At 34.3% G+C, this 133,124-nt stretch overlaps 1 protein-coding gene, 1 long non-coding RNA gene and 1 other non-coding gene across 3 annotated transcripts; 2 read left to right on the top strand and 1 right to left on the bottom strand.

Moving 5' to 3' along the window:
* The first annotated feature begins 13,746 nt into the window (after positions 1-13,746).
* On the top strand, positions 13,747-57,253 carry LOC118197354 (LHFPL tetraspan subfamily member 2 protein-like). The gene is made up of 2 exons (XM_035368853.2): positions 13,747-17,691; positions 56,790-57,253. The coding sequence occupies exons 1-2, from the start codon at positions 17,178-17,180 to the stop codon at positions 57,062-57,064; spliced, it is 789 nt and encodes a 262-aa protein (XP_035224744.2). The 5' UTR covers positions 13,747-17,177; the 3' UTR covers positions 57,065-57,253.
* On the bottom strand, positions 21,728-102,736 carry LOC146999035 (uncharacterized). The gene is made up of 4 exons (XR_015040056.1): positions 102,663-102,736; positions 77,778-77,878; positions 28,307-28,361; positions 21,728-21,867 (listed from the first exon to the last, which is right to left on the bottom strand). It is a non-coding gene; the product is annotated as an uncharacterized LOC146999035 (long non-coding RNA).
* A 7,387-nt stretch (positions 102,737-110,123) lies between these two features.
* On the top strand, positions 110,124-110,195 carry TRNAS-GGA (transfer RNA serine (anticodon GGA)). The gene has a single exon. It is a non-coding gene; the product is annotated as a tRNA-Ser (tRNA).
* The last annotated feature ends 22,929 nt before the right edge of the window (positions 110,196-133,124 follow it).

Genomic DNA, 133,124 nt, shown 5'->3' with positions numbered 1-133,124 from the left:
TTTAAAATAATTGTATATTATTTTAAACATTGGAACAACAATTAGGTATACTAAAATTTCAAATATTAAATATATCCGTAAAATGTTAAATAAAGTTGCAACATATAAAAGGACATATATATATATATATCGTAAATCTCTGAAATTGTTCAATAACCTGCAGTTCTAAAGAAAATTAAAAAACCTTACGATACATGGAATGGTTGCCTCTCTGTTAACCGCAGTTTGTGAGGCTAAGCATGTAGAGACTTTGCGAATGCAATAAAACTGATATATTGAGTTTTCATATTGGTCATTTAGCGAAATCCTTTCTGATATATGAAACTTCGGTTGTTAAGGTGACGCAAGTGATATATTTAAGCCATATTGCAGAGAACAACGATGAAATATATAAAGGAAAACAGTAAATCAGAAAGAGGCATTTAAAAGATATAGAGTTTATGTGGTTACGGCAAAGCCTCGACGATGCCTTCGTGGAGAACTTCCTAAGGGAAACTGGCTCGTATACACGTTACACACGGAAAAAACCACGAAAACGTTCATGCAGCCAGCCCGTTCTCTGAAAATCGAACCTCGAACCTCGAACCGAACTACCAGTGTTCAGCGACTTTACCGCCCGGCCGCTGGTGGGCAGTAAGAGATATAGCGATAAAAAGGATGTAGAGACATTAGAGACGCTTTTGATGCGTGAGACAGGAAAAATAAGCAATGCTCTCGCCGGGACAGGAACCACGGACCTCTCGAATACGCGTCGAGCGTGCTGAGCACCACACCACGGAGCGTGCTGAGCACCACACCACGGAGCGTGCTGAGCACCACACCACGAAGCATGCTAAGAAGGCGGGAGATATACCTTATAAGCATATAAAAATGATTTAAACCGTAACGTAACGTAAATCGACAGCAAAAATAGAAGGACTAAAATATAAATGTATACATTAAGCATTTCTAACATTCAAATTATCCACCCGGGCTGCACAAAAGTGTATTCGTCGAAATTTCGTGTTTCTTGCAAATACTATAATTATATTCCAAATCGGTGTTAATGTATTGTTATTGTCTTAGACCATATTTTGAGCTTTTTGTATGAAATTCCATGTAAATATTTTACAACCAACTCACCGGTGAAATTTTGTTATATATTCTGCGAAAAATATGGCGAAAACAAAAGCATTAGCAATGGACTGCAAAGATCAGACAACACAAATGTACACATTTGTAGGGTTCCTCACTCTTTTTGTCTAAGGTAAATATCGAGGTGTAAAGACATTAAGTAATTTTTGGAAGCAGGAAGGATGAAAAATGAGTAAACGCCTTCTTCGGGAATCGAACCGCGGACCTCTGGAAAACGCGCCCAGCGTGCAGACCACCATACCACGAAGGTTCGCTAGGAAGGCGGGAGAAATACCTTCCATACTTTCCCTTTAAAGGGCCACTGCGGGTTTTAGGGAACCCAGTCGCGAAATCCTGGGTGGGGAGAATCACCATCCACCAACCTTTTAGTTCGGTTGCCACTGTAGAGGCTTTAGGATTTTTTGAAAGCAAGAGGCTTGAAAAATGAGCAAACGCCTTCGCTGAGAATCGAACCGAGGATCTCTGGAATACGCGCCCAGCGTGCGGACCACCACACCATTCATCGCTGAGTTCAAATAACTAAAGATGCAGACTCAAGAAGAGTGAAGCGATCCTTTATTTCACTCAAATAATTTTGGGCAGAAAATAATTTCCTTATCTTCTCTTAGAAACGCAAGGTAACTTAGCTTTCAAGTAAAGAAGAATTAATATTATTCAGTTATTTAAAATAACAAATCCATATGTTTCTGGTTTCTGTATCAGGTACTGTGATATGGGATCAGATGAAATCTTTTTCAGTTGTAATAATGCCATAAATGTTTACAAAAATTATGATTTATATATATATATATATATATATATATATGGGATGTACCAGCTTTTGTCTGGAATAAATAGAATGGTGAAGAATCATAAATGTAGTCGTAGCTTAAATTATCAGACGATAAGTTTAAAAAACAGGATCCATTTATTATTGGTCAGGAGAAATAGCAGTTACAAAATCATATTTCCGGAGTACATAAAAAATAATTGCTAATAACTTTTTGTATGAAGTTTACTGCATCGTTATATTTAAGAAAAAGCCTCCGATATTCCTTTGCGAGTCCTTTTATAGCCTCTGGAAAGGCGGAGCTTCCAAGAAATGACGTCAGACTCGTCAGCCAATCCAGTTCGCTTTAAATATTTCCAGAACATTCTATAACCGTGCGTGTAGAAAAGGCGAGAAAAACAACTTGACTACGGGGCTGTGGATTTAATTCCACGTACTTTCAAATAAGAGAACGTCGCCATTAAAAACGAAAAGAACATACAGTTAGAATTTTAAGTGTATTCTTGACTATGGAATTTTATTATTACGTATATATTAAATATGAAATAATTTGCAATGATATCAGTTGGATATAAATTTAATGATATGTATAAAACATTGTAGGTCTTTTGTTGTATTAAGTGGCTATGTCCTAGAACGTGACTATTTGCAAAAACATCAGGAAGATAAATTACAATTTTATATTTCATGCAACATAATCACATGAAATGCAATAAAACTCGAGCTGGCTCTGATAAAGGGCAACATAACGAAGTGTAATAGGACACGGTCAAAAAATTTCAAAAATGTGTTTGTAGCATGTTTCTAGCTTCAAAAGTATGAAACAAGTAAGTAAATTCTGGATTACAATGAAGAGAAACCATTTATTACCGTTCTTTTTTGTGAATATCAAAACGTTTCCTTTCGCTTCACTTAAATATTCTGCTCAATATCGAAATAAAATATTTAATGCTTGAAAATAAAACTTTGTTTAAAATAAATTAAAACAGTAATGTTAAAATTAGACGGTTTATTTCAACCGGTCGTTTTTTCTCATTAAGTTGCATAAATGGTAAACGAATTAAAAATTAATATATTATTTCTAAAATCATAAAGACTCTACTATCAGCGCCTCTGATATCAGAATTAAACCGAATGACATCTGTAACGGTAAAGGCCACTGACCGGTGGAAAGCTGCAGATTGGCATTTACCTTTCTGTAGCACCACCATGTTTTGAGCAACGGGGCAAGACTTGCCAAGATGGGTGCATGGTGAATAAATGAGACATAAAACAAAATAGTACTGTAATATTTTTGGGGGACTCTGATATGGAAGTTTCTTACGTCAAACGAAAACAAATATTTAAGTTTTTGAGAAGTACTTTCATCGGTTATAAATTGCTTTGTTTTTTAGGCGGTTACGAAATAAAATTAAAACAGAAGAGAAACTCGCCGAATGAAACATAAAATTATTAACGCAACAACCTTGAGTTTGGCGTAGATGTAACCAAGATCTCAATCGATTCCAAAGTTAAAACAGGTACAGGCCTGTTTTACAGATATAGTTTGCTCTTGACGAAGAGGGAGCCCTGCCTGGTTTCCCTCGAAATCGGTTGAGGTCTTGACTAAATCTACGCCAAACTCAAGCTGCCTGAGTTATTAATTTTAAATTACAGAATAATTAAATTTGAGAGATAAATTAAAGGTTTTTGTTCTGTGCCAAATGGCAGCGTTCTGAGATTTCGATATTTGCTTGCATTAAAGAATATAATGATCTGTTTTTCTAAATGGCGTCATTTGTCATGTCGCATAGATTATGTTTATAAATGTGTGATAGCTTAAGGGGACTCATACACCTTAAAACCCATAAGATCTTCGAATATGTGACTGTTGCAAGAATTGGGGATAACTTATTTATTTTAAAAGCAATGACTTCCAACTCTTTACAGCTGACTACATAACATAGCTGCTTTCTGAAATAGTAATCAGAAAGTTTGTGTTGCGACAAATATTTTTATAATTTAATCTACTTTATTACAAAATTTTTTGTCATGTTTCCACCTTGCACGCACAGTTTAAAACATTCTGTTGCATAATTTAATTCCATATTTAATATGTAGCTTTTATAGCATTTAGAAACTACTGTGAACCAAAAATTCTAAGAATACCATGTTAATTTTTTATTTTATTTGGAGTTGAGTATATAAAATGTTTTTTATTTAAAAAAATCTGTAATGTTTTCGTGCATAAAATATTTTAATATTAAAATATTCGTCATATTTTTGGTTCAGTTAGAAGATAGTGTCCATATAAAGAAATCCATCAAATTTCAAATATGTACCATTGGCCATTTTTAAAATATCATGCGCGCAAGGTGGAAACATGACGAAATATTTTGTCACAAAGCGGATTAAATTACAAAAATATTTGTGGCAACACAAACTTTCTGGTTAGTAGTTCCTAAAGCAGCTATATTATGTAGTCGGCTGTAAAAAGTTGGAAGTAATTGCTTTTAAAATAAATAAAATATCCCAATTCTTGCAACAGTTACATATTCGAAAATTATAAGGGGTTTAAGGTGTATGAGCCCCCTTAACGTATCACAAGATAACTGCTGAAATATTTGAGCAAGAAATTCCTAAATACTTTTCTTGCATGAAATTTAAGACATAAGCTATCAAAAAATGTTGCGTTGCTTTTAACGTTTTAAATTGTTAAGCAATATATTGCTTTTGTTTGATATTAAACAAAACTGCCCCTGCAAATGGCAACTTTTTTAGAAGATATAATTTGTCATGTTGCACACATTGTGTACGATTACTTAACGTGTGGATTATATATGCTTGAAACTGACACATTGTGCGAATGTTAAACGACATGAAAACGTAATATAATGGTAATTAACGAGGCTTAAAAAATGTGAAGATGAAATTACGCACGATTCTGACATCAAAATGGACAAATCTGAACAGAAATATCTGAATACCAGTTGAAGGTCACCAAAACCGCGTCATGGTAGTAATTGTGGCTTCTCTGCCTATATTTCTATGTTGCTGGAAAGAGGCATTTACAGATATTCAAAAATGCAGCCGAGGAGGACTTTGACATTACTCAGGTTAAGTTCCGAAGTATCATAAACAGCGTTTACAGCTTGCAGATACCTTCAAGTAGTTGAAGTGGAATTGATAACCAGTGTTCGCTTTGAAATCGTTGAATTTATTGATCCAAAACTTATAAATACCTAATATAATATGAAATAGATAATAAAATTCCAAATTCGGACTTCTAAATGCCCATATTCAGGTGGAGACGTACGTTATTCAAAATTGGATGGCTCAGGTACCGTTGTTTTGTCACAACTGCGAGAAACATACATAAATTTATGCAGATTCTTCATTGTTTAATTACTTTAAATATAATGCACGGCTCTAATATTTGGTGGCAACAACCTGAAAAGTGATCCGACATTTATAGTGAATGAACGCAAAATGCCAAAATGAAATTAAAAGACCTTCTGAGTTAATGCTCCTTTGGACTTAAAAAAAATTAATTGGTATAAAGACATTTATACCATCAAAAGGCTTCGTATCGCTCATACTGCTGCACAGTACATAAATTAAAACACTTTTACTATATAGCTGTTTTGATGATCTTCAACTGGTTTGCCGTCCATTCTTATTTCTTCCATCAAAATCTTTCTCGACTCACTAAGCAAACTTATGGGAGTTTAATTTTAAACATCCCATAGCAACACGTTTAAGATTACACCAAATATTAGAGCCGTGCATTATATTTAAAGTAATTAAACAATGAAGAATCTGCATAAATTTATGTATGTTTCTCGCAGTTGTGACAAAACAACGGTACCTGAGCCATCCAATTTTGAATAACGTACGTCTCCACCTGAATATGGGCATTTAGAAGTCCGAATTTGGAATTTTATTATCTATTTCATATTATATTAGGTATTTATAAGTTTTGGATCAATAAATTCAACGATTTCAAAGCGAACAATGGCAACATTGTACGGAGGAAAAACATTTTTATCTCCAGAGCACGAAACTGTGTATCGGAAATTCTAAAGATACGCTCTTTCAAATATTTTGCGATATTGCTGTTGGATTTCATTTTAAGTGCGAAAAACATGATAGTTAATAAATAAAGGTAGCACACAAAACGCCTGAAAGCCTTCAGACTTTTTTTATCATTTTGTTTCGTTACCACTATCATGTCATTCAGTATTTACACGATAAGGTAAATGCGGCTATTGTATGCAACATAAAACTTACACGTTTTTCTTTCAAACTGCCTGACAGAGTGCTATTATTCAACGGATTTAGGATCCTGAACTTTCGAATTATAAATATAAATTATTAATTATACTGCATAACAAAATAATTAATTTAAAAACAAAAAAACGCGCATCTTTATAATTAAAACCTTTTTATCTTTGAAATTTGGATTTAAATTTTTATTCAAATTTTGAATCCTAAAATTTGGAGATTTTCATATTACGATACAAAAGGGCACACATCTGTGCAGTATAAAAACGAATCTAAAAGCTGAATTCATTTATTCAGTAGCAAGTAATATTTATTCCTACGTACATATAATACTTATACAAACGTAAAACAACGTAAACTCTAGTTAAAAACTTGGTAGTCGTATGGGGTAGTGTGAATCCTATTACCGTAGCGTAATTTAATGTCTTGAAAATGACAAATCCAAGACAGATTTGGTAGATGGTAATAAAAAGCTATTTCATTGTTTTAAAATTTCATTTATATTGTATTTGATTTTGAACGGAATGTTTTTAAGAATTCCCTTGCTTCGTTTACGGATCACAAGAGCTTGAAATTTTTGATGCGATCTTCGGGATTTATGATTTCATTAGGACATTAAAGTTTTTAAAATTTTTCATCTGAATCATTATTTAATTATAGCATAGATGACTTTTTGAAATGGCAATAACTAGTTTGAAAGGATAACTTATCAAGGTTATTTTCAGTCAGATTTTATGCTGATTTTAAACGTCCTACATACTTTTTATATGCATGTTGCTGTCGGCTTTCAAGGTAAAGTCGAATGCTAAGTAGAGAAGCTTGCAATAACATATAGGTTGTAAATTGCGTTAATATTTAGTTTTGTCTAACTTTGTTTAAATACTCATTTATTTTACACAACGGTAACTAATTTTTCACGTTCTCTCATTTATTTGATATAATTTTACATACCCCCCCTCAAAAAGAGTACAGAAACAACCCCAAATGTATTTCATCAAATGTTCCAATTTTACTAAAATTAAACATTTAACATTTATCAGTTGTCAACAGTAAGTATTAGTTATTGAATGGTAAATTACCTTCTATGGTGCTTAACTGTAATCTGAAATTTTCTTTTCACACAGATTTTAACATGCATCCAAGCAGAGAAATTGGCCTTACTTGCAAGATTCAGTGTGATGCCAACAAACAATTTGACACACACTTACCATTTTAAGAACTGGTTACCATTTTAAGAAGCTACTTTTAATGGAAAAGTACTGGGTCATCCCATAAATGATACGATTTTTGTATACTTCTTTTATGCTTCAAAGTTAAAATATACTTTTATCTAAAATATACTTTCCTCCATCCTCTACTAGTCCCTCATCCTAACAATGGAATTTCAATCCAGTAGAGTTTGCAGGACATCATTTTCGAGTTCTACAGAACCTTTTCTATGACAAAACCCCGTCTTCTACTTTGTAGTTTCCAGTTGGGAATTTCTGAAACCATGCTTACACTAACGTATGTTTAATGCGAGATCCCTGTATGTTGCATTAATTTTCTCATTCTTTTTTGACTTGGCTCTATTATTTCTAAATTATATATGTTTAAATTCTCTAAAATGTATAAAGATATTTTATATTGATTCTCCAAAATTATATATAAAAATCTGTAAACATAAATTTTCAACATTTGCAATAATTCTCTATATACTATGTTATGAGCTTTATTGTAAACATTACAATCTATGTAAACACCACAAAACCTGAATAATCTTTTTCTGTATATCATATGTATGTTTGTACAGCCATTGTAACTTTGTGAAATTTTATTTTAAATAAATGCCGCTAATAGTGGATGGTAGATGGTTTCCATCCATAGAGCACAAAGTCCAAATGATGGTGTAGCTGCACTATTGATGGTCTCCTGCATTAATTTTAGCGATTATTTAACTGACTTGATAAAGCAAAATCAGAGACTATACTCATTTATCACTTTCTTTATATTTTCGATAAGTAACTGCTAAATTCGAACTGCGCTAAAATTAAGATCATGGTAATATTACTCCCTGCTTTTAGAGTGACACAGGCAGTTTAACTGGTCGTGCTTCGACATTTATTTCATGTAACTAAAAGGAAAAAAACTGAAAGCTTTCAGATTTTACATTAGGTACAAAGGTAATATTTTTAACGTTTTGTGTGTTACCTTTATTTATTAATTATCATGTTCTGCGCACTTAAACCATAAAATTCAATTCAACAGCAATATCGCAAAATAATTTTTAAATTAGAATATCTTTAGAATTTCCGATACACAGTCTGGCGCGTCGGAGATAAAAATGTTTCTTTTTCATCCAGTGTTGCTATGGTTCGCTTTGAAATCGCTGAGTTTGTTAATCCAAAATTCGTTATTACAAAATATGAAATAGATATTAAAATAAATTCCAAATTCCAGATTAGGATTTCCAGATGCCCATATTCGGTGGAGGATTACGTTATTCAAAATTGGATGGCTCTAGGTACCGTTGTGTTATCATAATGAGAGAAACATACATACATTTATGCAAATATTTCATTATTTAATTTCTTGAAATATAATGTAGGACTCTAATATTTGGTGGCAACAATTTGAAAAGTGAAACGGAAGTTTTAAAGTTTTCGACGCAAAATGCCAAAACGAAATTAATAGCCCTTCTTATGAGATAATTTAATATAGATTTAATCCGTTGAACTGTATAAATCTCATACGGAAAAATACTATTGCTTCTTTTATAATCCCACAATATATAGTAGTCTGCAAATAAATAACGATAGCGATTCATGGTCTGACTAGGCAAATGGAGATTACTCTTCCTATCATCTTTTAACATCCCACCACTTCTAAATCAAGAATTGGCTACTAGCAACATCAAAGACCCATTTTATTTCTATCCACAAATCCATGTTGGCTTTTTAAAAGACCCAACAACGATTTTCAAAACGGGATTCCCAAACTTGTTCAAAAGGAAGCTCTCTTCAATGTGTTTTCCTGTTATTGTTGGTGAGATTCCTTCCTTAAAAGGACCATTACCTCACCCACTGAAGGGAACTTGTTGCGAAAGGAAATGACAATAAAAGAACACACAACAAAAGAGGACATGATGGAGTGGGGTAGTGAGCAGGCGGAAGGGGGGATGGAAGCGTTTTCATGTGTAGGATGCGAGGTCCACTGAAAGATAAAAGTTCGTGGTTTCAAAGATATCGCACTTACAAGAACTGATTTTCACTGACTCAAGCTAAAATTCAATTTCAGTGACCGGTCTGTATAGATTTCTCTGTATAGATCTTCTCTGTATAGATTTCTGTGAGAAGTTCTGTATATATTTTTAGACAGGATCACTGCACATCCTATTTAGTTACTAAGCTAACTATGTAAGGATTCTAAGTTTTACTAACGTTTATTTTATTTTAAAACTGTGCTATCACTTCTTATTTTCTACTTCCGACCAGAATTAAATGCTTTAAATTGTTTATGCAAATTGTCTTGCTAACGCCAAGTATTTAAGTTGTGGCTTTTTGCCAAGCGAGAGAGAGAAGGAGTTTTAGGAAGCAAGCCGCTTGCCACTGTAGTTTTACGAGTTTTCACTCTGTTGCTGGTTGCCTTTAAGGCCAGAGGTTTAGCCCTCTTGATATTTGCAAACGTATCGTAGTTTCAGCAGCTCGGCGTACTACATACGAACCTTTCTTTAAATACAAGGCCAGTCTTAGTGCTAGGCATTTGTATACTAATTCAAAGTTAGCTTTTAGTTAGAGTTTTAGTTAGTAGTTTTTATATTCTTACGTTCAGACCACAAGTGGTTGGTCTCTGTATTCCGAAGTTTCGGAAATACCGATACAGAAAATAAAGGGTTTCGTGTACCCTTTCTGCTTGTGTTGTCTACTTCACACTTCCTTGAACATAGCTTGAGTAAGCTCCCTGTTCCGATTCAGGACCATTCATGTTTCCAACGCAAATCAAAAGAAATATGAGTCCTGATAACTAAAATAACTATCCTAACGCAAATTATATAATTCCATAACTCATATTATTTACGGTTACCACAATGCAACTATTCCTTATAATTATATGAAAATAATGTTACGAATTTTGTATTTAGATAGCTAATGCTAGTAGAATTATAATTAAAATTGTTTTATTTTCCCGTGCAGTGCAGAGCGAGAAGAGTTTTACTAGAAAGCTATGCCAGAAAGGTAAAAAAACACAGGAGCACGTGCTTTTAACATTGAATAAAAGTTTATCTCGATAATTTATATTTAATATAAATAAATGTAATTGACTAATATTTTAGCTGTAACCGTAATTTTACTCTTTAACTTTCCAGAAATCTCGAGAAGGAAAGAAATTACCAGAAATTTCTTGCGACCGATTAAAAGCTATAGAAAGCCGGAGAGAGACATCTCAACTGATTTGCTTAGTTACTGTTATTGCGATTTGTTTTAGTTCCGCGCGAACGGAGATATCTGTTATTAGTTTCCTCTTTGAACTGCGTTGTATTTTAACTATTTTAGTAGCTTAAAGTATAGCTACTTGTTCTATTGCGTTCTATTTAACGTATTTGCGTTCTACTGATTATTAGTGCCAGATATTATAAGCACTTGTAAGAATATCTCTGAGGAAAATTCCGGCATTTTGTTATATTTCTTGTAATAAGAATAAATTTTGTTAACTTTTTATCGGACTTGTGCATTCAATCTATTGGGTTGGCAACTAAGTAATTGCGGATGTTTTTTAGAAAATCAAAAACAATTTTTTCATGGAACTAAATAACTATTCTGTAATGTATTGCCCATTTTGATCAATGCCCTTTTGCCATCTTTCAGGCAGCATCATAATCCTTCTGGTTTTTATTAGCAAAAAACTGAATCAGGTACGATTTGACATCATCATCATTATTGAAATTTTTACTATTCAAGGAGTTTTGTAAAGATCGAAACTAAAAGTAATCAGATGGTGCAAGGTCAGGACTATGGATCATTTTCATTACGTTTCTTTAGCAAATCGCAGCTGTTAATGCGTTGCGTTAAATGCGTTTCTTTCAGTTCGTGAGGAACCCATGTATCGAGTTTTTGAACATATCCAAGTTGTTTTAAGTGATTTTTAATGCATGTATGTGATACATGAAGCTTCTCTGCAATCTCACGTGCTGTACTGTGACGATCCGAATTGATTATTGCTTTGATTAGGTCAACTTCAACTGGACGACCAGAGCGTTTTTCATCTTTGAGTGAAAAATCACCAGAACGAAATTTGGCAAACCAATTTTGACACTGCCTTTCTTTTAAGGCTTCGTCACCATAAACAGCACATAACCTTTTATGAGCTTGAGATGCGTTTTTTTCTTTTGCGGAAAAAAAAAAAAACCAAATTTGACGAAAATGTTCCTTTTGATTTTCCATTTTTCAACGAAAGACAAACAAAAACTACGCAACCTATCAAACAACGTTTTTTACTGATTGACAGCTGAATTGCCAACTATCAAATAACAAAATGTGTTTTACATTTGTACTACGTCTGCAACCCTAAAAATTCGACTGAAGCCATGTATGAGTGAAATCCGCAATTACTTAGTTGCCAACCCAATATTACGAACATGTACACACGCAACAATAATAATGCGTCAGCTTTCTCTTTCGATAGAAGAAAGAAACTTCAGTTTAAAAATTTCATTTTATAATCTAATATTTTAAAGAACTTGCAATTAAAAATTTAAAAACTATGAAAATATAAACATCCAAATAGTTAGAAAAAATAATTCCGTATCTATTACTTAACATACGGAGGATAGCAAGATCTTTAATTTTAACAAAGTTGCAGATGCTCATAAAATTATCAATTGTAAATGTGACAAATTAAATACATTTAAATATACATCAATTAGATATTTTCATAAAGGAGTAAAACAGCTTTAAATTATAGCGATTCGTTTCTTGCTTTATATCGTTCATTTTGTTCATCAAAAATATATATTTATTAAATTTGAAAAATAAACTAAAAGCCTCATGTTTTATGAAATGGTAAAATTCTGAACAAGGATTATTCCGAAGTAAGAGAGCATGAAAAATGAAAGTAAAATAAAGATTTTATACTGAGTACAGTGGCAACACTTCTGTTCCGTTCTTCATTGTTCCGCATGTTTCCTCGTGAGTCATGATCTTATCTATGGAAAGCGTTTTGTCTGGACGTGACTTTACATGCTAAGTCCAAAAAAATTCTTTCTTTGAGGTGTAACAGAACTATTTTCAGTCTGCAAACAAACTTAAATACAATAAATCGAAGAAATCCCGGCAATAATCGTTTAATATTTTAAAATATTAAGAAATAGGAAAGAATTTAAAAATACATTAAAAAAGCAAACAAATATTTATCTTTCTTGAATAAAATTATTATTTACTGTTGTCAGTTTCTAAATCTTAGTCTTCCCAAATGAATAAAATTAAAACTCAATTGGAAAAGATTTTCAGTTTGGTTTCTGCATTTCTTTTCTAAACGAAAAGTAATATAGTTAGTTCACAAATTAAAAAACGCATGAATATTCGACTTGAATTTTCTATCTTTACATTTTATGCAGACAATTGTGCATATTCAAAATACAATCACACAGGAATGATTAAATTTGTTAGTAATTGTACAAATTATTATGTCCTACGGAAGCATTTTTTTAAAATTTTGTTTCCAAACATGGCAATTTTTTATAATTTGGTACTTTTCTTTTCATTCCGTTTTACGGCCAAAAACGGAATGAAAAGGAAATGCGAAACCAAATTTTTTTAAATTTTGAAATAAGATTTTCGTTTTATTCCACTGTAAAGATTTAAATTTTCTGAGTTGAAATATTTTTATTCAAGTAGAGAAATGAAATATTTGCATGAATTTTTGTTTTATGAACTTTTTTATACTTTTTAATATTAAAAAGGTTTCAGAGATAAATTTCTCTCTGAGCTCCTAGACTGTAATCTGAAGTTTGCAAACTAAGTTTGTTTTTCAAGCACTTTTTTTGATACTTCAGAGAAAAAATATCAAATTTATTAATCAAAAACGTCGTATCAAATTTATTAATCATTTAGCAATTTAATTTTACAGGTATCATATAAAGGAAACTTACTTATTATTTAAAAGCCTTTCTTATAGAGGGATCAAATCAGCGATAATATGAAAAAAAGTAATTCCTTTGTTTAGTTAATATGCCATCTATAACTAAACCTGTTGTTATATTTTATGTAATTAAAAATATTGCTTAATATATACACTTTGTGGAAATAACTCGCGATAAACAAAAATATCATCTCTTGTATCAAAATAAAAAATACCTTTAATCGTGGAAAAAGGATAACCCAATTATTCATTTTTTCCGAAAATCGGTTGGGGTACGATCTCTGTTATTCAGATGTCTGGGGTGCTACTCTACGCCAAATCGCCTTCTTCCCATTCCCTATGAGAAATGCGGTCAAGAAAATGGATGTTGGCTGAATTGGTGAGCTCAGCTTTGTCGCCAACACAGCCAAATCTACATCAGTGATAATATGAAGCATCGTCGGGAAAAACTTCTCTCAATGAGGTTCGTAAGAGCGATTGGGAGTATAACGCGATGGCAACGGGCAGCTGAAAACCCGATCTTCACGTGAATCGTTTTTGAATACCACTTGCGCTTCGAAATACTGGAAATTCTAAAGAAATATACCTATTTAAGCGAAGAAATTCTCGCCATTAGGAAGTACATTTTTTCTGAAACTCACAAAGGTGATGATAGAGTTACGTACCTGATTACCTATTTACGAGAGAAGTTGGTAGTGTTTCATTTTGGGAATTTAGAAAGTGAAATTTGTGCATATTTGATGAATCAAAATTGCAAAACGTTTTAGAGAGATGTAAGTTAGGATAAAATTTCGTTAAAGATTAACAGGTATGAATTGTATTAGAATTTGTTTATCGATGAAAACGTTTTAATGTTTTTTCGTCTTTGCATTTTAGGACATTCATATTACCGATGTAGTTTACATTATTCTGAGGTGAAACATTATCTTTCAATCCCACCCATAGTTTTCAATCTAAATAGAAATATTTATTAGATTTGATACATTTTTCTCAATTTTGAGCCCGTTTTAACCTTAAATATTCCAAAAATGTTCTTTGTACTTGACTGCTTCGTAGATTGATATAATGTTTCGACGAACGCTAACGAATTGTAAATGTATAAAATTAAAATTGCCTGAGAGGTACGAAATTTCATCATAAAGTGTATCCTGAAAAAAAAAAGCAAAGTTTGAGATACGCGTTTTATATTTTTGGAGACTCGGCAGAGTTTCATATGCACATTTCGGAATCGTTAGTATACAAAAGTTCTTAAAAACTGATAAATTTAAGGTTTGATGGGCTTAAAATAATATCACAATCAATAATTGGCATGCTCCCGTAAAATAATTTTTCAGTGAGAAATATTTCCAATTTGCTTTAATTTTCTTCACAGAATTTTCCAAATTCCTATGGACATTGTTGAATTGTAAACTTATAAAACATTTAAGCATGAAAGAAGTTTAAATGTCAGTCAGCGAAACAGTTTTTATTGATGGAATTCAAAATTATACCATGCATGATATTTTGCAGATTTGACCCCATTATTTTAAAAGACGTCGTATCAAATTTATTAATCATTTAGCAATTTAATTTTACAGGTATCATATAAACGAAACTTACTTATTATTTAAAAGCCTTTCTTATAGAGTTTTGTATGAAATCTACTAATTATTCAGAAATTTTAAAATGCGTATTTTACTTAACTCTTTAAAAGGGATTAAAATGCATAAATATTTGTTATAAATGCATTCATTTCTTATTATAAACTTATGAAAGTGCTCTTCCGTTGGTGATGTTGCTTTTAGAGCATGTTACAAAATATTAGCATAAAAGTTATTGGCAAAACTTTAAAAAAATTGCTATAGAGTACGTTTTTATTTTAAAGAATTAAGGCAAATTAATGCTGCTCAATTTTTCGATTTAATAACATAAAATTAATTCCCGTTGAATTAATAATAGGGAAGGATAACTAATCAGAATTAAATTGTTCTAAATATTCTTGGAAATGAAATTTAAGCTTAAAGAATCAATTCTTATTCTTTCTTTTTAAATTCTAACTATACTATAAAAATACATTTTTACAGTAACTTCATCTGTAATAATTTAATAAAGACATTCTAGTCTAGCTACATTTAATTGGGATTCATTTAGTGTTATTGCGCCAACTGCAAAGTGAGCTGTTTCAAAATTCCCCTTAGTCTTACATATCCGCAACATATCTCCAACAACTGCATCTTTATTTTGACCTTTGGTTATTTCTAAGGTGCAATAATTGCTCATTAACGCAGGATAAAGTAACTAGCCATTACCGGCGACTCGCCGAGTGCGCAAATCCATTCTTACTCTAGAACATAATTATGCGAAATTAGTAGGATTAGAGATCTTGTTGGAATTCGTATCCAACTGCTCGTTAACGATGTCGAAAAGAAATGCTGCGTCGCTTTGTTCTGTAGCCTAGAAAACGTGAAAAAGTCTTTTCTGTTACATAAAATGTTACATAATTGCAATGACGCTTCTTAACGTCGTTGAAGTTAGAGCAAAGCAAGAAATTTTAATTATTTAGTATTCAATCGTAATATCTAAATGTTCGTGAAGCTTTAGATGAAGCGGGGAAACGTGTGATGGATGTAACAGACCTTACGAGTTGCCATAAAATTTAAGTGTTGGTGACAAAAGGAGCAAGTACCTCTATCAGTTATTTTATAAGAATGACAGTCATCAAATTGGACGATTTAATTTGTTTCTCGTGACAAAAATATCAACTATAACTCTTTTTAAAGGAAGATTTCGCTTTTTAGATATATGTATGTATGTGTAACTAAATGATTTACTTTGCAGCAATTTTGAAGTAAAAAACAAAACTTGCATCAGTGTTTCTTACCTCACGTGAACGTCTTCATGAATATGGAACACCATCGGAGAAATGAACATCATAAATTAAATCGAAAATTATTGTGTAATGCCTGTTTTTAGGATTTAACTCTGAAGCTTAAAAATACGACTCAGGTAAGTACGCCGTTTCCATCGGTGTTTCATATCTGATCTTAATATTTTATGGAAGCCTAGACAAACAGTATACTGTGTACTGAAATTAAAAACAAAAGTTTATTGCTGAACACCTTCAGGATTTTTCATACTTGATGTTAACAGTATAACGAAAGATCTATAAGAATAGTGGTTTCTATATTAACTCAAGAAGTACTATGAGAACTTGTATGTTTTTTATACTTTAACATGAGAAACAGTGTATTTATTATATATTCAAACAGGAAATAGTATGCTAACGACAGTCCGGGCAAATTTTCACACTTTAAAATCTTTGTAGGAGCTCTAAGAACAGTATACCTATGATAAACTATGATGTGTTTTGTACTTGATTCTAATTAGCAGTATATAACCAGCGAGGACAGTGTATGATTATTAAGCAATGTGCTGGTGATAATTTCTGCGATTATATGAAAAATAATAAGCGTATTTATAATTTTTGAAATTCTTCATGCTTAATTTTAAGCGTTAAAATGCAATCAATAAGAAAGTCTATTTTGTATTTAAACTAGTACTAAGGGAAAAGTAAACTAAGGAGAAAAGGTTTATTACTTTTACATTTAATATCAGTATTCTCATAAACGACAGTGACAAACCTTTTGACTTCAAAGTGTCAGATATACAACATAATAAAGACAGCTGTTATCACGTGTTTAAATGTTTCATGGTAGCACTTTTATAAAATTTCCACGTGAAGAGTACATTATATATGTCAAAAGCCACGTACTAGTTAAAATCTGTGGTATTTTAAAACGGCAATAAGAAAATATGACTTCACCATTAAAATCTTTAAACTACTAGTTCTAAAATCAGATTCCAGAGACAGCTGTTCCTGAGAACGACTACCAAAAGAAATGCGAACTATCTTTCAATGGAGCCCTCCGTGATATCTTCAGAAAATTACGTCATGCTCCGTTCCTTGCGGTGCTCTCTCACCAAACACTTCATCGACCACAAAGTCCTGGCTGCGAATGAATTCTCTTTCAAGGTCTCTTGGACAGTAACCGCTTTGTGGATACTGTTGTCCACACTTGTGGCCTTCACGTGCACAATCGGCTTCGTCGAAACCGAATGGTTCGTCCGAGAGAACACCACCCTTTCCGGCAGCGAGCTGACCATCCTCAGGTACGACAGAACAGCTCTCATCTACACGCTGGGGATGTTCAACGTATGCTACAGAGATTTTAGACAGACGGTCTTCCATTGTCATCACTTTGCTGTCACGAGGTTCCCATCCCTGGCTTGGCAAGGCACTTGTCTCTTGTACGGAACAGGGTGCGTTCTTCAAGGATGTGCTGCTGTCATCCTCGTCCTCAGCCTGTTCCAAAAAGGTCCACTGCGAAGACTAGGGGTCCATCTTGTTTCCTACGCTCACATGATAGCAGGTGAGTGCTTTTAGTGTATTCATTTTGGTGCTACTTTGGTTGCACGGATTTTTGGCGATTTACGTTGGCGCAATTGTTGGCTCGATTTTTACAATCGTCAGCCATCTTGAAAAACGCTGTTTTTACGCATAGTAAAGTATTCGAAACTTAAAAAAAAATAAATATCGTTAAAAGTAATGGATTAATTTTTTGTCGAAAATGTCGTTTTTTAAGACGGCAGCCAAGTGTAAATAAATACATTTACTATGAGTATAAAATACTAAAGTAAGGCTATTATTACTTTCATATAGCAAAAAAGAGAATAAAAACACCGCTATAAAAACATTGTGCCAACGTTTAATTAGATTAAAATATTACTGAAATTGAATATCGAATTAAAAACCATCCTACCAACATTTAAAAGAATTAGAATATTATTAAATTCAAATACTTTAAAATACGTTATATAAAATATAATTAACATTAAAACATATGTGACAATAATTATCTCAGCAATTTTTGAAAATAGTCTATTAATTTTTTTAACAAAAAAATAGTATACAATTTTAAAGTAATAGAAAAATATGTACTTACATTTTTTTGAGTAATTTAACCTCTTGTTTATTGGTAAGTACCACAAAAAAAAATCGAAATAATAATTGAATCGGCTCTTTTAACCATCTTCATCTGTTATCCACATATCTCGCACTTCATTGAAGAAGTAGTCATTTCCTCCAAAAATTTAAAATAAATTTCCTCTGACGCTATTAACAATTTATAAATAAATCTTTGATTAGGAAAGACAGCTTGGCCAAAATAAGGTCTCAAAGAGCAATTTTTTTATTCCAATACCAATAATTCTTGGTAATTACCAATAACAACATTAATCCTCGAAACGAAGATATCCATTCCATTTGAAATCTGACGAATTCGAAGAGATGAATAATAAAATTTTAAAATGGCGCGGTAATGCACAAATATTCAGTAACCAATCAGGGAGCTGATTACATCACGCATAGAATTAAAATTATTTAAATAAACATTCATAATAAAATCATTTTTAAAACAAATGCAAAAATAAATTGTATTTTAATATTTAACAGCCACAAATAATGTTTAAAACATTAGATTAAATTTATAGATATTAATAAAACCAATTACTTTTTAAGTAAGATGACGTCATTGATTACATCATCAACAGCATAAAATTATATAAAATATTATAAACAACAAAATTTTTATTTCAAATAAAAATGTAAAATTAAATTGATTTTTAATATTTAGAAGCCATAAATAATATTTAAAACACGGAAGTTATGCATAATAAAACGCATTATTTTTTTAATAAAATGACAACAAAGTATCGGTTACCATAAATAACTTATCCAGCAATGGGTTTACCATAAGTTGTATTACTCGCCAAAAGAAAAATCGCCAAAAATCGCCAAAACCCGTGCAACCGTCTACCAAAGTAGCACCTTCATTTTAAATAAGAATGCATGATATTATGAGCTTATACTCGCATAACATTTTAAGGACATTTTTGTAGTATTTCCTTTCCTGAATAGCCTGAATACCAAATAATGAAGCTACTAACGATGAATTCATTTAAAAGTTTACAGCACAACGGAGAATATGATTTTACGGAGTCACACAGCTTACGGCATGAAACCGAGACATAAAACTCGTCAAGGCCGACCATTGTACTCGTAATGACATATTTTAATATCACTTGATTCTCGCTGACAAATATTTGTAGCCGATACACATAGTAAAGTGGCACAAACAACAACTGTTTGGACAGGCGCTTTTTTGCATTTTTTAAAAAAGGAGCTACTGTCTAGCTAGCAATAAAAATAGAACGCGAATGTTCAAGATGGAAATTTTGGCAAACGCTGATTTTTACTTCGTTCTGACTGGCTGCTTGAATTTCAGCTTCCGTGTCATAAACTTTATATAAGAATCATATGACACAGATGGTTTGTCCGAGAGACTCAATTTAGAGAATATGAGAATTCAGAAATGACGGAGTTTAGAGAGTTTTTGTATAAGCAGATACAATTTTTAGAATGAAAAGGGGAAATACTCAAATCAAAATAGAGTTTAAATGTATAAACATAAAAGTTTAGACATATAAAGTCATAGAATTTAGAGAGTTTAGACATATCCCAATAACAGAGAAGTTTTTTAATGACGCATATATTCACTCATAAAAATTTTGTTTTAAAATTGATTTTGTATAAAATACAAAATGTAACATTTTATATGGTCTCCTGGTCTTTATATTTATATTTAGGAGACCTTTCCTACTCATTATTAAAAAAAATGAAACACGATTTTTTATTATCTTGCTAAAAATTCGAAAGCGGAATTTCAGTTCAAAATTTGCTATTTTTGATGTCATTTTCAACTTTCCTTCAAGGTTCGATTAATAAACGTATCAGAATTATTCAAGGTTGGTTCTTTGTTCCTGAAATCCCATCAGTGATATTCATTTACAATTTTTAGTATTTAACATTCTTTAACTTATAATTTTATTGCAATTGATATTCCGAGAGAATACACATATAAATTATTTATATGATTTCAAATATTGCAAATACGTTATTAATATTCTTACGAAGTTTTGTTAATTTAGAGGCTTAAAATAACAACCATACAAAAGGTGTCTTGAATTGCAAGTATTTTTATTTTTAATTTAAGCAAATAATATCACAAGTTAATTAGTTACTTATATGACTAAGGTTTGTTTTTAAACACGAATGAATTCTGTACGATTTTTTGTATGAGATGTATTCTTTGAAACAAAATTACATTGGTTAATACTTCTAATAATAATATGCATAGAAATAAATGCTTAACAATATGCTTTAATATAAATAAATGCTTTAATATAATCTATTAAAAACAGAAATATTTTTCTAAATTGATATTTTAGTTTAAGTGCAAATGCAAACAGGAATTTATTTTCTCCTTATCATATGCATATCGTGGTGTATTAAGAAAGCACGGTTACCAGTCAGTGTGTGTGTGTGTGATCAAAGCCTCGAGGGCTATCTGCCTAAGAGAAGGGATGCCTTCGTGGAAGACTTTCTAAGAGAAACTGGCTCGTATACACGTTACACATAGGGAAAACCACGAAAGCGCCCATGTAGCCAGCCCTTTCGCGGGATTCGAACCTCGGACCGAACTACCAGTGTTCAGCGACTTTAACGCTCGACCGCTGGTGGGCTCGGTTACCAGTCAGAAGGTCCGAAGTTCGAAACCCGAGGAGCATATTCCTGATTCTTTGTCTTCCAGTTGGAAAAAATTCTAAATAGACGTCAAACATTTCGTTCTTCAGTGCATACGACCCCTGAATGTGATGCCAGAATTTAAAATTAACGGGCTTTGTGAATTTTTGCGGTATTCGAATTAAACGCTTTGTTTAGGTCATTTACAATGTGTATAATATTTTCTTAAATAATAGATATAATTATTATTTACATATTTAAATTAAAACTAAACAGGCAAAGGTTGATCTAAAAAGGAGAAATAGAATCAAATTTTAAAATTAATTAAAAAATTTTAAAAGTTTATTGGGGTTAGTTAGCTTGGGCTCAGTTGGAAGTTAACTTGGGCTCAGTTGGAAAAGTAGTTTGTAAAAGCCAAAACTGTACAATAATAAATACAGTAAGGAAAAAGTTGCATTATCCATATCAGACTCAAAACTTTCTCAAGAGGAGAAAGAGTTCATCAACGATATAGCTCCTTTTTCTAGCAAAACTAGTTATTTTTCTATTCAAATGAAATTAATTTTACCACTGGAAATTAAATACGTCTTCCCTACATAACAATTTTGCCAAGTTTCTTATTATTCAAAAAGAAATAAAAGTAATGCATAAATTATACCAAAATGTAAAAAGTGTGTACCGAAACTCTATAAACGAAAACGTGTAAACAAGTAAAAAAATTTTGTGATATAATACAATATGGAATTCCTTCAATTACACTTATATTTAACTGGTAGATTCGCAGCTACATACAAAAATAATAAATGAAAGCAACTTACTGGAGTTGTACCTATTATGCTGAAAATCTTCGAAAAATGATCTTTACACGTTGCAAGTTGCAATAAAAGAATAGTCGTAGGAATACAGTTGCGGGTTACTATTGGCGATTTTTAATCTCGGCAAATAATATCAGCAGAAAAAGTAGCTGAAAGAAAGACTGTATTATCAAATAGATAAAAGGAACTAAAACTAAATTCTAGAAAAAGCAAAGAAAAAGGAAAACCTTGTTAAAAAAGAGCAACAGTCTTTATTGTTATTCTTTATTCTTACAAAAACGACTTTTTCAGGAATTTTAAACTGACAATTTGTCAGTCAAAGAGCCAAAATTAGCTAAACTAGACAAATTTACGGAAAAACTGCAAAATTTATACATACTATGAATTGCTTCTCACACGCTCGCCTATATTCCTCCTGCTAGATTTAGGAATGAGTTTCATAATGTGGTAAAAATTTCATAAGCAAAGATCAAAACAAATCAAAGGTCATCACCAGCAAGTGAGGCGTCATAACAAAAGATTTCAACTTTTCTTTTGTTAAACTTATTAATTGGAACATTAACATCTCCAAAAATGTAATAGGAAATATCATTTATAATCGATTGTTTCGTATTAATACTTGTACAGAAGTCGAGCAGCATCGAAGAGAAATTCCTTTACTTTCACAGGCTTTGAAACTTAATCAAGTTCCATTGGCATTTATTAAAACACAGCTCATGAAAGCTGGAATAGTCTATGATCTATGAAGGTTTTAAAGTCGAAAACTGATCATTTAAAATTTACAAGTAAATTGGCCGTTTAAAATTTCTAAAAAAGTCGCTTTTTTAAGCGGATAAGCGTGGAGATTGTTCCGTCCCTTTTCTTCCCTCCCCTTTTGAGTCCAAAGGGGCTTTGTCCCTGAAGGACTCTTGTTTTTCTTTTGCGAAATTGCGTTGGTTCACTATAAATATCCGTTTCACTTTTCAAACTGTTGCCACCCAATGTTAGAGTCCTGCATTATATTTGAAGAAATTAAATAATGAAAAATCTGCATAAATGTATGTATATTTCTCGTATTGTGATAAAACAACGGTACATAGAGTCATCGAATTTTGAATAACGTAATCCTCCAACGAATATGAGCATGTGGAAGACAAATTTGAAATTTGTTTTATGATCGATTTCCTATTTTTTAAAACTTTGACGAATTTTTGATTAACAAACTCAAGGATTTCAAAGCGAGCAATGGCAACGTTGTGCAGAAAAAACATTTTTATCTCCAGCGCGTGAGTCTCTGTATCGGAAATTCTAAAGATATGCTCGTTTTAAAACTATTTTGCGATATTGCTGTTGCACTGGATCTTATGGTTTAAGTGCGAGGAACATGATATTTAATAAAGAAAGGTAACACACAAAATGTTAAAAAACGACCCTTTGGACGTAATTTAAAATCTGAAACATTTCAGATTTTTTTTTTATTGTTATTTTTTTAGACCAAAGGGCGCATAGGGCTATTAATTTCGTTTCGACATTTTGCGTTGAAAACTTAAAATGTCTGTTTCACTTTTCAAATTATTGCCAGTAAATATTGTCACTTGCGTTATATTTAAAGAAATTAAATAATGAAGAATCTGCATGAATATATGTATGTTTCTCGCTTTGTAATAAAATAACTGTACCTAGAGCCATCCAATCTTGAATAACGTACGTCTCCACCCGAATATGGGCATCTGGAAACACAAATTTGGAATTTGTTTTATTATCTATTTCATATTTTGTAAACCATTAAAGAATTTTTGATTAAGAAACTCAAAGATTCCAACACGAGCAATGGCAAACTGTACGAAAAAAAAAAAAACACTTTTATCTCTAGCGCGAGAGACTGTGTATCGGAAATTTTAAAAGTATGTTCTTTTTAAATTGTTTTGTGATATTGCCGTTGAATTATATTTTATGGTTTAGGTGCGAAGAACATGATATTTAATAAATAGGGGTAACACACAAAACATTTAAAAAGAAGCTCCTTTGGGCGTAATATAAATCTGAAAACTTTCAGATTTTTTAAATTTATTTTTTATTTTAAATTTTTTTAATTTCATTTTATTTTTGTTTGTTTTGTTTTTGTTTTTGACAGAATTTAATATTTAATTTTAATTGGTTTTTCCATTTAATAAAACAGATTTTCTTTAAGATGTCAGTTATCTTTCTCTCCAGTATTAGTTGGTGAAATTAAATGTTGCCAATAGTAACCCATTTGTAAATTCCTGCGACTCCCCATTTGTTGTAATCTATAGTGTGCAACTACAATGTTTCTAAGATTTTCCAACGTAGTAAGTACCATTCTAATTGGCTTCTTTCATTTATTCATTTTCTGTTTAAATGCGAATCTATCAGTTAAATACAAGTTTAACTGAATGAATTCCAAACTGCACTACATGGAAAAATTTTTTAACTTGTTTACAAATTTTCATTCTCAGAATTTCCATAGGCTCTTTTGTCATTTTTTTTTTTTTTTGGAATAATTTGTGTATTAGTTTTATTTAGTTTTGAATAATAAGAATTATTTTTGCAAAATTATTCTGTAGGAGAGGCGTTTATGATTTCCAGAGGTACAAATAATTTAAATCAATTAATCTCAGTGTCTCAGATAGTTTGAAATGAACAGAAAAATAATTAGTTTTGCTAGAAAAAGAAGCGATATCGTTGATGGACTCTTTCTCCTCTTGATAAAGTTTTGAGTCCCACAGGAATAATACCGCTTTTTCTATACTATATTTATTATTTTGTATTTTTACATTTTACAAACTACTTTTCCGACTAAGTTAATTTAATAGTTTCTACTAATTTTACTTAATTAATTTTTAAAATGGGAATATTTCCACTTTCTAGATCATTCTTTGTCCATAAAGTATTAAATTAAATTAAGTAAACAATTATTTTATGTCATCTTAGCACAAATTCTGAAAGATCCTGTTTTGTAAGTGGTATTTATATAATTTTTCGATATATATCTGTATGTTTGTATAAAATGAACAAATGCAAAGTAAAAGGCAGTTTTAAACCTTTTCTTCCCTGATAGCTGCTACAACTAGCGGCGAACTATAAATAAAATAAGACATTTTAATCCATCCCATATTCAACCCGGAACATAGCATTATAAATAACATTGAGAAGCACACTGAGAGTAACATGAAAGTGCGTAAAAGCAGGGTATACCAAAAAGAAAAATCTGATGTGTACACCACATGATTTCCTTGTACGAAATATTAAATTACACGCATTTTTACTTGCATTTCATTTAAACTTATTGGATTGAATTAAATCTACTTCGCCGACAATAGAATAAATCACAATAGAATAAATGTATTCTTTAAAATTCACTTTGTTTACCATAGCGACACTCTGGACATTAAGCATGATTTAATTGGCAATAATAAATGAAGGCGTTATCTTTGTTGTTGCGAAGCTAAGTTTCTCTAGATTGGCAACAAATCCACTAGTCTCCGGTTTCAAATGTAAACATCAATGGCCACCATTAAAAACAGGCTTAGCGGCAATTAAACAACTTTAAAATTGCTGATAATTCTAAAAATATTGCACACAGATTTACTAAAGGCATAAAATCCTTAACCGGAAGATAAAAACAACATAATTCAATCATTTTTAAAGCAAAAAATATACAATTTACAAACATATAAGAATAAAGAAACTGAGATCATTGAACCGGGTAACAGAGTGGATATATATATAAATATATTTACATACGTTTGGTGCGGCTGATTGCAGCCAAAATACGAGGTGCACATCTACATGTTATAGCAGTCCTATATACAAAATTTCAACGTTCTGAACGAGTCTTTTATTCTGTCATTGCGTACAGATATCACGCAATAACATCGTTAAATTGCATTCGATAGCGATCAAAATGGATATTTTCATTGAAATATGCTGCCTGAAACTTTTCGCGATTACAATACTTCCTTTTTACTTCGTACAAGGAAGTAAAAAACAATTCTATAGAAGAAACAGATAATTACATCTTTTCCGAAATCTTAGTCAGGGGGTTGGTGTAACTACAGATATGGAAAAAAGCAATGTGAAGTTTTCGAGTTATAAATTGGTACTTTAATGAATATTTTTAACTCTAAAATTTGAAAAAAATTAAAACTTTTAATCATAAATGTTAAAAATCGTAACAGTTTTAAAAATGCAATTTATTTTTAATTTAGATTCCAGTTTAATATCTGAAACAATTTTTAATTAAACAGATGCAAAGAACATATAAGTTTAAATATTAGTTTTCAGAATTTCATTATCGAATTATTTATTTCCAAAATGAACTGCTAAAATATCAATATCACATAGTATTAAACACAACCTTCTATCATACTAGTAAATATCTGATTCTAAAACGATTTGAATAATAAGTAATAACTAATGTAATAGTAATTAAATAATATAAATAATAAATAATAGATATAATAACTAAAATAACAATAAAAAAAATCTGAAATGTTTGAGATTTTAAATTAAGTTCAAAGGGGCGTTTTTTAAAGTTTTGTGTGTTACCTTTATTTATTAAATATCATGTTCTTTGCTTTTAAAACATAAAATTTAGTTCAATAGCAATGTTGTCAAATAATTTTAAAACGAGCATATCTTTAGAATTTCCCATACACAGTTCGACGTGCTAGAGATAAAAAAGGTTCCTCCCCCTCCCTAGAGTGTTGCCATCGGCCAAAAATTGGATGGCTCTAGGTACCTTTGTTTTATCACAATGCGAGAAATATACATACATTTATACAGATTTTTCATTATTTAATTTCTTCAAATATAATGCAGGAGTCTAACATTTTGTGGCAACAGTTTGAAAAGTGAACCGACATTTATAGGAATCTAACGCAAAATGCCAAAACGAAAGTAATAGTTCTTCGGGACTCAAATCTTTTGGACTAATAATAACGAAAGTAGACAACTCGTACCTTAAAGCTTATTCATCTTATAGTAATACCTTAAAAAACTAAAACCAAAAGTGTGCGTAGAATGCAAATAATAGAGCTTATAATACCTTCTAAGATTTAAATCTTCAATAACAAGACTTCTATTTTCCAAGCTTCTTGAAATCTTAAAATTCACAGTTTAAAATATATAAGTATAGCGTATTACCTATTTTCTTCAACAAAAATCTCGGCTTCCATTTTAAATTGCTTTACAAATAGTTACTATATTCAACTTCAACACAAAGAATAGCTAAGTTAAACATTTTACTATTTTTCAATATTTTCAGACACTTATACTGTTCGTCGATACTTAAGATATAGCGTCAAGGAACCTAGCGAACTAAGTAGCGAATTATCACCGAGTTCCAATAATTACTAAAAAGATATATGAAGGGTTAAAATACCCCTTTATTCACTCAAAGAAATAATAACAGATGGCCTCCTTCTCGGGCTTACAGAAAAGCCTCCACTCGTGCTTTTAAATCACAATAAGAAAATAATCAGGACTTTGGATATAGGATTTGGTGAACCAAATAGACTTTGGATATAGTGGATAATTTTTGCTTTTTATTGCCATCACTATTTGGTCTATTTTACTAATTTTTTGTTACCATTGTTTGTGTTGCTCGCGGGACTTTTTTTTTTTTTTTTTTTGTCTTTGGTGTCTGTTTTTGTCTAAATGTTTGTATTTGCTCTTTTCCTTCACTTTTATGTTTTTAACTATTAATAACACATGATTATTTTCATTTAGTTATTTTATGTTTCAATTATTTTCCTTTGTTGAAATGGGCGTGGCCTGTTATGACCATGAGACCAACTTATTTGCTTAGGTGGGTCGGACTGTGCCCACTTCTGATACTGATACCAAACAGACTTAGCCGAAGCTAAACACAAATACCTAGCGTAGTTGGCCCTTAATTTAACCTAGCCGGCGACTCTCAACAAGCATTTACAATACGGACGAGCGTAATAGATTCAAGAATGAAGTAGTTGGGAAACAAACAAGCGCCACTAAGGACTCCTAAGCACTCTCTTGAAGTAAGTTGAACTTCTTTAAAATACTTCTTCTAACTCATTTGCATTCAACGCGATTCTAAAAACTCATTCTGGCAGAGCGTTGTAAGTGGGAAAAAAGAATTGAAAGGAAAGGGTTTCAAAATTAAAATAACTGCTGTAAAACTGAAATACACCTTACATACTGAATTAGTGTTTTTGTATGTTAGCTATGAATAAGTTTATGAAAAAGCATGCCAAAACAGCAGAAAACTTAACCAAAAATTTCGAACTTTTTTTTACAACATCAACAGTAATAATTTTTACAGGTGAAGATATCTGAAGCAAATATGGATATCTTCATCAATTTAATTTCAAATTTTATTATGGCGATACTTAATACTCTATAAACGTAAACATTGATCAGCTGACTGCGTCTTCTGCAAATACATATTCTTCTCGTTTTTTCTAATATCAATTAAGCAAAATACTTCAGTTATAATTTAATGTCACGATATTTCTAATATCCATTAAGCAAAATACTTCAGTCATAATGTCACGCGAAAATTTTTGCACTTGCTTAATAATGAAAGGAATTAATGTTTTGAAATCTTACCTCCCAAATTTTTTCACTGGTTGGCTTCCTTCTGAAGAGCTGCCACAAATGTTTCCTGCAAATATGACGGCAGAAATTGGTATTATGTCGTAAAAGAAAATTCGCAGGACAAAAGCAGCAACATCTTATCGAGGTATTCGTTTAAAATAAATATGTGGATATTTAACGAATATTTACATTGTAGAGTCATTAGGATTTTTAGAGGCAGAAAAGATGAAAAATAAGCAAACGTCTTCGCCGGGAATCAAACCAGGGACCTCTGGAATACCGGCCCAGCGTGCAAAACCACTACACCACGAAGGACGCTAGGAAAGTGGGAGAAATACTTTATATACTCCCCTTTTTAAAGGGCGACTAGTGTTTTAGGGGACATAGTCGCCAAATCCTGGGTGCGGAGAATCATCATCCACAACCCTTTTAGTTCGGACGCCACTTGTAGAGTCATCAGGTTAATTTTGAAGCAGGCAAGATGAAAAATTAGCAACCGCCTTCGCCAGGAATCGAACCACGGACCTCTGGAATACTGGCCCAGCGTGCAGAACCACTACCCCACGAAGGATGCTAGAAAAGTGGGAGAAATACCTTATAACAAAAGTCTAAAAAAATTTAATTTATTTTTTGGCGTTATTTTTAATCTGTAAATCTATTTCTTGTCCATCAGCGGCTGAGCGGTAAAAGCCGATGAACACTGGTAGTTCGTTCCGAGATTCGAGTCCACTTAAAAAAATCTCCATGGGGTATCCCTCCCTTTCCGTGTAGTGCCTAAGGGAAAAGCACGTAATAAGTAAAAAAAAAAAAAAAATCAATTTCTTGTATATCTTCCCGATTTATCGACCTAATGTCAGGCTCCATAAATAGTTAAAAATCGAGAGTCTAAATAAATATGCTTTTACTTGGTCTCAGTATAAAACGAATTCCATTAAGTAAAATATTCGTTTACTTTACTGAATTAAAAACAATAGAGAGCAATGCAGTTAGTGTATGGAAAGTTAAAACGTAAGAGAGTTGTTTATTAAAATGTCGGTTTTTGAAGAGTTCTAAAACTTTGTTGATTCATTACACCGCTTCCGTGACGCTTTTCCGTTATATTTACAATTTTGTTTCAATCGTGATTTACACTAGTCCTATGGAAAACATGCATAACATCCAAAATGTCGTTGGAAAAGAAATCAAAATCCACCCTTTACACTGTCTTCACCCCCTCTCCCCGACAATATTTTATACAACTCGTTATCGTCGATCATCTATCAGAAGCGATATTTTATAGAGCAACGGCAACACCGAATACCCGACGTCGAAAGCAGCGCCCTCTAGAGTAGCGTTACGAAAACAGCTTGAATAATGCATCATTTCCAGGGGTCTTGCAATGCCAGTGAAAGGTTGCATGTTTACAGACGAGGCCTTTGAATAATGCAAAGATAGGCTCTTTGTTGGGATTCAAGAAGGTGTTTTTAGTATTTTTGAAATTCTTAGCGGGAACTTGCTCTGTGCAATTGTAAAAGAAACCAAATGATTTTATACAGAAATATGCAAAATAACGGCATTAGAATAATTATTTTAACTATTACAAAAATGTTATAAATATTCAGAAACAGTAGTCAGTTGGATAGCTTACAAATTAAATGTAAAGTGTCTTTCAGAAATCGGAATCTTTTTCAATTTTTACTATGTTTTATCAACATTAAATTTTATTCCAACGCACAAATTATGCAGTTTGATAACACGTGTGTCAGTGATCTCAGTGAATATAATTCGTAATATGATCCCTCAGTATTAAAACACGGCGAACAAGTATTAATTTAGAATTCAAACAACAAAAATCAGCGTTGTAATCAGCTATGAAAATTTGCAAATACAACGCTGATTTTTGTTGTTTGAAGTCTAAATTAATCCCTCAGTATGTTAAGGGGAAAAAAAGTGTCACATATTTCAGAAACCTTTTGCAATAATATTAGCAATTTGCTACTAATTCATTAGTAGCTGCAACCCAACTTTTTTATTTAAATTTTAAAACAACTTTCTTCGGGGAAAACTCTTCGGAAAATTTAGCAACATTCGAATAATATTCAGTTACCACTTCCAGATTTGTAAGTCATTGTTTGATTCGTTATCAACTTGTAGACTCTTTAGGTTATTTCAAAGCAGGAAAAATAAAAAAAATTCAGTAGTATCTAGCCGGGTTTCGAACTTGAACCTTCCGAATGCTCTCCGGACGTGTTGCCGATGACACCCCAAAGGCACGAGAGGTAAGGAACAAGAACTTTCTCTACATTGTGAATCTCTAATTGTGTAGAAGCTTAAATCGATGCCTTTTAAACTCTAATAAGCTTACAAGCGAGTTGTTGCTCTGGCCATGAATTAGGATTACAAAGTCTTATGAAGGCTAAAGTAGCTTATTTCTTAACTCCTTAAGTGCTTGCAAAACAAAACTCCTCCACTTTCGGGTGTTTAAAATAACACAAGTGGAAGTATAAATTAAAGTACTGAAGTCAGAGACTACGCAAAATTATTTAAAATACAAGTTGTCTCAAATAATCAATGGTGCTTTTAACTACCATCAACAAAATGGTTGAAGTCGGAAAATCTTTCGCAGAGCTGATCAGGGGACGTAAACCGCAACCGAGACTGCCAAAATTTCTAACTCTAGAACATTCAATCATAGGCTTAAATACTCGGACAACTAATTCACGTTTTGGCGAGTACAATGGAAAGAAGAGGTAAATGTTCAAATCCTTACATTTGGTTAAGTAATAAAATTCACTTATATTTTCTCAGACTAGAATTTTACAAAATCGAAAACGAAGGTCATGCAGGGATCATGCAGGGGATCATGCAGGGGTTTTAAATTTTAACTTAAAAGCTTGAGCCAATTCTTACAAAATCTCGTTTAAGTTAAAATTAATTCTTACACCTAAATTTACGTTTTACAAAACTGCATTTAAGTTTAAAAGAAAATTTTCATAGCCATCGCAAACACTGTCTCACAATTCCATCCAGGAATATGGAAAGAAAGGTAGTCGTTTAGAGAAAATTCGAGATACACAATATGTTAGTATACAAAAATAACTTTTCACGTTTTACACTTTCTCTCTCGTGCTCTTTTCCACTCCATTCTCCAGCGTTGTGTTCGGTGAAAACAGCATTTCCAAACCGAATTCCTACATTGTTAAAAGTACAAACACACCAGACCGCAACGACACCCTATTTCAAAATCCGTACCTAATGTTCTAGACTTTTTTTAAAATGTTGGCTGAAGAACGTAGCTTTTAAATAAATACATTTACAATTTGCTAGTTTTAATTTTCATTTGGAGTACACATTATCAACAACAGACTTTGCTTTTACGTGCAGTACGCTAGTTCTTAACACATATTATTTACAGTGTCTCACAAAAGTGATGGGACACTTGTGCTTTACAAAAGGAAACTGTAATAAAATAAATTAAAAGAACATGTGAAATTTTTTGTGGGTGTGTTTCATACTTAAATTTAGTAACGATTATTACATAACATACATTTTCTCATAATATTAAAATATTAATTTAATAAAAATACAATTGTTTAGAACGGAGCAAAAATGGCTCACATAAGTGATGGGACACCATTAGATACTACTACGTACTACAATAAAAATATTTTTTGGGTTTTTATTTTTATTCAAAAGCAATTGGCAATAATTTATAAAATCGTCTGTAGTATTTCGCTCCAGTTTGTTTTGGAATTTTTGTGTTTTTTAGCTCTGTGCAGCCATGAATCCTAAACGAAAAGAAACGTTGCCCGAAATTCGAAAATTAGTTATTAATTTGCATATTGAACGTGGAAAATCTATTAGAGAAACTGCTGAAACAGTTAACTTGAGTCATTAGACAGTTTCCAATATCATTAAACGATATAAAAAGAATCATATGATTCAGGATAAAAGAAGACCTGGCCGGCCATCAAAGCTATCCAATGGAATAAAGCGAATTATCGTTCGAAATATTAAAAAACAAAATTCAAGAATGAGTGCTCCTAAAGTTGCTGCTGATTTACAAGCATTATATGGAGTAATTGTTAATCCTCAGACTATTAGAAGAGTAATTCGATCTGCTGGATATCACGGTAGAGCAGCCAGGAAAAAATTCTTCGTAAGTGAAAAGAATAGAAAACTCAGACTGGCTTTCGCAAAATCCAACATAAATAAGAATTCTGATTACTGGAATGAAGTTTTATTTGCTGATGAGAGTAAATTTAATATATTTGGTTCTGACGGTAGAATCTTGGTGTGGAGAAAACCCAGAGAAGAATTTCGCAAACAGAACTTGGTGCCAACAGTAAAACATGGAGGAGGAGTTATAGTATGGGGGTGTATGTCGTCCGCTGGAGTTGTTAATCTTGTTTTTATTGACAGTATAATGGATCAGTTGTAACGTTGCGCGCCTCCAACTTGCACGCAACCAAGAGGTGACTGTGAAAACTGGATAAAATACAGAGTCTTGTGAAGGGTTTAAGTCCCTTTTTATTCAACGTAAAAATTACAATTGCGTGCTCTTGACGCTCACAGACTGCGCCAACTCGGCGGTCAAATAAAAATGATAACCTGAAAAGAAACTAAAGACAAGACTCTAACTACGAGGCTCTCTAAAATAACTAACTCACCGCGTTTTACAATACCGCTGCTACTTCAGCAGACTTGAAGCTCACTTGAACGATTAACACTACTTCCCGCCAAGCACATAGGCCGAAACGCGGGGTTCTTAAATTTCTTGCTAACTACCTCCGCGCTTGTGAAGTAAGAATATCACACACCGAACTCGTTTCCTCTCTATTTAAATCATAATACTTCCGCTGATAATTTGAATCCTTGCGCGTTCTACTAAAATTTACATATTCTGGCATTGGCAGTTCCAGGGGAAAGTAAGGCTTGACAGGAAAGATAGTTTAAACTTAAAATAAATGTTAGTTAAAATAAATATAAACCCTACACAGTATAAGTATATTGACATTTTAAATCAAAATTTGAAATCTTCAGCGTGAAAATTGAACCTTCATAACGATTTTAAATTCTACCAGGACAATGACCCCAAGCACACTGCTTTGAACGTTAGACTCTGGCTGCTGTATAACTGTCCTGAAAAAATAAAAACACCACCACAATCTCCAGACTTAAATCCCATAGAGAATATCTGGCAAGAATTGGAATCAAGAATTCGCAAACACACCATTTCTTCAAAACAACAATTAAAATCGGTGCTTCAAGAGGAATGGGGTAAAATCACTCCATAAATCACAAAAAAATTAGTCGAATCCATCCCAAGAAGATTGAATTATATTTTAAAAGTAAAAGGATATCCAACAAAATATTAAAACTTTTTAAAAAGTAAAAGTTTTGGATAAATATTTGATGGAAAAGTAAGTGTCCCATCACTTATGGGAGCCATTTTTTGCTCCGTTCTAAACAATTATATTTTTATTAAATTATTATTTTAATATTTTGAGAAAATGTATGTTATGTAATAATTGTTACTAAATTTAAGTATGAAACACACCCACAAAAAATTTTTACATGTTTTTTTAAATTTATTTTACTACAGTTTTCTTTTGTAAAGCACAAGTGTCCCATCACTTTTGTGAGACACTGTATGCATCAAAGTCATTAAACTTTATTCGATGTAGTATATTTCAAAGGATTAGAATTACTTAGTTTTTATACTTCGCACAGAAAATGTATAAACTAACTGTTACTATTCTGACTTCAACTCCAGCCAACAATTTACACTCTTTTTGTCTAAAGTAGCATAATCGTGTTCGGCACACAAATATAAAAGTCTTAAAAGCAAATGAAGACGTCATCAAAACAGCTCTTAGCTGTACTAGATATCCTCGCTTGAGGTAAACCAAACGTATACTAAGAACTTCGTATACATATTTTAACATAAATAAAAGTTCTCTTCGAACAAATAAAATAAATTTTCACTTAAACTCGCTAAGCTGATATTTACAAGTAGCCCAAGCGTTTTTCAAGTGAATTTTGCAGAATGTTTCGTTAACACTAAATTTCAATTTCTCAAATATATTCTTTCGACAATTTCGTCACATTGAAGTTCCGTTATAAATACTTATTGCCAAAATCTTGCCTTTCTGCAAAATTTTTCCAAATGCCTTTCATTTCCGTGCAAAACCATCTTCAGGATTCTTCAATCTAGAAAACAAACTTCTATTCCAACAAGTCGTTTGCGGAACTCCTGCAATTTTGCTTTCTCGTTTGGCGAAAAAAAAAAAAAAAAAAAAAATCTATCTCTGTGCCAGAAGTTTTCTCTTTTCGGGTCTTTCGCCTACACTTCCTGACATTCTCTCTACGAATATTCACCGTTAATGAGAGACATCTTATGTCACGGCAAAGAGAAGGCTTATTTGAATAATGCTCGCAAAACCTGATCGAAAACAGCCACGAACATGGTTCGTTCAGCCGTTAAATCCGATGGTGCCTGAGACAGCCAATACGCGCAAGGAAGAGGGTGAACAGATGGGCTTCCAACAGCAACCGGGGGGGGGAGGCAGAATAAAGTAAACATTTTTGCGGGGAGAACGCGCTTTTGTAAAATGAAGCGTAAGGAATTTTATAAAAGACGCTCCTCTGTTGCGTGATGGTGAAATTTTCATAATTCGAAACAAATTGAGTTTGGGTATATATACATATAATAAGTTTAAGGAAACCGCGACAAATAAAACGTAAAAATAGGCCAAATTCACAGGCATAAAGTCTGTTTCCTATAAAGCTATCAACGAAATTATCGCAGGCGATTTCGTTGGAAATGTAATGAATGTTTTCTTTTCAAGATAACAGTAAATAATAGATGCAACAGTGTGACAATTTTATTAACTCTCTAACCGCTATATTTCAAGTTTTCACACTGCACGGTTCGGCTTCTGCCAGCATAATTTCTCCAGCTCAGAAATTTTAATGCAAATCTTATTTACGGGAAAGCAAGCGTTTCTTAATTGCAACTTACGCAATAAGAAACATGATAAGATCAATTCTGAGTGAGGATGTGCAAACTCCTTCCCGGAAATTTTTTCTGCGTTGACATACTTTACAAAGGATAAGTGTTAGTTTCAATTAAAATATTGGTACACTTTTCAGTTTTCAAAGTAATTTAGTTGCAAGGATAGTATTTTCTCTTTTCTTTCAGACTAAGTACATATTAGCAAGGGAATGTTTTCACTGTTTTATATGCCACATTTTAAAATTGAAATCGATAAGCTCTCATTCTAATAATTGTTACTTAATTGTTTAGTTACGAATTAATAATTCGTATTGTTACCTCCATTATAAGTTATTTAGTTTTCTGCAAGCTATAATTCGGTTTGATAATAGCCCACCATCAGCCGAGCGGTAAAATCGCTGAACACTGGTAGTTTGTAGGGTTTATATTTATTTTAAGCTATCTTTCCTGTCCAGCCTTTATTTTCCCCTAGAATTGCCAATGCCAGAGTATGTAAATCTTAGTAGAACGCGCAGAGTATTCAAATTTTAGCAGAAGTAATTTGAGTTAAATAGAAGGGAAACGAGATTGTAAGTGTGCTTCTTGAATCATGAGCGTGAAGGTTGCTAGGTAGAAATTTAAGAACCGCGCGTTTTGGCCGGTGTGCCTATTTCGGCAGTTCGTTGAATCTTTCAAATTCTTAATCAGAAAGTTTGCTGAATCTCAGCTGTATCTTAGAACGCGGTTAAGTTAGTTACGATTATAGAGCCTCGTAGGCAGTGACTTCGTTATTTATTCATCCTGTCATTTATTTTTAGTTGCATTTTGTCTATTTTGTTCAACCGCCGGGTCGGCGTAGTTTGTGAGCGTCAAGTGAACGCAACTGTGATTTCTAAAGTGAAATAAAAAGGGATTTAAACCCTTCTTACGAGTTTGTGTAATTTCCAGTTCATAACAGTCATGACAAGTTGGGGCCTCCCAACATCATAAGTTCAACCTGGGTTCGAATCAAAGCAGATGGACTAGCTGCATAGACGTTTTCGTGATTTTCCCCATGTTAATACAAACCAGTTTCCTTTTAAAATCCTCCACAAAGGCATGCCCTCCCTCAGGTAGATAGCGCTAATGTGCTTTGCCATAATAAACTAAACAAAACCGATTTTATATTTTAGTAGCCTAACCTAGTTTGTGGTGTTCTGCTATATCGAGAACTTTAACTCAGTGTCCTTACTTCGTCTCTTCTTCGCGATGCTTGCAATATAGGAAACTTGTAAGGTGTTTTTAGTTGGGAAACCTATATTAGAAACTATTATGATTTCTTTTTCCAGTTCACATCGTTGAAAAAAAGGAACAGTTTTACTGTTCACAGTTTTGTCTTTCGTTTCTAAATGCCTTTTCAATTTCGCTGGCTTCATTCCCTCGCCTGCAAGAACTTCGTCACATGCAAAGCACCGAGGTTTCCCACAGTCATAGTGCTTTAAATCCCTCTTTCGTAAGTAAAACTATAATGTCCATAGGTAGGATAACGGTAATAAATTTTATAGATTATCAGTACTGAGAAAAAAAGCGATTGATGATGCCAACTGTAACATCAAACGCTGAGATTTTTCGGTTTAGTTTATATGAATTATATTTTTATCTTGTTTGAAAGTCTAGGAGGACTATAAGTGCAGGCTTCGATGATCACTGGTGGTCCGCAGATCAAAGTTTGAAAAACTGCTTTATTGGATTTGAAATAATTTATTAGCGATGTTCGCCTGATTCGCAGTTGAATTGCGGCAGAGTAAATATTTCTTACTAAAGGACGTAAATTTTATGTCGGGAAAGGTGATTATAGGTAAATCTTTCATAGCTTTTCGCTTAGTTATAAAATCTTATATTTTTTTACATTCATTCTGCGAAAAACAATTCAAAGACTTCCTCAAGTCCGTGCATTGAATTCTCTTGAAATCGAAAGCAAAATCTTTCGCTTTTATTTAAGGATTTTTCAGTTCGATCGGATTTTTTCTAGAGTTTTAAAATAGAATCTTTGCACAATTTTGATTCCTTTTATTTTTGTTTTCTTTGGTAAATGGCGATGCGCTTATTGCGTCTCCTCTTCATAAATATTTATTATTTATTCGACATATTTATAGCTTTCGAACAGGATCGGCACCAGAGCCTATGCAACAGGTGGCACGGGTGGCAAGATTTTTGGAATTTATAGCAGCAACGAAAAGTAAAATTTAGAGATTACAAAATTCGGAGAATTTAAGGGAGGCACTAAATAGCAAAATTTTTGTGCCTTAAATTCTAAATTCTAAAAGCAGAATTTGGATCCGCAGAGACCTGAGGCAAAAATGGCTAGCCCTACTTTCAATGTAACATTATTTTGCGTCATTAATTAGAGAGTTTCCGTGTCTGCTGCTGTCGAGAGATACAGAGCGTTTTTGTTGAGACCAATCTCAATCTAAGGTTTACTATTCCGTAATTTAATTTTCATTAAAAGATCTCCTTCCTGCATACATCAATACTACTGAACTGTACGATGGCAAAAAGTTCTATGTCTCTTCTTCTACTAAGTATACTGGCAAAATTCAAATTGCATCATTTATCATGTCTCAAAAGGGAAATTTAGAATGCATATATATTAGACTTTTTATGGAGTATTATTCTTATATGTATACTTTGATATAAAAGCGGAATTTTCTTAAATGGAAAGCCGATTTTTCCATGATTTGCACCTACGTATGCAGTTATGCCAAAATATCAAGTCTCGTAATTCTTTTTTTTTTTTAAATTATTATTGTTATTTTTTACAAAGCACTGAAATTTTACCTTCATAATGTTTGTAGGGTTTACATTTATTTTAACTTTAAGCTATCTTTCCTGTCAAGCCTTTACTTTCCCCTACAATTACCAATGCCAGAGTATGTAAATTTTAGTAAACGCGCAGAGTATTCAAATTTTAGCAGAAGTAAATTGAGTTTAAATAGAAGGGAAACGAGATTGTTAGTGTGCTTTTTGAATCACGAGCGTGAAGGTTGCTAGGTAGAAATTTAAGAACCGCGCGTTTCGGCTTGTGTGCCTATTTCGGCAGTTCGTTGAATCTTTCAACTTCTTAATCAGAAAGTTTGCTGAATCTCAGCTGTATCTTAGAACGCGGTTAAGTTAGTTACGATTATAGAGCCTCGTAGGTAGTGATTTCGTTATTTATTCATCCTGTCATTTATTTTTAGTTGCATTTTGTCTATTTTGTTAAACCGCCGGGTCGGCGTAGTTTGTTAGCGTCAAGTGAACGCAGCTGTATTTCGAAAGTGGAATAAAAAGGGATTTAAACCCTTCTTACGAGTTTGTGTAATTTACAGTTTATAGCAGTCACTACTACTTTTGCTGACCAGTTGGGGCCTGGCAACATTATATGTTAATAGAATTTTGTTTATACTTGGTGATACTGCTTTTTAAATTAAGTTTTCTTGCTCTATTTTATTTTGCATCAACGGTAATTTGGTCTAAGTGGTTTAACTTAAACAAAGTTGAGATGTTTTACCTGGATTTTTTTTTAAATTAAAAATTTGATAAATTTTCGAGAACTCTTTTTTTGAGCTCATAATCAAACCCAAATAAGAATAAACTTTCAAATGAGAAAACATAATGAATCCAAATAAATAAATATTAGAAATTATGATTTCTACGGAGAAAAATAAACCATTTTAATTGCGGTAATAAGGAGTATTATGCGAATTTTCACGGATCAAGATAAATAATATCTTGTCAAGAGGATAATATTAACTATTCTTGTTCTAGTCATTTATTAACAGCTACCACGGAATAAATTCAAGTGAAATAATCTGTTTACATGAGCTAAAATTATGATGTATTAATAAAATCTGCCGACAAAACTAGTGCAACATTGATGAATCACAACTTTAAATGGGTGTAAAAAATTTATAATCCAAACAAAAGCAACCCAAATCAAACACGACGAATTTAGATAACGTAAATGAAGCAAATTTATAACTTAAAGTAATTAAAATACCTAAACAAGGAAATGATCAATAAATTGCTATATGTCGTTGCTTTCTTTTCTCTCATAATGTTTGATGTTTCTCCCACGATGTTTGATGTGAAGCGTGAAGATTGTATGGGAAGCTGTTAGCTATAATTCCGATTAAGAAAAAAAAAAGACAATATAAATCGGTCAATTTTTAAAAAATCCCGACACAGTAAAAGCGTTGTCAGATTACGGAAAAAAATTAAAGATTTCATTCAAAACCTTTGGAAATAAACCTTTAAAAAAGTTATTAAAACAAATAAGTAACTAACTTTTTGCCTAAAATCTACTAATTTTTGAAACATTGATTGAATTAAGTTTCAAGTTAGTTTAATTTGTATAAAGAAATGAGACTAACAAGGCCTGTAAGATTATAGGATTTACTAACAAGTCCTATAAGATTATAATTTTTAAACTTTTGTGTGGGAAGGGCAGTAATTTTTAAGTGTCATGGGTGAATTTTAGGAAATGGGCAGTCAAAGTTAAAAGTTAAAAGCACTCTCGAGTCCTGCAAGTTTAAAGTTTTATCTCATAATACTGAATACATTTATAAAATAAATTGCAAATAATGATTATATTATGGATTATCACACTAAAATGTAACGCTTATGATATAAAGACTTACGGAGCTCTACATTTTTGACATAAGTTTCCTTACCGAAGATCATTACCGTGGTTAAGTTATCCTCCCTCACGTGCGTCTTCTAAGGAGTGCTATTGGTCCCGAATTCGTTTTTATGAATTACAATGCACGGCCACACTGGAGTTGTGCTGGTGGAAAGTAAAGATATTCACATTATAGATCAACCAAAGTGCGTCCCTGGTTTAAATCCCACTGAAAATGTGTGCGATACTTTGGAAAGACACCAGGCGACACGGTCATCTTATCCTCCAGAAAATATCAGGTAACTAAAATAGATGCTTTCTTGAAGAATAGGAACTCTTACCACAAGAACAGTTAGATAATCTGACGTTGAATATCGACAGACGATTCAAAGCAATCATTGCAGTTAGAGGAGGTCATATTTCTTAAGCGTAATGGGCAAACCGCACATTGAGGTGATCAAATGTTAACGAATTTCTTTTACTGCGCATGCTCAGTGGTGTACCGTTGGCGTGGCAAGAAATACTGGTGACTAAGCATAAGTAACTGTTACACAAGCCTGTTCATCATTTTAGGTACATTTTAGGTCTTATCGACTATTTACAATTACAATACTACCGAAATTTATTTGTACTTAATGCATTTGCTTCCGTTTCATTTCATTTTTCTTTATTTTGTTCATAAACGTTATATTTAATATCAGTTATTTATAATAATTTCCGTGCCTTTAATTCAGCAATTTAAACTGGATTTATTCTTTAATTTGTTAAGGTATATAGGAACGGAACATATAGTTATTTACGATACACAATTGCTTTTATTCCTCACAAGTATATTCAATAAAGATTCAGCTGATATATCCTGTAATGTTTCCTGTTTTGTAATCATTCTTAAACGAAAATTTGAGTCGTTTACAATCGATAGTTACCCTCTAAGTAATAAAGGAACTTACAACCTAACAAGTTTTAAAACCCCGAACTGTTTACGCCCAGATAACAGAATATCAACCACACACCGTATTTATCTTCTTTTAAAATTGTACCAAAGTCGTAATTACGCCAAATTCTCTTCTGGGCATGCGCAATATGCGAAATTCGTTTAACATTGATCAACTGAATGTGCAGTTTGCCATTACGCATCCCTTACCTGCAGTGATTGTGTTGCATCATCTATGGATTTTTCATCCTGTCGGTCAGACAAATTCCGTACCAGCTATTTTCTGTTCGTTGCGTATTGTATGCATCCTATTAAATTTTCTCGCTATTATAATTTCTTTATCTTTTAAGTACTACATTCTCCCTCTATTGTATAAATTTCATTTCCTCCATTGAAATTGTTGATTATTTGTGAAATGACCGCCAGACGAAAAGTAAGAAATTTAGAACTAATTTCCCAAAGACCCAAAAGAAGTGAAATTCAGAAATATATATATACGAAGTATAACATACAAAAAAACGAGACTGTGTAGTTTGAAAACAGAGAAGATTTGGCAACAGCTGTTTTGGTGACGACATGCCCCACACCTCCTCTATCCATGAGGACAGTTTCGACTTAACCGACCACGCCAGTGGGGAGCACTGCGTCATTATGTGAACACGTGCAACTGAATTCTGCCGGAAAATGTGTAATGTAAAAACCGAACAGCGAATCAATATCCAGTTTCTTGTGAAGCTTAAGAAATCAGTCACGAAGGAAACATTTCAAATGTTAACCAAGGCTTATGGAGATGATTGAATGGGTTCCCAGTGGTCAGACTGTTAATCAATATTATTACATTGAAAATTAAAAAAGCGTCATGAAATAATTAGGGGAAAAAATGCCACAGTTGTGGAAGGATGGATGGCTGTTGCACCAGGACAATGCACCCGTTCACACGGCCCTATCTGTCAAGCAGTTTCTGACCAGCAAAAACATTACTGTGATGGGGCATCCTCCTTATTCACCTGATTTGGCTCCATGCGACTTTTTTATTTTCTAAAGTTAAATCTTACTTAAAGGGAATCCATTTTACCTCAGCTGAAGAGGTTCAGGGAAAAACGGAGAATCTCTTGAAGAGCCTTTCAAAAATCTCGTTCCAGAACTGTTACCAGCAATGGCAGCACTGAATGCAGAAGTGTGTGAATGCTGAAGGGAACTACTTTGGAAGTGATAATGTCATGAAGAACTGATTTTGTAAGTGCAATGATTTATTGAACCAGTCTCTTTTTCTTGTGTGTGTGTCACAGTATATAAGCTACAGTGAAACACCGAAATCTGGAGAATGTCGACTTTCACCGGTGAATGTCAACATTCACATAGTCGCTTGGTGTATGTCCGAAATATTTTCCAAATACTCTTATTTCTGACTTACACCGGTCAATGTCGACATTCACCATGTACTAATGGTGAATGTCGAACACATAAGAATATTACATTTTCTTCTCCGTAATTCGGTGGCGAAAAAACGCACTTGAGACTTAAAATAAGAACTTAAAACACACTGTACATTCAAAAATGAGAAAGGAAAATAATAGAAGTTAAAAACTTACTAAATTACGTGATTGAAATCTTATTTATTGCAACAACTTAAACTATTATGACACTTTGAATTGCACAAGAGGCCCTTGCTTTTACAACTGCATTTATTTGTGGAACACTTCCTTTTGCAATGACAGCGCGTACATATACTCCTCTCTTTTCAACCTACACCAGAGTATATCTGTGATTGTCGACATACACCGGTGAGGGTCCGAATGTACAGGAATGTAATGCAATATTCGATCTTTCACCGACGTATTTGGTGAATGTTGACATTCTCCGGTGAAAGTCGACATTCTCCAATTTCGGTCTTTCACGGTAACATATGTATATTATATTTATAATTTTATCTTTAAACTAAATTTAAATATGATAATTTTATCTTTAAACTAAATAAGGAGATAAAAGCTGCCGGGAATTTAATAATCTTTCTGAAAAAGCGAGAGTTCAATACTGCAGAAGAATACGTTGAAGAAAGAACTTAATAAAGCTAAATAAAAATAGTCCAAACGAAAGCAAATCAAAGATAAAATGAAATGCTACACTGCAACTCATTATTGAGGGTTTATGATTGCTGCTCTTTTATACCACGAGAGAGAATAAAAGGACAGCAATAATTAAGTAGCGAGGTAACTTAACGTAAGGTAATGCTCTTTATTCGAAGCAAAATAGAAAGGCTGAAAAACAGAGGTTTCTTATGTTGAAAAGTAAAATAGTTAGAAAAAGAGTCTGGATAATTTTATTATCGTTGTTTAGTAGATCTAAATTGAACGAATGATGTGCGCTTATTGAAGCAGAAGGAAGCAGATGAAGATTAGACGTTATCCTTTCCCAAAAAAACGAAAATGCTACATTTAAATTCCACAAGCATGGAACATTCAATCGAGCGACATATTTAAATTCAGAACGGAAAGAAAAGTTCTGAAGGAACTTCTTGGCCGATTCGAAACGAAAAGAAACCTGGAAGGAAAAAAATTCCTGAGAGGTTAAAAAAAAAAGAGAGAAAGAGGGAATTTCCTAAAGAAGTAAAGCATTTAGGAACAACGTTTCAGTCCTTCTTCCAAATCTAAATCGAATAAGTTTTTGGAAAAGTCAGAACTAAGTATCCGAAATTTGCTGCAAAAGATCTGAATTACTAGAAATCAATAGTCACAACAGTAGCTCTTCTTTCAATTGTTAAAAAACATTTGAGATGTTTTTCTGTTCTATGGGATCTTCTTTTGAGCTGGGAGAAAAAACTGATCGAGCCCTTTATGGCTAATTATGAATTTAGATGACTACGTTAGGGAAAAAAAGAAATGTTTGGCAATAATATTCCCCTACCACTTATCATTCATTTAAAACTCAAACCACAGTGTTTTTCGTCGATTAGAAAGTCGTCGTAGAAAAATATTTCTAATGTCAACGGGCCTTGAAAACTGTTCATAGAGGCACTAATTGAAGGACATGCCGTGGCAAATTAGTATTGGAAAAAAAAAAAAAAAAACAGAAAGACCCTTTTTAGGGATCATAAAATATTCAATTACATTACATGCAAAATTTAATATTTCATCACTTTGTCAAATTATAATATGAAACAAAGTGCTTATATGTATTAGCGCCTTTTAATGCAAATCGTATCTTTTGGAAACTCTATAAGGTATTTCTCCCACTTTCTAAGCATGCCTTCGTGGTGTAACGGTAGCAAGCTGGGCCGGTATTCCAGAGGTCCGTGGTTCGATTCCCGGCGAAGGCGTGTGCTATTTTTCATCTTTTCCGGCTTTCGAAAAAATCCTAATGTCTCTACAGTGACGCACGAACTAAAAGGGTTGTGGATGATGATTCTCCACACCCAGGATTTGGCGACTGGGTCCATTAAATCCCTAGTCGCCCTTTAAGAAGGGGAGTATATAAGGCATTTCTCCCACTTCTATAGGTGCCTTCGTGGTATAACGGTAGCACGCTGGGCTATTATTCCAAAGGTCCGTGGTTTGATTTCCGGCAGAGCCGGTTGCATATTTTTCATCTCTCTGGCTTCCAAAAAATCGTAATGTCTCTACAGTGGCGCCCGAACTAAAAGGATTGTGGATGATGATTCTCCACACCCAGGATTTGGCGACTAGGTCCCCTGAAACCTTAGTCGTCCTTTAAAAAGGGGAGTATATAAGGTATTTCTCCCCTTTCCTAGCGTCCTTCGTGGTGTAACGATAGCACGCTGGGCCGGTATTTCAGAGGTCCGTGGTTCGATTCCCGGCGAAGGCGTTTGCTAATTTTTTCATCTCTCTGGCTTCCAATTAACCTAATGACTGTACAAGTGGCGTCCGAACTAAAAGGGTTGTGGATAATGATTCTTCGCACCCAGGATTTGGCGACTAGGTCCCCTAAAACCCTAGTCGTCCTTTAAAAAGGGGAGTATATAAGGTATTTCTCCTACTTCCCTAGCGTGCCTTCGTGGTGTAACGATAGCACGCTCAGCCAGTATTCCAGAGGTCCGTGGTTCGATTGCATATTTTTCACCTTTTCTGCTTCCAAGTAACCTAATGACTCTACAACTCGAGTCCTAAAAAAGTATAATATGTGTTGTTGAATAGTTCCATTAGATTCCAGAAAATGCTTAATTTATCTCGTATCTTTTTGACAGCATGGGTATGAATATTATTTTATCTTGAAGAAAGTGTTAGTTTCTAGCATATATACTTCCGGAAACTTTGCTCATTTTATTTCCGGAATTATTTATTGTCCTACTTCATATGTAAGCGATTGAATAAAAATGTGCATAGCTACATCTTAAAATAAATGAATCTTTTCTTACTGAGTAAGCTCAAATAATTCCACATGTATTAAGATGGAATTAATTATTAGCAAATATTTTCCTACCTTTTGCAATTGTAATTTTGGACAGCTCTTCTTAACGATCGACATCTTGAATGTAAAAACGGCTCGACGCTGCTCACTAGCTTAAAACTATTTCAAGTGTTACTTAGATTCTATAAAAGAAAGACAACATTCGAATTAAAAAAAAAAAAAGTTTGCGCTAAAAACTTACATTATGCTACTATGCATATATATCCATTTACCTTGGCAACTGTTGCCACTGCGCAGAACACAAGGTTTTAAGTTTTTCTTCAGCGCAAGGAGACGTATGATCAGTTCTCTTTCGATAAAACTCAAGGTCTTTAATTTATATTACTTATCTAATCATTTTGTAATTGCTCAATAAACTGAGCTATGAAAAAGCTACAAATGTACTACTTAACATGTTCATTTTATTATTTTAGTGATATAGTCTTGACTTCAGTGTTAATGAAGAGGGTATACAATTTGTTGTATTAGCAGCCAAATTATCAGGAAAGATTAGCAGGAGTGCTTTGAGCACATACACTGGAATGCTAATCATTCGCATGCTGGTTTATGTGAATGATTAGCATTCCAGTGTATGTGCACAAAGCAGGTAGGCGTAACACCATCTACATTTGTGTGTATAAAAGAGAAAATTGCACAGTGGCTTTCTCATTTGGAAATCACATTTGAACTTTCATTTTTAGTGTAAAAGTCGTGTTATGTCTCGTCTAATATGACGAGTGACGAAATTCGACCACGGCAGTATCGGGGCCTATCGGAACTGCAGATTAGCGTTCGATGGCCTTGTTCATGTTAATCGGGATCTGTCAGGCGAATATGGAACTGATGCGTTCAAAAGGACGATATTAAACGCCGTGGAGGATCTTAATGGCCTAGAGCCATTAATGCCCGAGAGGAAGGATATGTTACCATCTCGGCCCTGCGGGATCGTACAACCACTTTATGTGAGTCACATCGTACACCATCGTATCCGGAGTCAGAAACTTGACTCGTATACAGAATAACAAGTGTCCTCCGTGAGACGAGGTCTGCAGCTGGATCCGGATCAGTCTGCAGCTGGATCAGTCGTCCGGATCCTGCAACTGTCTAAAGCAACACCCTGAAATCAAGTGTCAGTACGGCGACCATTGCTGAGGCTTCTTACAAAAAAAGGTGCTCCAACAGTGGTGCGACAAACAGCGATATTGGACACAGGAATGATACCAAGTCATATTTTCAAACGAATCTTAATTTTAAGACTCCGCGTGTGGAGGCACAAAAGAAAACGAACCTTTCCAGCTTACGTTCGTCACCGCCATAAGGGGCCAACACCTGGTGTGTTGCAGGTAGACAGCCGCCGTTACATTCTGGCATGTTAATACCTATTTCTGTGCTGTATCTTCAAGGCATGTGTAAAGCTATCTTTCATCAAGATAATGCACAATCGCATGCTGCCCATGTTCTCCTGACCTGCTTTCATACAGATGTGTTCGGCTGTTGCCTTAGCCAGCAAGTTCTACAAAGAGGCCCACAGAGGCTGCCACACCACTACATTTGATTAATTCTGACACCGAGCTGAGACCGCATAAAAGGATGTACTCGTATCTGTCATTCACGTTCACCTGGACTCAATTCATTGTTATAATCCCTATTAAATTACAACCGTCGTTATTGCCAGAGGTGGCAAATCTGTGTACTGAGCGCTGTACGCTGCACACCCCAAACCACCTGCAATTTTAATCATGTCTTCCTAATATTACGCTGTATATGTGCAATATATAAAATTCTGCTATTAAGTGCTACTCTTGGTGTAGCAATTATAATGGCCAGTAGTGTACTTGATATAATTTAAAATACCTTTTACTTTCTAGCGTATTAAATCGACAAATTTTATGAACAGCATTACTGCAGTTAATAAAAATGCTTCTAACGCTTATATTATGCATCTGGTGTATAATTATTTCTTAACTTCCTTTGATTGTTCAAGATAACATTCTGACATTGTACAAGTTACAAACCGGATTTACAAATGTGTGTATGTATGCATGTATGTAAGGATGTGTTCATGTATGCATACATATACGTAAGTGTATATATATGCACATACATACATGCACATGTCATATATACACACATTTCTAAATCCGGTCCCCAAAACAGAAGAGTACCGAAAATATTTCAGAAAAACCAAACTCCATTAACTGAATTTATACTCCTATATTGAATTTCTAAATATCGTTTTGTCTTTGTACCGTTTTAAACCGTAATAAAACATCTTGAAATTATTTGTGGTAAAACATTCAAAGAGAAATTGCGATCAAATTTTTAAATAAATATTCTTCAAATAAGGAAGTAATGAGGAAAATTCTAGTATAAAAAAAATAAAATATGTTTGCTGCCCAGATGGCAAAGAAGTTAGTGACTCTGACTGCCGTACCGAAAGTCTCGGATTCAAATCCCATAGAAGGCATAGATGTAAATTTTCTGTCCCTTCAAAGAGGGTGACCCCGACGATTAGATATTTAATAGCGGCCTTACAGAAGAAAATCATGCGAGATGACAACCACAAACCTCCCGTTAAAAAGATTTAAAAAAAAAGAGAGAGAGAGAGAAAATATATAAAAAAATAGTGAAGCAGCTGCAAAATATTGATAGAGATCTTTGTTACATAGAATCACTGTGCTCCCAAGAGGATCCCCATGGAAAGAATTCAAGCAAATGGTTATAAAAGAGCACAAACAGTAACTGACAATAAGTGATGTGAATAGTATTTTGCAAAGTGAACTGCAAAGGCTGATGCCCAGCCGATAGTGGTTGATGATAGTAACTGCCTTACCGATGGGCCCGGGTTCGAATCTCGGAGAAGGCACTGATGTTTATAAGCTAGTGCTCATATGGCATGGGGATACTCAAAATACACGGCGAGCCGAAAGTCTTCTCGGTAAGTTGGTGGTAGGGGACGAGAGGCCGCAGACCCTCGGATCGCTCCTGGGGTGTTCTCCCTCAAAATTGGAATGGAAGCTTAACAGTTATCTAGCTTCAATACCTGAGTCATCTCTGGTACTGACCTAGCTTCTACCAGTACCTGTCTTCTCATAGCAGACAATGGCGGCTCACATATGTGCCTCCATAATAAAGTGACCTTAGTAGTTAGTATTTTTTTACGTTTTAATCTGAAAAAAATTTCCCCTCCTTTTTTTTTTTTTTTTTTTTTTTTTTTTTTTTTTTTTTTTTAGTTCTAATCTGGAAAAAATTCCCAATTTTATTTTTTTTACGTTCTAATGTGTAAAAAATTCCCAATTTTATTTTTTTACGTTCTAATCCGGGAAAAAATTCCCAATTTTATTTTTTTGCACCATTTGTACAGTTTGGCAAATGTCACCATGGATTGAAACATAGTTAATTTGAAAAGTTCTCCTTTCGATGTCCCATACCATTTTATTTACCTTTCGAGCTGTAGGTAAGAATTGAGCGATTAAAACCCCAAGCGCACATGTCTAACATTGTTACTCTTCTTTTTAATAATATATCTAACTGATAAAGTTTAAATTACATTTGATTCACAATGTATCCAACTGATCGTTTTAGGAACATTATTATTCTAATTAATACATGTTATTTCTAACCATACATTTCGTACTTCGGAAAGGTACTTTCGCAATGTCGGTTTTGATCTTCGTGGTATAATTGATACCGTTTGATCTAATTCAAAAGTTTGTCCTAAAATTTAAAACATTTTAAATGTATAAGGTATTTGCTCCCTTCTTTCAACATGCCTTCGTGGTGTAACGGTTAGCACGCTCGGCGTGTATTCGACATGTTCAGGCTCGAGTCCCGGCGAAGGCATTGCTCATATTTCATGTCTCCTGTATCAAAGAATCCTAATGAATCTACAAAATATGTATAGCAAAAAGAAATTTTATATTTAAATACAGCAATCGAGAAGGAGAGAGTCAAAAATATTACAGCACGAGCCAATCGAAAATAAGAAATTGAAGCCAATCGAAAATAAGAAATATTTAAACATTACTGAGTATAGGCACGTAGTTGATTTCTTGAAAAGCGAAGAAATCTAGAAGAAAGCAATGTAATAATGAACTTACAACGAATACATATGAGTGCGATTACTAGTAACTAATAAATAACTGCAAGTTAATTAACAATTCATATTAAATGCATTTATTGACATATTAAATACATTTATTGACATAAAAGTGTGACATAAGACTTAAGCAATAATACAAAAACAAAAAAAGCGGTAAATGGTAAATTGGCCCAATTCGAAGCTCATCGCCGACCCTTCAGGGAAAATTTATAATGATTTTCGAATCCAGCTAATTCCATATCGCGTTTCGTCGAAACAGACAACTGAAACTGTACACGAAACTCTTTTTGAATATTAACTGAAAACACTTAGACAAAAACTTTAGTCTCAATTCTCTGTTCCATTTCCCGACGCATCCGCTTGAAAAAACACATTAAAAAAAACACATAAAGTTTAAAGTATTTCTATCGCCCTTTTAACTTGCCTTCATAGTGTAGTGGTCAGCACGCTCGGCGCGTATTCATGATATCAGTGGTTCGATTCCCGGGAAGGACACTGCTCATTTTTCATGTCTCCTGATCCATAAAAACCTAATGACTCTACAGTGGCGCTCGAATTAAAAGTGGTGAACAATATTGTTCACTACCAGAATTTGGCGATTGGGTCCCCTAATCCCCAACCGTACTTTAAGAGGAGAATATATAAGGTACAAATGAGAGGAATACGGCCCGATCCACATAGTCTAAAAATAGACCTTATGATCTTGTTTGGGGAGTATATAAGATACTTTCTCTCTTCTTTCAGCATAGTATTTTGCTGGAAGAAAATACTATGCTGGAGTATTCTGTAAGGCCTTCGTGGTGTAACGATTAGCACACTCGGCGTGTATTCGAGAGGTCCAAGTTAGAGTCCTGGAGAGTGCATTGCATATTTTTCCTGTCTCCTGCTTCAAGAAAAACTTAATGACTCTACAAATGATAAAGGAAATTAACTATACTGTTAACTGAGATTATCTGTCGATTATCATGAATGTTCGAGGCAGAACGATAGGATTAAAAACAAGAGATACTGACTTTTCAGGTAAAACTGAGTTCAGAGAGAATTTGTTTTCCACTGAGCAAAGTAATTGAAGAAATCATCATATTTCAATAGTAATGCGCTCTTGCTATGATTTTTTACTCATCGAATCTGTAGGGACATTAAGATTATTTTTGGAGGCCGGAGAGATGAAAAATTAGCAACGTCTTCGTCGGGAATCGAACCGCGGACCTCTAAATTACGCGCTGAGCGTGCAGACTACTACACCACGAAGGCTGCCTAAGAACGCGGAAGAAATGACTTATAAATCTTTTAAGGGGGCTCATAGACCTTAAACCCCTTATGAGCTTCGAATTATGTGATTGGTGCAAGAATTGAGATATTTCATTTATTTGAAAAGTAATTACCTCCAACCTTTTACAGCTGACTACGTAATATAGCTGCTTTGGAAACTAGTAACCAGAAAGTTTGTGTTACCACAAATATTTTTTAAATTTAATCCGCTTTGTGACAAACTTTTTCGTCGTTTTTTCCCCTTGCGCGCATGATATTTTAAAAATGGCTAGTGGTACTTACTTGAAATTGGATGGAATTCTTTATATGGGCACTATCTGCTAAACCAAAAATCTGATGAATATTTTAATATTAAAAAATTTTATGCACGAAAACATTACAGATTTTTTTAATAAAATACATTTTATAAACTCAACTCCAAATAAAATAAAATTTTAACATGAAATTCTCTGTTTTTTTTTTTTTTTTTTTTTTTTTTTTTTTTTTTTTTTTTTTGTTTACAGTAGTTTCCAAATGTTATAAAAGCTATATATAAACTATGGAATTAAATAATGACACATATACTTTTAAACTGTGCGCGCAAGGTGAAAACAAGAGGAAAATTTTTGTCACAAAGCGGATTAGATTATAAAAATATTTGTGGCAACACAAACTTTCTGATTACGATTTCAGAAAGCAGCTATATTATGTAGTCAGCGATAAACAGTTGGAAGTAATTTCTTTTAAAATAAGTAAGTTATTCCAATTCTTGCAACAGTCTTGCAACATATTCGAAGATCATAACGGGTTTAAGGTGTATGAGCCCCCTTTAAGTGATAAATACCACTGTCGGCTAAATCATAATCCCGTTAACAAGAAACAGTTCCTCTGTGAGGAAAAAGAAAAAGATTTATATTGTTCCTACAGAAGGCAAAACCAGACCACGAAGCAGAACATTTAATTTGAACTTATGTCGTTTATTTTAACGTCGGCTTAATTCTAGAACTCAATTTCAAGCAGCCTAATCAGCATAGTGGTTAGCGTGAACTGAACTATTCGTGAACTATTCGAGGGAGACCCAATCCGCCTTGTCCCAGCGGGACCATATGATTAAAAATAGGTCAACCCTCCTCCAAACCACGCTGATAAAACATCACAGAAAACATAAAATAAGCAACTAAAAATAAAGAAGGGTTAGTAGAAAAACTAAAGATAAGAAAATGACACAAAACACAAACAAACACTTACGAATCAAACAATCACAGACAAAAACACTCACAGAGAGGCTGTTTCTGTCACATAAAAAAACTCGCTTCAAACCATAAAACAACATAAATAACTAAGCACCTCAAAGGTTCATTGGGGAATTCCCAAAAGGAAAAGAACCTGCAGAAGGTCACACCAAGGTCGCACGTAATAAGGTGTTCTATAGTTAAAAATGCAATAGAAAATAATTATAATCTGACAGCAATATTAATTTTAACTTTGCTACTTAAAGCCCCGGTTAGAGCAGAACAAAATAACTACATCAACAATTAAAATAAAATACAAGTACAATAAAATACAACTACTACAAGTAAAATAAAATCCTCGCCTCACAAATGATCGCTGAATTGATAAAATTATCTTAAAAACATATAAAATAATTTAAAAGCCTATAATTCAATTAAAATATTTAGACTATGGTCTATGATGTTATGTTATTACAGAGTGCCTAAACTGTATATATGTACTGTAAACATATGTTTAAATTAAAAAAAAAAAAAAAAAAACAGACAATACACCATACAATACATACACATGAATAATACATAAAGGAAAAAAAAATTAGACAAAATAATTGAAATATTTAAAGACATAATTTAAACTAATACACCAAATGTCACTCTATTATTGTTTATATAAGACATTGCATTTCTAGAGAATCTTTTTAAAGTTTCAATACCTAATGGTTTATCACTAAAGCATTCGATTCTCAAATCCTTTAACAAAGGACAGTGATTGAGAAGTGGTTAGCGTCTCTGCCTACCTTGCCGAAAGGCCCGGGTTCGAATCCCGGAGAAGGCATGGATGTTTGTAAAATGTATAGTGTTTGTGCGGCATGGCGACACTCTAAATATGCGGCGAGCCGAAAGTCACGAGTTACTACGCTCCTTGTCACGAGGGCTTGTAGGCTTGGGATGACTACGTCAGACGAGCATAAGTAACAACAACAATTTCAAATATTGTAATGAAATTGAAAATTTTGCAATAACTATAGTTATTGTTAAGAGTTACTAGTTATTAAAGGACTTTTCTAAGTATAAATTGATCAAAAATTACTTAAGACTAATAATCGAGAGACGTAAGACTAATAAATGAGAGACTCAGTAATGAAACAGATATTGATAATGTCATCGAAGATTTTGCTAATAGGAAATCAAGAAAAATAACATGCTAATTCCGGTGTTATGATATAATAATTAACATGTTAAAAGTAATATCTTATTAGAATGTTTGAATAAAAGTTTTATACAAACTAAGCGTAGTGTTTTAATTTATTTCCCTGTCCGTCGTTTTGAAAACTTTTAAGACTTCGGCTATGCCCTCGGGGGTATGGACAAACATCGTGTTTAAATCTAAATTAAGCCTACTCTACCGTTTAAAACAACTACTTCGATTGAAAGATAAATTTTTCATAGACGCTTGAAAATTATTAAAACGACGTTTAAGTATTATCCTAGTAACCGTTCCTCACATAAGGAAGGAAACAAAAAGAATCCTCCTCTGGGAAATCAACTTTCGTCGTAGACAGGAGCACACCTAACGGCGCGTAAACGAAGTACTCTACATCTCTTTTCCTGATCCGAGAAGGAAAGGCGATGCGGCTGTCTCGATATTATTCCACTTATTTCAGAATAATGGCAGCAGGAAAGTGTCATAGCTACATCTCAACGATTAATAACCCCTTCTTAGTACACGACTAGGATATCCAGGTCAAATTACCTCGAAGGCAACTCAAATTTTGTTGGAGTAATTTTTAAATCTCGGGGAACCGGAAACCGCCCGGCGTTAATTTCCACTTCGCAAACAAATCCGTTTTGTTAACCGATCGTAAATCACGTGACAAGCGAGGGGTAGAGTTGTTTCCGGTTCTGCTGGCGTGAAAGTGGAACTCCGTGTCGGCGGTCAGATAAGGACCAGAAGATTACGACCGGGTTTTAAGTGCGATTTCCACTCTTTAGAGATACGAGGCTATAAATCTGGAACTTCTGGTTTCCAGAACACCTTCTGGTGTTTAAGATTTCCAGAACTTCCATTCAACTGCACTTTGGTGGACTGAGACTGGAAGAATTTGAATACATTCTTGCATCCAGAGCATTCTTGCATCTGCTGTCTGAATGCAAGATGGATTGATAGCGAAACTCTAGCCCCGAAAGGATTCTTTACAATAGTGGGAATATTGGTTTATACATCATTGGTACTTATGAATGAAATTAAACGTCATGATCGGTAAAATAAAAATAATGACACTTTTGCATCGCGTTGTCGCTTTAATATAATCCGCCTGAGTCAAATGATATTATCTATTATTTTTATTATTATTTTAACTTTCCTTCATTTATAATTAGTCTTCTCCCTCTCGCATTTCTTTATCGGTGTGCTTGGAAGACACGCAACATAGAAACTTCCCAAGATGTTGTGCTTCCTATCTGCATGAGGTTATTTAATTCATCAAAACGACAAGCCTAATTCAATGCTTATATTTAAAATGCTGCCCTTTTGTGTGACGTAAAATCTTCAATATTTTTCACATTCAAAGAAATATTGCTAGTCTGTCGGAAAGCGATAATCTCATACCAAGATATAGAGTTTTTCCCTTTTATTCTGTTGAATGAAGTGTCGAGGAACATCGTGAACTGCTGAGCGAATAATCGCTTGAGTGCAAGAACAGAAACGAAGACTCAAGAAGGGTTAATTACCCTTTATTTCACTCAAAACAACATTAACGGTTGGCCCCTTTCTTAGAGCGTACAGCAAAGCCTCCGCTAGGGCTTAAACTCAAAATATAAGAAATAAGGACCAACTACGCTAGACGCATGGGTCATTCCATTTTGGATATCGTTAGGGAATTCAACATTAAGAGATCTACAGTGTCAAGAGTGTGCCGAGAGTATCTAATTTCAGTCATAACATCCCACCATGGACATGCGCAGTGGCCGACCACCTGCACTTAACGACCGAGACCAGCGACGTCTGCGTAGAGTTGTCAATGTTCACAGACAAGCAACACTGCGTCAAATAACCGCAGAAATCAATGTGGGACGTACGAGGGACGTGTCCGATAGGACAGTGCGGCGAAATTTGTCTTCCTTGGGCTATGCCAGCAGAAGACCGACTCGAGTGCCTTTACTGACAGCACGACATCGCCTGCAGCGACTCTCGTGGGCTCGTGAGCTTATCGGTTGGTCCCTAAACGAATGGAAAACCGTGGCTTGGTCAGATGAGTCACGATTTCAGTTGGTAAGAGCTGATGGTAGGGTTCGAGTGGGGCGCAGACCCCACGAAGCCATGGACCCAAGTTGTCAACAAGGCACTGTTCAAACTGGTGGTGGTTCCATAATGGTCTGGGCTGTTTTTACATGGCATGGACTCGGTCCTCTGGTGCAACTGAACCGATCATTGACTGAAAATGGATACCTTCAGCTACTTGGAGATCCCTTACAGCCATTCATGGACTTCACGTACTCAAACAACGATGGGATTTTTATGGATGACAATGCGCCATGTCACCGGGCCACAATTGTTCGCGATTGGTTAGAAGAACATTCTGGACAATTCCAGCGAATGATCTGGCCACCTAGATCGCCCGACATGAATCCCATCGAACATTTATGGGACATAATCGAGAGGTCAGTCCGTGCCTAAAACCCTGCACCGTCAACACTTTCCCAATTATGGACGTCTATAGAGGCAGCATGGCTCAATATTCCTGCAGGGGACTTCCAACGACTTGTTGAGTCCATGCCACGTCGAGTTGCTGCACTTCGCCGGGCAAAAGAAGGACCGACAAAATATTAGGAGGTATCTCATGACTTTTGTCACTTCACTGTATCGTTTCATCAATAAATCTAAATTAAAATGAAAATTCCATCATGTCCTATCTCAGTATTCAGACAACAAAAGTTCAAGTAATCGACTGGAAACATAAAAGTACTTTTGTCTTCAAAGGCAAAGACATTTCTAAACGAAACTTTATTAATAATAACGTAACATAAAAAATAAACATTGGCAAAATTTTCTAATTTATACGATTTCAAATATCACGGCGATGCCTTGAGAATTTTATCTCAGTTAAAAATTATAAGCTAAAACCGAATGATTATGTAACTGACGAATGTAATATATGCCCTTATAAATTTTTTCACCGAATAATTAACTGCACGTGGCTTAACATAAGTTACTAACTGTATTACGAGTTACTTGATTAGTCTTTCTATTAAAAAATAAAGATTTAAATAATTAAAAAAGTTCATTAACTTTTTTAAATCATCCAATTTATTATATTAAGTCATTGTAATTACAATTTAAATTACAATTTAAGGATCGTATGTTATAGGATTAGATATCCCCCTTCTCAAAGCCAGAGCTTAAAAGTTCCAGGAAAATTCTCGCTTTCCCCTAATTTCTGAAAATAACAAAATAATTTCTCAAACGTTTAGAAGTAAATAAATATTTAAACTAAAAGTAACACTGTATTAATGTTAATTCACCTTTTAGTCATCAGCTAGAAGATCGAAATTTCAAACAGAAGTTAAGTCTGATAGCAGATGTCGAGAAACATCATTTCGAGAAAAAATGTCTCTGTGTATGCAAATATGAAACTTCAAATATATTACAAATTTACATCTTCTGAAAAAGCTGCTATGAAGCAGTAAAAATGGTGGAACAGAAACTATTTGAATAAAACTTGTCAGAAACTAAGCCTCTGTAATAGCACTTCACATGATAAAATTCTGTTAACGGTCATTTGCCATACTTGGTGGAAGACGAATTAAAGACGTTATGCAGCGTGTATGTAAAGGATCTAGTGTAACGTAATAAAATGTAATGTCTTTAAAAGTTAGAACTCCTTTACAGACATTTGTAATGTCAAAGTTATTTTTAATTTCATCAAAACTTTACATCTTCCATCTGTTTTCCCTATAGGTTTCTTGCAAACCATCAGTCTGTTGTTGTACCCGATGATACTGGATACTCACGTGGGACACCTCCACTGCGGTCTCCAAGCTCAGGCTTATGGGCCAGACCACTGCCGCATAGGCTGGGCCTATGTGGCATCCACGGCGGGAACGCTTCTCACCTTCTATTGCCCCTTTCTGGCCTACTTCAGCTTCTACAAGGTATACAGCAGGTCTCATGATGGACAAAAGATGTGTCTGGAGAATTCGAAGGCTCATTCGAATCCGAATTTCTTGCTTTGACCAATATGAAGTAGAACAATTTCTTCAAGGGACCAGATGGCGCAGTATTTGTTCGTGTTTGTAATATGAATCCCTTTGACATTTATGTATTTCGTGTATTTAGAATAATTTCTTTTTCTGTGCTTCTCATTGTGCTTCTTTTACACGTGTTTGTATCAGACGTCTTAACAACCGGTATTTAAGATATCTGCCAGAATCAGGTAATATTAACGGCCACCCAAAGGGATGCTGGTTAGTGACTGACTATCGCACCGAAGGGCCCGGGTTGGAATTTAAGAGAAGACAGGAATTTGTAAATGTATAGTGTCTTTGCGGCAAAGGAGCACCCTAAATTACATGGCGAACCGAAAAGCGTCTCGTGCAGTTTCTCTCTAAAAATTAATGTAAAACGGGGCAAAATTGTTCTGTCATCTATATGGTGCCCAAGGATTAACAGACGCAATCTTGTAGTCTTGATGAACAAGCCCACGAGAAAATTCGTGGGCTTGTTCAGATTCAGACAAGTGAGTTTAATCACAACAACACAAAAATAGTAATGTCGACAAAACACATTTAAATTATTCAGCCTGTTAATGATTCTTCAGCTAGTGACAGCGTTCAAAGAATACTATATTTCTTATAAATCGTCATATTTTATAAATAGTTAATATGTAAGATAATTTTTAGAAGACTTTCCAAATCACAAGACATTTCTTTACAATTCCTCTCTTTTCAAAATAAAGTTTGATACTTAATATTCAACGTCTGCATATAGGAAGCGAATTTATAATACATATGTTATCACTACGTCCTTCACGATGCATTTCATTAGGACAATAATTTGAAAAGCAGTTTACTATAATAAGAATGGCTATTTCAAAATATTCAAATTATAAGTGTCAGCAGTTTTGTAGACAAACAGGACTGAAACCCGATGTAAGACGTAGTAAAAGTACTTTAGGATGTCATGAGAAGTAAGGCATTCAGCTGTACGCTGTCAGAAGTCTTTAAACTGTATAGCATTATATGTTGTCAGGAAAAAACGGAAATTTACATGTTCAGAAAAACAAATTCAATATCAATAATAAGTATTTTAAATCTAACAGCAGGCCAAATAAGAAATCTGAAGGGTAACTTCCTGGCCAGGTCACATCTTCAACACTATTTCTTAAGATCGTCTACTGTACCAAATATTAAGAATTTGAATTAAATATCTGATAAAAACTGTCAGACGACGTTAACCGTGAAGTATATTATACTAAAAAATAGACATTAAATATGTGGCTATAGTTAAGAGTCTCAGAAAAGCGACTGGGCAGCTTTTGTTTCCAAAAATAATATCAAAAGCTTTAAACGCAATATATCAGTAAATCGTGTTTTCTTTTTAATTTAACCACCCTTCTTTTACACTACATTATTTTCCAAAAACAAAATATTTGATTCAAAATTGATATTTCGATTTTAAGAGCCGGTAAAACTTGTCTCAAAAAATAAAATAATTACTTTTTACTATTCTATCAAAACTCAAATTTAAAAAAATTTCTAATAGCTAGTTGAGCTAAATCAGCTTTTGAAACATAATTTAATTCTTCAGGCTTTCACTTGTTTCACTCTTTTCAAAATTTCTCTCACGGTATAAAATTCAATTCAGATTAGACCTTAAATCAGCACCTCGTTCAGCTTTTCTCTGATAAAGCTAGGTTCTTTTTTGTGAATGAGGAATTACGAAGCTCATTAAAAGAATGCAAAAAGTTATCAAACAAAACAGGCATTGACTGATCATTGTTCTTTATATAAATTAAAGGACTTGAAGATCATAGAAAAAATGCGTCATGACATTTCAGACAACCTAAGGGTTCAACGTAATAGCCGTGTACACAGCACAAGTAAACAAAATAATTCAAGCCTTTCCTTCATATTTTAAAAATAGAAAACCTATTAAATCCACTTCCCGGATGTCAAAGACAGAAGCATCTCGAAATTTATTTTCCAGGGAATATACTGGGATCCTCTCTAATCTTTTAGATTCATATTTCTAAATTTGATGCATTGAGATATAACTCTTAGAACTGTTTCCTACTTTTAAATATTCAGAATGTATCTCTATCCCAAGAATTTTTACAGCAACTAAAGCTAATCTAGCTCCCATGAAATAGGATAGTAAATCAAGCCTGGGGATTGTGCATTTCCTTCAGCAGAGCTACTTTGGACTTCGCTTGAAGAAGCTGGACTTTTACTTGAAGAAGCTGGACTTTTCTTGAAGAAGCTGGACTTTTATTTGCTTCTCATTTTAGCTTTTCAAATAATCTAGAGCTGCACATGAAATCTTCGAGGTATCGGTGACAATGGACATGTTGTACGACAGAGTATCATCTAATTTTACCTGTCTCATAAAGTTTGTAAACGAACCAAAAGGTCCTTATTAAACTTTACATTCTGGTCTGTCAGCCCATGACAGAGAAGTTTTACATAAAAAGTTTTGCTCAAAACCGTGACCAGCCGGCGCTAGAGGACGATGTTAGCAGGCGTATTTGAGAGCAGAGAGCTGGAATATTTTAAGCGAGGATTTTGCAGGAGAAAGAAGCATCGGCACTGTAACGAGGATTGCGTTACCTTTATGGAGCCGTGGATGGTAGCGGAAGTCGCGAAACTCTCGTACCACCAAGTCGTCTATTGTTTGGACAATCTTCACCACAGTTTAATTTGAGGCTGAAGCTTTCCAAGTAAGCAGCCACAAGATTCGGCAACTTACTACTCTCTCACCTGCCGTAGAAGAAGTTGTGCTACGAGAAAATGAATGACCATCCCGAACTCCTAACCTTACCCCCTCCAGATTTCTCCTTATGAGGATACAGGAAGTTCAATGGTATTCGAGACACCCGTATCATTTATCATCGACCTCATCGCCAGACCGTGAATGCGGCGGCACGTGTTCATGACACACCTGGCTAACTTGAACGAGTTTGTGAATCTGTGCGTCGACATTATGAACATGTATTGCGGTGGGTGGAAGGAATTTTGAACCTTTTATGTAACCATAATTATTTCCTTCAACTGTATTAATAATATTTTGGCTAATCTTTGGAATATGGTAACAGGTAGTTTGGCGACATTTTGGCAAGGCGATATAGGTTACTAGCTAGGACTTGAGAAGTGTACATGGATAAAGTCAAGAATGTGCGCAATGCCATTTTTGTGCAATTCTGGGATGTTTTTTTAACCCATTAACGGTTTCACCCGGATTTTCTCGTTCTTTTATGCAGGTCTCTTAACGGTTCGTTACGGATTATTGTTAGTTTAAATGTACTCTCGAAAACGGACAGTCCCGTGTTTTTGTATTATCGAAAAAACACGCCAAAAAGGACTAGCCCGTATTTTTGTGTGTCTTCCAACCCCCAATGCCTAAGGGGACAAGGGTTCATGCAAGCCTGACGACAATGGGTAATGGCTGTCATTAGCGTGGGGAGAAATCTCCTTGATGTTTTCGGATAAAGGCCTTACACTGACTCTAAAGAAACAAATTTATTACCAGTTACAAAGTGGATGCATATATAAAGGGATTTAAGAATTTCTGTTTTAGAGAAGTTATTGAATAAAAAATAGAATTTTTTACAAAATGAACGTTTACCTATAAGAGCATTAATGAATTAAAACGAGAAAAATAAAAGTAATAAATGCAAACATAAAAATCTGAGAATGCAAATCTTTCAGATTTTACATTACGCCCAAAGGGCGTTTTTTAACGGTTTGTGCGTTACCTTTATTTTTAAATATCATGTTCTTCGCACTTAAACCATAAAACTTCAGTTAAACATCAATACCGCAAAATAAATTTTAAATGAGCATATCTTTAGAATTTACGATACACAGTCTCGCCCGTTGAAGATATTTTTTTATATTATTATTTTCATACAGTGTTGTCTTTGCTCGCTTTAAAATCGTTGAGTTTCTTAATAAAAAATTCATTGAAGTTTTACAAAATAGGAAACATATAATAAAACAAATTCCGAATCTCGGCTTCGAGATGCCCATATTCGGGTGGAAATGTACGTTATTTAAAATTGGATGGGTCTAGGTGCCGTTGTTTTATCACAATGCGAGAAACATACATATATTTATGCAGATTATTCATTATTTAATTTCAAGGCAGATAGCCCTCGAGTGCTCTGCCGTAATCTAATAAACCAAAACCATTATTTAATTTCTTTAAATATAATACAGGGCTGTAATATGTGGTAGCAACAGTTTGAAAAGTGAACTGACATAGTTTTCAACGGAAAATGAAAAAATGAAGTTAATAGACCTTCTCGGCTAACGCCCTTTGTTTTAAAAATAATGTATCGTGTAATTTAATGGGAATACGAGATTAAATAATTCTCTTTAAAAAATTCTTCTACAAATTTATATCACGAATAATAAAAACGTGAGGCTGTCTTGATAAATTTATAAATATTATACATCTGACAATGCGATTCAATTATTTGATTTCGTAATTTAAGAGCCTATGATTCTTCTTATAAAACTGTACAGGAATTTAGCAAAGAAGCTATTAAGTAATCTCTTATTACCATTAATCTATGCGATAAATTATTATTATTATTATTATTACTTTTGGTTCAGTCTTTTACTTCCAAGTATCCTTTTACCTCAAATAATCGAAAAAATATATAAATTTAAAACAAAATTCGCCCCCAAATCAGAAATTAGGTTACAAATTTCATGCAAATTTTATTTCAAAAGCTATTTTACGCTCTGTAAAATGATGCAAACTTAAAAATTTAAGATTTTTAGTTTATTCATACATGGAAATATGCGCAAAAAATTTCTTCGACATTAAATTTTAAAAACTCTAAATCGAATTATTATCATCCGTAAACGTAATTGTACAAAATCTGAATTCAATAGCTTATCGATAAGCAGTTCAAAAATCGACGACGAGCTTTTGATTAAACACCGTGAATGAACTGAATACAATTTTTGGAACAGCTCTATTTTTAAGCACTTTGGAAAGATCGGTAAGTTGTTGATATAGCATAACCGTTATTTTTATAACATTCTTGGCATTATGAAACGTGTAAGTGACATTCATAAGCGATTCCCGACAGTTCTGTTCATTTGTCAAAGTGGCTGCTTTTGAAAATATTGTGAAGCTCACTCGATGTGCTCCACTATCTATGATACTCATTAAAGATATTTAATAATGTTTTATTTCTATACAGAAATACTGGTAAAATTAAGAGGTCAAATATTTAATTATTTGAGTTATATAACTACTTATACTGTCTCAAGAAATTTTGAGTCATTTTGTAAAAATAATCTTTTCTTTAAAATTCCTTTTTTCCCCCCTACCCCCTATGCTTCATGACTTTATTACTATTCTTATGAATGGAAGGTTTTTAGAGACATTACATTTTTTTTTAACAGCAAGAGACATGAAAAATGAGCAATGCCTTACCCGGGACGCGAACCACGGACTTCTCGAATGCGCGCCGAGCGTACTGAGACCACGAATGCATGCTAAAACGGGCGGGAGAAAATACCGTATATACTCCCCCTTTTAAAGGGCGACTGGGGATTAGGGGACCGAATCGCCAAATCCTTGCGGCGGAGAATCATCATCTACCACCTATTTTTGGTTTGGGTGCCACTATAGAAACATTAGGTTATTTCGAAGCAGGACATGTGAAATAGGAGCAATGCCTTCGCCGGCACTCGAACCACCAACCTCTCGAATACACGCCGTGCGTGCTGACCATTACACCACGAAGAAGGTGGGAGAAAATACCTTATAGGTTACAAAAACCAAAAGTTCAGTAGGTAGTCACAAATCTAACTAATAAATGCTCTACAAACTTTTAATATTTTAGCAGAATTTTTTGGAAACGTATTTATATAGATTGTTTTAGAAATCGACACAGTTTGATGCCAGTTTAGAGGAGGGGTTGTTTATGAGCGTATTAAAAATGCTTTTCCCACTCAAAATTTTAACTACTTTAAAATAATAATTCATAATCGCACTGAATCTGATGTTTACAATTATTTCCCCTGAGATTTCTTTAAAAAGAAAGAATTACAATTGTGTTTAATGCAGAAAATTTAATGGAATTGGCATCTGCGCAAGAGGACGGGAACTATCAGGGAGGACTTTCTGAGGAAAACTAGATTTCCTTCACATTGAACGTAGAAAACTTTCACCGAACAAGCGTGTTCACCAGGATTTGAACTTATGTAGGATTACCAGTACTCAGCGGTTTTAGCGCTTGGGCACCGCAGGCCGATTAAAAATCTTGTTTAGAAACCTTTAATCTTGATTTAGTGTGACAGGTGCCGTAGTTTGAAGGTAAGGATTACTTGAATACAACAAAACACACGAGGACTATCTGCTTTTAAGGAAAGAGATGCCTTCGTAGAGGACTTTTTAACGAGAAAAGTCTCATATTCATGTTAAATATAGGGAAAAACATGGAAAAATACCATTCAGCCATCGTATTCGTTCGTCAGGGTGTAAATCGAACTACCAGTATTTACCGGCCACTAATATGGCCGTAGTTGAATAGGGGAAATAACTGTTGGATTGTAAGGCATCTAAATTAAGAAATAAAAAAAAAAAAAAAAAATCACTTCTGAGGTAATCTTAAACCCAAATTAAGTTTTTTATTATAATTATGAAAGAGTTCAACTCATTTGTTAATTTTCAGATCGTTAAAATTAGTGTGGCTTTAATGAATGATTATTTAGACCTGTTACAGGAAACAAATACATCAAAAGTTTCCTTTAAAATATCAGGAATTATTGAAAAATCTTCTGTAATTTATAAACGAGAAAACGTATTTATCCAGATTTTACATGTGTGAAAAAATAATGAATTTTGATCTTCCCTAGTAGAGACATTTGTAATTATATTTCTAGTTCCAAATTCAAAGTGAGAAATCTAGGTGCCTGAAGCCAGAGAACACTATCGATTCTTCTTGGCTTCTATTTTCAGCACGAAATAGATCAACTGCATGGAATTTTTATGATTTTTCTCAACATGTAAACTAAATGCGTGTAAGTGTTTCTTAGAAAGCTCGTCGGAAGTAGAATACCTTTATCTTGGTAGATAGATATCGTGTGCTTTAGTAAATTTAGCAAATCTAAACACAGGGCCGACAGTACTATGTTTGAGGCCTTTCTCTAACATAGTCGAATAGTGTATCGAACAGTCGAACAATGAAATCACCCTACATCGCCCTCTTTTACTTACTTTTATACTTTTATCTCAATATTATATATTGCATCCACAAAAATTTCTCTAAATTAATGTTATTTGGAATCGAAAACCATTTTATGCTTAAATACATCTTTCCAGATGTTTGTCTTTTACTCACTGAGAGTCAATGCTTCTTGAAGATGTCAATTCATGAATGAAAAATTATTTCTTGCTTTTCCGGTTTCCCCTAACCGTTCCCACAAAGGCCGAACCTTTGGGCAAAAACAGCCCTCCTATGATGTTAATTCCTCAGTAAAAGAGAGAGCACTGAACGGGGTAAAGTAGTAGAAATCTTGACTTTCCTTTTCACTCAAAATTCAAGCATTCCCAAAATCTACTATAAAAGATATACTCCCTAAGGTATAAAATTTTTGTGTAATGAAATTATAAAATGCAATATATATATATATGCATTATAATATATACATATGCTAAAATATGAATGCATATATATATATATCATTGATTATATATATATATATATCATTGATGACATATATATATATCAATTAAACCTTTAGATACACTCACACACATACATAATCAGATATATTACATATATAGAATCACATAGTATCAGTAGGTGAAAGAAGAAAATAAATCCTACTGGTGAAAGATTGCTGAAGAAATTCAAAGCATAATGAAAGTTTCTTTTATCTTGGAATCAAAGAACTTTTTTATCGCTTTAGTTTTTGGGATACTATTAGATTAAAATGTAATAAATAAATAAGTATATGGAAGAAAAATAAATCTTTAAAGGAAGAAAAAGGAAAAATAGAACCAAACAATCAAATCATTTTCAGCATTAAAACCAATTTTAAGTGTGACAGTATATTTTCCTGCCGATACGAAAACTTAAGAAAATAGACAGAAATCTGCATTGTTTCACCTATCAATATACGACAAATGGAATAACGATACAAGAAAAAGTAAATTTGAAAAATTTGCGAAAGCGGAATAATTTCGAATGCTGCACAAATAGAAAGATACCATGCAGATACATTGGATTTTTTTCGAAGCAAGAAATGCGAAAATTCAGCAGTGCCCTCTTTGTGCTTCTAATAAGGAGGTCTTCCAAATTCTAGCTGGAAGGACTTCCATTTATAACAAGATAGTGAGAATGGCATAATTCCTTATTATTTGTTTTCATTTAAAGGGCGAGAGAGAAGAAGCACGAGGCACTGTCGGAATAATTCATGTGTTAACGAATTATCGTCTGACATGTTTTCGTTGGGGTGCCATTGAAGAGACATAACGTTTTTATGAGGAAAAAAAAAAAAAAAACCCACGAAAAATCCGTTATCCTATCAGCGGAATACGAACCACAGGCATTCTTCCGACTGATAGTCCGATCTACTATCACTTACACCCCGAGTTCAAATTCTAGCTGGAAGAAGCTCCATTGAGCAATTTCCAGCTCAAAGAAGAATGAGATAATTTCTCATAATCAATACGGATATATAACTGATGATTCTAAAATTCTATTATCATTAAGACTGGAAAAAATACACGATTTAATTCATTTTCATACATTTTAAAAGAAGTTAAATTTTTCAGAGAGTTACTATAAAATATTTATTAGAATGTCAAATTTAAGCATTTCAATTATTTATATAATAAAGGATAAATTTTATATTTATATAATAAAGAAAAATCGTTAATAATATCACTCTGATTTTAGTGGAGATATTTTAAGAAATAAATAAGTGAAAGCTGGAGGAAGAAAAACTATTTCAAGTTATATGTTTATCTTAAAAGTAACGAGAGAAAAACTATTAAAAGAAAAGGCACGCATATCGAAATTGTTTCCTGTACTGCTGACAAATTGTTATATGGCATGCATACTATAATGTTACGAATAATTGATTGCTACTAGATTAATACAGGCATAGCATATTTCTAGGGACTGATTTGCTGTAATTTCCAATTTGATTTTTGCATACTTTTATATTTAGGACACTAATTACATCACACTGAAGATTACTCAATGCAATAATTCCATTGCAGTTTTATAGAAAATTATAAAATTTTCAGTTTCAATAAACAAATATATAATATTTCGATGACTCAGCAGGTAACATAATCTTTCAAGTTTTTTTCGAAAACACCTCGACAGATATAGAATCAGCCGCAGACTGTACTAACTTTAACAAGCGCAGTATCTGAGTGTTCACATTTCTGTTTATAACTGCAATAAGAACAAGTATAAGTTTGAAAAGTTTACCAATGGCTATGTGGATAAAAGAGATGATCATAAGTATTTTTTGACCTGGTTTTGGTTTCTGGTCAATACGTTGGCCGTAGGGAAGATTTCGTGATTTTTTCCGTGTGAACTAGTTTTCTTTATAAATTCCTCTAAGTCTTTCGTTAAGTACATACAAAGTTGCTACATTAAACATTAGTAAGTGTTTACATAGGTAAACATTTTAAAAGCGACTAGCGTAAAGAAAGATTATTTAAATTATGTTTTTTTAAATGCAAATTCAGAACACTGAAAACCAAACAGTAAACATTATAAGACTAATTTAATAATCTTTGGTTTGGTTTACTTGAAAACTTTACTTAAAAAACGTTGAAATTTACAATGTTTACAACAAACTATTATTCTGCCATATTCATCGATTGCGTTAATCAAAATCTAAAATTATTTAACGTAAAATGTAATTATCCGAAAATTATGTAAAATGAGAATTTTTTCCCACTATATCTGTAGTTTACAATGGTTAGAAAAAAAGATAGCTCTAGATAAGAATGAAAATGAATGAAAAAAATGAATGAAAAAACTCTATTGACTAGAAATAGTCTTTCGAGACCTTAGTGTCAGTAAGCCTGCGGAAGTCAGGTTCCCTTCCAAAAAAAAGTAAAACTGTTTAAAATGCATATAGTTTAACGCTTCCTGTTTTATTTGGAATAACATTTCAAAAATAAAACTCGTGTTGGTTACGAACCAAGCAATTCTTAACGGGATAAAAAGCCGTACTTTGATAATGCTAGGATCATGCATTCAGTTTTGTCGTTTTAATAAAATCCATTATGATACTTATGCTGGTAATTATAAACTGCATTTACGGATACAGAAGTATGATTAATACACTAATATCACAGAATGTAAGCTTTTTATGCTCTGACAAGTTTTGTCAAGATACCAATTTTTAGTTCATATACAAGTCGTAAATTCCCTAGCCAGATTCCTTTTTTATATAAATAGATGCATAGAGGAGAAAATGGAAAAGTTAATTATATTTTTTATTCTTTTTCAAAATTTAATTCTTTTAGATATAATTTTTAACGATAAACGATATTCTGCTAAGTTATAATACAAAAATTATTACTAATAATAATTTATATCCTAATATTTATATCCTAATTTAATAATATTTATATCACTCAAAACAGAATTGGAAAACTCATTCAAATCATATTTAATCAAAACATTTTACGAAGTTATGGGAAAAAGGAATTTTGGGGTTTGTTTGATTTTTAACGGTGAATTCAATCATTAAAACATTTTTACCGTGTTTCCTCATTCATAAAACATTAGCAAAATAATTTACTAAATAATTCTTAGATGTAATAGTATTCTTGTTTATCTTTTGTTATATGACTAAAAATAAATAAAAAAGCGGCTGGTATTCAATATTATTTTATTTAATTACAAATACTTGGCTACTGGTACTCAAGACATAGTCTTTCCATATTATCACTTTTCTATTAGGCCTTGAAATTATGTTAACGACCTAATAGAATTCAGAAAATCCTATGATTGCATAAAACTGCGGGAGGTGCTAATAATGACAAATTTTAAATGAAAAGAGAAATTTATTTAAATTCTATTTGTGAATGTCTGCTTTGTGCATTTAATGTATCAAATGCAGAAAAGTGAGAAAAATCCATCCAACACAGAGAAATAATTCTTTCTAGTCTGTGGTAAGATTGTATCAAATTCATTTAAACTTCCGTTTAAATTCGAAATGCGATCTCTCAAATCAACGAAGGAATACATTTTTGTCTTTAAATTCTACATTAGTAGCAACTGTATAATAGCTAAACTTACCAAAATATTTGTAGAAAACCGCCAAAATTCTAGAAATTGCTATAAAATCCCGAAAAATATTAGGAAGATTATGCTTGCCAATTCCACGCTGAAAAGACGAAGATGAGCTCGACAGTAAACGAACAACTTGTGGAAAAAATTCAACGCTAAAATATAAATGCATATGCGAAATTTTCCAAAAATTTCTGATAAATATTGTACTCTCATCGTAAATATGTATGGACTTATAATGTGATGAAAACTGAGTCGGTAAAAGAATGGATTAAAATTTAATTTCCCAAAATAAATTGGTTTACTAAAACTAAATAAAATAGATAAGTAAATAGTAAAAAAATTGTGTAACAAAATAAATAATGATCTTTCTTAAAATACTGCCCAATAAAACATGTCGAATAATTGAATGTTCACAAGCTTGGAAGCTAAAATTCTAAAAAGATTTCGGAAAATTTGGCAGTCACATGTTAAAAGAAACAATTCTACAGGCTACTAGTACAAAGAAAGAGGAGGGAGACGAAACTAAAGGGAACAACTTCTTCTTGGCATTCAATAGCGGGGAGGTAATTTTATGGCTTATCCATCACACTAAGGGGAAGCAAACATACTGCCTTAGGCTGGGCCATCTTAGAGAGATTTCAGAAAACGAAAGCGATTTTTTTGGAGGGGTTTGTTGTCTGACAACGCGACCGTTTTCGAAGCATTTCGTTCCGAGAGGCGGGCTCGTTGATGGGTTAAGTAAAAATAGGTCGACGTGTACATGGTTACCGAGTATGTGCTATTCTTAAAAACGCGGCAAGCAGTCTGCAATTCTGCACTTTCTCCCAATTTCGCACCTAATCTTCGTCATGATTAAGCACTTTTGTTCCATAAAAGTTCTAGCATAAGAGTAATTCGGCTAGCAGATGGTTGGAAAAAAAATGTTGAGTTAAAAAAAAAAAAAAAAAATACCTTTACTTCGTGAAAACAAAATGGCGTCCAAACAAAAACTAGCAGGTTGCTGTAGCAGGGTTGGTCGCCAAATTTTCGCCAAAAAATCGCCAAGTTACCATAATTCAAAGATTAACCAAAATTTTTTTAAACAGAGTCATAATAAGGTCGTTATCGACTCCCCTTCTTTGCGTATCGATCTCGTTCCTGTAGCACCACAGTTTGACTTCCGGACACAACACCCTATCTAAAACTTGTTCATAGTTTGACAGACCAGCATGTAAAGTTTGTAAACTACCTTTTAAAACATCCTGCATAGCACATTACAAAATTATCCGTCCAAGAATATGTGCAATAATTATTTATTTTATTTTTGTTGTGTTGAAAAGTACTTTGATAAATAAAAGCTTCCCTTTCCTACTCAGTATCAAAATATAAGAATATTAGGAAATGAAATTAGCCACACAGCATAAAACTTCAAATACGTAATTAAACAGTAATATGTTTTACATTAGAATCGTATAACAATTCAGTAGCCTAATTATATATTACAAAATGAACTTATGTCAGTTTGGGGTTCTTCTGAAATGGTCCAAACGAACAGCACAAAATTCTCCCAAGAACTGCTGGGCCTGAATGCAAAAACCTTCATGTTTTTAATATCTTGAGCTAAAACATTTCTTCATTTTGCTATTCATACTCTTAAATTAAATGCGGAAACAGACGTCATCCGTTTTAAAGTTAAGATACTTTCTTTTGCTGGCATTTTAATTTAATTGAGCAGAAATATTTACTTTTATCGGTTGGCAGTAGTAGGTATTATTTTTATTTAATTACAAAATTCCTTATTACTTTTCAGACTTTAATTTGAAATCCTCAGACCGAGTTTTAATTGCTCAAAGCTATGGGAAGGAATCGAAAGGGATTGACTGAAGAAATCTGAAAAAAAAAAAAAAAAAAAAAAAAAAAAAAAAACATTCAAGTCAGAGACAAAAAAGCTAAACAAGGAACACTTGAGTTCGAAAAGACACGTTAGCAAGTTTTACTGACTTAATTAATCATAAGAAATTCTAAAATGCTTCCTTTCAAAACTTTTGTACCTATTTAAAGGCCAGTTAAGCTTCCATAAATCATACCAAGTTTAACCATTAGATCAGAAAGAAAAGCATTAGTTGTGAAAATTTCAGTCGTGATAAATGATCAACACTTAATGACAGTAGTGAAAATAAAGATTTTGCTAGTCTTTATGTTCCCCGAATAATATACCTTAAAATATTCACAATAACATTTATTTTTTTTTATGATTGAGAGAATGTTAGATATATGCTGTCAAAAGCTTCAGTTTTTAAAGGAAAGATTTAGACGAAGAACAGGCAAAAACCTCTGATACTAATGTTTCATATCATTTCACTTTTTCATATTCTGCATTAATATCCAAGTAATTACATTTGTTTGTATAATGCTTTTAATCATAAACAAATTCATTTAAAAAAGCTGACTAAGCTTAATTATGATTACATTTCTGCCAGAAAGACTGCAAATGTAACTTTTTTTTAAATGAGAAAATACCTATTATTCTACAATCCATATTTCATACGCAACGAATACAGCAGAAGCAATTCTCAAAGATGCATCTGAAGAAATATATATAATAAGAAAAAATAATTATTCTGTAGCCGAATATAAAAATCTATACGGAGTTACAGAAGTGTTCTATGAGCCCCATAGAATAAAACGCGCTGAGATGCCAAATAGGGAAATCGAAAGCATATATATCCGCTAGATATATCATTAAAATATCTGATGTGGACACTACATGACTTCCCTTGTATGGCCTATTAAATAATACACATTTTTCTCTGCATTTCATTTAAACATATTTCCTAGAATATTATTAGAAATATATTTCTCATTCAATTAATTCAGTTCTCTCTTCGCAGCAACGTAAAATACATAAAATTCAAAATGCATTCATTAAAAATTGTAAAATACAGAAAAACCTAAAACACCAAACAGTTTAAATTAGTTTTAAAACATTTTTATAAAGAAAAACAAGCAATTCGATCAGAGGGCGAGAAGACAGACTTTTGGTGCACAAAATTAAAAGTTTACTTTTGGTCCTAGTAGACAAAATTACACTAAAGTCGGTGCACCAACTGACTTAATTCGCTATTCTCCATGAGTTTCAAATGTAAACAAATAGCGGCTAGGCTCAGCACCACTTGCATTTTTAAATTGTTGATAATTCTATAACTATTGCATGCAGATTAACTAATGGTATAAAAACGTTAAGAGGAACATTAGAACAACATAATTCGATATCACTTTTAAAGCAAAAATTGTCAAATTTACATACTCATAAGAATAAGAAAACTGAGTTCACCCAGCTGAAGAAGAGGGCGTATATACAAGTATATATATATATATATGTATAATATGCCTTTATAGTATACGTTTGGTGTGGTCTATTGCAACGAACGTGCAACTGCACTTTCTATTTTGTACACAACTATGCTGTAGCAGACCCATAAACAAAATTTCAAAGTTTTAAGACTACTCAATTTTGTTTTATACGAGACGGATACATACATATGCATGTATCTGTATGCGTCTCTTCTGTCCGTACGTACAGACGTCATGAAAAATATCTCTTTTAAATCCATTTTATAATCGGTTTGGGGGAAAAGAGTCTTTTATTCTATCCATATGTAGAGATGTCACACCAAAAAAAATCGTTCAAACAGATTCGAAAGCCATCGAACTGGATATATTTGTTGAAATATGATACCCGAAATTTTTTGCGATTACAATACCTTCTTTACTTCATACAAGGAAGTAAATATATATGTTTCAAAATCAAACGATTCTATGCTAAACTAGTAACTTTTTATAGTAAAAAACAATAGTAACTTTTTATAGTAGAAAACAATAGTAACTTTTTATAGTAGAAAACAATAGTAACTTTTTATAGTAGAAAACCAAAGTAACTTTTTATAATAGAAAACAATAGTAACTTTTTATAGTAAAAACAATAGTAATAGTTTTTATAATAGAAAACATTTCATAGTAGCACACTGAGTCAACAATTGGAAGATGGCCGGTTTATTTCGCAATGAGAGCGTTGTTGATTCATCATGTTTCACACTCCGAATGGCTAACATTCTGCAGGTCTAAGTCCGATACATTACTCAAAATTATACAAACTAATATGAAATATATTTTTATTTTTAATTCGCTCATGTTACATTAAGCAATGTAGTTTTAATTTGAAATGTTAAATAAAAGGCTTGAATTACGTCTAAAAACATCCACAAACTGCCTATTTTCCAGTATACGGGGATGATAAATAAGGATGTTATCGTTGGTGGCACTAAGCCGAGCAACTTCTGCCTTCAAAGTTATCAGTTAACGATCAATCTAAATTATATCAGATTTCCATAGAATTAAACTATAACATAAAGAAAAATATCTAATGTGTACACCACATGACTTCCTTGAACGGAATACTAAATTATACGCATTTTTTCTTGCATTTCGTTTATAAAATTATTGGATTTAATTAAATCTACTTCGCCTACAGCGCATAAACCACAATAGAATAAATTCATTTTTTAAAATTTACTCTATTTCTTTACCATAGCGACACTCTGGCGCTAGGTTCACTTAACAGTATTATATTTCGTTCATATTATAACTCAGAATGCACAAAATTTATATCGTTTAAAGAATTATCTAATCGTTGCCACACGTTCTATTCAAATGCTATAATAAAGCTAGAACGATGTATAAAAGAAATTAAGCAAACAATATTACAATTCCTATATACAAAATCTCAACCCTCTGAGGCTACTCGTTTTTGAGTTATGCGAGATACGTATGTACGTACATATGTTCGTACAGACGCCACAAAAAATTCTCTTCAGAATTCATTTTAAAGCACTTTTATAATTTTTTTGGAGAAAACGAGTCCTTTATTCTGTCCTTACGTACAGATATCACGCAAAAACATCGTTAAATTGCATTCGAAAGCGGTCAAAATGGATATTTTAGTTGAAATATGCTGCCTGAAACTTTTCGTGATTACAATACTTCCTTTTTACTTCGTACAAGGAAGTAAAAATGAGGAAAAGTTAGTATGTTGCTTTAATATCGCTCAGTTTCCTACTTTTACAGTTTGTAACATAAATGTGAAATCTTTTTCCTAAGAATGGTAACAGCTTTAGATTTGGCAGTTTGCTGCGGAAATAAAATTAAAAGTCTTCTGCGATTAGCAACAATATCAAATTGGTTTACTGATGAAACTACCAAGATTTATTACAGATAGATACGAAAAGATATCAGATTTATTATACCGAATAGGTTTTTAGTTTTTCCATTCCTCGAATTTAATTTTCGTGGCATTTAAAAGAAAAAATCTCATTAAATTAATACCAGCACTAACATTGTCTTTACCTCTTCTAATGTAGACGCTACTGGACGTACAACATTAAACTGTTTTGACCCAGCCCAAAAAAAAACAAAGCTCTTATCATCTACATCCGCATATAACAAACGCTTCTGTAATTGAAACAAAGAAGAATGCGGGGGGGGGAGGAGAAAAAAATACCTCGCAAATTCCCTGCTGTAATTGACTGACGGTGAGCACTCTAGAGTCATTTAAAGGTGAGGCATCGTTAAAGGCTTCAAATGCCTTCGCGTTTCGCAAATTCCGTGAAGCAGTCCGAAGAAGGGAGGTGGATGCAATAATCCTAAACACGCCCTGGCTTAGGAAAAGGAAAATTAAAAAGTGGTACCTGAGGATTTCAGTTTAAAGTCTAGCATATCGTATAATAAGTTCACTATTAACTATTTTTAATAAAAAAAATTTTAAAAATAATTTAAGTATATGAAAATTTTAGAAATTTAAAAAAGGTATGATCTTTTTTACTTCTTTGTACAAAGTAAAAAGGAAGTATTGTTACCGCGAAAATTTTCAGGCAGCATATTTCAACGAAAATATCCATTTTGACAGCTATCGAATGCAATTTAACGATGCTTTGCGTGATATCTGTACGTAAGGACTGAATAAAAGACTCTTTTCCTCCAAAACAATTATAAAACTGCTTTAAAATGAATTCTGAAGAGAATTTTTCGTGGCGTCTGTACAAACGTATGTACGTACGTATCTCGCATAACTCAAAAACGAGTAGCCTCAGAACGCTGAAATTTTGTTTATAGGACTACTATAACATGTAGATGTGCACCTCGTATTCTGGTTGCAATCGGCCGCGCCAAACGTATATAAATATATTTGTATATATATCCACTTTGTTACCCGGCTCAGTGATCTCAGTTTCTTTACTCTTATATGTTTGTAAATTGTACGATTTTTGCTTTAAAAATCATTGAATTATGTTTTTCTTATCTTCCGGTTAAGGGTTTTATGCCTTTAGTAAATCTGTATGCAATATTTTTAGAATTATAAACAATTTTAAAGTTGTTTAAGTGCCGCTAAGCCTAATAATTTCTTTGATGGCGGCCATTGCTTGTTTACATTTGAAACAGCAGAGTAGTGAATTTGTTGCCAATCTAGAAAAACGTAGCTTCTCAACAACAAAGATAACGCCTTTCATTTATTATTGCGAATTAAATCATGCTTAATTCTTCCTGGAATTTTTTCGAGGAAATAAGTGTTTAAGATTTACTTCGTAATTTTTAATACAGATATTTTGAGTTTTAATGTATTTTTGCCTTGTCGCGAAATGAGAACTGAATTAATTGAATGAGAAATATTCAATCGTCTGTGAAAAACTGTTTCTTTTTTGTTTGTTTGCTTAATTTCTTTTATACATCGTTCTAGCTTTATTATAGTACTTGAATATAACATGTGGCAACGATTAGATAATTCTTTAAATGATATAAATTTTGCGCGTTCTGAGTTATAATATGAACGAAATGTAATACTGTTAAGTGACTTCATAATTTTCAATACAGATATTTTGAGTTTTTATGTATTTTTGCCGTGTCGCGAAGTGAGAACTGAATTAATTGAATGAGAAATACTGAATCTCTGTGAAAAAGTCAAAAACTGTTTTTTCTTTTTTGTTGTTATTGTTGTTCTTTGCTTAATTTCTTTTATACATCGTTTAAGATTTATTATAATAGTTGGATAAACATGTGGCAACGATTAGATAATATTAAAATGATATAAATTTTGTGCATTCTGAGTTAGAAAATGAATGAAATGTAACGCTGTTAAGTGAACCTAGGGCTGCTATAGTAAACAAATATAGTGAATTTTATAGATCGCATTCATTCTATTGTGATTTATGCTCTATCGACGAAGTAGATTTAATTCAATGCAATAGTTTAAATGAAATGCAAGAAAAAATGCGTATAATTTAATATTCCGTACAAGGAAGTCATGTGGTGGTGTACGCATCAGATTTTTTTAATTTATTGCTCCGCTTCATACCGATAACTTATGGATTGACTATATCCTGTAAATATCATTCCTTTGTATTTCTTAGCATTTAGCCCTTGTTTGGCATGATATACTTTTCAACATCTCTAAATAAATTCCCGATGCGGTGCTCTTGGCAAACCAGGAGCTGCTTGTCCTAGACAGTTGTGGGCTCTGAACAGTACCCGAATAGTCTATGTAAGCTGCCTGGATGCCCAGACACGCTTTCACCTGTCTATGTTTAATTTACTTATAAGTCTTATAATTTATAATATCTAACTGGTAATTTTTATAAATTTATGCTTCGTTATTCTAATTAATGTTAATGGAAAGTGCTTCTAATGCCTTATCCTAGACAGTTGTGGTTGTCCTAGACAGTTGTGGGCATTCTTCGATTAAAATGTTAGCGTTTGCGTACAGCCTAACAAAGAGTTTTTAAACTTTTGTACTCTAATGATGACTCTCAGTAGCCATTCACTCTATTTCTTCAAGTGGAATAGCTACAGCTAGAGACATAAACATCGCAAACGACATTTCTAGCATCAAAAAGAATACAGATGTTACTGTAGTCAATAAAGAAAGCGGTCATGAAAACTGATATTTTACATTAAAATATCATGAAATAGAAAAATAAAATCAAGAATTCTAAAAGCCAAAACTAAAAACTGCAATCAATTATCATAAAATCAATATATACCTGATATAAGTGTAAAAATTGTCAAGTGGGTGAAAAGGCGTAACTGCATAATTTTGGGATTATTATAATAATCCAAAATTTTTCAAGATTCTGCCAAAGAAATTTTTAATATGAAGAAGATTATAGACCGATTATGTCCTCGTTAATGAAAAGTTCACGAAATATAATATCAGAAACCCCATATTTTGTTATAAAGTATGTAGAATAAGAAACAAGAAAATAAAGCCAAAATAAAAAGCTTGAACAAATTGTAATGAAGTTTAGTTGTATGAATATACCGAATAGGGATATGAAAATTGTTCAGTCCTTCTTTTACACTTTTAAAAAATATCTAGGATTTATTAAGTCTTTCAGAATAGTTATTAAAGAAAATACATTCAGGATAATTTGATAAAATCGTAACAAAACCTACAGCACCTTTACATATTTATTTTTGACCACAGAATCTTGGAACTTCAAAAATGAAATAAATCTTATTAGAAATTCGTGTAAATCCTATTCCTGAAAATATAAAAGAAATTAATGGAAGCACTCAAATACGCGTTGTGTTTAAAACATCTTCTGTAAAACAAACCTTTTCTACTACTTATAAGAGTAGGAAGTTTTTGCGCTGCAATGCATAGACAAATAGAACCCCAGAATAACAAATGTTTTGAACTACGCAAAGTAAATATTATATTACCATAATTCGCAAAGCTCTCGGAAAAGGACTTCTTTTGCTGAAAGGAAAGCTGAATATATTCAGATATTATCATTTATTAAATTATCCTTTGACGATTAAATTTTTCTGAGAACGACATTTTCGCCATTTTAAAAATTCAAAACCTGCAGATGAACTGTCTTTTATTTTTATTCCTTTGAATCTTGCATTGAACGCTTATTATGTTTTCAACTCCAAAATAGTTTACGAATGTTTGTGTTCTAAGATACTACTCCAATTCAGGAGAGGCTGTTTTTCTACGTACTATACCGAATGAAAGGATAGGTTTTTTTTTTCTCATTTTAAATTGAATTACAAATTCAATTTTCTTTTTGTACTCTGGGATAGAAATGAAATCTACAGACTACAGGAGGTCCACCAGACTATATGGACAATCAAAGTGTTTATACGAAAGACTTACAAGATAAGTTAGGTTTTATTACTATATATTTATTATTCTCGTCACTTTATTATTCAAATCTCGGAAAGGAGGGAGAAAATATCTTATAAAATCATAAACGAATTACTACAAGAATTTTCTTAAAACTATTTCTTCAATACAGTGCTGCACATAATAAAAATTAATTTAATGTTTAGGATGAAGTTTTTTTATAACAAAAATTATTAATTTATTTTCTAATTTTGCTTGCATTAAAATTGAAATATACCTTTTCAGCTTCTTAATATTCTTCTGTTTAGAATATCTTATACCATGACATTTTTCATTTTCTTCTGTATAGAGTAAGTTCACCTATGCTTTCAGATATAGCTAGAATTAGAAACATCAAAATGCATTTTTTTCCCAACTACAGCAATTTTTCATAAATGTAAAACATTTAGCAATTTAGTTTGTAGGTTAAGCTTTTATCTGGTCTTATTACAATCCCTTTAATCGCTATCAAGTCTTAAAAAATTCCAAGGTGATAGTACCAAGCTTATAGTTTACTTTTTAGTTATGATTCAAGCAGTTCAGAGATATTTACTGATTGTTGCTTTAAATATTAATATTGTCTGGTAAAACAATACACTCTTCTATTAAAATAAAGGGTATTTTGTGTAACTTGTACTTCGCGTACTCTGAAATCAGGCTGTATCCCAAACCATTTCTAATGAATGAGATGCTTTCTATTAAACATAGCCTTCTGAAGCTGTAAATGCAGTACTGTTTTAGCGCTTTTATCAAAGACCAGTGATAAATGCATTATTATAGCTAGTTATACAAGCAGTGGCATCAGGTTCTACACATACACACAGGAGAAAAGAAAGGAAGGAGAGCAAAAAGGCTCGATACATCTATAAAGTTCTAGTACTGGATTTAAAACAAATCGGATGTGATAACGAATTTACTGAACGTTTATCTGTTCATATATGTTCCTCCTAATAGTACATCTTTTATTCCGTTTAGAGGGCATCTGGATACTTTAGTGGAAGTCAGCTGTTGGAACACTGCTTCATTCCTTTTCATACTATAAGGTATTTCTCCCGCCTTCTCAGCGCGCCTTCGTGGTGTAGTGGTCTGCATGCTGGGCGCGTATTCCAGAGGTTCGTGGTTCGATGCCCGGAGAGGGCGTTGCTCATTTTTTATCACTCCTGCTTTAAAAATAACCTAATGACCCTACAATACTATCTGACAACTTTGTGAAAATATAAATCAAAAGATATTTGAAAAAAAAAATTGTAAAAGAGCGTAAGTTCCATTTTACAGAGAAAAACTTATGCATATACCAATATTTTGAATCAGTTTCACGGGACTTATTAGAAAAAATTATAAAATTTATAGTAACTAGTTAGAAATTAAATAAATGAAACAAATTACGTCACACTCACAGTACCTTTTTTTTCTTTTTGATGAGTAGTTTTTACTAAGTAATATGAAAAGTAATTCAGAAATTGTGTTTTATCACATTTATTACCTTGGATACGGTTCCATATATTTATTATCTGTTTAAATTTCAGATTCAAAGTATTAAGATATCTCCAAAACGAAAAAGAGATTTTAAAATATGATAGAAGAAAATAAAAATATTTATGTTATTTTTCTAAAAAAAAAACGTAATTTTAATATATGTTGAATCTATCATACCAACTTGACTATATTTTTTCAAAAAACATTAAACCACGAAATTCGCAAATTATTGAGTCATAATAGAGATGCTGTTCCCAAAATCGCTAAAAGATTGATAAATCGCCAAACAATCCAGTTTAAAGACGCATAGAAGTATAATTCATATTCCTAAAAGAAAGGAAAATATTTTATTGTATTAAACAGGATGAATTTAACTATAACTCGAATGCTTTGCAACAGCAGGCGTTTAAAATAGAGATCTCGAAGTAAATCGCCAAGCTGGGGTAATATGTGGTGCCTTTACAGAAAACTGTAAAATTAGGAAAAATTAATAGTACTTACGTATTATCGCAACCATTTTAATAGCAGTAGCAAAATTTTCAGAAAGTGCCAAACTCTGGCAACCATGCGCAGAACCATTCTTCTTGCAACCATGTTCACAACAATCGTTTCAGTGAAGCAACGCCGCCATCTTCATATACCTTCTATTTTGTTGTATTCCAAGTTCCAATGGTTTTCAAGCCCAAAATCCTGTTTTTTTTTTTTTTTTTTTTTTTTTTTTTCCTTAAACTTACTTTTAAAGTATTAACTTGTGGAATTCACCAGCAACGGTAGAAACTACGGTAAAATTTTGGCAAAATCAGAGAATTTTGCTGAAAATTGTCTAAAGGGAACAACGACAAAATGAGTTTTCTAGATAGCCGCTGTTGCCGAAGATTGCACGAAGCCGACTCTCCGCAATTCTCTGATCTTTTTTCAAGTGAAAACAGATCGCTGCGTACGTGTACTTCAGGAGAAGAATAACGAAAGGAAAAAATTACAGAAAGCTTCGAAGAAGAATGTAAATGCTTTATTTTTTAATGTATTTAATAATTCAAATTCGTATTTTAAATTGCTAAAGTACTCGTATGTTTCTTTTTCTATGTTGATATTGTTTACCAAGCTTACTATAAATATCGATAGTTTGTGAATCTTTCTAAAAAAGAAGACGCGAAGACCACCAACTTGCACATGTTTTAAGTAACTTTTACATTGTCATCCCTAAAAAGTCGCCAAATTGCGCCAAGATGGTTGTCATAGTACTAAGTACCAAATTAATTTCGCAAGTGAAATTGACAAGCTGTAAAAGTTTACATAAAAATTTACGAAAAATGCTTAAAACTTTACCCGATATGTCTTCATTACGTTTCCCAGATTTCAGAAATGTTGTCGAAAAGTTCCTTTTTATGTGAAATATCACTTCAGGCAATGGAAAGTAACCCGCAGATGTTCTGTCTCACGAGATGGTGGTGTGGTGTGGTGTGGTGTGGTGTGGTGTATTTAATTATGGCAAAGCACACTAGGACTATCTGCCTAAGGGTAGGGATGCTTTCATGGAGAACTATCTAAGGGAAACTGTCTCGTATACACATTACACATGGGGAAAACCACTAAAACACCCATACAGCCAGCGCGTTCGCGGGATTGGAACCTCGAACCGAACTACCAGTGTTCAGCGACTTTACCGCTCGGCCGCTGGTGGGCCGTCTCACGCGATGGAAAATTAGATTATGGATGAAAATTAGATGGAAAACAGATTGAAAATTAAGAATAGATATTATATTCTTCTTTTCATAATCCTAACAAAAGTTAGTTAGGAACTGCGCAAGTAAATTTTTGCTGATGCTCTTGCTTTCGAATGCATGACAGTGCATATCAACTGAATTAAATTGAATAAGGTAAATTCTTTTCAAGTTTTTCTCGTAAGCTAACCGCATTTTATGGAAACTAGATCAGATCAAACTAGAGGCACGTGGCGATCACTGCCACTAAATAGCTGGTGCCAAGTGTTGAAGAGACTGGAAGGGAAAAAAAATAACTTGTAAGCTTTACGAAAGTACGACTCTGGTCTAAATCTGATAACTAAGCTGTGATTGTCATCCAACTAGAAAAATTAAAAGTATTTTATTTACTTGCTAGAAATAAGCTTAAAGGCGATTTACTTTCTACTGGGAATGAAAGTCCATCTGTTTTCTATCTTATTCTCTAAACATGGATTATTGTGAAATACAAGCCATATTTCAAAATGTGCTTTTAAACTGTGCCTGGCGGGAAAAAAAAAAACAGGGCAGTGAAATTTTAGTGAAAGAAAAATCCATTTTGTCAAATTCATTTAAACGTAGATCTCCTTAAATTGTTTTCTAAACCTTGCTATAATAAATGGTATGGATAATAAGAGTTATTTATTAGACAAGAGTGAATTTAGTTCTTTGATTCCCTAACGCAAAAGAGTGACTGCAAAAATTTATTTAAGCTCTATGGAGTACACAAGAAACAACAAAAATTTTTGTGGATAGTATAAAACAGTTTGTTTAATCTTTGGAATATGGTAACAGGTAGTTTGGCGACATTTTGGTAAGGCGATAAAGGTTACTAGCTAGGACTTTAGCAGTGTACATGGATAAAGTCGAGTGTGCGCAATGCCATTTTTGTGCAATTCTGGGATGTTGTTTTTTTTTTAATGAAAACAGGTCGACGTGTACATGGATACCGTGTACGTGCAATTCTTAAAAACGCGGCAAGCAGTTTGCGATTCTGCACTTTATCCCAATTTACCCCCTAATCTTCGTCATGATTAAGCACTTTTGTTCCATAAAAGTTCTAGCATAAGCGTAATTCGGCTAGCAGATTGTTGGGAAAAAAATGCCTTTACTTCGTGAAAATAAAATGGCGTCCAAAAAAAAACTAGCAGGTTGCTGTAGCAGGGTTGGTCGCCAAATTTTCGCCAAAAAATCGCCAAGTTACCATAATCCAAAGATTAAACAACAGTTTTTTTTTTTTTTTTTTTTTTTTTTTTTTTTTTTTTTTTTTTTTAGAACAGAGAACTATAAATTGATGTGTGAATATATAATCCAATGCTAGAAAATAAACTTATCACACTTACAATATTTTCCAAATGAACTTTGCAAAAAATATGACATTTTCAGTTCGAAAGAAATTTCAATAAATGCGAGCAGAAGGAAATATATTTTTTCCCTCTGAAAATGTTAGAAATTGAGTGACAGCGGAGAAATGGTCGGAAATTTAATAACATTTCACCAAAAGAAAAAAAAAACTCCTTCATACCCGAAGCTAATATAGTAAAATGAGTTAACATTTTTTATCGTATTTGCGAATCGTAAGTAAAAAACTCTGAAGTTTTTCTTTTTAAAACGGATTCAAAAATCATTTGTATAAAATATTTTTCTATGCCGACATTACGAAAGGCGAGAATACTGGTAAGTTGTATTGTCATTTTTTAATTGCCTTTCTTAATGTGGAAAATATGCAACTGGAAAAACGAATAAGATTTCCTTCATAAATATTTAACAGTGCATTTTAAAATTAATTAATTGGCTTCTTTAGAATGATATTTTTTCAAAGAATAAAAGGCTACTTTTACTTTCGTACAAGTTCTCCAGAAATAAATTAGCGGATAGTAAATCAAAATATTCCGAATTTCAGTGTGTCATATCAAAACAATTCGATGATCAACAAATTAAACGGTAAAAGTAAAAAAAGTTATTTTTGACTTTTGCATTCTTTTATACCTGTATTTTAACTTTTAATAATATATTTCCTTTACATAATTTTTTCATAGCAAGCGTATTGCATAGTTCTTTTTTATATAAAACATACTTCTTTAACGCCTTTATTTCAATTTATTGACGCAACTATATTATGTAATTCATGAAATAAAAATACTTTAAATTTCTTAATATATAAGTATGTATAAAACATGTGTTTCATTCTTTAAATGTGATTCTTGTATAACAAAATGATACATTTTTAAAAATAATTTACATAATTTATAATAAATTAAATCAATAAATTGTATTAATATTTTCATTGCACTTCTTCCCCGCTAATCTTTGGAATATGGTAACAGGTAGTTTGGCGACATTTTGGTAAGGTGATAAAGGTTACTTTAGCAGTGTACATGGATAAAGTCAAGAGTGTGCGCAATGCCATTTTTGTGCAATTCTGGGATGTTTTTTTAAGTGAAAATAGGTCGACGTGTACATGGATGATACCGTGTATGTGCAATTCTTAAAAACGCGGCAAGCAGTGGGCGATTCTGCACTTTCTCCCAATTTCGCACCTAATCTTCGACATGATTAAACACTTTTGTTCCATAAAAGTAAATACGCATTTGACTTGCAGAAGAAAAATAAGCAGGTCAATTAACCGGACTCTTTTTAATGCTCCGATGCGCTGAGATCAAAATTATTTTGAGCAATTAAAGTTTTATTATACTGGCATCAATCTTATTTCTTCGTACCAAAAGTAATCTCAATAAATTACATTTTTAACACATCCTTGATGTATTAAAAACTATTCAGAACAATTATTCTTTTTCTGAAAGACGAAATAGCTAGCTGAAAACTTCTTCTTGAGCTTAATATTCCAATTAGATCACCAAACCGTATTCTGAGACGAAAACCCTTTCGTAAGAAATGAAATAAAATAAAATGAATACTTCTCATTTCTTTCCATTCAACAAGTAAACTAAAATGCTTCTAGTGCTTCTCAGTTCAGAGAGAAAAAGCAAAGGAACGCGAGGGTGTTGGCAGAGAGGGGAGTCCTACCCCCATTTCGAATCGAAGGGTTCCAAAGATGACTCATTAGTTCTATGAATGGGCCCTTAACGAATTCTTTCTATAAACACTGTTTTATCTGTGAGCCCTGCGGTCCCAGGGGCGCAAAGTCAATTATGCGTGGCGCGTCGAAGAGGATTCGAAAGTTCGATCGATATCCGAAATGGGGGGACAGCCGGTGGAACGAAGATATACCGGAGATTTGATTTTGATAGAGTCCTTCTAAAGTCGAGTTCAGATACAGAAGTACCTTGCTTTTGAAATATTCAGTAGGTTATCGTGAATGCTAAACGTTTTGTAGCGCAATATAACTAAACAGTCGCAGTCTGCATAGATTACATTTCTTTCTCAGATGACTTATATTTCTTTTTGAAATGTAAAATAGTATGAATAGGAAACTATAAAACTACTATTCTCTTTTCAAAAACAAAATGCCCATTTTAACAAAAATTTAAGAAAGGAAATATAAAGAATAAGATTACAATCTAGATATTGCTATACAATTACATGGGAACTATGATATTTTGTTTTAGACACAAATTTAGACATTTTGTTTTTCAGTTTTGTTTTAAGTTATTCGAATTTTCAAATTTAGCTCAAATCCTAGCAAATCCACCACCTAGTCTTCGGGTTGAAAAAGGCTTCAATGTTTTTTAATTAAATTACACTAGTAATGTCCCCAGACACCACGTTCGTGCTCTTCAGTTGGCTGAAAACACCCAACGCGTAATCTTTTTTGACCAAACATTTTCGCTCTTTATATTCTGTTGCACAACCATGTATTAACATTCATTCCGCCTTGGTATATGTTGCCACTATACCAAACCTTGCTCGGTCCCACATCACGTTGTCTGCCAAACGTAAGTTCCCACTGGCCAAGGTCTTGATCTTTATACATTTCCGCTTAACTTTTTAATAGGTTTATTTCAATATCAAGAAAAATTAAAATAGTGTACAAACCTCTCATCTTACCCCTCTGTACAATGTTGCTAAGACGCAGAAGTGCATCCTCAGCACATTTTTGAGCAATGAAACCATATTGGTCAGCACTAAGAATATTTTCTTTATGTAGATGCCAAGTAATTCTGTTAGTAATTAGTTTTTCAAAACATTTACCTAAAGAAGAAAGAAGACAGATACACCTAAGATTATTCACATGTGGAACAGTGATACTTTGTTTCTTGGGTATCACAATAACAAGGGCGTTCTTCCAAGTTCGTGGAAAAGCACCAAGATTCAAACATATATTAAATAATCTATGAAAAGCTGCAGGAAAAAGACGATGGAAGTATCTTATGGTTTCATTGGGAATAGAGTCCGAGCCAGGAGACCTGCCAAGCCCTATATTACGAATTACATCATCAACCTCGGCCTGCGAAAAAGGAGGATCAATCTGAGACGCATAACTACTGCGAGCAGATGAGCGCCACTGAGTATGAAAGTCATTATCAAGTCTCACACAATCAGGAGGAAAAGCTTTATCAAGAATAGCATCGATAGTTTCCTCCAAGGAAGACGTAAAGTTACCGCTTGAAAGCCGAAGGCCCGAGATCTCAATCTTCCTCATAAAATTTTCTTTAATACCATAAGTGTAAATTTTTTTCCACACATTCTCATTATTTATATCGGAAAGAAACTTCCTCCAAGACTCTAATTTGGCCTCAATAAGCATTTCATTGTATTTTTTCCTTAAATCAAGGTATTTCCGCTTATACAAGTCCCTTATATCATTGCTAGTAGTCCTCTGGAACCTCCGTCTAGCCGCGTTGACTCTCTTTCTCATAATGGAAATTTCCAATGACCACCAAGGTACTTTTCGCCTACCAGTCCTTCTAGTAGGCATAGATTTAATACATGCCCGAAAAATAACTGAATTCATAAAATCTACAATCACATTAAGTGAGTCAGTGCTCGAGCAAGAATCCAAACCATTAATGATCAAAGAAATATACTGTGAACAATATTTTTCAAAATATCCCCAATTTGCTTTTTTTGTATTAAACAAAATTCTACTGACAGCAATTAAAGAAGCATCAGAAACAGATAAGTCGAATTCAATCATTGCATGATCTGACAATGATTCACAGTCCGAGAGACACCAGCGGGTAACATTTGCTAGCAAATCAGCTCCCATAATTGTGACATCTATATAGCTTGATCCCTGTTCCGAACAAAAGGTAGGGCCACAGTCCTCATTGATCACATATAAGTTATAGGAGCTGACAAAATCTCCAAGCTTGTTTCCTCGAGCATCACTGTAGGGACTAAACCACAGTTCAGACTTACTATTGGAATCCATACCCCAAATAAGCTTTGCAAGATCCTTAGCCTGGAAGACCCGACTTATTTTATGCAAATCAAATTCAATACATCGGGAGGGCTCAAAGTAGTATGAAAATAGAAAATATTTAGTATCTTTAAAAATAATATCAAGAGTCACCATATTATAATCTTAGACGTCTTAGGGTTCTATTTTATTTTAGCAATCAATTCAAAAAAATTACCTTGTGAGCGCCGAATTAATTTTACTATACTAATTTACATAAATTCACTGCACAGCGTCAAACCAATGCTCTTAAAAGCATAGGTCATTATTAAGTAGAGAAAACCTTTATTGTGACGCGAATTTCTCTAATCATTGTCTCGAACTTGAGATATTTCCTGAAATTGTACATATACGTTTTTCGCAAAAGCTGAATAAGTAAATGAATTTCAAAATTTTCTTAATTTCAGTTTTAATTATTAGAGCTGTTACCAAAAATATTAATAAAGCTCATTTTGTCAGTTTTTTTTTTTTTTTTTTTTTGTTGTTGTTTTTGTTTGTTTGTTTGCTTTGTTTTTATTAAAGTTGTATAAATTTTCCATCTGTGCTTGCCAGAATCAACGAAGAGTTTCAAAAATGATTTTCTCATATTTAAAAATTTGCTATTTATTCACAAAAAATCTCAGTATGCCTAATGTAATAAATACACTGAAGATCCAAAACATTACAAACACCTATCAATAACGCATTGCGCAAGCTTCGGCCCGCAAAAAAGCTACAACTTGCCTTGACATGGATGCCACAGTTCTTGGTAGGTGTCTGGAGACAGGTTGTACCAAATACAGTGGGTACAAAAAGTATTTGCACACATACATTTTTGTTCACAATTTATAAGAAAATGCATTAAGAAATACAAAAATTGGCATTTAAAAAATAGAATAAGCTTATTCATTTAAATTAATTACAAAAATACAATAATATTAATAAAAAACATTTTTTGCAACAATATTAAAATATCTTAAGTCAAAAAAGTATTTGCACACTCAACTCAACTTTAGCAAATTTGCACTTTTATGCTATTATTTGACAGTCATCCCGCAGTAAATAACATGCGTAAGACGACTATAAAAGGAGCTGTTGTCGAAACGTTATCAGTTGATTGTCGATTTCAAATTGTAATGGCACCTAAGAAATCTGAATTGCCGATTTCGTTGCGAGAACAAATTTTTTCTCTACGTGAAAATGACCTAAGTTATCGAGAAATAGGTAAAAAAGTAAATGTTTGCTTCTCTACTGTTCGGTATGTTATAAAACGTCATAAAGAAAGAGGATCTACATCAAATAACTTGCGCTCTGGACGCCCAAAGAAACTTTCACTGCGAATGAAGCGAAAAATCATAAAAGAAGCATAAAAAATCCCTTTTTTAGTGCAATTACTTTAGCCAATGATGTCGCTTCAACATCTGGAGTTCAAATATGTGCCCAAAGTGTTCGAAATGTCCTGCACGATGCACAAATTTATGGGAGATCTCCAAGGGAAAAACCTCTCATAACTGAACGAAACAGACTGAAGAGACTTGAATTCGCTAAGGAATATATCAATAAAGCAATTGATTTCTTGAAAAATGTCATATTCTCCGACGAAAGTAAGTTCAATATCTTTAAATCAGATGGCAGGAAATTAGTTTGGAAAATACCTTGTACTGCTTTTCATACCAAAAATGTGTTACCTACAGTTAAACATGGAGGAGGCTCTGTTATGATTTGGGGGTGCATGGCTAGCAAAGGAGTTGGTAATTTGTGTTTCATTGATGGTAATACGACAGCTCGAACTTATATTGATGTGCTGTGAGATAACTTGCCACAAAGTGCAATAAAATTGGGTATCAGTAATTCGTACTATTTTCAGCAAGACAATGATCCTAAGCACACTGCTGGTATAACGCGTATGTGGTTGCTTTATAATGTACTCAGAAAACTTGCCACTCCACCACAATCACCAGACTTAAATCCTTTGGACAATTTGTGGAATTCTTTGGATTTAAAAATAAGAAAAAGGAAGATTTCAAGCAAACAAGCCCTTATTGAAGAGTGGTCGAATACTGACCCTACTGTTAGAGAAAATTTAATTAAATCAATGCCAGCAAGATTACTGTGGGGCACTTGGACCTGCATAGTATTGAGCTGCCAGATGAGCCATTATCTGTGGCCAATTTTGCTGTACCAAGCGAGACAGTTTTTTCTGATGAAGTGTGAACATCCTGCAGCTTGGCGTCTACTGCTGGTTTCACCGTCATTTATGCACTTTGTATAAATACTAATAACGGCAGATAGGGAGCAACCTACCAGTCGTACAGTTTCTAAGATACTCGTTCCAAGACTTCGGGCCATTACAATCTGTCCTCTATAAAATTCGCTTGGATCAACAGCCTTTCCCATCACTCGCAAAAGTGCAAGAATGATTCCATATCTTCTCCAGCAACAGTTAAATACAATACCCGCTTAATCGCATGATTTCCACGTCACCCAGACCGAGTTCACTGAAAAATATGGTAATGGTCCTAATGTTTTGGCTCGTCAATGCATATCAGAATGTCATCTCACGTTATGAAGTTTATTACAGTGCTAGAAAGTGCCCGGTTTATAAATTTCAATTAAATATATATCTATATTATAATGTTTATTTATTTACGTATTCACTTTTTTTACATTAATGTTTGTGTAAAACCACGATTTTCACAGATTTATTTATTCACAGACCTATAAACTTCCGCGAAATTTCATAATTTACCCCTTTATTGCTCCATGAAACATTATAACCTCTATTTTCCTCAACATAAAATTATTGCTCTAGTCATCGGCAAGCAATGTCTCTTTCGTACTTGTTAACAGATGCCCACCAGCGGCCAAGGGGTAACGTCGCTGAACACTGGTAGTTCGGTCCGAGGTTCGAATCCCGCGAACGGGCTGGCTGCATGGGCGTTTTCGTGGTTTTCCCCAGGTGTAACGTGTATACGAGCCAGTTTCCCTTAAAAAGTCCTCCACGAAGGCATCCCCCCTTAAGGCAGATAGCCCTCGAGTGCTTTGCCGTAATTTAATAAACCAAAAACCTGTTAACAGATAGGAAACTACGAAACCTTCCATGCAAACAACCCGTTCGCAAAGATTTAAACCCGGATTGCTTCGGCTGGGTTTGGTTTATGTAATGACGGCAAAGCCTCAAGAGCTATCTGCCTAACGGGAGGAATGCCTTCGTTGAGGACTTTTTAAGGAAAACTGAATCATATACACATTACACATAGGGAAAAACTATGAAAACGCCCATTCAACCAACCCGTTCCTTAAACACGGATTGAACTCCCAGTGTTGAGAAGGAAATGTCAAAATTTAATTTATGGGTTCGCACCTACCTGATTCAGTTTGTTTTGGAAAATCCAGGAAGACTCAAAGACAGACACAAAAACCAAAAATTTCTTTCACGTTTCGCACTAAAACCTAACTCTGATTCTCATGCATTCTAGAACCTGACGTCACTCTACCCTAGCTTTAAAGCTTCAATTCACTTCAGTTCATAACATTCCCCCCCCTCGTTGAATCTTGGGGAGATTCTGAAATTTATAACAAATACAGTTGCATAAATCCAGTATTTTAAGTGCTTTAATTATCCGAAATCTTTCTCGCAAAAAGATTTTCATTGTATAACTGAACGTTTTTCATATGTACAAATCTGATCAATAACCTAGTAAATTTGTATTTGTCCAGTAACAATACTGCATATGTGAAGAATTCTTTCACTACTTCGATGAAATCTCAGTTCTTATTCTTAAAATCCTATCCTCATCTTTGAATGTAACAAAATTCAAAGATTTTACATCAGGTAAATAATAATTTTGAATTAAAAGAATCAAGCACTATTCAGAATTTTCAAGCTTAGAAAAAGAAAGTTCAAGGTTTTCACATTTAATACGAAATTTTCGACATTTATTTACAAATCTTAAAATCCAAGCAAACAGTCGAATTAATATATCGTAATTTGAAATGTTGTTTAGAAGCCAAAGGGGTGCGTCTTTCGCCAAATCAACAGTCACCATTTTAATCTTTCTCCTCTCTTCATTTACTTCTTTAGGCTGACTATGAGTTTCCCTAACAGCCCATATTCCGGATCTGCCTTTAGCCACGAAGCCCCTCCCACCACTGAGAATGTGCCCTGAGCGGAATAGACACGCGACAGTAAATCAACAATATTCATACTCTCCGAACATGCTTTCATGCCTGATGGTTCGTCAACTGAGGAATTTCTTTTGCTCGGTTGGTCACCAAAACTAACCAATTTCCCAGTTCTTTTATCCACCAAATGACTGTAGTAGAACCAAACCAAAATGCTACTTTTAAGATCTGGTTGGCCCACCAGCGGCCGAGCGGTAAAGTCCCTGAACACTGGTAGTCCGGTCCGAGATTCGAATCCCGCAAACGGGCTGGCTGCATGGGCGTTTTCGTGGTTTTCCTCATGTGTAACATGCATACGAGCCAGTTTCTCTTAGAAAGTCCTCCACGAAAGAATCCCTCCCCTTTGGCAGGTGACAGGTGACGGAGGACGGGGACGCCTGGCGTCTAACAGAGGTAAATAGGCATATGTCCCACACCCTCCCCTATCCAGACGCAACAACTCCCTGTGGCCCCATAAGGACGCACCGGGAGTTTATCGATAACATAAATTACTACTTACTCATAAATTACTACCTACTGATAACATATAAATTCTGCTTTTTCGTAAATTATCGCATACACATAAGTTACTGCTTGTGCTTGTACCTGAATTACTGCTTACACATAAATTACTGCTTACACATGAAATACTGCTTACACATGAAATACTGCTTACATTAATATGACTACATTAATATGGTGCATTAATATGATGCTCAGTTACATATACATGCTACATTACACGTTAATTTGATACATAATTACACATTATTATGATTCAAATACTGAAAAATACTGCTTACACATTAATATGATACACAATTGCATAATACATTGTACATATGGCAACATTCAGATCGCAGTTCACTCATATTGGGTTATTCAGTGCGGAGTATGAAACAAAATGCTGTTTCAGTTAAAGAATATACTACATAGTTGCAATGCACCGTTGCGTTACACACATATACTGTTGCACTATACATAACTGTTACTTTACACACAAGTTACTGCCTGCTGATGACACATAAATTATTACTTATATAAGTTACTGCTTACACTTAAAATTCTGGTTACACATTAATATGATACATTATTACATATAGCATTGTACATATGGCAACATTCGGATCACAGTTTACACGTATTTGGTTATTCAGTGCGGAGTATGAAACAGCATGCTGTTTCAGTCAGGGATTATATTACATAGCTGCATTGTGCATAGTTGCGTTATACCATTGCATTACATACATATTCTGTTGCATTGTACATAAATTACTACTTACTCATGAATTGCGGCCTACTGATGATACATAAGTTCCTGCTTACACATAAGTTACTGCTTGCATATGAAATACTGCTTGCACATTATGTTAAATAGATACTCATTAATTACTGCTTACACATAAGCTGCTTGCACATGATTTGCTGCTTGCACAGAAGATACTACTTACATATTAATATGATACATGATTACATATACACATTACCTTACACATTAATATGCTTACATATACACATAAATATATGCATTATATTACACATTATTACTCCTAAATTACTGTTTACACATAAATTACTACTTACACTTGAATTAATGCTTGCACATAGAATGCTACTTACACTTTAAATGATACATAATTGCATATACTCATTACATTACACATTAATATGATACATGATAACACATTAATATAATACAAATACTGCTTACACATTAATATGATACATTACTGCCTACGCTTGCACCTTGTTACCTTGTTACTGCCTACGCTTGCCTGCCCTTTGGCAGATAGCCCTCGAGACTTTGCCATAATCACACACACACTAAAATATGGTAGACCAAGCGTTTCGATACTAGAATTCGTAAGCCTAGCGCCTACACTTCAAGCCTTCAACTCCAATCGTGGCATAGCCAGAGGTTTGAGAGAAGCTACTCTAGACTTCGCTCTAACAAAAACAACTAATTTCACCTCAGAATTATCTATTGACTGAATAAAGACACTCACAGCAGATGCCCCTTTGCTGGCATCAACAAAAACCTGCTATTTAGAAAATTAATTAATTACCATATATAATGAGGGAAAGTTTCACTTTTTAGTTCATGTACATCTTTGTAACGTATTATTTTTAGAATTTATTCACAATATCCGGTGATGCTTCTCAACATCTTTACAAGCAACATTGTTTTCAAAACCACCCAAATTAAAACAGTCTCTAGACATGATTAAGTGTACCTGTTCTATAAAACGAACTTGTTTGTTAATATTAACAACTCCAGTTACACAATTGTCCTCGCAGAAGTAGTTTTTGAATTTTTGAGCAGTTTCATCATACGGGGGAGGTAATTTCCTAAAAGATGTATTAAAGACTCATTTAACATATAAGGGTTTGAATAAATTCCAAATATAACTCGACAATGCTTACAAATTTTTTGCTCTTCATTACACGGGGGGGGGGGGAATCTGTCTTTGGTTGCAACAGACAGGCGTCTTTAGATGCATAATTATATAAAAGTTTGCACAAAAGCCTTTGGTAAATTTTAACTTATTAATCACTTTCTGATACCTCCTCCAAATTAGTTAAAAAGTCCTCCACGACTGCATCTTTTCTTTTAGGCAAAAAGCCCTCGAGTGTACCATAAACCAAAAACTAATAAACCTCCAGGTTAGTTTTTTATTATCAAATAAATGCGGGTACTATTCGGTTTTGACGGCAGTAAAAAACAGCCAAACTATTGTTGATGCCAGTGCTGCCAAAAATAATTGCGGCAACCCTAAAGCAAGAAAAGACGTATAATAATAAATAGATTAATGTTTTAATTTAGATGAAAGGTTAATTTCATATAATACGTTTTTATTATTATAATTTATATAAAAAATACTAAACATGACTGAATGGAAGCATAAGAGTAAATAACTATTTCAGATCATTATTAGAATTGATAAAAAAATTGCTAAACATAATTGAATGGATGCCTGCATCGCTATTTCGCTAAAGCATCCTTTCATCTCGTTGGTTGTTCAAACATAATTTTTTATAATGAATGATGCCTTTTCTTTGAAAAAATTCTCGGTAAAGTGCAGAATCGCCCACTTATTTGTTTGCTGCTTTTTACAAGGGTAAAAACAATTGGATTTTTGTCAATTTTCTTTTACTTTTTAAGTGAAAATAGCTCAATGTGTACATAGATAAAGTCAAGGGTGTGCCATTTTTGTGCAATTCTGGAATTATTTTTGAAGTCAAAATAAGTCGATGTGTACATGGATACCGAGTATGTGCAATTCTTAAAAACGCATTAAACAGTGGGTGATTCTGCACTTTACCCAAAATTCTATTGCACACTTTTCGTCATGGGCAATTCCCAAATTTTTAAATCCATATTATATCAAAAAAGGATTTAAAAATTGGAACTAGTATTTCAATGGCGTCTTAAGATATATAGAACTATGTAAACTTACGCAATCTGAAATCAGCGCGTCCGTTACATTTGGCGCGTTGTTAAATGGGTGCGTTTGCTAGATTTGGCGCTTTTGCGCATACATTTTCGCTACAATTTTTTTACGGTCCTCAAAACGGAATAGTGCCTAAATGCGTAAAGTTGCATTTCCAAGGTAGTTCTAGTTCGTATTTGGCATTGCGAAGAATTTTAATTTTTTTCTTCAAAATCAATTAAGCTGTCCTTAACAGTTTGGAACGAATCAGCTAGTCCTAAAATTTCAATTCTTATCATGCGCTCAAAGGAATATTTCGAACAAAGTAGTTAAAATGCTATCACCTGTTCATGAATTCTGTATCCTAATTACCGCCCACCCGTTTTTAGTTTTCACTGCTGTTAGCCCTGTATCTAACTCAACTGAGCTTTCATTCAGAAATTTTCACAAAACATCAGTCTCTCTTTTCTCGCAGAAAGTATCTGCAAAATATTTTATTTCGTTTCAAGTCGTTTAAAATTCGACAATTATTAATTATCGGAATAAATCCGCATTTTTTTTTTTTTTTTTTTTTTTTTTCCTTTTTTCCAAAAGAACTTTTTTTTCCAAAAAACTACAAAAGTATATGACCTTTCTTAAATTACTGACTTCGATAGAAAATACTTCACGTTCCTTCGGTTTCGTTTCATTCCCTCCCAGATGAAGCCTGTGTTACTGTTTCATTCTAAAGCGGGGGAACATTCAATAACGTTATAATTCTTTCGCTTATGTAACTACACTCATGTCCATAAATTAAGGATAATTCGGAGTCACGCAGAAATCGAACTCTAAAATAAATATATCACCTGTAAAATCACTACACACATCTTCAAGAATCATATGCAAATTTCAGGAAGTAAGCAGATGACATCGATGGTACGTCACAATGACGAGAGTGTAAGAGAGTGATATATAAGGAATACAGGCAAAGAAGTAAAATTGTTCGCAGGCGCTTTATAAGCATTTCAGTGCAATAACCGAATAGTTATGACACAAAGGACGCATTTGGATGATTTTTTACGTGTTAGAATTATCGGCCGTTTGGAATGTGGGCGTCTGGAATCTGATTCTCGCGGGACTTTCATATGGAGAGCTCCAGGTACCCGTTACCACCAAGAAAACATCATTGAACGACACCGTTACAGTGGTGCAGGAGTGCTCGTTTGGGGTGGAATTATTCTGGGTTCCAAAACTGACCTGCATGTTCAAATTGGAACCATGACAAGCCAAATCTATCGGCACGTCATTCTGGAGCAACATGTACGTTTGTTTCGGGGCGCCATGGGCGCACAATTTGTGTTTATGAATGACAACGCCCGTCCTCACCGTGCAAACATCGTAAGCGAATGCCTTCAATCGGAAGATATCACCCGTATGGACTGGCCAGCATTCTCACCGGACTTGAATCTAGTAGAGCACGTGTGGGACATGCTTGGCCGACGAGCTGCAGCCCTACAACCTCCTCCTACATGTCTACCGGAACTTCGGAGAGCATTGCTTTTTGAGTGGTATAATATCCCCCAAGATCAGATCGATAATTCGATACTAGCATGCCTAGGCATTGTACGGACTGTATTGCATCGTCTGGGAGACATACAATGTATTAACAATCATACCAACCATGTAATATTGGTTTTTTGTAAATAGATTTTTTTTTTTTTTTTTTTTTTTTTTTTTGTGTGTGTGTAATTTGCTCCAGGGAGAAAAAATCGCTAATTTTTTTAATTATATCAAACATGTAGCATCTTTTTTTGCTCTTTACCTTTTGTTTAATAAATAAGCTTTACAAATAAGTCAAATTTGTTTTGCTTGTAACTCTTCCTTTGCCTCATTTTGCATTATCCTTAATTTATGGACATGAGTGTATTTCGGCTAGCCAAATCACACGAAGCGTGAACTTTCCGCCTTCACGTTGAGCCCGGATGGCTACATGAAGAGTTGCAAATAAACAGTTTCACTTCTACGGCAATTAGAGGACTTCCGTGTTTTACGTACATTCTTTTCTCCTTGTTTAGGACAAATAATATCAACATGAGAATTACTACACTTAGAACAGTTCATTTGATTTTTAACATTACAAAATCTGCTTAAATGATCTTAAAAAAAAAAAAAAAAAAAAAAAAATTGAAACACCTGTATTTTCTTTAACAATGTCTGTTTTTTTTATCTTTTTAAGTCTTTTCTTTTGCTTTAAAATATTATTCACTGGTGTGGAATTTATCAATTAAGTACAATGAAGTCACTTGCCTGTATTCTTATCAAGGCTTACTAATGCAGAGGCCGACGTAAGTTCAGCTTCCTTTGTTTTTCTTTTTAGAAATAGGATTGGATTGGATTATTCAGTTATGGCAAAGCACACGAGGACTATCTGCCTAAAGGGAGGGATGCCTTTCGTGGAGGACTTTCCAAGGGAAACTGGCTCGTATACATGTTACACATGGGGAAAACCACGAAAACACCCATGCAGCCAGCCCGTTCGCGGGATTCAAACCTCGGACCGAACTACCAGTGTTCAGCGTCTTTACCGCTCGGCCGCTGGTGGATCCTTTTTAGAAATAGAGCTATTTTTAAAAATTTTAAGGTGAGAACCAGATCCGGTTCTTGCTAATGACACCATTTCTTCGCCTTTAGCTTCTTGGCGAAGAAAATTCATCAACTGTTCTAAAGAACGGGAAATCTTAGAATCCTTTAACTCTTAACTTCTCCTTCTTTCCCATGTAGCTTTCCACAAATTGAATTAGAATATCCCCAAACTTTTCTTGTCTTCTTCCTAAGCTCTCCAAAGCTCTCACTGGTGTGGAATCTCACTGGAAATTAATCTGGACATGAAAATCGCAAAGGCCTGAGTGGACTATTGCGTAACATAAAAAAATACAGTAAATATTGCATAATAGTCCCCAAATTTCAGAAAGACTTGAATAAAGGCGTTTCTTCGCCTTTATTCAAGTCTAATAAAGACTTGAATAAAGGCGTTAGCTTCCAGCTTGTCATACAAGATTGCTAAATTGACCTATGTTTGCCCAGTCACGGCTTTCTTCATAACCATGCTTAATAAATCACGAACATAAATCTGAACAGGCAAATCATCGTTTCCAAATCATTCTTTCAACTGTTTGATGGCCTTTGGTTAAATTCTGTTACGTTAAGACTGAATGAGACGCTCAGCTTTCGATTTTGGCTGCATAGATTGCACAATATATTCCATTTTATCTTCATCAGGTAGACTCTTCTTGAAGCTTCTGAAATAGGCTCCAGAAGGACTAGTAATCCTTTGGGTCATCATATAAAATCCTTTGGACCTAAATATTTCTTCAGCTCAGTTTTTGGTAATTTAAATTTTCCTTTTCATTTCGAGCTGCAGAAGCTTCTTGCGATCGCCTTTCCAGTTTAATTCAAAATTCTATGTGCCTCTGTATGCACGTTTCAGCTGTTTCAAAATCGACGGTGTAGGTTTTCCTACCATCTTCAGTCCTCAGTAAATTTTCAGCAATTAGTGACTGACATCAGCAATTAACGCAGCCAAATCAATTTCGACGGAATAATTCGAACCTTAAAGTTCTAGATTATAAACCACCCGCCCACTGACGGTACCATCTTCTTATGTTAAGAACAAAAAGCCAAAATTTGATTCATAGGTTTGCATCTACCCGATGCAGGTGTTTGAGAAAAATCGAGGAAGGCAAAATGTTATTCCGCAGGGAGGGGTGAGAGACCCTGGGACTCGTCCCCCCCGGGGTGCTTTCCATCAAAATTGGGGGCGAAAATAAGCCAAATCTCACTGTCACAACTCAAGGCTGTTGCCAACGGCAGGCGTAATCAAGCGCTCCTTACCACGACGTATTTCGTAGGCTTGAGCTGACCACGCCAGATAAGTGAGCATAATCTATAAGGTATTCCTTCCACCTTTCTAGCGAGTCTTCGGGGTGTAGTGGTTTTGCACGCTGGGTCGGTATTTCAGAGGTCCGTGGTTCGATTCCCGGCGAAGGCGTTTACTGATTTTTCAATCTCTCTTGCTTCCAAAAAAAATCCTAATGTCTCTACAGTGGCGCCCGAGCTAAAAGGGTGTTGGATGAGGATTTTCCACAGCCAGGATTTAAAAGGGGGAGTATATAAAGTATTCCTCCCACCTTCCTAGTGAGCCTTCGTGGTGTAGTGGTTCTGCACGCTGGGACAGACACAAAACCAAAACGTTCTGGGAGTTGACGCCACTCTACCTCAGATCCGAATCACTTTATTTCAAAATATGTTGATTTATTTTGATGTTAAAATTACTTTAAAGGAATCTTTCGAAATATTTTAGACTGTTGCGTTACTTTAAGCTAACATATCTTTTCTCATGCACACAATCGGCTAATTTCTGTCAGCGCTCGAAATAAAAGATCTTCCATTTATTTCTTCCCCAACTTACTAAATATCCAAACAGCTTCCATTTAACCTAACTTTATGACTTCAATTTATCTTTCAAATTTTAATTGAATTGCTTAACAAAAATATTAATTTCAATATCCTTTTTTTAATAATTTAAATGTTTTCTCTTCTAATTGTCTACATAACTGAATTAATTTCAAATTTATTTAACTTATAATATAATTAATTAATAATTGTGAGCATTTTCAGTAACACTATATTTAACAAAATATGTTTCTAATACACTATGCTACGTATTTCGAGATAGAATTGTTTTGTTTTGGCTTCAGAAACGCCTTTATTCAAGTCTTTCTGAAATTTGGGGACTATTATGCAATATTTACTATATTTTTTTATGTTACGCAATCGTCCACTCAGGCCTTGGCGATTTTCATGTCCAGATTAACTGGACAAATACACCCATTGTCCGGAACATAACATCCTTAATTTGACTTCTTTTAAGTTATAATTTATCCGATCGAGCTTGCTATCCACATTCGTAGTACTATTTCAATTAATAAAGAATCTCGCGAACAGGCTGGCTGCATAGGTGTTTTCGTGGTTTTCTCCATGTGTAACGTGTATACGAGCCAGTTTCCCTTAGAAAGTCCTCCATGAAGGCATCCCTCCCCTTAGGCAGATAGCCCTAGTGTGCTTTGCCATAATTAAATACACCAATCAATTAATAAAGAATTATCCAAAAGCCATTTGTTACATACCTCGGCAAGTAATCGTTTGATTATTAATATTTTGCTTAATGTTCAAATTCTAATTTTTGGCTCCTTGAGAATTATATTTTTATTAGCAAATTCAGTCAGTTTTCAAAGCTTTCAAAAATATGACAAAACAATAACAAACTAAGAATGATCTACTTCGGCTCAACTGACATCAACTCTCTTCGCGAAATAAGAGACCGCCCAAGAAAAAGGCAATGACATAATTCCTCGAGGGACAAGCAAGCAGTGTTGCAAGAAGATTGCTTTTTTCAGCGGGACACATCCGCGAAAGTAATCACCAGTTCTATCCTCACTCGATGCTGGCAGCGGACTTACCGCCGAGACTGGATGATGCGGTACCGTGTAGTGAACAGAGCGTTTTTATTTCATGCACCAATCCAACTTTGTCGAGTCCAATAACTGGACTATTTGTTAACGGAGTTTCGATTCGCAGTGGGGAGCGCGACTTGTCGGTTTTCGTCGACTCTCACTCATCTCCCATCTCCTCTCCGATAAGTTTAGAAAGTAAAGTTATATATTTGTACGCAGAATAACTTTTTCGACACTAATATAGCATCTGTGATATTATTATAGATGTTGATAATAACTAATTTACTCACATGTAGAGGCTTGAAACAATTAATATGCGAAAAGGAGTTAAAACTTTTAAGTATAATCCTTGAAAGTCGCCAAACTTTTAAAAACTTTTCACTTTAGTGAGTTTGCAACATACTTTAGCGCAATTAGCACAAAAATGCCGAAAAGCACTTTCTTTAAAATACCTCGGACGAGGTGTATCGTTTTCGGATAACAATTCATTGCTTTCTTTTATTATTTATGTTTACTCTTAAAATGTAAATTCTGTGAAACTGTAGAGACATTATGTATTTTTTTTTTGAAGCAGGAGAAATGAAAAATTTGCAACGCCTTCGCCGGCAATCCAGCCCTGGACCTCTAGCCCAGCGTGCAGACCACCACACCACGAAGGCATGCGAAGAAAGCGGAAGAAATACCATATATATTCCCCCCTTTTAAAGGGCGACTGGGGTTTTAGGGACCCAATCGCCAAATCCTTTGTCTGGAGAATCAGCATCCACCACCCTTTTAGTTCGGGCGCCACTGTAGAGACATCATTAGGTATTTTGGGGGGAGACAGCTACAATGAAAAATTAGCAACGCCTTCCCCGGAAATTGAACCGCGGACCTCTGGAATACGCGCCTAGCGTGCAGACCACCACACCACGAAGACATCCCAAGAAGACGGGAGAAATACCTTATATACTCCCCCTTTTAAAGGGCGACTGGGGTTTTAGCATCCACCACCCTTTTAATTCGGGCACCACTTGTAGAGGCATTAAGTTAATTCGAAAGCAGGAGTGATGAAAAATGAGCAACGCCTTCGCCGAGAATCGAACCGCGGACCTCTGGAATACGCGCCCAGCGCACAGACCACCATACCATGAAGGCATCCCAAGAAGGCGGGAGAAATACCTTATAAAACTTCTACTTTTTTTAAAAATTTATTTAAAGACTTACCATGATGTACATTCTTTAGACTGACATGATTCTTAAAAAAAAAATAAAAAAAATAAAAAATTATTCCATAGGGATAACGCCTCATGCAACAGGCACTCTGGTGACTACACCATTTCAACCAAGTCGATGTAAAATATTTTTAACTTCCACGCGCCAGTTTGTTCCCGTTTGGGTAAACCATTAAAAGCAATAAACAAAGTTTCTTATCTCTTTTATTAATTACCATCTTCTCCCGTGAAATTACACTAGCTGGATTTGTTAAAAGAATTATATATTCTTCTTCCTTTATATAATTTTAGGCGGCCGGAAAGGCCAGTGGCTAGTTATTTGAAAAGTGAAACGGACAACAATACTAATTCCACGGTAGTGTGTTGAGGTTCGAGAATAATATCCTTTACTGGTGAAAAAAATGTATGGAAACAGTTAACACTATATCGCGAATCTTAAAGACATGTTTAAATTTTTTTGTGATTTTGTTGTTGAATTTTATGTGGTGTATGTGAGAAGAAAATGATATTTAATATTAAATTTTAAAAGACAAAATAATTTTGTATCAGCAAGAGTGAGTTCAAGAACAGACAGATAAAGTGGGAGCTGAAAGAGAACATAAAAATTCTTAACAAACTCTCTGCTTTAAGTTAAAAGCTGATTCTTTCAAATTTTATTATTATTATTATTACTTTTATAATTATTTTAATGTTATATATTATATATAAAAAATTATTATTATAAGAATTATTTTAGTGAAAAGGTTATCCTAGCCCGAGTAAAAATTATTTAGTCTATTAATTTAGATTTATTGTTAATTGATATTGAAATGTAAAAGCCAGAGAACAAAATTTTTAAAGGGAATTAAAGAATTACGTACATTTATGGCAGAAACAATTTAATCACTTTTAGTTTAATGCTTCGAATAGAACTTTGCAAAAGTTATTTAAAACACTAATGATGATTATTAATAAAAAATTTCTTATTATAATAATCTCTTTACTATTCAATCCTATGCAGCTCGAGTGTAGGAATTAATTACTTTTCTATTTTTTACCGTATGTTTTTGTTTTATTTATATATACATTACTACACTAACATTACTAATACTAAAAATTTTTCCATTCATTGAACTGAAGCGAATTCACTTAAACTCTAATTGGCGGTCTTTTTAGAATTCATAAATACGATGCTTTTTCCTTTTTCAAATTATTGATTTTAACTTCTGCATTTTTTGTGTTACGGTAGAGGTTTGTTCTAACCAATTTAAAATTTAAGGCTTTGCAACTGTACAGGCGCATATATATTTTTTTCATTTCAAAACTTCTGTTGCTTTTTACAGATTTTTAACAATTTACTCCTCTATTTTTCATTTTTTTATTTTTTAGATCAAATATGCATTTGTCCCTTTTATTTTTGTATGTGTTGGGTTATTTCCGTTTTACTTGTTTTTGGGCCCACCAGAGGCCGAGAGGTAAAGTCGCTGAACCTTGTAGTAAAATTTAAATCAAATTTTATTACATTTAAACATAAAGCATAAAAAATTTTGATTTAAATTTTTCACTGAAGTACTTTATTATTTCACTTTCGTTTTCAGTTCTTTAAATAAGATAGAATTCGTTTTATTTAAGGTACAAGATTCTAATTAGAATTTACTTTGTTTTTTCCTTGCTTATTTTGCCGAAGAGAGATTTTAATTGACTTCAATGTTCCTCCCCCCTGACGAAGTGGCACTGAAGTTGATTGAATTCCTTTTCTGTTTCGTTCATTTTTCTTTAAATTTCATTAAATTTCTTCAAATGTAATTTTGCTTATTTGAAAAGTTTTGTTTTAACATTTTTTTTATTGCATTTATTGGATTATTTTAAATTTATTAAATATTAATTTCAATTTTTGGTCTTTGTGAAAAATTAGTTCTAAATTTCTTACTTGACGTCTTTATATATATAATGAATTAAAGTAAATTATAACTAAAAACAATCTAATAATTTAAAAAGTATATTAAATATGTAATATTTAAATAATATTAAAAAAATACTCAGAATTTAATATTTTTATGAAAACCATACTAAACACTTATTAATACCATTATACTAAATATTTAATAAAACATCATACTAAATATCTAATAAAAATATAAAACTTGAAATATACTGTAAAATATATTTTCGACAGCATTTGGCTAAGAGTGAAAATTTGTTGTGAGAAAATTTCAAACAAATAACTTTTTTAACAAGACATGGTCAAAGTAAATAAATAAAATTTAATTTAATGTAGTTTTAATACCTATTTCTTGCTAAACTTAGTCGGGAAGTGGTCAGCAGATGGTGGGAGATGGGAACTTCAACTAACACCTGGTACTGAAAAATATGTTTCTGTTATGTATGTATAAATATGTAAATAAAATTACTTATTATTTACAATTATTAGTAATTATTTAAATCTAATATTAAATAATATTTAAAAATTATGTTTCCATATATGGTAAATATATGGTAAATATATGGTAAACTATATAAACATATGGTAAACTCTTTTTGAGGTTTTACACTAGAACCTGAAGGGATTCTAATTAGAAACCTGGAAGAGTTTTGAACAAAACAGTGACGATAAAAAAGCAGTAACAGTTTTAGAATTATTTTATATTCATAAAAGGTTACGTTTGATTATCTGGACTATGACAAAATACACAATGACTGTCCACCTAAAGGAAGCCTTCGTGGAAGACTTTTAATGAAAACTAGCTCGTATTGAAGTTTAACATGGAAAAATCGGCGTAGCCTCCCATGCAGCCACCAGTTCACCTGGGTTAACAGATACATGATTTAATTACTCAAGATCATGCATTTTTCTTCATCGTATAGTATGCGAGGAAAGTGTAATATAAATATTTTGCTCAAATAATGAGGTGATCATTTCTGTTTTATTCGTCACAAAAATAACACTCCTTTCAGGCTTTCATAAAATCTTTTTTTATTTTTGAATCGAAAAATGCTGTGCAAGTATACTTGTCATCATGGAGCCAGTTTTAATATGCTATGCACATCAAAGTTAATTTTTGAGGCTGTACCACGCGGGCAATTGATTGGATTGGTCCTGTAACACATGTTGGAGGACGAAAGTTTTGATTCGGCGGAAGATGCTCTTGTCAATAGCTTAATAGGTCATCTGTTAAGCTACAGGACTAAAAACTTTACTTCAAAGGAGTGAGTGAGTGAGTGAGTGATTATGGCGCAAAAACCAGAGATGATTATGACGCGCCAAACAAAAGATGAGATGATTACAATTGATGACATTAAAATTCAATAAATAAAAACAAGTAGATAAATGTACCAAATCCAGAGGATGAAGTCATATAAAAACAAGTTAAAAACACATATTAAAATTCAAGACACAGTCTTCAAAACAAATTACATTTGGTAATAAAAGCCAATCTCTTTTAAATAATAAAATAAATTACAATTGACCTCTCTTCCTATTAAACGGTCGAGAGGTAAGTCACAGCTGTTAAAATATTTCTGGCGAAGACTATTAAAACATGGACACTCAATTAAAATATGACGAACAGATAAACAAACATTACAATTAAAACAAACAGGCTCGTTTTCAGCTTTGAGAAGATAGTTATGTGTAACTCTGGTGTGACCAATTCTGAGTCGAGTCAAAAGAACGTCCTCTTTACGATTTCCAGCAAAATCCCAATGCTCAATTCTAGGCTTGACGTTTCTCAACTTGTTGTGATGCTGAACATCCCAAATTTGCTGCCATTTTTTTCGTATCTTCCCCTTGATGACACAGCAGATGTCTCTAAAAGGGATAAGGCGACTGGACAGTTCAACAGCAGATTTTGCCGCGATGTCTGCAAGCTCATTTCCCTTTATTCCCGTATGCCTGGGAACCCAGCAGTACAGGATTTCATATCCTCGTATCGTTAAATCTCTATGAATTTTGAGAACATCCACTACCACAGGATTCTGAGTGTTGGGAAAAGCTTCCAAGGATTTAAGAGCACTATACGAGTCTGTATAAACTATGAACTTTTTGTGGCAGAGCTTTGAGATGTAAAAAAGACCATAATATATAGCAGATAGTTCAGATGTTAGGACTGAGAAAGCATGGTGCAGGCATTTGCTCTCAATGTAATCTTCCAATACAAAAGCCATCCCGACATGATCATTTGACTTTGATCCATCTGTGTATATCGGATGATAACTGCTATATTTGTGCCTGTGCTCAGCGAAAGGTTGTCTGTAAACGATCTCGTTAGTGCTCGCCTTTACGTGATGTTTAAAAACATCAAGAAGCTGGATCCGTGAATTTTCCCAAGGTGGAATTTCAAAATTCTGTACTGCTTGGGGGTGCATATCAGAGAGGGAGAGTTCCTCAATGACAGGGCGAACTCTTAAAGGGAAAGTAGGAACACAGGATGGACGTGTTTCAAATAATGTGTTACACTCATTATCAAGTAAGCACAGCTTATTGGGATGTTCAGGTTGAGATAGAGTATTAAAATATTGCAAAAGGGACAATTGCTCACGCCTCAGATAAAGTGATGGTTCGTTACAGTCAACATATAGGCTCTGCACAGGAGAAGTCCTGAAAGCTCCTGAACAAATCCGCAGACCTTGATGGTGAACAGGATCCAGTTTTAACAAAACAGATGACCGAGCGGATCCATAAATAACTGAGACATAGTCCAGTTTAGAGCGGACGAGCGCTCTGTAAATGCGAAGCATGGAGTAACGCTCTGCACCCCAGGAGGTGTTCGCCAACACTTTTAAAATATTTAGTGTTTTTAGACACTTCTTTCTCAGGTTTAAAACATGAGAAAGGAAAGTCAATTTTCGGTCGAACGTCACTCCTAAAAATTTTGCTTCAGGCGCAACTGGAATAATTGTACCATTCAAATACAACTCAGGTTCAGGATGGAGACCACGCTTCCTACAAAAGTGCAGGCACACAGTTTTCTGTTTCGAAAATGTAAATCCCTGTTTGTCTGACCATTCTTGGATCTTATTCAGAGCCATCTGCAGTTGCCTCTCTACATATCTCATGTCTGCTCCTCGACAGCTAATCTGCAGATCATCAACATATAGAGATCCCAAGATGGTTTGAGGAAGTTCTTTTAGTACAGAATTTATTTTTAAACTAAACAGGGTTACACTAAGCACACAGCCTTGAGGCACACCCTCTTCCTGTTCAAAAACATCCAAAAAACAGAGCCAATTCTTACTTGAAAAGTTCTAGTGTTCAAGAAATTTTGAATGAAAATTATTAGGTTGCCGCGCAAGCCACTCTCGTGAAGATCCCGTAGTATACCGTATCTCCATGCCTTATCATAAGCTTTTTCAATGTCGAAGAATATCGAGACAAGGTGGCTTCTTCTTACAAATGCTTTTCGAATAGATGTCTCTAAGAGGAGCATGTTATCTACAGTTGTTCTTCCCTTTCGAAAACCACTCTGATAAGGCGATATAATATCATTCTTTTCCAAGAAGTAGACTAGGCGGCTGTTTACCATCTTTTCAAACAGTTTGCATACGCAACTCGTAAGGGCAATTGGCCGATAGTTCAATGGATTCCTTGGATCTTTCCCTGGCTTAGCAATAGGAATTACAACAGCTCTCCTCCACGCACTGGGAAAAATACGCTCCTTCCATACTCTATTGTAAAGAGTGAGGAGGGCAGTCAGTGACTTATAGGACAGATGTTTTAGCATTTCGTAACTCACGCCATCAAGACCCGGAGAAGACCTATGTGTCTGCAATAAAGCTCTCTTTAATTCCAGCATAGTAAATGCTCTATTGTAAGGCTCAGATTTGGACGAGTTGAATGCAATGGGATTTATTTCAGAGTGCTGCTTGTTAGAGAGAAATGCAGGTGAATAGTTTCTGCTGGAAGAAACGGCAGCAAATGTCTCACCGATAGTATTCGCAATTTCTTCTATGGAGCTGATCACTCGGCCATCTTTTTCCAAAAAGGAAAGTGAGTGGTCTTTATATATTCCGCATGCTTTTCGAACTCTTTCCCAAACCCGCTTACTAGGCGTAGAGGATGTAATTGAGGACACATAGGTAATCCAAGAATTCCTTTGGCTCTGCCTCCTTACTTTTCGTGCGTTTGCTTTGGCTCTTTTAAATGCAATGAGGTTTCGCAGAGTAGGATATCTACGAAAAATACCCCATGCTTTTTTCTGTTTTTTCAGTGCTTCATGACAATCGCGATTCCACCACGGTTTCGAATATTTCAGTATTTCTCCTGATGTTCTAGGAATGGAAAGCATAGCTGCCTCAATAATAGTATTTGTAACAGCTTCAACAGCATCATCGATATGCGCATCTTCTACCATTTCATCTGTGAGCTCTGCAATGGAAGAGAAGAGTTCCCAGTCTGCCCTATCGAGTATGAATCGAGGGGATCTCGACATGGGGTTTGCCATTCTTCGTGCAAGAGATATAAAAATGGGATAGTGATCGCTGTTATAAAGATCATTTCCCACACTAAACGTGCAAAATGGCAATAGAGATGGTGAACAGATGGCAAGGTCGAGAGCGTGGTAAGTCCTTGAAGGCTCATGGAAGTACGTATCTTGCCCATTATTCAGGAGACAAAGGCTATGATCTTCGATCATTTGCTCAATTTGTCTTCCTCGGCAATTTGTATCATTACTACCCCAGAGCGGACTATGGCCGTTAAAATCTCCTATTATTATAAAAGGCTCATGCAGCTGCTCTATAAGACCATTTAAATCTTGTTGATCAATGCGCTCGTTAGGAGGCAAATAAAGAGAAACGACTGAAACTACAATATGAAAATTGATTTGTACAGCGACAACTTGGAGGGATGTCATCAAAGGAAGGGAACTTGAGGGATAGTCGAGTGAGGTGAGGAGACCTACACCTCCACACGCACGTTCACCTGCAAGGTAATCCTTCCTGACGAAAGAAAACCTCCGAAGTTTTGCATGTTGAGCTGGTTTCAGATTTGTTTCCTGTACTGCCAAGCACACAGGCTGATAATCATTGATCATAGCTTTGATGTCAGGGAAATTTCGGTGGAATCCGCGACAGTTCCATGAGACGAGGGTGGCCATTATGTTTGTTGTTTGTTAGTTCTGTGTTGCTTTTTAGTTTTGCGCGGAAGCAGATGTTTGGGAATTTCCATACCCTCTTCCACTTCCATGCTATCTGAATCTCCCGATTCAGAAATCATTTCATCTACAGAACTACTGCTGGGACTTTTATTTTTCTTAATTGATTTTTCAGGGTCATTTTTTGGTTTGCTTTGAATAACTATTTCTTTATTTTGTACTATGTGTGTTGGATTTTCCTTTTTTTTTGCTTGCAGGTTGATGGGTTTTATTCTGTGCTGTCTGTGTACTTATTGAGGTTTGGGTCGCAATGCTACGTGTTGATTTTACGGCGCTGGCATATGACTTGTTTGATTGAAGCTGTGCGCTTTGCACTAGTTTTCTGGCTTCTGCATATGAGATGTTCCTAGTGACTTTTAACGTCTGTACTTCCTTTTCTGTTTTCCATTTTGGGCATGATCGGGAAAATGCTGGATGGTCACCCTTGCAATTAATACACAGTGCTGCAGCGGTGCATTTATCACTGTCGTGGCCAACCGACGAGCATCGAGCGCACGTCAGGGTCCCACGACAGAATATCTTGGAATGGCCGAAACGCTGGCACTGGAAGCATCGCATAGGAGCATCTTGATCCGCTTTGCACCACATACATTTTGGTTAGATAGCTCGGATGCGATCTCTTCTTCGGGAACACACAGAAGGTCGATTTCCGAGATTACACCATGACAGTAATTCAAGGTCTTATGTGCGGTTACGGTGACATTCGCTTGCCCAAGTTTGGTTACTTGAAGTAAAGAAGCAGACTGGGTGGCTGAATTCGTATCTACAAGCAAGTCTCCAGAGCGGAGACGCTTTATACTTTTGGGCTCACCAATACAAGAATGAATGTACTTATGTATTACAAATGGAGACATCTTTTGCAGCTCGCCAGAAGGACTAGATATAACAACGAAACGGGGATTGCTATTTGGATTATTTGCATCAGTACGTAGTTTTTTAACAGTAGATTTTTCTTCGGAACTAGGTTGAACGACTTGAGTAACTGGAGTGACTTCAAAATCTTTAATAAGATAGATGTGTGAATTAGCCATATTGAAAAAGAAAAAGATTCGGGTCCGACGGCCCCGCCCACCACGGAGCCCAACAAGGGAACACAGATTCCTGTGTTAGGGCTAGCCGGACCTATACGCAAACTGAAGCCCCACAGTCGGCTTTCCCGAAAGCAGGTACTCCCGAGAGCTTGACCCCAAGCCACTGACACAAGGACTAGTGACCAGCCGATTGACACCCGTGAGGACGACTAAGGTGCCTCCCGTTTAGCTGAAGCAGAGGCCAAAGCAGTGTGTTGGGGACAGTACCTCGCCCCTCAACTACCAGGACCCTCCTTTCCAGCGACACGGGTCTCCACGCACGGCAAACACGTGGGCAGTTTTCTCGCCACTCGAGAACTAGAGACAAGGGCTGTTCCAGTTTCTTGTGACGAGCCCCAAACTCCGTAGAGAGAAACCACGAGGGAGAAGAGAAGGGAAAAAGTACCAGCCAAGAGGAGAGGAGACAGAAAAGAGGATAGATCACTGGGGCTCCAGGATCGTGACACCCGTCTCACCAAGAAGATGATCCCCTGAAGGGCTAGGGTACCTCGGGATTGCCACACCCGTACTCTCAAAAGTGAGCCCCTGAGGGCTTACTTCAAAGGAAGAAAGTATACTGAAACTGGTGCCATGTCGAAGGAAATGTCTTTATCTAAGTTAAAAAAAAAGTCTGAAAAGGATTCAGATATTAACAATCGCCCTAAATGGCTTTTATCTAGTTTAATATGCTTTACCAGTAGAATTATCTTTAAAGATGGCCTAGGTAGAATAGCAAAATATTTCATAGGGTCCCAGGTAAACAATCATTTAGAATAACAAGGGAACGTTATATGTGAAATGTGAATTGAATGTATTTTCATTTAAACCAATCATATTAAAAAGTAAAAAATAATAATAATAATCTTAAGAACTGCATCTATTGCTTTTGATTAGCTTAGTTTGCTAATTAATTTGCCGACAAATTGAGACAACGCGTTTAAAGTGAACCGACGCAAAATCGTGTTTCGAGACAATTAAAGCCTTTTTGAGTTTAAACCAAAATAAATTCAGCTAATAAATATGGCGTTAGAAATAGGTTTTATGGAATAACAACAATGGTGCAAATTTTGATAAAATAACCGGATGTCGTACAAATCCTATATATTTTAAACTGTACCAATTAAATATTTTACTTGTAAAAGTCTTAAGAAGTTAAAATGCATTGCTTATGCTTTGCAAAAATGAATTAAATAGCTTATAATACATTTTCTCCCTCCTTTTAGCATGCCTTCGTGGTTAGTATATAAGGTATTTCTCCCACTTCCCTAGCGTGCCTTCGTGGTGTAACGGTAGTACGCTGGGCCGGTGTTCCAGAGATCCGTGGTTCGATTCCCGGCGAAGGCGGTTGCTAATTTTTCATCTCGCTTGCTTCCAAAAGATCCTAACGTCTCTACAAGTGGCGCCCGAAGTAAAAGGGTTCTGGATGATGATTTTCCGCCCCCAGGAGTTGGCGACTAGGTCCCCTGAAACCCTAGTCGTCCTTTAAAAAGGAGAGTATATAAGGTATTTCTCCCACTTCCCTAGCGTGCCTTCGTGGTGTAACGGTAGCACGCTGGGCCGGAATTCCAGAGGTCCGTGGTTCGATTCCCGGCGAAGGCGGTTGCTAATTTTTCATCTCTCTGGGTTCCAAAAAATACTAATGTCTCTACAAGTACACTCAGAGCGTATTCGAGAGGTTCAGGTTCGAGTCATGGCGACGGCATTGTTGATTTTTCATATTAAAATAACCTAATGTCTCTGTAAGCTCATTAATTAAAGTCTCATTCACGCAATGGTAACATTTACCAAATGCGTCTATGAAAATGCATGATAGCGTAACTTGAATCGAGGAAAGTAAGATCTAAAAGTTTAGAACGACTGCTCGCGAGAATATTTTAAACTAAAAATACCTACAAATGAAGTTTCACTTGGAGTACGTTTTGTTTATTTATCTCTTAAGGGGACTCATACACCTTAAACCCCTCATGATCTTCGAATATGTAACTGTTGCAAGAATTGGGATAACTTATTTATTTTAAAAGCAATTACTTCCAACTTTTTACAGCTGACTACATAATATAGCTGCTTTGGAAACTAGTAACCAGAAAGTTTAATTCTTTATATGGGCACTACTTTTTAACTGAACCAACAATCTGATGAATATTTTAATATTGAAACATTTTATGGACGAAAACATTACAAATTTTGTTAATAAAATACATTTTATAAACTCAACTCAAAATAAAATAAAAATCTATCATGAAATTTTTAGAATTTTAGGTTCACAGTAGTTTCCAAATGTTATAAAAGCTATATATTAAATATGGAATTAAATTATGAAACAGAATGTTTTAAACTGTGCGCGCAAGTTGGAAACATGACGAAAAATGTTGTCACAAATCGGATTAAATTATAAAAATATTTGTGGCAACACAAACTTTCTGATCACTATTTCAGAAAGCAGCTATATTATGGAGTCAGCTGTAAAAAGTTGGTAGTAATTGCTTTTAAAATAAATAAGTTATCCCAATTCTTGCAACAGTCACCTATTCGAAGATCCTATGGGTTTTAAGGTGTATAAGTCCCCTTAAACAGTAATAATAATAATAAAAGCTGTTTGAGTTATTTTTCGATAATCTCTTTTTCTTCGATGGGAACAGAAATTTCACGGAAATGCACGTACAAGGACACATCTTAATGAAACTACAACGTAAAAGAATAATTTCAAAATCCTTTAGGAAAGAATGAATGTATTAATGATAGAATAAATAAATTCTATAAGATTCTATTTTAATTTATTGTTCCTCGGCACCTCCCTTATTGGAAAATCTCGGCAAACTAATTCCAGCAGGGCTGGTAGAAAGCATGCGACTACAAAAGTAAAAATGATTAAAACCTTCAAAAGCGTTTCGGTGTGCTATAAATAATTAATGCTGTTGCAAAATATTAAGTAACTGCATTGATTGTGTTCACTGCAACTGTACTCGAACGCAATAATGGGATAACGAATAAACGAATCAATTCGCCAAAGGATCTATCTGGCTTTTCTGCCGCAAGAATTGCTCATTGCAGCATTAACAGAACTTTAAAGCATCGATCTCTGGCGGCGAATCTTCGGTTCGAATTTCGGACGCTCCGAACGTCGAGAAATCCCGACGGTTGCGGTTATGACGAGAAAGCAATTATCGGGAATCGTCTCTCAAATTACCCACCATTAAGTAAATAATATGCTCGCAATCTGGCAACAGGAAGCGGCAGTCAGTGCGAGGCGCATTCTGAAAATTTTCTGATAATAAATGTATTCATAATTTGGTTTGGCTGTAAAAGCTGAGAATCAATAATGCGTAAAATGTTCTGTTTTAAAGTCATTTATGTGGATGAATTTTCGTTTTTTTTTTTTTTTTTTTTTTTTGTTTGCACCATTATCTTTCTTGTATTTAGCAGAAAACTGGTTCACTATCTAAGTACACATTTCAATCTATTATAGTTGATGTAATATTAAGTACAGCATGCTTTCGATTATCTGAACATCGGTTTTCGAACAACTTGTTTTCCGAAACGATCGGTTATCCGAATCGGATAATTATATTTCGAAAATTTATGAAAGATATTCTAGCACTAAAAACATTAGAATGAAATAGATGTAAAGGGGAAATTAGATTAATATTAAAAGCAACAGATAGTTTGTTTTGACTATTTAAACATGGTAAAACCTGTAAGGACTATCTGCTTAAGAAATGGGATGATGTCATGGATAGCTTTCTAAAGGAAACTGGCTTAACTTTACTCGTGAGGAAAACCACGAACTTGTCCCGTTCTCTAGGATTTGAAAGCAGATCGAACTGCTACTCTTCAGCTGTCTTAACCACTTTGCGCTAGTGGGCGCAAATAGAACAACAGATCTTCGTTTATTGAAATATCTGTTAACTATACCCCTGTTATCTAAACTATATTATTTGACAGATATCGATTAGCTCAAACAACGGAATCAAACCAACGTTGTCTCTAATAAAGCCCAAATCTTAGAAGTATTATAAAGGTCAGTAACGTCACAGTCAGGAGACCACTATATGAAACGGAAGAATGTGCATCTGCCGACTCAAACCAGCCTGCTTAAATAACAGTACTTTAATTTAAATTATACTATGAGTAGAAATAATACACATCAGGTGTTTTAAACACTTTTAATAGAGACCGCCTAACTGTTTATATGACAATAAAAGTTCGGTTTTAGTTTCATTTCGTAAAAGAATATGGATACGAATAACAAGTTTTATGCATTTCGAAATTTATATCTCAATGAAAACAGAATTTGTGTTTGCATATTATGCGAGGTGCAGCGCAGATCTACGTCCTAGTGCTGCACCATGGGCAACGTCCTTTGTCGGCAAAATGGTCTGCAACTTATGGCATGCAGTCGAGTAACCCTAATATATGCTATTTCGATGGATCCATCGATATTTGCGTCTTGCCCTGGAATGTTGGTTCTGTATTATCGGAGTATAAGACAAGAATTACTTAATATCCTTTCTCGGCTTAAAATGAATATTTTTGCTATTGTTGAAGCAAATTTATCGTTGAGTAGGTTAAGAGCTGACTTTAATGTAGTGACGGAAATGGAAAACAAATTAAGATAAATCAGAAATTGTTAAAGTGTATGTGCGGAAAAATGGGCAAAGATTTACAATATATTCTATCTATATACCTCCTGGTTGTAAGCCTGATTTATCAGTTTTAGAGGCTGAAAATAGAACAATATTGGTAGATGATTTAAATGCCCATTCCACTACATAGTCTTATCGAGATTTAAATGTTGCAGGTACTGAAACTGAAACTTTTCTTCATTACTCTGGCTCAACGACTTTCCCTGATATAATATGTGTCACTGCTGATATACACTCAAGAGCCAAAACATTATGACCACCTGTCAATAACGAGTTGGGCAACCTTTGGCGCGCAACACAGCTTCAACCCGCCTTGGCATGGATGCCACAAGTCCTTGATAGATGGCCGGAGACAGATTGTACCAGATGTTGTAGCAACGGTCACGCAAATCCGAGATATTGCGAATTGGTGGTCTTTGACCTCTGAGCTGCCGTCCCATGACATCCCAAATGTGTTCTATCGGATTGAGATCCGGTGAGTTAGGCGGCCAGGACATTAACTGGAAATCAGCATCATGTTCCTGGAACCACTCCAACACAATTGTAGCCTTGTGATACGGGGCGTTGTCCTGTTGGAACATTCCATTTCCAGCTGGAAAAACAGAGGCCATATAAGAGTGCAACTGGTCCGCAATGATGTTCAGATACCCTGTAGCATTCATGGTCTGCTTTACGTCCCCCAGAGCATAATACCGCCACCACCGGCCTGTGTATGACCTACTGTGCATTTAGGGAGCAACTGTTCGTGTAAAGACGGCGTATCCTGACACGGCCATCGGCGTTATGAGTGACAAACCGTGATTCATCTGACCAGGCAACTCTCTCCCACTGATCCACGGACCAGTCACGATGTTCGCGGGCCCAGCGCAGGCGCAGTTGGCGATGACGCTTGGTCAGCAAAGGCACACGAGTGGGACGTTTGCTGCGTAGCCCCATATCCAACAATGTGCTCCGATACTTTTCTACTTAGCCGTGCATGGTATTCGACTGTCAGCTGAGCCACTGTCTGACTCCGCTTTTGCTTCACCATGCGAGACAGTCTCCGACGACCTTTTTCTTTGATAGCGTGTGGACGTCCAACACCATGTCGTCTACTGCTGGTTTCACCGTCATTCATCCACTTTTCATACGTACTAACAACTGTAGATCGCGAACAAGCCACAAGTCGTGCAGTTTCGGAAATACTTGTTCCGAGCCTTCGAGCCATTACAATCTGCCTTCTATAAAAGTCGCTTAGATCCGCAGCCCTTCCCATCACACACAGAAGTAAGTGAAAGAATGATTCTTCAGACTCTCCAGCAGCAGTTAAATACCACTTCCACCTGATCACGTGCCTTCCACGTCATCTAGGCGCGTTCATCGCAAAATGTAGGGCTGGTCATAATGTTTTGACTCTTGAGTGTAGGTGACTACAACTAAAATAACCGTAATTGAGAATCTGGTTCGAGAAATCGACTATTGAAATGTTTTGAATCGAAATATTTTGTCTAGAATTTGTACTCCTAATACACGTACATGAATTTATATGTATCCTCAGATGTCTCATGGAATTTTAAACCAGCAAGGTGAAGAGATTTTGCTTATGAGCTCGACAAATATCTTGAAGGCTTTTAATTTTGCTCGATCGAGTCACTCAGATACGTTGGAGGGTTATACTGATGTCTATGGAGCGAGGAGCTAGAGGAGTTAAAGTCAAGGAGAGATCGTCTTCGAAGAACATCTGAATTTATAAGGTATTTCTCTCGCTTTCCTAGCGTCCTTCGTGGTGTAGTGGTTCTGCACGCTGGGACGGTATTTCCAGAGGTCCGTGGTTCGATTCCAAGCGAAAGCGGTTGCATATTTTTCATCTTTCCTGCTTCCAATTAGTCTAATGACTCTACAAATTAACTAAGAGACGGTGCAATATAATTGCTTGGAGAAGACAATCCGCACTTTTTAAAAAAGCTTTATATGAGAATAAGCAGACTACTTTTAATATATTTATTTCAAAGATTAACTAAAAACAGAAGCTAAGTAATAACATTTTATTACTTACGTAAGCTATTGCAAATGCTTTTGGACATGGTTTTTATCAAAACCAAAGAAAGAGTGTTTATTCTCGTAAGATGTTTAAGCATATTAATATTCAGTATAATGTAATAATAATAACACTGTTGCTAATCTTGATGTGATTGCTGTCCAGAACTTCTCGCTTACAAAGACAAAATTGAAACCTGATATTTATTTCTTAAATCATCGTTTAAATACATTTGACAAGTTCGCGTACCTTGGGGTTGTCCTTAGCAATAAGATGAACTGGAAATGTCACATTGAATATATACATATGTAGGGTTTATATTTATTTTAACTAACATTTATTTTAAGTTTAAACTATCTTTCCTGTCAAGCCTTACTTTCCCCTGGAACTGCCAATGCCAGAATATGTAAATTTTAGTAGAACGCGCAAGGATTCAAATTATCAGCGGAAGTATTATGATTTAAATAGAAAGGAAACGAGTTCGGGGTGTGATGTTCTTACTTCACGAGCGCGGAGGTAGTTAGCGAGAAATTGAAGAACCCCGCGTGTCGGCCTATGTGCTTGGCGGGAAGTAGTGTTAATCGTTCAAGTGAGCTTCAAGTCTGCTGAATTAGCAGCGGTATTGTAAAACGCGGTGAGTTAGTTATTTTAGAGAGCCTCGTAGTTAGAGTCTTGTCTTTAGTTTCTTTTCAGGTTATTATTTTTATTTGACCGCCGAGTTGGCGCAGTCTGTGAGCGTCAAGAGCACGCAATTGTAAATTTTTACGTTGAATAAAAAGGGACTTAAACCCTTCACAAGACTCTGTCTTTTATCCAGTTTTCACAGTCACCTCTTGGTTGCGTGCAAGTTGGAGGCTCGCAACGTTACACATATATCATCGATTTACATAGTTTTCGAGACAAATGCGAAAGAAAAGTATGGCGTCTTATCCGTCACAAAGCCTGGACCTAGTTACTACAGGAACTGAGTTAGTTGCCCGTTTTCCTACTGCGTGTATTTTTGATGGATACCTCGCTGCTGCAGCGCGTGTAGTCAGCCATTCCACGGCAACTTGATGTGTACCTCGATTTACGCGGTGAACATTTTGAGCATCTTCCCACGTAAACATGTGAAAATATCGATGCTCATGTTTCCATTAAAGGGTTCCTCCCTTGCCCCTAATAAGATGTTATACTTTTCTTCCACATTTATCTCAAAAACTATGGATCAAACAGGTACAGTTCTTTGGGCATTTTTACTTCCTTGTACGAAGTAAAAAGGCAAGTAATCGCGAAACGTTTCAGGCAGCATATTTCAACGAAAATATCCATTTTGACCGCTATCGAATGCAATTTAACGATGTTTTTGCGTGATATCTGTACGTAAGGACAGAATAAAAGACTCTTTTCCTCCAAAAAAGTTATAAAACTGCTTTGAAATGAATTCTGAAGAGAATTTTTCGTGGCGTCTGTACGAACGTATATACATACATACGTACGTATCTCGCATAACTCAAAAACGAGTAGCCTCAGAACGTTGAAATGTTTTATATAGGACTGTTATAACATGTAGATGTGCACCTCGTATTTTGGTTGCAATCGGCCGCACCAAACGTATATAAATATATTTATATATGTATCCACTCTGTTACCCGGCTCAATGATCTCAGTTTGTTTACTCTTATATGTTTGTAAATAGTACATTTTTTGCTTTAAAAATGATTGAATTATGTTTTTTTTTATCTTCCGGTTAAGGTTTTTATGTCTTTAGTAAATCTCTATGCAATATTTTTAGAATTATCAACAATTTTAAAGTTGTTTAAGTGCCGCTAAGCCTAATCCTCTTCTTGATGGCGGCCATTGTTTGTTTACATTTGAAACAGCAGACTAGTGGATTTGCTGCCAATCTAGAGAAACGTAGCTTTGCAACAACAATGATAACGCCTTTATTTATTATTGTCAATTAAATCATGCTTAATCCTTTCTGGAATTTTTTCGAGGAAATAAGTGTTTAAGATTTACTTCGTAATTTTTAATACAGATATTTTGAGTTTTTATGTATTTTTGCCTTCTTGCGAATTGATAACTGAATTAATTGAATGAAAAATACTCAATCGTCTGTGAAAAACTGTTTCTTTTTTGTTTTGTTTGCTTAATTTCTTTTATACATCGTTCTAGCTTTATTATAGTATTTGAATAGAACATGTGGCAACGATTAGATAATTCTATTCTTTAAATGATATAAATTTTGTGCATTATGAGTTATAATATGAACGAAATATAATACTGTTAAGTGAATCTAGCACCATAGTGTCGCTATGGTAAACAAATACTAGAATGAATTTTAAAGAATGTATTTATTCTATTGTGGTTTATGTGCTGTCGGCGAAGTAGATTTCATTTAAACTTATTCAATCCAATAAGTTTAAATGAAATGCAAGAAAAAATGTGTATAATTTAATATTCCGTACAAGGAAGTCATGTGGTGTGCACATCAGATTTTTTATATATTCTAGATGAGGTGGTGCAGAGTTTGGGAGGTATTGATGGGACACACTATACAGGGTTAAAAGCATTTATCTTAAGCACAATTATACGAAGCATGTTCATAGGTACCAACTGAAAGCCTGAAAAAGAAATGTGCTATAAATTATACCAATTATGTATTTTATTAAAAAAATAATTATTTATATTGTTTAGAAGTGCCTTTATTGCTTTTAAATCGGCCAGACTGTTAACCGGTACCATTACCTTTCCTTTAAAGGTAAATTAAAGAATTTTACGCCACATTGAACGGAAATTAATTATTTGCGAAGCTATGCGGAAAGTATATACACCTTTTTTGTGAACAATGTACGCATAGCCACTATTTGAAATGGACAATATTATTGCCCATTGGAAGAAGTAATATTCTACAATATAAATACCTGCTTCAGAGGTTTTCTTCTTGACATTCTTAGAAGCCTCGGTTTCCGGTATTGTAGTTACCGATTGAGGCTGCCGTGTCGTAGGCCTAAGGTTCGAATACCAGAAAAGGTTTGAGTGTAAGTACACTCATGTCCATAAATTAAGGATAATGCAAAATCAGGCAAAGGAAGAATTAGAGCAAAACGACTTTGACTTATTTGTAAAGCTTATTTATTAAAAAAAAGGTAAAGAGCAAAAAAGATGCTATATGTTTGATATTATTTAAAAAAAATAGCAATTTTTTCTCTTCGGAGCAAATTAAAAAAACAAAATTTACAAAAAACCAATATTACATGGTTGGTATGATTGTTAATACATTGTATGTCTCCCAGACGATGCAATATAGTCCGTACAACGCCTAGGCATGCTGAGTATCAAATTATCGATCTGATCATGGGGGTACACCACTCAAAAAGCAATGATCTCCGAAGTTCCGGTAGACATGTAGGAAGAGGTTGACGGGCTGCAACTCGTCGGCCAAGCATGTCCCACATGTACTCTACTGGATTCAAGTCCGGTGAGAATGCTGACCAGTCCATACGAGTGATATCCTCCGATTGAAGGCATTCGCTTACGATGTTTGCTCGGTGAGGACGGGCGTTGTATTCCATAAACACAAATTGAGCGTCCATGGCGCCTCGAAACAAACGTACATGTTGTTCCAGAATGACGTCCCGATAGACTTGGTTTGTCATGGTTCCCACTTGAACATGCAGGTCAGTTCTGGAACCCAGAATAATTCCACTCTAAACGAGCACTCCTGCACCACCGTAACGGTGTCGTTCAATGATGTTTTCTTGGTGGTAACAGGTACCTGGAGCTCTCCATATGAAAGTCCGGCGAGAGTCAGTCTGCAAGCTAAACCTGGACTCGTCGGAAAACATCACACAAGCCCGCTGTTGCGGTGTCCACAACAGCTGTCCGACATGTGTCGACAACAGCGGTCCACATGGTGTATGTCCGAAATATTTTCTCTCTACTCCAGGCTAACCGCAGGCGACAGTGAGTTGCAGTAAGTGGAACGCATCTGACAGGTCTACGAGCATATAGACCAATCTGCCCTAAGCGTCTGTACACGGTCTGCCTTGAAATTATCGCTCAAGAGAGCTGACGAGACAGGTCTGAGGCTGTGCTCCGCCTGTTTCTTTTGGCAGTAACTGCCAAATACCGGTCCTCATTCGGCGTTGTAACTCTGAGGCGACCTGTGCTGTAACGTCTACTCGCATTACCATCATCTTGGAATCGTTGCCAAAGCCTGGAGATGACACTCTGGGCAATTCCAAGTTCGTCTGATACTTCCAGTTGGGTATGCACACATTCCAAACGGCCGATAATATTCTACCACGTAAAAAATCATCCAAATGCGTCCTTTGTGTCATAACTATTCGGTTATTGCACTGAAATGCTCATAAAGCGCCTGCGAACAATTTTACTTCTTTACCTGTATTCCTTATACATCTCTCTCTTACACTGTCGTCATTGTGACGTACCATCGGTGTCATCTGGTTAATTCCTGAAATTTGCATATGATTCTTGAAGATGTGTGTAGTGATTTTACAGGTGATATATTTATTTTAGGGTTTGATTTACGCGTGACTCCGAATTATCCTTAATTTATGGACATAAGTGTATATGCAATCATATAATGTCTGCGTGGCATGGGAGCTTTTAAAGTACTAGAGAGCCGAAATTCCCCTCTCAAGGTTTGGTGTTTAAGTAAAAAGAGTGGTATATCCTTGGATCCAACCCTCGTGGCGTTCTTAATCAAAATTGAAACGGATCTGTACAGTTAATGAGCTGAGAACTAAACATGAAAAACCATTTGTAAAGTACTGATGTTGCAACCATTTCTTCCCAGCCTGTCTTGTTGGGCCATTAATTGTAAGCAATAGAAAAATACTTCTTTTGTCGTCTGTCACGGGTTGGCCATCGATCTGTTTGGACAATTGATTGTCCTATAATGCTGACACCGTAAAATTATTTTGATGACAGAACAGCTGGTTAAAAGACAAGAAATCTGAAAAATAAAGTCCTCCCGGGATTTTGTTCATTAAAAGAAATCAAAGTTTCTTTGCTCAAAATGCAACATCGCAATGAACAGTCAAAAAATACAAAATATATTTGCTCTATACTATTAATGGATATGTTATGTTATGTTATGTAGAAGTGAGGGGGCTACCTAATACTATTAATGGATAAAGGCACTTCATCCATTCCTTCTACTGCAAGTATATAAACGTCCACTAGCCATCAAAATCTATTACTTTTTAAGCTCATGACGGGCGTTTTACAAGAGCATTTTGAACAGAGGATTAAAATGTCTTATGCCACGCTCAGTGGCAACAGTTTACATTTCTTGCGGATGATAAATGTTCAGCTAGCGTGACGTAATATATTTAACATAGTGACGCAAGAAGTTTAGAAAAATTCTGCATTCTGCTAAAAATATTTCTAATGTCAAAAATATTCCCACGGTAAACAAAAGTATACTAAGTTGTCACTGCTTTTCCGCAATCGATAGCAAACGATGAAGCAAGCCGCTTTTCCTCTAAAGTGATGGGCAGCGGAGAGGGAAATGGATGTCCCAGTTAAAGTGAAATCGATTTAAATAATTTCTTTTAGGTAAACAAACGGATGCGGCTGAATTTTAACAATTTAATTGGAGCGACTTAAATGGATCGGTAATCAGAAGAGCCGTGTTTGCGGAATGAATGACTTTTATTCCCTATCGAGAAGAGACGCCCATTTGTCAAGTAAATGGAGTGAAAGAGAGATATGCAGTATTATAAGTAAATTATATGTCGCTTATTTCTCGAATAACGTCTGCCAATTTTATTCACTCTAAACAGTCGCAATATACATTCATGTGCAAAATTAAAAAAAACTTGTTCATTATATCGGAATTCTAAAAGACTAAGGACAGTTTTTAATGAAATTTGGCATGAATATATATTTATAACCGACAAAGAGATGTACCATTCAAAAGATTTTTATGCACACATGATTATCAGTTAAGTTCATAGTGCAGGGATGTTTGATATCATAACAAAATCCACGTTATGATATCAAACTGAAAAAGGCAGTTGAAGAGTTCCCGTGGTAGTTAATCCCGCTCCTGCAGCAAGGCAGTTTTTAAACTCCGAAAAGAATGAAGAGATGAAATTACTCTCCCAAGAACGTCCGAGACATGTCCCATAGGCTTTTAATATCCGAAGATCTGACTGGAAAATCCAAGTGGCGAATATCGTCCTTTCCAAATAATTGTTACCAGGCTGAGCCCTATTTGGACGAGCGTTGTCGTCCCCTAATAGGAACCCAGGAGCAACTGCGCCCCTGAAAGGTCGAATATAGGGCTCTATACCTCGTATCAGTCCGGAAGCTTTGAAAAACGTATGTACGGGTGTGTGGACTTTTCAACATAAAGTCTGCCAAACAATTACACCTCCACCACCGTAGAGATCCTTTTCCTTGATGACGGAATGATGGTATCGTGTTCCAGGCTTCCTCCAGATACAGGTATGCCGAGAATCAGTGCTCGGGCTGAATCTCGACTCATCTGTAAAACACATTATGGTGCTCCACTGAAGTCTGTTCCAAGATGCATGTTGTCTGTACCATGTAAACGCTGTGCCTGGTGTGCTGCAGTGAGCGGGACGCAAATAGCAAGTCTTCTAGAATACATCCCTATCCCATGAAGTCTTCGGGGAACTATAGACCGTAAAACTCGAATTCTAGTGGCAGCATAAAGCTTATGTTATAAGGTGTTTCCTCCCTTATTCCAGCAAGGCTTCGTGGTGTAACGGTAGCACACAACACGCGTATACGAGAGTTCGAGGTTCGAGTCTCGGCGAGGGCATTGCGCATTGCACATTTTTCATGTTTCTTGCTTTAAAATAACCTAATGTCTCTATAGTGGCATTCGAACTAAAAAGGGGTGGACAATAATTCGTCAACACCAGGATTTGGCGATTGGGTCCCCTAATCCCCAGTCGGCCTTTAAAAGAGGTAGTATATAAGGTATTTTCTTCCTCCTTTCAGCATGCCTTCGTTGTTTAACGGTAGCACACACGACGCGTATTCGAGAGGTCCAGGTTCGAGTCAGAGAGCATCGCATATTTTTCACATCTCCTTCTTCAAAATAACCTAATGTATCTATAACGCACATTTACGGTTACGTAGTCGACTCTGAATTAATAATTCTTCGGGGGCGCTATTATTATCTTTGGTTAAATACTTTTCGTAAAACTACGTATAAATTATCTTAATTTGGTGGATTGTACTCATGTATGTTATCATTACTTCAACAATATTTATCAATTTTGAGCACGACTGTAGATTGCAATCTTCGGCAGCAACAAATATGGGCAATTTAAGTACTAAATAATGCAGGTCAATAACCAACACGCTCCAAGTCAAAACTCAAAAGATTCTGTACAGAAACAGGAATATTGGCGTCTTATTTTATTCATTAAAGTAAAGTTGAAAGTACCCGTATATATAAAAACGAGTCAGTTGCATATATATGATAAAATAATGCATTTTCAATCATTACAATTAGATAGATTATTAAAACTATAAATATGTAACTTATTAAGTTTTAAATCACTCAATTTGTGCAGTGATTCATTTATAGTGCAATCTATGAAGTAGTTACAGATAATCATTTGAAAGGTAATGGTTTTAAAGAATGCCGAATCTCAAAATTAGGCGAACTTGTTGTTTGCCAGAATGCTTGAGAGATAAATTAAAGATTTTACAAGGTCAAATAAAAACGTACTGTAGCAAGCCATCTCAAGGTATGTAAGGTATTTTCTTCCTCTTTTCCATATGACTTCGTAGTATAATTGGAAGCATACTCAACGAGTATTTTAGAGGTCCAAGGTTCGAGTCCCGACCAGGGCATTGCATATTTTCATGCCTCATGCTCCACAAAAACTGAATGACTCTTCACCATAAACAGATACACAATATCAAGGTAGAGGTGCACATTATTTTTCAACATAGTCACCGTGTTTGTCCAAACATTTGTTTCAGCATGACCCCAAAGAATCACTGTCGGCATAAATGAAATCAGAGTGAAGAATTATTTAGGACAGACACTGGGCAGAAGAATTTAGAACCCATAGAGATTGTATCAAGCGGTAAAATACTTCGTGTATGTTGCAGTGAGACATATAAGATGACTCTTTTAAACTATCAATCTTTAATATTTTCATTAATAGAAAAATTCCTTTCTGCAGATGCCTATCCATGTGACAACATTAGAAGTATTTTTGTAATTTTCCATGCTTGTATCTAGTGAAAAATAAGAAAATAAAGGGAAGATAAACTTAGAGGAAGACCTTCTAGGATCAAAAGCAGAAAATTCAAATAACTTTGTTTTCACTGCTGTTTGAAACATTTTACGTGGAATAAGAAATTAATCTCAAAACACACATATAAGAGCAAAACGCCAAATGATTTTTGAACAGAAAATTCAGAAAAGAAAAGTGTCAAGTGAATGTTTAAAATAAAACTTATATACATTTGAATATTCTGAAAAAAAAAATACACGGAAGAAAACGCTAATGAAAAAATATAAAAGAAGGAAAGTTAAATTAATTTAAAGATAACTACAGTAGCTTTTTTGCTTTTGCTAAATAATTCTTCGGAAACTGTGTTTCATAACATTTAATATCTTATTTAATTTTCAGAATCAAAATATCCCTAAGTAGCCAAAATGGAAAATAATTTCATTCTAAAATATTACATGAGAAAATAAGCACGTTCTTATTTTACCGTAGTGAGATCTTGTCCTTTTAACTATCCTGGAAGAAAACGATCTTACTAAGCCAGGCGACTTCTCGCACAGTCGTGAAGAAATAGCACACAGGAAAAGGGTTTAAATTGCCCTTTTATTTGATTAAATCTTTAACAAAAATACACATACTTCATGCTCACAATAACACCGTCTACTTGTGGTCTTAAAACTAAAAGGCTGACTCAGCAACTACACTGGTGATAGACTTTAAATAAACGGCCAGAAGGCAACTGAGAGTAACAGCGGGAAGGATAAAATAGCAATGTGCTCTGTGCTAGCGAAATCAAACTCTGACTAACTTTCTCTTTTCACCCGTTTTAACACTCTACTTCACTTTAACTAAATTTATATCCTGGCGAGGAAATGCGAGGGTAAATTGAAGAGTTCAGAAAAGATAACAAAAATTAGAATAATTGTTTATTCAAACTAAGGGAAACCCTACAATGCTATTTCTTAGTTAAGATATTATCATTACTTATGAATTTCTTATATATTATCATTACTTATCAATATCATTATTAATCAATTTCAATTTCTTTTTATTTCTTTTTTCTTTATCAATTTCTTACGTTTGCAAAAACATAGACAGGTCGAAAGATTCGCAAATATCCGAATCAGAACTTTTGTATACAGATCGACATTGAAATCGCCAAAAATGCTGCTAAACGCCAAATTTAACACCGCGTAATAAAAGAAATCATACCTCGAAAGGGAAGGAGTTTTCTAATGTAATATTTTATGAATTCTTCATTCTCCAAAAAAGAAATAATTTCGAAAGAATAATGTTTCATTTGAAGCAGGGCTCGTTCACTATTAAGAAATAAAAAGTATTCCAATGATAATCCTTTAAGTGCATATTTGTCAATGAATCAAGAAACATTCCTCCAAAATATTAATTCATACTCAAAGTGGCAGTAAAAAACAGACAGAAATATCAAATGAGTTAAATTAAGGTCCTGTTGCAAATTTGGGTCGAAATTAAGGACTTTTAAGAACCAAAAATCATTTCAAAAAAATCTAAGGACTTTTAAGTACTTTTAAGGTGTGTGTATGATTATGGCAAAGTCTCGAGGGCTATCTGCCTAAGGGGAGGGATGCCTTCGTGGAGGACTTTCTAAGGGAAACTGGCTCGTATACACGTTACACATGGGGAAAACCACGAAAACACCCATGCAGACAGCCCGTTCGGATTCGAACCTCGGACCGAACTACCAGGAGTACTTTTAAGGACCGCACGAACACTTAAGAATTATTGTATTATTATTATTGTATTGAATTATTGTATTTTAAAAACTGATATTAAAAAAATGGAAATAGAAATTTATTACAATACAGAATAAATTCGCTTAAATAAATGGATGCCACTAATAAGTATTTTATTTATTATTATTATTGATATTTTTATTGTGTTTGCTTATTTTTCAGAATATCATTTCTATATGCGTTTCCCTATTGACTCTTCGGATATTATATGTGCACACATAATTCATTTCTCTTCGAAAAGACTGCTCGTCAGGGATGTATATCCTATTATTCACCATATTTCGTGGATGTAAATTGCACTTCTATCCAAGAAATCTCAGTTATTTTCAATCATAATGTTCATGTTATTAACATGGGTTACCAAAAGCAGCATTCATGTATAAGACACTAATTTTTGCAAGTGACTTAATAATTCAGTTCATTCAGATTTCAGCTTTGCAACAAAGTAGCTCTTGTAACTATGGTGGCTGACGGAAGTTACTTCTTGCTTGTCTTTCCACATCCAGCGTACAAATAAAGGTTTATAGTTTATTATAGTTTTGGAACTATAGTCCTGCACTATAGTTTTGGAATGAGAGAAATTTTAATTTGTTAAACGGAAAGTTCTCTAAATAGGCTAATGACAGGCAAAGAAGATAACGAGACCCTCGAATTACATCCTCCCCATCTTAAATGATATGTTCTCCATCACAGCTGGCATGAAGCCAGACAGATATTCCTCGAGCACATACCTTAAGGTATATTTTAATCTTATAACATTTATTTTAATTTAATGGTACTTTCCTTTCGTTTCTTGTTTCAACTTAAAACTCCTGACCAGAATGAATTTTTAGAATCGTGTTGAATGCAAATGAGTTAGAAGTAGTATTTAAGGAAGGTTCAATTTACTTCGAGATAGAGTTAGGAATCCTGAGTAGGGCGTGTTTGCCTTCGGGATAAGTCTCTAGAAGCTGTTACGCTCCGCCGTACATTACGTGCCTTTTTGATAATCGCTGGCTAGTTTAAATTAAGGGCCATTTACGTTAGATTTGTGTTAGCTTCGGTTAAGTTTCTTAGTTAGTTCTTATTTCTTATTTTGATTTCAAGCCTGAATTGTTGTAGGCCAGAATAAGAGGCCAACTGTTCATCTTATCGGGAGTGAAATAAAGAGTGTGTGTGTATTTAATTATGGCAAAGCACACTAGGGCTATCTGCCTAAGAGGAGGGATGCCTTCGTGGAGGACTTTCTAAGGGAAGCTGGCTCGTATACACGTTACACATGGGGAAAACCACGAAAACGCCCATGCAGCCAGCCCGTTCGCGGGATTCGAACCTCGGACCGAACTACCAGTGTTCAGCGACTTTACCCCTCGGCCGCTGGTGAGCCCAGTGAAATAAAGAGTAGTTAATCCTTCCTGAGTTTACGATTCCTGTTATTTGAACTAAGCGATAAATCGCCTAACTAGGTTCCTCGACAACCTGAATTAAATCAACCAAACAGTAACTTTTCAAAACTAAATTAAGTTATCAAGACAAGTCATGCAAATATAATCGCACAGTGAAGAGAGGACTATAGCGAGATTTTTAAGGCAAATTAGCTGCTATTCGCATTATACTTCAGGAAAAGCACGAACAGCTATATTTACATATGATTACGGTTCAGCCAACTCGTTCACCGGGATTCACATCCAGTTCTTATCCATTCAGTCATTGCTGAGAATAATAAACTATACCTACTCTAGTGTATTTCAGACATTAAAACACTGGTACGCATTCATCATCCTCACTAGTTGGTTAAGTGCTATCATTTCTCGAAACAAAAGTTCTCTAATTTTTCTACCAAGTACTTACGGTTTTATCTTTTTTTAGAGTACATCCATTCGTCACGATATAAGGCTTTTAATTTATCTTTCAAATTTCATTACTATTACTATTTAACTATTATTCTTACTATTTATTTATTAACATTTATTTTATTTTGCGTAGAAAACGTAAGGGTGTTTCCACGTAATTTTTGAATTGCTATGTTAAACTAAATTAGCATGCCTTTTTCATCAATATGACTTAGCAAGTGCTGCCATTGCACGATATAAAAATTTTTTTAATTTCTGCCGCGGCACAATTTTTGGCCGAAAATTGGATGTTTTTTCATTTGGCAAAAGTTATTAAATCTTTATCTTTTAAAGCCAATCAGTATTAATTGTGTAACAAACTATGCGGTTTGGAAACAACAAATGAAAATTATGTGATTTAAAATAATATTAATGAATTAAATTCATTTCATTTAAATTACATGCGACTGGTAATTCTTAAGAATATTTATAGAACTATTAGAATTATTAAAGAAAAAAGATATTTCCAATACATGTTGTATATTGGTAGTGTTTGTCTACATTTCTCCACTCGTATAATCTATGCAACATAAGTCTTTAATCACGCAAAGAAAATTATTTAGCATTTGAACACCATAATGTTTTACGGTCTTCTGTAAATTTATAATTAATGGCAAAAATCTGTGGTTCTTAGAGTAAAAACTTTGGCAGCATTAAGCCTTCGCTCCAAAGCAAAATGTTAAGGGAAACGTTTTGACATTATTGGCGCTCGTCACTCCGAAAATGCAACAACATCCTTGATTACAAGCTATGCAAATGTTTGCATTCTCAAAAGCTTAAGTTCCTTCCTGACCAAGGCTTATGCGGCTTGGGGGAGAAGGATTCAGCAGGAAACATGTAATTGTTTTATGCCAAATCAGATTGGAACCCCCGTCTTTTCACGGCAACCAAACTGTGAGTCAGGCGAACAGCTCGATTTTTCTTCCTTGCGGCCATACGCTAAATTATTTCATTCGATAAATGTTTGATTAAAATCGATTAGATTACTTTCCTCTTTCTTTAATCCACATGGCGTTACAAGAGTTAAAATTTCTAATGAAATAGTAAGAAGAATAAGTATTTTGCAAAATCAGGGCATCAATTAACACAAGAAGAGGGCTTTTTGCCTGAAAAATAACGAAGAAAAGAGAACGAAAAGACACTTGAATTTCACGCCATATATCGTTGGATATTCAGTACGATTATATTGTCAGATCTGTAATTTATATTTATTATTAAATCGGTAAAGATATTGCTTTCAAATCGCTAAATGTTGTTGAGGATTGCATTCTATAGTTCGAAAAATAAATTAGAGATATTACACTCATGTCCATAAATTAAGGATAATGCAAAATCAGGCAAAGGAAGAGTTAGAAGCAAAACGAATTTGACTTATTTGTAAAGCTTATTTATTAAACAAAAGGTAAAGAGCAAAAAAAGATGCTATATGTTTGATATTATTAAAAAAAATTAGCGATTTTTTCTCCCTGGAGCAAATTACAAAAAAAAAAAAAAAAAAAAAAAAAACCCTATTTACAAAAAACCAATATTACATGGTTGGTATGATTGTTAATATATTGTATGTCTCCCAGACGATGCAATACAGTCCGTACAACGCCTAGGCATGCTGAGGAGTATCAAATTATCGATCTGATCTTGGGGGATATTACACCACTCAAAAGGCAATGCTCTCCGAAGTTCCGGTAGACATGTAGGAGGAGGTTGACGGGCTGCAACTCGTCGGCCAAACATGTCCCACACGTGCTCTACTGGATTCAAGTCCAGTGAGAATGCTGACCAGTCCATACGAGTGATATCCTCCGATTGAAGGCATTCGCTTACGATGTTTGCACGGTGAGGACGGACGTTGTCATCCATAAACACAAATTGTGCGCCCATGGCGCCCCGAAACAAACGTACATGTTGTTCCAAAATGACGTCCCGATAGATTTGGCTTGTCATGGTTCCGATTTGAACATGCAGGTCAGTTCTGGAACCCAGAATAATTCCACTCCAAACGAGCACTCCTGCACCACCGTAACGGTGTCGTTCAATGATGTTTTCTTGGTGGGTACCTAGAGCTCTCCATATGAAAGTCCGACGAGAATCAGACAGCAAGCTAAACCTGGACTCGTCGGAAAACATCACACAAGCCCACTGTTGCGGTGTCCACAATGCATGCTCTCTACTCCAGGCTAACCGCAGGCGACAGTGAGTTGCAGTAAGTGGAACGCATCTGACAAGTCTACGAGCATATAGACCAATCTGCCCTAAGCGTCTGTACACAGTCTGCCTTGAAATTGTCGTACCAGTGGCTGAAGAGAGCTGACGAGACAGGTCTGAGGCTGTGCTCCGCCTGTTTCTTTTGGCAGTAACTGCCAAATAGTGGTCCTCATTCCGCGTTGTAACTCTGGGGCGACCTGTGCTGTAACGCGTACTCACATTACCATCATCTTGGAATCGTTACCAAAGCCTGGAGATGACACTGGGCAATTCCAGGTTCGTCTGATACTTCCAGTTGGGTACGCCCACATTCCAGACGGCCGATAATTCTACCACGTAAAAAATCATCCAAATGCGTCCTTTGTGTCATAACTATTCGGTTATTGTACTGAAATGCTCATAAAGCGCCTGCGAACAATTTTGCTTCTTTGCCTGTATTTCTTATATATCACTCTCTTACACTCTCATCATTGCAACGTACCATCGGTGTCATCTGGTTACTTCCTGAAATTTGCATATGATTCTTGAAGATGTGTGTAGTGATTTTACAGGCGATATATTTATTTTAGAGTTCGATTTCTGCGTGACTCCGAATTATCCTTAATTTATGGACATTAGTGTACATCATAATAATCGGCTACACTGTACAAAGCAACCATTTATGAAGCCGCGACCAGGAAAACACTTTGCTAAATGAAGCAACTGAGGGAAATAAATACATGCATGGAAGAATTCTGTTAAGCTGCATGAATGAAAAATAATGTAAAATGCCGTAAAATAAGGGTCTTAATTTTTTTAAATTTTTTTTCTCTTAAACCTTATTAACTACGTGTTAATTTCAACGATTCCACACCTAGGTACATATTAGAGCTAAGAAACATCATTGTTTACCTAAAATGTTCACAATTATCGTTTAAACATATAAATTTATTCATAATTCTGTGAAAATTTTAAAAGCTCATAATAAATAAACTACCCAAATTATCTTTGATTGTATAACATTGAAATTGAGACAAACTCACTGAGTCTTCTTTTTACGTATTTCAGAAATGCTCAGTGCGTCCATCTTTGGACGCATTGAGCTACACCAACGGAGGATATATTTTTCCTAAGGAAAGCGTTCTGTCTTATTCGAGAATTTGGAAAGTTTTTTTTTTGTACATCATCTAATTATTAAGAAAATTATAAGCATAATTTCAAGCTACATTTCATTTAAACTTATTCACTTGAATTTCATTAGAGATATATTTCTCATTCAATTAATTCAGCTCTCACTTAGCGACAAGGCAAAAATACATAAAGTCTCAAAACATCTCCAATAAAATTTGTAAAATACAGAGAAATATGAAATACCAGATACAGTTAAAAAGAGTTTTTAATTTTTCTTTAGAATTAAAATTAGAGTTTCTACGTAAAAACAAGCATTTCGGCCAGTGAGAAGGAAGACAGATTTTTCTGTGTACAAAACTGAAAGTTTACTTTTTACCAGGTAAGAGGGTGGGCGTACTATGTATATAAATAGATGAATGTGTATATGTATATAAATAGATGTTATAGCAGCCCCATATAGAAAAGTTCAAAGTTCTACGGCTAATTGTTTTTGAGTTATTCGAGATAAATTAATGCATGCGACCATACGTCATGCGTAAGACGTCACATATGCACAGACGGCACGGAAAAACTCCCTTCTGAATCCCTTTTACAAACCGTTTCGGGTAAAATAGTCCTTTATTCTGACCAAACATTTTTCAGATGTCACCCACAAAAAATCGTTTAGATGGATTTGAGAAGGGTCAAAATGGATATTTTCGTTTAAATGTGATACCGTAAATTTTTCGCAATTAGAATACTTCGTACAAAGAACTAAAAGAAAAGACTTCAGATATTTTTCACCAGATCGTCTATCTAATTAATTTGTACAACTGAAATTCTATATTGTGTTTTGTACTTGTATATAGACGTATTCAGTATAGTGTTTTATACTTCTATATGTTGTAATATATGCATTCTGTAATAAAACTGGAGATTTCCATTGAATTTCCAGCAATTCGATAAATAGACACAGTCTATGATCACTTTTTGTTATCTTTTCTTATATCAGTATATAAAATTAAAATCACTTACGTCAGAATTTTGAGAAGTTTATAGTTCTAAAAACGTTTAAAAAGAATAAAAAATGGTCCCATTCGGCAAAAAGACACTGAACTTGGTGCACAATCTTACTTAATTCACTATTCTATTAAGAGTTTCAAATACAAAGAAATGGCTGCTTCGTTAGGCCTAGCGAAACTTAAACAACATTTAAATTGTTGATAATTCTCTAGCTGTTGCATGCAGATTAAATTTAAAGGTATAAAAACCTTAACCGGGACATAAGAACATCATCCAATCAATTGTACAGCAAAAAGTGCAAAACTTACCAACATATAAGAATAAAAACCCGAACTCACCGAGCCGGGTAAGAGAGTGGATATGTCATTCTATTCTGCCGATTGCAACCAAAAAAGGAGATGCATAGCTACATATTATAGCACTCTCATATACAAAATTTCAACATTTTTAGGCTACTCGTTTTTGAGTTATGCGAGATACATACATAAATACGTGCGTACAGACGTCAGAAAAAAAAAATCGCTTCTTAATCCAGTTTAAATCCATTTTGCAATTCGTTTTGGATAAACGAGTCCTTTATTCTGTTCGTACGCATAGATATCAAGAAAAAGAATCTTTAAATTGGATTCGAAAGGGGTAAAAAAATATTTTTGTTGAAATATGATACCTCAAATATTTTTGCGATCATAATACTTCCTTTGTGCAAGGAAGTAAAAAATCGAGGTCACTGAACCAGGTAAGAGGGTGGGCGTACTATGTATATAAATAGATGAATGTGTATATGTATATAAATAGATGTTATAGCAGCCCCATATAGAAAAGTTCAAAGTTCTACGGCTAATTGTTTTTGAGTTATTCGAGATAAATTAATGCATGCGACCATACGTCATGCGTAAGACGTCACATATGCACAGACGGCACGGAAAAACTCCCTTCTGAATCCCTTTTACAAACCGTTTCGGGTAAAATAGTCCTTTATTCTGACCAAACATTTTTCAGATGTCACCCACAAAAAATCGTTTAGATGGATTTGAGAAGGGTCAAAATGGATATTTTCGTTTAAATGTGATACCGTAAATTTTTCGCAATTAGAATACTTCGTACAAAGAAGTAAAAGAAAAGACTTCAGATATTTTTCACCAGATCGTCTATCTAATTAATTTGTACAACTGAAATTCTATATTGTGTTTTGTACTTGTATATAGACGTATTCAGTATAGTGTTTTATACTTCTATATGTTGTAATATATGCATTCTGTAATAAAACTGGAGATTTCCATTGAATTTCCAGCAATTCGATAAATAGACACAGTCTATGATCACTTTTTGTTATCTTTTCTTATATCAGTATATAAAATTAAAATCACTTACGTCAGAATTTTGAGAAGTTTATAGTTCTAAAAACGTTTAAAAAGAATAAAAAATGGTCCCATTCGGCAAAAAGACACTGAACTTGGTGCACAATCTTACTTAATTCACTATTCTATTAAGAGTTTCAAATACAAAGAAATGGCTGCTTCGTTAGGCCTAGCGAAACTTAAACAACATTTAAATTGTTGATAATTCTCTAGCTGTTGCATGCAGATTAAATAAAGGTATAAAAACCTTAACCGGGACATAAGAACATCATCCAATCAATTGTACAGCAAAAAGTGCAAAACTTACCAACATATA

This window comes from Stegodyphus dumicola, chromosome 1, assembly GCF_044657685.1.
Source record: "Stegodyphus dumicola isolate Sdum_Otavi_A_Nest chromosome 1, ASM4465768v1".
NCBI classification, from domain to species: Eukaryota; Metazoa; Arthropoda; class Arachnida; order Araneae; family Eresidae; genus Stegodyphus; species Stegodyphus dumicola.
Note: the sequence above shows the minus strand (reverse complement) of the source record. Positions and strands in the feature narration are given on the sequence as shown.

Coding starts and splice junctions, on each gene's coding strand:
- LOC118197354 (XM_035368853.2), top strand. CDS start 17,178: ATGGAGCCCTCCGTGATATCTTCAGAAAATTACGTCATGCTCCGTTCC. Junction 17,692..56,789: donor CTACGCTCACATGATAGCAG/GTGAGTGCTTTT, acceptor TTTTCCCTATAG/GTTTCTTGCAAACCATCAGT.